This window comes from Leptonotus elevatus, chromosome 8 (genome assembly GCF_054856555.1).
Source record: "Leptonotus elevatus isolate MCC_2025b chromosome 8, RoL_Lele_1.0, whole genome shotgun sequence".
Taxonomy (NCBI): Eukaryota; Metazoa; Chordata; class Actinopteri; order Syngnathiformes; family Syngnathidae; genus Leptonotus; species Leptonotus elevatus.
The window spans coordinates 4,687,358-4,831,536 of record NC_141246.1 but is presented as its reverse complement, the minus strand read 5'-3'; the positions used below and the strand labels follow the sequence as shown (position 1 = coordinate 4,831,536).

The 144,179-nt window shown below is 39.3% G+C and overlaps 4 protein-coding genes across 6 annotated transcripts; 3 read left to right on the top strand and 1 right to left on the bottom strand.

Moving 5' to 3' along the window:
* The first annotated feature begins 54,653 nt into the window (after window positions 1–54,653).
* On the top strand, window positions 54,654–70,083 carry ednraa (endothelin receptor type Aa). Its single transcript, XM_086083430.1, has 8 exons — window positions 54,654–54,888; window positions 57,091–57,569; window positions 62,049–62,176; window positions 65,052–65,250; window positions 66,228–66,380; window positions 67,924–68,057; window positions 68,181–68,289; window positions 68,737–70,083. The coding sequence occupies exons 2-8, from the start codon at window positions 57,135–57,137 to the stop codon at window positions 68,872–68,874; spliced, it is 1,296 nt and encodes a 431-aa protein (XP_085939556.1). The 5' UTR covers window positions 54,654–54,888; window positions 57,091–57,134; the 3' UTR covers window positions 68,875–70,083.
* A 2,292-nt stretch (window positions 70,084–72,375) lies between these two features.
* On the top strand, window positions 72,376–77,699 carry tmem184c (transmembrane protein 184C). The gene is made up of 10 exons (XM_086083427.1): window positions 72,376–72,977; window positions 73,739–73,869; window positions 73,940–73,976; window positions 74,265–74,470; window positions 74,614–74,688; window positions 74,755–74,848; window positions 74,947–75,059; window positions 75,156–75,255; window positions 76,333–76,504; window positions 76,722–77,699. The coding sequence occupies exons 1-10, from the start codon at window positions 72,861–72,863 to the stop codon at window positions 77,006–77,008; spliced, it is 1,332 nt and encodes a 443-aa protein (XP_085939553.1). The 5' UTR covers window positions 72,376–72,860; the 3' UTR covers window positions 77,009–77,699.
* A 38-nt stretch (window positions 77,700–77,737) lies between these two features.
* prmt9 (protein arginine methyltransferase 9) lies at window positions 77,738–90,131 on the bottom strand. Its single transcript, XM_086083426.1, has 14 exons — window positions 89,831–90,131; window positions 88,702–88,905; window positions 88,451–88,599; window positions 87,183–87,419; window positions 86,920–87,087; window positions 86,051–86,153; window positions 85,719–85,828; window positions 85,225–85,417; window positions 83,073–83,256; window positions 80,583–80,944; window positions 79,567–79,889; window positions 79,032–79,185; window positions 78,540–78,662; window positions 77,738–78,100 (listed from the first exon to the last, which is right to left on the bottom strand). Exons 2-14 carry the CDS (start codon window positions 88,900–88,902, stop codon window positions 77,879–77,881), a joined length of 2,529 nt encoding a protein of 842 aa, XP_085939552.1. The 5' UTR covers window positions 88,903–88,905; window positions 89,831–90,131; the 3' UTR covers window positions 77,738–77,878.
* A 711-nt stretch (window positions 90,132–90,842) lies between these two features.
* arhgap10 (Rho GTPase activating protein 10) lies at window positions 90,843–137,150 on the top strand. Of its 3 annotated transcripts, XM_086082631.1 has the most exons (24): window positions 90,843–91,003; window positions 91,254–91,429; window positions 100,182–100,277; window positions 101,409–101,470; window positions 102,469–102,540; window positions 102,623–102,724; window positions 104,538–104,648; window positions 104,762–104,866; window positions 105,314–105,443; window positions 105,712–105,818; window positions 105,913–106,007; window positions 106,344–106,425; window positions 106,554–106,596; window positions 107,531–107,599; window positions 107,909–107,983; window positions 112,943–113,027; window positions 114,324–114,382; window positions 116,518–116,623; window positions 119,557–119,716; window positions 124,057–124,198; window positions 125,595–125,757; window positions 131,955–132,032; window positions 134,183–134,274; window positions 136,010–137,149. In XM_086082631.1, exons 2-24 carry the CDS (start codon window positions 91,276–91,278, stop codon window positions 136,096–136,098), a joined length of 2,277 nt encoding a protein of 758 aa, XP_085938757.1. In that variant the 5' UTR covers window positions 90,843–91,003; window positions 91,254–91,275; the 3' UTR covers window positions 136,099–137,149. The 3 variants fall into 3 exon arrangements, with proteins under 3 accessions (XP_085938757.1, XP_085938758.1, XP_085938759.1); XM_086082632.1 differs by having other exon boundaries at window positions 90,868–91,429; window positions 112,946–113,027; window positions 136,010–137,150; XM_086082633.1 differs by lacking the exon at window positions 136,010–137,149 and adding an exon at window positions 133,112–133,178 and having other exon boundaries at window positions 90,868–91,429; window positions 134,183–134,266.
* The last annotated feature ends 7,029 nt before the right edge of the window (window positions 137,151–144,179 follow it).

The window sequence follows — 144,179 nt, the reverse complement described above, 5'->3', positions numbered from 1 at the left end:
TTTCCGTCTTTGAAAAAAATGCTCAAGCTGAGCTGCTTGTAACCGGTTGCTTGGTCAAGCCATTGTGGCTTGGATCAGCCATTGTCTCCTCAACACTCTAGCTCCGCCTCACGTCTTCTACTGACGCCCACGGTGGGCGGCCCATCCAACCTTGTGCAAAGAGAGTCATCGCTGCCCTCTAGGGGCCAAAACGAGTCTTTGACTAATCATATCTGCCTGATACTTTCAGCACAGCTGCCCAAGGCTTTCCTGCACCCGTTTTTGAAAAAAAAAAAAAAAAACATAGGGGACGTCTTTTAACGTCCTCGGCGCCCTTCCCTAGGTTTATGCTAAACGTTTTATAACGTTTATGGCAGTCAAAGAGTTAAGCCAACGCAAAAGTATTTCTTTGACACCGTCTCAAGGATGAGTAATGTTTTTGTTGTTTCAGATCTGCAACGATTAATCGACTACTAATTGATCATTTTTTATAATCAATTAATCGTGTAGATCCCTTTTTCAATTAAAATTGTCCAAATGCTTGCTATGCTTGTTGGTCAAATTACATAAATGATTTATTAGCTTTGAGTCAGGGTATTAACTAATTTTCTCCCCAAAACGTATAACTACGTTCTATTTTAAATATTACCATGCTCCCAAAGACGTATTTATACGTTTTTTTAATGTTGTTTTTATATGCTAGAGCATACAGAAGGCTTTGATGCAGCCTCAGAACTGAAGAGAATGCTTGAAGCAATGGTAGTTATTACAAAAACGACTAGCAGGTGGCAACAGAGTATACGAGATCAACCAGGGCCATGTTGCAAAAAGCTCTTTCCCCTTCTGGATATTCACAGATTTGTGAATAATGGTGAAACTTAGCTATATTCTAATGCTAATTGCTGCAAAATCTTAAACAGATAGAAATATACTTTTAAGAGATTCTAATCTTGCCAGTAAAACAGCCGGGAGAGAAGGGGGTTGCTTCAGTGAAAATGGCTGGAATCCCAACTAAAATGACTATAATGTTTGCGCTATATGTCAGTAAGATCATTTCCCCCCCCCCAAAATAATTTACAGTTTAAAAAACTTTATTTGCATGCGCATGATCAATGTTGTTTATGTCGCGATGCATTCTGGCTAGTGACGTAGCATTGTCGCTCGTTTTAATAACAGAGGTCAGTCGTGGTATTTTTGTGGTTATGGCCCGGGTTCCTTTTAATGAAACCTTAATAAGAACTCTTCAAAATGGCTGACAGGGCGCTTCCCACTTGATCATAACGACATTTGCGGTGGGGGAGTTCGGAGGGAAGGGGGGGCGGGGGTGGGGGGCACTAAACCGACTAATTGAATTCATGGGCCTTTAAAAGCAACCGCTTAGCAGCCAGTGGAGCGTAATGATACGCTTTACTTAACATATGTAAACAAAGAGCATTATACGCCGTTGTGCCTGTTTAACGAAGCAGTGCGTGTTCTCATTGATGACGTTCTTTTGCCAACAACACACAAAATTAAAAGCCTCCTTTCACATTTTGTGGTGTTTTACAAAGTAAAAGCGGAAGCTTCCTGTTGCCAGCTAATTACGGCGTTTTCAACGCGCTCCATTAATTTCACCTCTGTCACATCTTTTGTGCCACTTTTAGCAGCGGGTTCAAGCGGCGCGCTAATTAGTTTGACCTTAGCCGCCGCGATTAGCACACCTCCCGCCGGCTAGCGGCGAGAACAAAAAGCGGAGAAGTCGCTGTGATGCCTTGGATTGATGCCGTCGGACGACGTATAACAGCTCGTTTGGAACACAAACTAGAGAGATGATTTTAGTACAATTAAGGCTCTAAAATTATTGAATGTTCAAAAACGGACTAATTGCTACTTTGGTCAATTTTGAGTCTGAAATAATGTCTTCAAAACTTGATATTGGAAAAAATACATATACAGTATGTTGTGAAGGAGTGTAATACAATGTAATGTTACAAAAAAGTATTAAAAATTTTTTTTTTTAAGACAATATAATTTTGTTAAATTAATTGTAACCATTTTTAATTCAAAAGGGTAAAAATTATTACGAGAGAATTATTTCAATAAAAAAATAAAACAAGAAATTATTACAATAAATTGTAATTTTAGCGGAAAAAAAAGACGTTTAAAATGTACATTTTCCTACATGGCAAAGTTGTAAAGAAAATAAGTCATAATATGAGAATAAAGTAACATTACAAGATCGAAGTAGTAATTTATGAGAGTAAAGTATATTAATATCCCTAGCAGTTGACTTTAGGGACGTAGTCAAATCAAATCAAATCAAACTTTATTTATATAGCGCTTTTCATACATCAAAATGCAAGTCAAAGTGCTGTGCAATTAGAATATCCAAAGTACAATACACTTGCGCGCACGCACACACTGAAGATTTATGGCTCAAAAGGACATGGCGAGGCACAGAGAAACCATGTGGGGAAAAACAGCCAATTTTTTTCTTTAAATTTTTAATAATCTTTTTTTTAAATAGAAATAGAAATAGTTAACATTTCTTTTTAACGTCTATAGCCGTCAATGGCAGTGAATGAGTTAATTATATATATAAAATATACTTTTATAAAAAATGTAAAATACACATTCTACAACTAATTAAAACTGAGGATAAGCGATTTGGATAATAAACAATGGATTAATTTATGAAACGAAAGTCCAAATAAAAGAAAACGAACTATGATGAAAAATTAACAATGGAAAATCTCATTGACTGCAGGATGCACTTTCCACCAATAGAGGGTGCTAACGGACAGTCAGAAGGTCGTGTCTGATTTCGATGCTGGAGAACGGAGCATTACGTGGCCTGGCAAAAATGTTGTGTCTACATATTTTTTGTGGTCAACTTTTTTTCCCAGCCATTTCGTTTTACTGTCAAAATGTGAGGAAAATGATGAACCGAGACTTTTGAATGGGTCGAAGCATCCCGACCAGTTAGCATACAGAGAAAAAAACTTTTCTGATTGGTCGAAACTGATCACGGATTCCTTCGTCTCAACATTCTGTTTTTGTTTTTCCCGCTATGAGAACACGACAGGGAAGAACAGCTTTTGTTTTGTTGCCTCTATGTTTTCACCCCCAATCTCACACACACACACACACACACACACGCACGCGCACACACGCACGCACACACTGGTTCCCTCAGTGGGGATCTGGTGTGATTATTACACTTTCAGTGGAGGATTTAACCACGGGCCAGTTGGGCCATCGCCTCAGGGAGGCCCCCCATTTTCAATGCGCGTGTGCTACTTTCTCCCCCACTTTATTGCCTCGCCTTTTATTCCGCCAGGCAGTCCCACTGACATCAGGGGGCTCTTAGAATAACTTGCCCGGGGCCATCGGATCCCCGCAAACCTTAAATCAGTCACCGCGCGCCCGCCACTACGCCTTCCACATGTGAAAATGGACACGTCCCAGTCGGCGGGGACGACCACGCTAACGAGCTTTTTTTTTCTTTTCTCTATTTTTAGCATTATTAGTGTCAAAGTATTTCTTCCAACAACAACCATTGAGAAGAAGATATTAACTGAAGCTGTGAGATGCGTTTGATCCATTGAAATGTTAGAATGGTAGGGCTGCAATGTTGTTGTATGCGGAAGAGACAAAAGTAGTAAAAGAGGAACAAATTTGTCTTTTTGTGATATCAACATTCTTCAGAAAGGGGGAAAAAAAACAATTGGTACTTTCAGGAATGTTTTTATTTTTTTTCCGAAAATTCATCATAAAATTGAAAAATGAGAACAAACCAATGATCACATTTAAAAAAAAAAAATTGGAATGTTCCAAAAAAGTCTATTTTGGAAGTTGCAATCTTACAAGACAATAATAAAACGAGCCTTTTACAAGCATAAAGTGAAGATGAAATGTGAAAAGAAAGTTGTGATTTTAAAAAGTTGTATTTTTAATGGCAACATTTTTTTAAGTGGTCATATTAAGAAAACAGGCAAAAAAAAATCAGAATTGATACGAAAAAAGTCAAAAAATTGCAATAATTAAGTTGAAATGTGGAATAAAATTATTTTATGCAAAATAATTGAAGTATGAGAAAAGTTTTGGAGTAACCAAACATACAATATTACGAGTCAAAATTTTGTGGGAATAAAGCTGACATTTAGAAAAGGGGTAAAGAAAAGAAAAGAAAAAAGAAGAAGCCTAATTTAAGAGAATGAAGATCAGAGTTTTGTGTTGATGATGTTGAACAATTTCCTTTTGCAAGAAAAATCTTATTAGTAGTTTTTTTAATATGTTTTTGTTGTTGTTGTTGTTTTACCAGAATAAAGTTGTGTCACAAATTGAAAATTTTATGTTTTACATTTTCGGAAGAAGATCGGTAATTTACGAAAAAACTGAAATTGATGTGAATAAAGTTGTAATTGAAAAAAATATTATTTATGTGTTTGTTTGTTTTTTACATATTTCTGTTGCTTGTTTGGCTTCACGGGACTTTTCCACACGAGCTTGACCTGAACTTGGCTGCTGGCCTCATTGATTGGGACGCCACAGTCCATCCGAAGGCGTGACGGCGCCGACGGCGCCACCTCCGCCCTCGCCTCGCCCCCACCCACACTATCAATACACATCCCTGTTGGGCTTGCTAATGGCTAATTAGCTGCTAATACCTGCACGGCTGTCATCAATAGAGTCTTTTCAGGTTTAGTTCTCTATCAAAGGCATGCGTTAAAGTGCCGAAAAAAAGCTCATGTTTTTTTATAAACTGCATCTTTCAGGTAGTCCCCCCCCCCCCACACAAGTAAATATTTATGCTCAAAGTATTCAAATTTGTTCTTGTAAATAGTTTTTTTCGACAAGAGCGACAAAATCTAATCAAAATTGATGATCAAAATTACGATTCACAAAAAAAATAAAAATAATCAACATTTTCACCATTACAAACAAAAACACAACAAAAAAATCCCTGTGACACGTTCAATACAGATTCACGTTGTCCCCTTCTAAAATTCTAAACTCAATTTGAATGCCAAAAAATTAACATTTTCCCCAATAAATTCCCCACCAAAAATTCCCCATTTATTCTCAATGACACATTCAACAAAACAGATTCACATCGTTCCTATCTCTTATTATTTTCAACATTCCCCCGAAAGATTCCACATCCATTCCAAATGATGCATTCGAAAAAAAACATTAAATTCACTACCATTTCAAATCATTCTGCATCTTTCAATATCATTCCACTTTTCAATATTTTTTCATCCAACATTTCATCCTTCACCTGCAATTTCTCCCCAAAATTAAAATGTCGCATTTTATCAACAAAGTTTTGATTTAATTATTTAGTCTTCAAGGCAAGTAACAGTAGTGAATGGCACCCTAGCGCCCTCTACTGGCTGGCCGCCACTCAAAACATGTTTCCCCAATAGGAAAATCTGCTGTCACAGTTTTTCAGTTGGTTTATGTGAAAGGGTCAATCGCTAACTCTATTTCTTTTTTTTTTCTTTTTCTTTTTCTTTTTTTACCCAATTGTCCAGTTCAGTGGCTCAGTGTGCGGCGTCGCCAAATGCTAACTTAAAGTTAGCTTCCCAACGAGCAGAACAATGGAGGAGAATGACTTGTGTTTTGAGTTCTTTTATTCCACTTTCTTTGTTGTTTCACCCATCCGATGAATGAGACGTGTCATGGAGTTCTTCTTCATCTTCTTCTTCTTTTTGTTATGTACTTAGATGAACTCATCAAACCTCGACTTTCATGCCCCCCCCCCCCCCCTCCCAAAAAAAGGCTCCCTCCCATCTGGCGCGAACGGACATGTGCTCCAAAAAGCAAAGTGATGCAAAAAGGTGAAATCATCTTTGGATGATTCCCGGCTTCTTCCTCACTTACTCCTCATCCTCATCCTCTTCTTCTTCTTCTTCTTCTTCTTCTCGGTTCGTCTTCGTCACTCTCCATCAGGCTCGCCTGCCAGCGTGTTTGCCTTTTCACATGTGATGTGAGCGGCGTATTCTCTTTCAGACGCTCGCTTTGTGGCGCCCCCGCTGCTGCCCGCCTGTGCTAAAATGCTATTTTACACACCACCAACCACCCCCCCCCCCCACTACCACCACCACCCTTCCAGTTCTATTAAAATTGCAGCCGGGGCCCCCTTTAAGTCGTTTTCATGCGATGTATGTTTTAGAGGGTGTGTCAATTCTTAAAGACGCCCTCGGCTTTTAAGAGCTTCCCATAAAGAAGAGCGCAGGCCCTGTTTTGCTTGCATAAAGCGCATATAACATCTAAAATTTCGCCCCTTGAACAGAGATATGATGCGATTGAAAAAGCGATGACGGCAACGACGCCCCCTACGGTCAAATATTATATTAACGCCTTCTACTCAGCATTGTTTCAACAGTTGAGTCAATGTTTGCGCAGTTGACTTTGAAGGGCTTTTCTCTTTGCGTTTCGCTCTGTGGTGAGACGTTTCTGTTGCAACTTTTGCTTCTAAATGATTGACCATTTATATGGGAAGTGGAAATTTTGATTCTGATGAACTCATTCCCTTCCAGCCATTTTCACTGAAGCAACCCGCTTCGCTCCCGGTTGTTTGACTGGATTTTGACGGAATTGTTTTGTTCTATTGCTATAAAAACATGGAACCTATTAAAAGAAAGATTAGAGTCTCTTCTTTCATCAGGAATTTTTTTTTTTTATTTGTCGCCATTTTGCAGCAATTAGCATTAGAATATAGCAAGGTTTCATCAATATTGACAAAGTTGTTGAAAACACTGTCAAAAAGAGCTTTTTGAAGCATTGGCCCTGGCTGATCTCTTATACTCTGCTGCCACCTGTTGGCCGTTTCTTGTAATAACAATCAAAACCTTCTGTATGCTTCTAGCATTAAAAAAGACAAAAACAAAAAAACTTATAAATACGTTTTTGGGATTAAAGGACAAACTATTAAAAACATCCGGGTTTGAATGAGTTAATATTGTGATTGTGAAATTAAACAGCAAAATCCTGCCATTTATACAAGGTGTGTCAAAATGAGTGCGTTCATTTTGAGTTAATTTAAAGTTGCTTTCATGCCACTCTTTTTTATTTTATTTTATTAATGACCACCCCTTGGAAAGCCTGTACTGGGGGAATTCCAGTCGTCAAAATTTAACAGTAATAAATGTAATAATAATGCATTTGTGGAGACTGGGATCAAGTTGTATTATACAATTTCACATTAAAGATTAGATAGCTCTTAATATGAAAAGAAAAATGTACTGAGCTGTCACCAATGTCTTACAAATGCAAAGATGCCATCTAGTGGCATAAAAATGACCTCAACACAAATCAATATACACTAGTTTTTCACTTTAACTAAATTTTATGATTATGGAATTACCGTATCAATGATTAAAAGATGCAGCCATATTTCTATTAGTTTAACATTTTTTCCAATTTTATGTTAAGTATGAAAACTTTTATTGTATATTTTATTGTACATTTAGAACATATATAAAATTGTGATTCATCTTGAGTTAACTATTCATGCGATTAATTACAATTAAAAAAAATAATCGCCTGACACCCCTAATTTATGTCAATCTCATGCGGGCAGCCATTTTGCTCTGTACTTGCTGTCAACTAAAAATGACATCACAGTTGCTCAGGGCTCAGTTAACAACCAATCACAGCTCATCTGTATTCTGGCTTTGGTCATGTGACGTTGGCAAGCTGAGCCATGACTGGCCCCCTTAAGGCACTGTGATGTCATTTTCAGTCGACAGCAAACGGCAAAATGGCCGCCCACCCCCCCGAGACGGCTGTACAGATTGTGTTCGACCATCGAGGTTCCACTCCGCAGGGTCAATCAAAAGTGAGCAATCGCATATTTATCGAGGCCGGAATTTTGGATGCGTGATCTCATTAGCTTGCGCAGGTATAGCTACGGTTGCAGCCAGCGCTCGTGGAAACTTAATTAGCTTCATTCATGGCTGCGGGTGCTGTCGGGGTAACGCGGCATGTCACGAACCCCCAACCAAAAACACGCTTGCATTATGACTACATACTCATTATTTTTAACTATGTCAATTCTGCCCGCGTGTTTGCAACAAGCCGGTCAACCTTTTCGTCCCTCTTTCGAATCTTCATCCGACGCGGCCCGAGGCCATTTGAAGAGGTTTTGTCTGACGAGCATCCGTCCATCGAGCCTCCGGAAGAACCTCGAACGGAAAAGTTTGCGATAAACGTATTCGAAAATCCATCTTCGAATCATACATACATAAAAGGTGCATCAGCTTAATTGTTTGAAGCTTTAACTACTACGACTAATCCCCCCCCCCCGCCCCCCCCCAAGTTCATGAGGCTGATCCGCAGAGAGGGAGGTCAAAAAGTGAAGTTGGTAATCTGACGCATGTCAGCTCATTAACGCGAATAGATTAAAGTGAAATGATTTGATTCAAATAGATTGCAGATTGAGTTTAGTATATCGCGTGGCAATGGCGAGGGAGGCAAACTATATTGGCATGAAGTTGCCTGCCCCCGTCACAAGAATACATAGATGAGGTTGTCTATGAGGTACCTTGCGGTGTGTTCAGGTGCATCGGGAAATTGTGACGGTTCAAGTAAAATTAATTTAAAAAAAATAAAAAATAAATGAAACCAACCAGAACTCTTGTTTAGGATCTAACCGATATGGATTTTTTTATTATTATAAATTTTTACTCTAATCCAGATTCCTACAGTGGGCAGCTGTTTTGTTTTCTGTCCGCATGAGTCTTAATTACAAAATTGTGCATCAGTCGTTACAGGGGACACTATTCACAAGTAGTTTTCTTTTTCTTTTCTTTTTTAGCACTGAGATTTCTCTTGAAATGTAAAGTGCATTGCAAATACAATTTATTATTATTATTATTATTATTATTGTGTATGCTTACACTCGTTTTCTTTTGCATGCATAGGTTTTGATGCGATACTGTAAAATCAGTCACTACAGTGAATATTGTCATCCTATTACCAACATCCACCGAAATAACCGACGCACAACGTTGAATTTTTTTTTTTTATAAGATTTTGAATTTCTTCCCATTGTAGTGACTGATGCAAAATTTTGACATCAACACTTGGAAAGAGGCTTTTGTTGTTGTTGTTGTTGTTGAAAGGCTGCCTATTGACTCGTGCACAACTTGGATAATGAGCCACAGGTACATAAAAGAAAACACAATTTGTGAGAAGCTGTCCTCTATAGTGACCGATGCGCCGGTTCGACGTCAAGATTCCCCAAAAGAAAACAGACTTTGAATCAATGTAAACGGTGGCATTTGATGCACACACTTTGGTATTGATTCTTATGCGTGTCATGAGGGACGCGAGTAATTAAAGGATGACGGACCCAAATGCAGGACGTGACTAGACTGGTCGCCATGAATGGACAGGAGTGACTAAACTGGTCGCAATGACTTGGCTGTGACGAAGACGACTTGGCTGTGACGAAGACGACTTGGCTGTGACGAAGACGACGTGGCTGTGACAGTACGTAGAGAAGAACACAGCTAGCGAATAGCTGACCACTAGTGACTGATGCACAAGTTCGACATCAAGACCCCCAAAATGAGCAACAGCTTTTTGACCCCAGTGTCTGACACACAACTTTTTCACACAAGTTTCAGATCTGTAGATGAAAATGACTTCCGTTTTCTGCAGCGACTGTTGTTACTATAGAGTTGAAAGGCACAAGCACCTATTTGAACTTTTTCAACAAAGTCGGCCATCTTGTCTTGTCTCTACAAGATGACAATCGGCGTAATATGCCCTACATCCATCCCATAATAGTTGCGAGTGTTTGTCTCCATTGTCTTGTCAGTCAAGCCCGAAGAACACACACTTGAGCTGTTTTTGATCACACACACACGCACGCACGCACGCACACACGCACGCACGCACGCACGCGGGGGCAAGGCTTTCCTTTTCATATTCAAATGAGAACATTAACATTAGCCATCAGGCACGGCGCGGTCCCTCTCCGTTAGCGTCTCATTTGAATATCTCATATCTCCGAGACACGACACCACTTGTGACGAGCGAGTCATCTGGGCTTTTATTTTTTGGGGTCCCCGACGTGGGGGCGACACACGCACGCACGCACGCACACACGCACGCACGCACGCACGTGCAACCTCCAGCCTCAGTTCCCTCCGTCTGGTAATTTGTCGCGGGACGAGGATGAAGGGGTAACGAGCTGTCACGGTTGTAATGGCCAGCGTAAACACGGCTAATTAATTAGCAGGCGGGTGAGGAAGGGTCAGGGGCCCCCGCGTTCCCCCCCCCCACCCCGCTCTGTGCCTCCCCTGCTGCATAATTAGCTCATATGTCACATATATAAATAAATACATCCATATATTGTATGAAGAGGGAGACCACCTGTAACAATCTCAAAGAAGGTGCGCGTTACGAATACAAAAAGGGCGAGCCATCTTGCATTAGGGATGAAGGGGAAGCGATGCACGCTGGGTGGCATTGAGACAACACAGTCGAAAGAGTCCGCATTAAAGCATTCCATCATATCTTCGTAGTCCAAAGCAGGGGTGGGCATTTGATATATATTGTTAAAGTGACAAGATGGGATATTGCAGGTGATGTTAAAAAAATTACAATTATTTAAAAAAACAAAATAAAAATGTAATTTCCCCAAAAATATTATTATTTTATCAAATATTTTGTTTTATTATCATGATTTAAAAATGTTTTTTTGGGGGGGGGGATTTTAAGAAATTCTAAATAAATAAATTAAGTGATCAAACCCCAGTAATTCTGGTATTTGTCAAAATAATTAAATGTATTTGTAATTTTATGAAATACATTTTTGCCCCAGATTTAAAATAATGGCAAAACGAACTATTCAAAGAAAAAAAAAGAAAGACTGAAATCATTGTGATTTGAAATTCGTACGTTTTATTTCTTTACATGAAAATGTATTTTAATAAATTACAAAATTTCAGGATTCAATAGCAATATACATTTCTAAAATATATATTTTTCAACTGTAATAATAAAAAAAAAACTAGGAGAAATTTGAGCTTCTTTTTATTGTTTTTTCAAATTTGCATAATTTAATTAAGTCATTAAAAAAAATTACTAAACATTTCAATCAATTTTTGAAAAATGTCGTCACTTGCCGTCGACTTAAAATGACATTGTTTAAGGGCTTGTGAACGTCACATGACCAAACCCAGAAAACAGGTGATCTGTGATTGGTCGTAACTTGGGCCCTGAGTAACTGTGATGTCATTAACAGTCAACAGCAAGTGGCAAAATGGCCGCCCCCTGAACATTTTTAACTAGACTCAGAACAGAGTGGGCTAAATGTGGCCCATGGGCCATACTTTTGCCCACCTTCGGTCTCGTAGATGTGTTAAGCACTTTACACAGTACATTCATATATGATGATTGAGCACCTATAGAGCCCACCGTGCGCTAATTACCAATGGACTCATTAACATGAGGCTGGATGAAGACATGCGGAATGCCAATTCATCTGCCTCAGGCTAAATGCTACGACTACTTTTTAGTTTTATTTTTTTATTTTTTTTAGGGAAATACTCTAGGATGGCAATGAATGTCCAAGAAAATAAGGTAGGAGATGTTTGAATTGGAGTTAATAGGCAATTATTTAGTTGCATTTATTTGCAGGGATCCATATTAGTAGACGGAAACTATGTGATTTATCCAATCAGCAAAAAGCAGCAATTAACCAGAACAAATAGATCATTAAATATAAAGAGGAACAACATATCATGATTTCAACTTTTGAATAAAACCCAGATTTTTTTCCTGTTTTTTTTTTCTGTTTTTATTTATTCAGATGGCAGATAAAAAAACATATTCCCAAAAAATGAAAAAAAAATCAATTAGATAGAAAAAATACTTACAAAACAGAAACTAAAGTTAAGTTTTAAAAAGGGCCAAGATTAAATTAATCAGAAAAACTGAAATTTTATATGTTTTTTTTTTTCAGTTGTAGGCAATACGCCGCCATCCTAATGCATTTATAATGAGCGTCAATTTTACACAGATTTTCACTATTTGTGGGTCGGGTTGGTCCCATCACCGTCGAATAGCGCGTAATATTTGTCCATTTTCCAAGAAAAATCAAAAAATCAAAAAATAATCATTTTTTCCCCCCTCAACATCATTAGTCAGCATATATTGGTCCCGCTTGGCTATATACGACTTTGGCTTCTTTCAAGAACTGCTTTCCAGTTTTGCAAGAATAAGCCGGTCTACACGCCAGTCATTCATTGTGGGAGAGGGTCTGGTTCCTCCGTGGCAGGGGGTGGGGGGGGGGGGGGGGTTAATGAGCACCCGAGCTGGCGAGGGGGCTTCTGCCACCATATGGCTGACCCAGGCCCTGCAGCATCCCCTTGGGGCGCCAATGGCGCCTGGATCAGGGAAACAAAATGATGGAGTTATGCACACTGCTCCGTTTTACTCCACCTCCACCTCACACTGTCACAATGCAGATGTGTTTTGCAGTTAATACAGAATAGTGGTTGTGAATTCAAATTTGACTGGAATGCAACAAGATGCAATTCATCCACAAATCACTTGTTTTTGAGGCGATCCTGTTCCTGTTAACTCCCTGTGAAGGGGTACTGGGTCAGCCCGAGTTGTAACACAATTATGCTCCAAGGCACAGGATTCCTGTTCCTGCTGACTGTGTCTGAGCTTGGAGACAGTCAAAGATGCATTTGACTTCCTTCTCAGTCCTTGTTCCTGCAGGACACCATGAGGGCTCTAACCCACTGCCTTTCATCTCACCTCGTGCCTCACGCTGTGGTTCAAACACTGTTCCTGCGTATTCTCTGCCCAGGGGCACATTGCCACCTGCCCCAAGTTTGTTATTCAAACAGCCATGTGGGTGTGACTGATACATGTTTGTTTTTTTTTGGTTAATTCTGCCTTGCATCAAGTGGCACAGGAGCATGAACAAGAATCTGAGTTTTGGGGCAATCACAGCTGATGTAGGGTTTTTGTAATTGAGCACTTCATGAATTCTGCCTAGCAACAAACGGCACAGGAACAGCGAAAATAATCTTCCTCCCTCTTCTTCCCTCTCAGTTTTTGTTCTTGTGACTGTGTGCCTTTCATCTCACACATGCAGTCCAAACACCAACTGAATTCCTGTTCCTGCTGAATCTCTGCCTAGGGGCATATCATTGCCTGCCTCGTTTATCATTCAAAACTGCTGCATTGTTTTTCCTTCCACCCATTAAGGCTCCACATGGTCCATGAGTTCTGAACTCTGCTTATCAACAAGTGGCGCAGGAGCAGGGACAAGAATCTGAGTTTTGCGGCAATCATAGCTGATGTAGGGTTTTTGTCATCGGACAATTCATGACTTCTGCTTAGCAACAAACGGCAAAGGAACAGCGATGAAAATCCTCCCACTTCTTCCCTCTCAGTCCTTGTTCATGTGACTGTGTGCCTTTCATCTCACAAATGCAGTCCAAACACCAACTGAATTCCTGTTCCTGCATATCATTACCTGCCTCGTTTATCATTCAAAACTGCTGCATTGTTTTTTCTTCCACCCATTAGGCTCCACATGGTCAATGAGTTATGAACTCTCCTTAGCAACAAGTGGTACAGGAGCAGGAACACATGTAAAAAAGGGATGTTCGACAAGTTTTTTCAGATTGATAGCAGTACAAAGTCACTCTTTGAGGACTCACCGATACCGAGAACTGATGAAAATGCCACTGACTCAAGGCAAAATAAACCAATAGTTGCTACCGGTCAAAACAGCCTCTTTATACCACTCAATTCCCTGTTCCTGCATCCACCCGCACAACTAGGGTGCTTGTCTTTCATCCATGCAAACACTAGGAACGTTAACGTGTCACGTGGCCGCCACAAGGCGCGCTTACGTCGACGCGGAAAGCCGTTACTTGCTGGCCGAATACGGCTCCATGGACCAGATGGCAGCGCAGGCGCAGGTACAAGGCAGGTGCTGCCCTATTAGAATCCTCTGAAGCACACCGCATCGCTATCAAAGAGCTAGTAAGGCCTTGTTGTGGGCTCGCTCATTATCTCATTTGTGTATGTTTATTTATGTGCCAGTGCTGCTCCTGGGAGGGGGGGGGGGGTGTTGGGGGAGGGGGGGTGAAGGTGTCACTTACACGCTCAAGTACACAAGAGTGTGAGCGTGTGAACAAATAGTGCTGCACTCACCTGATACAGAATACTATTAACGTTCTTGCATGACCAATGCATTAAAAAAAATTATGTTTTAAATACGCAAAATAATTACATTTTAGTTGTATGCTCAACAATGGGAAATGGGCTGATAATGATTTTAAAATAGCCTAAACTAAATAGATTTTTTTTTAAATATAAAAACTATCAAAATAAAAATGCATGAATAAATCCTGGTTGAAAAAAATAAGTAAGAAATACATTAATACCATAAAACCTCTACAGTAGCTAAAATAATAATAATAATAAATAAATAATAATATGGTTACTAACATAAAAATATATAAAGTAATACATAAAACAAAAATAATGTGTGTAGCAAATAACTACATGTATATAGTTAATTAATTCCATAAAATCCTACCAAAAAATATTCTAATTAATATTAATAATTTGGGTGCAATTCCGCTACAATGCTGCAAATGCGATATTTGTCACGGGACAAGTCAGACTTTAATCTCATTTCCAGTGTCAAATTACATTGGCTAGAATAAAGTTATTTTGAATTTCTTGCAATCCACTACACAAGCATGACTGTTTCCCCGAGCTCGCCATTTGTTTAAATAATAGAAAAAATGATGACACGCAGTTTCTTATTAAGACAAGAGTCAAAAATGTGCACCAAAAAGTTAGTATTTGATGTCATATTTGGTAATTGACTTGACATGACAACAAGCAAAAGTTGAACATAACGGATGAAAATAAAAATAAGATGCTTCTGCAGGGTTCAAGGAAAAAAAAAATGATGTAGCAATATTTTATGAGTGTACAGCAGCACCTGTTGGCCAAAACTAGTATTACAGCAACTTGTGTGAATGCTGCAGGATGGAAAATGTCCCATCGCTTTTAATACGTTCATTAACACCGGAATAACAAACATGAGACTTGTCATACATAATGGATAGCAATTAGGGTGCGAGGCGCCCTTCATCTTCTTTTTTAAGAATATAAAAATAAATAAATACAAACTCAGGGGGTGTTTTTGGACTCCAATGGAGTCTTACACACACGCACGCACGCACGCACGCACGCACGCACAGCGAGCAGTCAAGTCAGCCTGTTAGGAATAAAAACAGATCTTCCTTAGGACATACTAATGAATCATGTATTAAAGATAATCATTATTGGTTTATAAGGCGCTGCTTTTTTTTTTTTTTTTGCCTTGCGAGTCTCTGGATGTGCAACAATGGGTAATGTAAATTAAATTAAATTAAATTAAATGAGGAAACATGGCAACATGATTGGGATCATCATATATATATATATATATATATATATATATATATATATATATATATATATATATATATATATATATATATATAAATAATGCAGCAAGCGGTGTGAATCTCACCTGAATTATGTATCATTATTTGTCATTAGTTACGACGAGCATTTGATTGTTTTTAGATTTTAGTATTAACAGTGATATAACTCGTCTATTATACTTGTATGTCAAGTAACATAACAAATATACAAATATTGTTAAAATTAAGAATGACTTTTGGTGTTTTTATGTTTGAAAATTTGTTTTTGTACATTTGAATGTAAAAAAACAAACAAACGCTTGAGTGAGTTGAGTAGCTTCATTAAGATAAAAGTAGTCTCGTGACGCCACTTATGTGCAGTTATAAACCTCTTTGGGTCACTTACTTTGCAGACTTTCGCTATCTTTTTCTGGGTTCCGTCTCCATCCCACAAATATTTTGATATTTTCCTACTAGGGCCCGGCCGATTTATCGGCCGCCGATTATAATCGGCCGATGATTGCCCTTCAAACATCGGCCAAAACAACTGGCCAATTATTTTCCCCTTAACGTTATCATCGAAGAAAACAGAAGTTTCCAACGCTGTGAAAGTACCCTGAATGCACCATTTTGTTTGCGTAGCATTAGCAACTAGCAAGCGTGTAGCGTATGTTATTCTGGTTATTTTGTTGTCCCTAAGCGTCCTTTAAACTGTTTAATGACACCCCAGTTGGATTTCACTGCAAAACTAAACACACGACACTAAGAATGACATCCAATGTATATTTAAACACAAAAACATTCTTCATTTTAAAAACATTTCTCGCCTAGCGCTAATGCTAAAAGCAAAGGGAGGATCCCATTCAAATGCTAACCGGAAGTTAGCATCGACTTCTGCAGTGTTTTTTTGAATAACGAATTTTCCACACACAAATCTTGTGAGAACATGTAACCACGGGTGAGATAACACGACGCAAAGGCGCAAATTCTTCCCAATGTGTGAAAAACAAGTTATTTTAATAGAACGTTCTTCCGTACTCACTTGGAGTGTGTACACCACGGATGCATTAAATTCATTTTGATGCATTAAGTATGTATTTTTAAATAATCGGCAATCAGTATTTTCGGCATCGGCTTAAAAAATGCATATCGGTCGGGCCCTATTTATTTTTTATTTTTTCTTCTTCTCCTAATCCAAATACAGAGTATGTAGATCGAAGAGTTGTTATGTCAAAATGTTGAGTGTGCTAAATATTCCATTCCCAACTAAATTGAGTGCATAAAGTTTTTTTTTTTTTTTTTTTACAATTACGGTAAATCCAGCCAACAACACCTTATTGGCTTGATCATTTTGGAGCAAATTTTTGTGTCATGACCTAGCAAGAGAAAAGCATCCCGACGTGCCAGAAGACGAACACGAGCGAGCGCAAATCCGCTGGCGCACTGAGATGTGATTAGCCTCATTAAGGTGCTCTACAAATACATCATATGTATCCTGTAAGTGAAAACCGAGTCATTAAAGTTCAACAGGTGCGACTCGCTCGCCGCACGCGGGTCCTACCGTTCACCTTTCATCGAGCCGCCACCTTTGAGCGGGGGCGCGCGCGCGCATTTGTGTGCCATAAATGGAATAATTCATGACGCCGTCATTAAAAATAAAAACTTTCTTTTCCGCGCACTTGCGACGGCGTTTTGAAATTATACATAATGGACCGACGACGTTGTGAAGTTTCCCGAAGCTCCTCCAGCTACTACCGCGACGGCGACGACGGCGGCGGCGAATACCGCCCCCACACCTCCAGTTTCACCCGGCAGGAGAGAAAAGGGTAACGACCGGGGCTTTAATTATGTGCAGTGCTGAGGGATCATTAGCATGGATGGAGTCTCGCCAGTCAAGGCGCTATTCTACCTCTCGTGCCACTGCTCCGGCGCAGGTTAATAAGCACCTGATGTGAAGCCGCGCACGGGTGCAAGACCCGGGACTTTTGGACGCAAATAAAGGACAAGGGTTGACCTGCCCTCATGTGTTCTATGCAGCGCCACGAGTCTAAATATGGCAGTTTGGTTGATATTGCGTTAAGCAGCAAAGTCCAGCCGTTTTGATCCCTCTGAGGGGGGCGGCCATTTTGTCACTTGCTGTCGACTGAAGATGGCAGGTCTCAGGTAACAACCAATCGCAGCGCAGCTTCAGGAAACGGCCGAGCTGTGATGTCATCTTCAGTCGACAGCAAGTGGCAAAATGGCCGCCGGCTGAGATTTAGATGACTGCCGCTTAACTCGCATTCCACAAATGTAATATTAATCAGAATGTCAGGTTTAGACTAGTGAGGTCGCATATAATATATTATTGTCAAGAAATGTTGACTTCCACTTTAAGGACTTTTGTTAACTGAAAACCATTTGCAGGTCTATTTTTTTTTATACCAAACGAAACAAACAAACAAAAAACGATTTGAATTGAACAATTTCAAATCGAAATGCACATATATAGTGGGACGGACTGGTGGTGGTGGTGGTTGGACCGGCCGTTCAAAAAACTCCCCAAATTCCCGATGGCCAGTTCGCCCCTGTAATAAAACATCCAAAACAAAAAATCTTTGTTTTACTTGGGCATATAAATTTTGGCAGCCAGGCGCGGCATGACTAAAGGTCACACATTGTGAAATGCACATGAAGTCAGCCATTTTGGTTTGAAAGATGATTTTAGGTGTTTTTTTTTTCAAGGGAAACTTAAACCTCAATAGCAGTTTTTCCACACGTCACAAAAACGCTACCAAACACGTTACTCTCTTTATTGGATTTTTTTTGGCCCGTTATGGCCACCGTATTTTTCCTGAAGCTGGGTTTAATCTGTAAAGAAATAACTTAATTTTTTTGTGACTTGTGAAAGTGATTTAAATTTCGCATCTGAATGTTAAAAAATTGAAATAAATCCTCACTGATACACATTGGGGGAAATAAATATTTCTTTTTTCATCGCTTCGTTTCTGTCCCGCCACCATTACGAACAAATCCCTTGTGGGGGCTTGTAGAGCAAACTGCAAGTCTTGCTATATAATCACTATATACATTTTCTGTTGAAATGAAGCTGGATGGGTTTTTTTTTTCCTTCCCCTTCCTTTCTTTAGCTTCACAAAGCCAACCCCCCCCCCCCACCCCCCTGGCCATTATTAGACACAAACGACGACGCAATTAAGACCTCCGAGTCCAAAAACAACTGAGTATGCACAAAAAAGTGTTTTTATTTGCCTTAAATCACAAACGCATGAGTCTGCCTTTGTTTGAATTTCATTTGGCGAGCGAGGGTTAATTAATTAATTAATACAACTGGTCCTGTTCAAACTAAAAAGAAAGAAAAAAGGAATCTCAATTACAAGATAAATTGCAATAGGATTTTCGCCCTGAGCATTGAAATGGTTGAATGTTTATTTTTTATTTTTTATAGCAATTAACTCATTCCCTGCCATTGACGACTATAAACGTCAAAAATAATTTTAACTATTTCTATTAGTTTAACTTTTGTTAACAAGAGTATGAAAACCTAGACATTTTTTAAAAATAATATTTTATTTTATTTTATTTAAAAAAATAAAAGTCAGGCGATTAAATTACTAAAAATTAGGGCGTCAGGCGATTAAAATTTGTAATTGTAATTAATCGCATGATTTCAATAGTTAACTCACGATGAATCACAAATTTTATATCTGTTCTCAATCTACAATAATATTATTCTAGGTTTTCATACTCCTGTTAACAAAAGTGAAGAAAAAAAATTTAAACTAATTGAAATAGTTATACGTCTATAGCCATCAATGGCAGTGAACGAGTTAATCATCACACACAAACCTAAAAACATGCCGATTGAACTGTAAATTGTGGTTGTGCCAATGCTAAAAAAAATTCACAGCTAACTTCATAATAACTCCGACAGTCACAAATTGTTTTGCACCCACACCATAAAACAGGGCCGTGCGTGTAAACCAAATGTGTCCCTACGAAGCTAGAATACAAGAACATACATATACACTGAAAGATGAGGGTTTGCATAAAACTCGGAATAGTTTCAATATGGGGGGAACAAAAAATAATAATAATCCAGAGTAGCTTCTGCATTTCTGATTTACAGACCCCGAGCCAGGACACACAAAGATGTGAATATCAGACTACATACACACTGACAAATGGGCCTTTGCTAAAAACTTCCAAAAACCTCCTATGTTCATGATTTGAGGTACCCTGGCACCACGACGGGTCCCCATGCCGGGACTGTGTCACACACTTTGTCCCTATTAACACTGCCATAAATTCATAAATAAAAATAAAAATAATAATAATAAAAATTTGGGGTGACAGGCAATATTTTTTTTTAATTGTAACTAATTAATCACATGACTTAACTAGTTAACTAATGATTAATCAAAAATTTGATATCAGTTCTAAATGAACGCACACCCCCCCCCCCCCCACACACACACTATAGTGAAGTTGTAGGGGTGACCATGTGGGACCGTGAGAATACTCTTCCGCAGATTAGCTCCATGATTAGCATTGATTGACTTAGCAACCACATGAACAGCGTCATGTACGTATTAAATGAATGTGATGAGTCAATGAATTGTTTTTTTTCCCCAAGATCAATGTTGAATCAATTCGAAAGTAGCGTCACGTTTAAAAGTTTCATTTTAAGCTCATCCGGGAAAAAATGGCTCATTTCGTATTCATTGAACTAGTCAATATCCATATCATGATTTCATAATGCCACCGTATAGAAATATTTCCCTTCCCCCGCAACCATGAGAAAAGACAACATTTCCTCGTCGACTCGATTTTTTTACAAATTCCTTTGAGTCCGTCATACGCAATTTATTATTCATCCCGGTCTTCTGTATTACAAATGGTCTCCAGATTAGGACAATTCGGGGTTCTTCCAAACGATCAGGAGGGAGATGTTCCTTTTTATTGTTTAAAAAAAAAATAATAATAAATTCAGCTGAGAGGCGGTAGCCCCGCGGAGGGCCCCTCCGACGACGCCTGAATGTCGCGGGAGAAAAGAAAGAAAGAAAAAAAAAAAAACTATCGCTCTGTTCCACTTGAGACAAACACAATTTCATATTAATGAATAATTGAGAAAGTTTCTCAACTAGGTTGGCGTGAAGGCGCACCAGCGTCACATCTATCTGTGTCATTGCTGATTGTGTGTGTGGGGACGCGTGTGTCGTCGTGGGGGGAGTTTGTGCATCTTCATGCAAAGGTCGCGACATCAAAAGTCAGCAAATAGGATTTATTTGGTGAAGGTTTAACTTTTCGGTTTATATTCGAGATAAACGAAGAAGTTACATGCACACCAACGATTATTTTAGTAATTGATTCATCTATTGATTATTTTTCGATTCATCTTTTTTTTTTATAAGATGACATTTCAATCCCTTTTTCAAAAACAGTATATTATTGCAATGAGAGTGCAAAAACAAAAAATTATTATGATTCAGTTACGGATTTGGTCTGTATTGTGAGGAAAAAAGGCGAAAACTAAACAAAAACAAAACTACATAAAACCAGTAATTGTAGTGGATTTTGTCTGAGTTGAAAATAATCAAATATTCAGAAAATTGATGAGGTGCGAAAAATCACTTTTTTTTGCTTTTTAATTCAGAAACAAACCTAAAAAAAAGAAGACATAAAACTGGTTTTATTTACTACAAAATTAAAATATGATTTATTATTATTATTATTAATTTAATGTGACATTTATCGGAATTCATTCTCAATTTTCAATTCATTTTTGTAAAAAACTTTTTTCATTAAAAATTTTGGACAAAATACATTAAAATAACTTTTTCCGAATACATTTCACAAATTTCTACAAATTTCTCAAATTACTTTTGAATGGAATAAACCCGCTAAACTGTCGCATTCCTTTATAGATATTTTCCACAAAATCCTGCAAAATTCTTCGGTTACTCGATTGGAATTTTATACAAAATCCAGCTAATAACGTCAGATTCATTTTTGTTGTAAATTTCACACCAATTAGATTTGTCTATTTTAGCATGAAGATTTGTTAAAAAAAATAAATCATACAAAACTCCACAAAAAATGTCATTTTCACTTCACTGCACAAAATCTCTCCAAATTCGCGGAAAACTTTTTCTATGAAATTGTGCGCAAAATCCCACTAAGCGCAACGGTTACTTTTCTTATAAAATACAGAAAATCGTATTGGACGAATCACAATTTGAGTATTATACAAAGCATTCTATAATGAGGGAATATTTCCAAATCTATGTATGCTAATGCTAACCTAGCCTGGCGCTGCCCCCTTGACCACCTGTTGGGCTGTCCCGCTAAATATTTCACGGCCCCTCTTGCGTTTCCGCGCTGCTTCCTCCGCCGTGCTTTTGATGTTTTTGTTGCGCGTTCTCCACTTCTTCCTCCTCGGCGGGGATCACCACGAAATCATCCTACAGTTTCCCTTTCATGCGCGGAAAACTTTGCATTGCATTCGGACGTGGGGGCCGGAGAACGCTCTTTCCTCCCAACCCCCCCCCCCCACATACACACACCCTCCCCACGTGTACGTCTTTGATAAAAGCAACGGGGCTTTGGAGGTGCTGCTGGATGCCTTCTAAAGGTCTCTGGGAGGCTGATTAGCATCGGGGAGCCGGCGCGCGGCGGCTTCTTGCTAATGAGCAGAAATGCTGCTTGGCTGCCATTCGACGGCTCGGTCAAGACTTATTACAGCCGACGTTTTCATCGCACCGCCGCCCGTGCCAAATAACTTGAAAGCTTTGCTCTTCTGGAGCGATCTTGGCGTCGGGACGCTTTTGCTCGCTTATGGGGGGGGGGGGGGGGGGGGGGGGGGGCAGGTCACACGTGGGCTGCTGTGTGGATGGCAGCTGGCACGGGAAGGTTGGCATCTCCATGTTTACATGAAGAAAGTGGTGTGACCACTCGCTGTTGGAACTCTTCTGCACAGTTCATTTTGCAGTGTGAATTTTACTCTAAACAGAGTCCCACTTTAAACAAGAGTCAAATTTACACTTGGAAAAGTGTAAAATATTAGGAAGTTAATCTTACTCAAAGTATTTTTACTGTGCACGAGAGAATTTCATGACAAAAACCTAGTAAAAGTTTTTTCCACTCAATTTTAGGACATTTTTTAGTACATTTTACTAGTTTTTTTTTTTTAAGTTACACAAATGGTAAATAAATAAATAAATAAATAAATAAAGAATTTCTGAGTGGAAAATCTTTAACTCATTCAAGCCCAAAAAGGTAAATAAATAAACGTTATATACATATATATGGCAGCAGAGTATAAGAGATCATCCAGGGCCATGTTTTCAACAGGTTTGTGAATAATGATGACATTTGGTAATTACTTTTTTTTTCCCTGATGAAAGAAGAGACTTTCTTTTGGTCGGTTCCATGTTTTTATAGCAATAGAACAGAATATTCTGTGGACCTTGCAAAATCAGTCAAAATCCAGTAAAACAGCCAGGAGCGAAGGGGGTTGCTTCAGTGAAAATTTCTGGGGGCGAATGAGTTAATAGTTGTTGTTTTTCTTAATGTGATAGGCAAATTCTCTGGTAGATTGTAAAAATACTTTGAGTAAAATTTGAGTACATATTTTACTTTTATCCAATTGTAAATATTAATTTGTTTAGAGTGGGACCAAATCACTCTGGTTAGAGTAAAATTTATTCTACAAAATTTACTGTGTGATTCTCATTATTTTATATGTAACATTTGTACAAAATGTAAAAAAAAAAAAGACTTTAAATGGCTTTAAATTTAGCACTTAGTGATATACGATATATCAATAATGGTGTCCAATGAGGTGCTATTAATTTAGCATTGTTGGGCCTTGGTGGAGGTTCATCCTACTTTATTCATATGAATCTTTTTTGATGCAACAATGAAAAAAAAAACGGATCTGGAAGCGGCTCCATTAATGAAATTCCAAGTTTCGTGCCCCGGTGTCAGGCTCAGCTCAGCGACGGCGTACACCACTATTTTATTTTATTTTTTTTACTTTTGTGTCTTTTCCCCTGTTAGAGAAGAGAAGGGGGAAAAAAGAAAGGCGAGAAAGATCTAAAACCTTTTTTTTTTTTTTGTTTCAACTGAATTTACATCTTCCCCTCATTTCTCCCGCGTCGGAGAATTCTAATGAAGGGCAGAGTGGGATATCTACAGGGATGCGAGAGGACCTGGAGACAGGAGAGGATGCAGCCACGGATGGCGAGAAATTTCCATCAAAAGTACAATCAGGTTGGAATTTTAAAAGTGAATGTTTAAGTAGTCTATGAGATGGGCTTTGATTCGTGCTCTGATCAAACCCGAGACGTCTCATTCGGAGAATAATGATTTTCCGCCCTTAATTTTTACGCTTTTTCCGTACAGGTAGAGGAAGAGCAAAGCCCAGTGGTATTGTCCCCGCCACCCCCCCCCCCCCCCCCCCCCGAGCCACGGTACGTGAGAGCACGCCAGCCTTTCTTCTGCCACATTAGACGCGGGCAAAAAGAATGGCAAATGGAGACGTGGCATCACAAGTCAATGCAATGCAATGCAGAGCACCACATCGACAAAAAGTGAAAATAAGATGATTTTTTAAACTTTATTTTTAACTGGCTTTAGCATTTAAGAAGAGTAAAAAAAAATGTAGGTACTTTTTTTTGTTTTTTTATTTTTTTACATTTTCTTTTTAGGTTGTATTTTAGGGAATTATGACTCCAATTTGCATTGTATTTGTTTTTTTTAAATCTATTTTTTTCACGTTATTTTATAAAAGTACTTATTTTTACACATTCTTTTTAATAAACTAATTGTATAACTTGTTATATTTTTACATTTAGAAATGTTCTTAGACACAATTGTTTTATTTATATTGTTTTACTAAATTTTTTCATTTTTTATGCATTTTTTTTTGCTGCTAAAACACTTTTTATTGTTTAAATTTCATATTATTCTCATACACTGTACATTTATTCAGTGATTCCCAAAATGTGGTAAAATTAAAACTGGTTGTACATGGATGCTCTCTAATGGTATGCAATATAATCACTGAATTAGAAAGTATAAATACAATTTACAACATTTAAAACATGAAATACAATCAAACATGAGAACGAAACGTGTAGCGATGCATGCAGCCTGTTTTTTTTAACCCCTTAACGTTCCGCTAACGCTACATTTTTTCAGACTTTTCAAGCACTGTATAGTACATTCTTTAAATACTGTAAAGTTCAGTTGTATTTCACTTTTTTTGCATTAATTTTAAAGAATTGTTGGTATTAAAAGTTTGCATGAGTATATTTTTTTTAATGTAATAAGTCATTATTAAAATGCAGTGTTTTTGCGCAAGCTGTGCATGATTTTATCAAATTACTCTACATACAAAAAAAATAATAAATAATATGGATTTTATTTTTATTTTTATGAACACTTGGGACTAATAATTTACTTTATGTTGCTAACAATAAGGCCCCATTTTGCCAGACTGGGACAGCTGATGGTAAATTTTTCTGAGAATTACCCCACAAGATTCAGTGTGTACCAAGAAAGTGCGGCAAAGAGTGTATGCTATCATTAATAACCTAATTGTGGAAAAAAGTGTTTTTTACAAACATGGAATAGTTTGGGAAAGCCTAAATTAGATGCTTAGTACCTAATGATTTGTACGTCCCCAGTGAAAGTCAACACTACCTGCGCTACAACTTAGACCTGGTTTTACCTGGTCTAAAGTCTAGTGCACCAAATGATCAGGTGCGCATGTAATCAGGAATATTTTGTTGGATTTTCTTTTAAAAAATTCATACAAAAAGTTTACGCCCATTATGATTTTGTCAGGACCTGTAACTGCAACTTTATTGACCAGACGCTATACTTTCCTTCCCCCCCCCGGATTCTGGTGGGCAACGCACTGCGGGAAAGGACGCGTTAGTTTGCACAGAGCGCGGCATCTATACGTTGTCTGCTTTCAAAATGTGATCCGTCAGACACGCGCGTTTTTGGCTGCGAGCTATTACGCTTTCATGGCCTCCTTTTGTGTGTGCGTGCGCGCGCGCGTGTCGAAGGTTTCTGACCAATTATTTTCAGACAGATGCAGGGATGCAGAATGACTCGAAGCATCAGCTCTTTTTTCAACCCTCCGCCTAAGGTAAGGGGAACATGGCCGGAGGCTACGGCGGCCCCCGAGGGACACGCCGTTTTTTGTGTGTGTGTGTTTTTTTTTTTTTTTAATAAACTGCGAAACTGCCATCTCTAATCTATTACTTGTGTTAAGTAAAACTTTAAAAACATCGACGGCTCCCCTCCCCAAGCTTGGCGCCTGAGTGCATGTTTAGCATTTTATGAATTTGAAGTATTGACTTTTTACGGCAAATAATCAGCGATCCAGGGACCTAGACACGTTCTTTTGATGTATTCGGCTTGGCAAAATCAATACGGGATGGAAGCTATTTTATACTGTCAATATATACATTTCCTATGATGAAAGAACTGTTTTTTAATTTTTTTTTTTATATGACACTTTAAAAAAAAAAAAGCCTTGCGGGTTGCCTCCAGAAATGTTCCCTTGGTGATGTGGAGGCCTCGTCGCAAGGTCACGGCGTTTGGAAGCTGTCACCTCCACTTAGCGTAGCCGCTAACTAATGCACCACACACGACAGCAACATTCCCACAAGAGCAAAATAGGAAGTCAAATTAAATAGTATGTGATCCGCAAATTGGAGGATAGACGGATGACTCAAAGCTCTTCAAACTGAGATTACGCCCGACGAATGTTCCACGGCGATAACGTCAAGCGTTACGGAACAGCAAAAGTCACAATGTGGTGTGTAACTTGACTAACGTGAACCCCATATAATTTTTTTTAAATTTTTTTCAAGAACAACAAAGTTGAGGATGCGTAGTCTAATCTATTCAATGTAAAACAGATAAATACATATTTCAAGAACCAGGATGTGTTTTATCGGGATGAAAAATATTTGTAATATTAAAATATTAACTCATTCACTCCCAGCCATTTTCATTGAAGCAACCCTCTTCGCTCCGGGATGTTTTACTGGATTTTGACTGATTTTGCAAGTGCCACAGAAAATTGTGTTACCAAAAGAAAGATTAACGTCTCTTCTTTCATCATGAAAAAAACAGTATATTTGTATCTGTGTCTGATACCAGCAGTACTATCCATACATCACTTTATAATAGCATGAAATTAATTCATTCAAAAACAAAAACGTATAAATTCATTTGTTATGCTTTGTCAGTCACTTCCAAAAACATATTTCTACGTTGTTGTTTTTTTTTAACGTTTTTTTTTTTTTAAATGCAAGAACATATTGATGGCTTTGATGCAGCCTCTGAACTGAAGAGAATGTTTGAAACAATGGTTATTACAAAAACGGCCAGCAGGTGGCAGCAAAGTATAAGAGAACAGTTTTGTGAATAATGATGAAAAACTTAGCTATCTTCTAATGCTAAATGCTGCAAAACAGAAACAAATACAAATTTAAAAACTTCCTTGTGAAGTAGGTTCCATGTTTTTATAGCAATAGAACACAATTTCCTGTGGGCCTTGAAAAATCTGTCAAAATCCAATTAAAAAGCCAGGAGCGAAGGGGATTGCTTCAGCAAAAATGTCAGGGAGTGAATGAGTTAATGACACTTTCCTATTCTTCTAATTTGCAATTCTTGAATCTATTGTTTTATCGTTTCTATTCTACATATATGTTGCACTGAAAGGAGATGCATAAATCTCATTGTACATCTGTTTTTATAACGACATTAACGGCTATCTATCAACTATTTGAATTACTCTCTCATCTGATGTTTGTAATTATTTTAACAAGTGAGCAAATAAAGTATATTAGACACACGGGGGCCAAAACACCATCATTGTAATCCAGTTTTAATTCAGCAAGCGATATAATTGAATATAATTTACAGATTTAAAACGATAGATAAAATGATCAATGCTTTTAAGGTCACTTGTGTATCTAGGACTATGGTTGTCATTAGGGCGACGTGAATAATTGAACATACCCCACGGTATTTGCAGACTGACTCGAGTCCAAAGTAAGGCACAAAAACGGGACAATGCCATTTCCCGGCAGGCCTAACAAAGCCTCGGGTTCCAGTTGCCAGTTCTTCTCACTTGGACGACCATCAATCAACATTTGTCCAGTTCCAACCACTTAAAGACTTCAAATATCACAAACACACTTCAGAAATCCAAAATGACCTCAAGACTGACTCTCACGAGACCTAATCAATTCCGCTTCTCTCAATAACACCCCCCCCCCCCAAAAAAAAAACCCTGAAGGACCACTTGACATGATCATCCATGAGGATATGTGACAATATGAGCATCAATTAAAATTTTAAAAAATGTACAAAAGCAGGCTGATCTAAAAGATAAACTTCCTAACTGTGGAGTCCCTCAAGGCTTGCACTGAAGTCCACTTTTTTTCCCTTTGCCAATTCAAGGCTAAAATTGCAACAGAAAAACTGCTCCGGCATAAAAGGGACAGAGATCCTCCATTCTTGTAAGCACACAGGACAGTTTTAAAAATATATATTAATAGATACAAAATTAATACAAACTCCACAAGTGAGGGGTGCCTCAAGGCTCACACTGAAGTACCCCCCCCCTTTTTTTTTTGCCAATTAAAAGCTAAAAATTATGCAAGATGGTGAGTTATTAAAATGTTAACAATACGCCAGAAAAGTTGGCTTGGTGGAGATAAGTTTGTAGGCAGCATGTGTACGAGACACTGACAAATGTGGACAGTGAGGTTCCGTTCAGTTCAGCCAAATCAATATCCAGCTTCTCCGCCGATCCAAACAAGTCGAGTACACAAGGAGACGTCACCTCTCTCCCACCAAAGGTAATTGCTCCCGGTCTGATATCCCGGCTCGCTCGCAGGCATCGTGATTCGATTTTCACCTGACAAAATGAATAAATGATCCTCATGGAAGAATCATCTCACAGTGCAGATCCAAAATCGGATGACTACTGTTCATCAGTTTATTGCTAAACTCTAAAAAGAGAATTGTTGAACCAATTTAAGATTACAAATTGAATTGTTGCCCAATAAAAATAAAAATAAATGCTTTAATTAGTAGTAAATCCAAAGTGGCTATATTAAGTTTAATTTATTATAAATTCATTAAACGTAATATATTCACTTTGGATTAATTTAATTCAATCGTGTTACCAATTGAAGCATTTTTTTTTAAAGTTGGTCAACAATTCAATTTGTAATCTTAAATTGGTTCCACAATTCTCTTTTTAGAGTAAACCTTGTATTCAGTAAATATAGTTCTTCCAAAACCCAACTTAAAGGGATACTTGACCCCAGTGAGACATTTTTAGCAGTAAAAAGCTAGTTTTGTTTTTTTTGAATACATTGAATACCTTTTAAAAACAAATTTTTCCACTTGCTGTCAATTGAAGATGACATCACCTGTGCTGAGGAAATAGGTAATGACCAATCACGGTTCACCTGCTTTGTGGGTTTGGTCAGCAAACTGGGCCATGATTGGTCGTTACCTCCTTCCTCAGCACAGTAAAGGAATTAATTCCACATTAAAAATAATGAAGTTATCAAATTCATTCTGCACAAAATATTAACTTTTTAATGCTGCAAATGGCTCGATGAGTCAAGTAGCCCTTTACAATAATAATATATAGAGTTTGATTTTTATGCTGATTAAAACTCAAATTTTAATCAGCGCTGATTCCAAAGTTGCAGTCAATTTTTTCCCCTAGCACGTCAAGTTTCTTCCCCACAGCTCACCCTCTATCGAAAAGTTCCACTGATTAACTGTAGAAAGACTGTAGTAAGAAGAGCCGATTACGATTGGACTTCAGCTACATGGGATTAAATAGAATCATCAATTTTAAAATTAATCAATTGTGACAGCCCTCGACGGATGTGTGGATGGCATGAACTTATATATATATATATATATTTATTTATTTATTTTACACGGATCTCCAACATCACAAGCTGTCACAATACCGGTTTGTTGATGAACAAGATGAACAAGGGTTCACCGTACCGACGTTTTGGTGACCACCGACGAGGACGGATACGTGGACGGACAACCTGATCAGGCAGCGTTTTTTTTTCCCCCTCGATTTTTGGCTGCCTTGCCGTCACTCAGGTCCCTCACAAAGCCTGACGTTATTGTCTCTGTCAGCCGAGAGGCGGTGCTTTGCCGCGGCTCGCTGTCACCCCCCCTGTCAGGCCGTGACCGATAACGCTCGCGCCCGTGCCAATCTCCCTTCTTTGCCTCTGCTGGCTGTTCCTGGACTCCATTCCGCCACTAATTAGCTCTTCAGAGATTTCTCCTCATAGAGGCAGGGGGTTGGATGATGGTGGTGGTGTTGGGGGGGGGGGGGTGTTGAGAGGGTTATCGGGGGCTTGAGGCACAGTGGTGGGGTGCGGTGAGGAGAGAAGAGGAAAGAGGGGATGTATGTGGGGGAGCGAATATTATTGGATGTTGTGGCTGCCATGACAGGCCACTCAGTGATCACTGGGCTGGCAGAAAAGAGAGGTCACAAAGATGGATGGACAGAAGCACGGATTTGTGACGGATGGACGCACAATCGGACGGACGGACGGACGCATGGAGGGTGAAGGACGGGTATAGATGAGGCATACATGTGTAAAGTTATTTTCGCTCTAATACTCGCTATACTAATAATAGCAACCAGGAGACTGCATTTTCGCAGTTGAACGATTTACGAGATGACAGAAAGATCGAGTACAAGGCCGAGGAGCCTTTCCTGCTGGATGCGGAAGAAGGTCTAATCTGTCCAAAATGGTTTCTGCCCTAGTCCATGTGACAATGTGTGACCTGATGGTCTTAATTGGTTTCAACTCGATAAGTGTGCCTAGGAGTGGGCTTTAAAAAAAAAATCAAATAATTTTCGAGCCTGATATCGAAAACCATGAATTGATTATTTTAATATATCTTTGTCCCATAAATTCCCATAGAATTTTAAAGGCTGAGGGTTTTTTGTATCTTACTGTTCACATGAATTTAAAAGTACATTTATGAAAGACCCGACTTAATGCACTTTAAGACAATTCAGAATTTAACCAGTTACTGCCTCCGCAAAATTTAATTTGAAATTTAATGCTTGTAAACTTTGTCTTTGATATTTAAAAACTGTCGTTGCATAATTTATCAATAATCGGATTAAAGCGAAGTGAACCAAATTGAATCGAAAACAATTTAAATTGTATCGAACTGAACTCTTGCGAATCAAAATCGAATCGATTCAGGAAATTAGAATTGAGACCCAGCCCTAAAGTGTGCCAGAGTGCAGATAGATAGGAAGACGCCAAGCCAGGACAGGTCACAGCGACAAAATGGCCTAGCTCAAGCCAAATCATTAAGAGACACATTAATAGATACAGTAGATAAAAAAGTGAAATGTTAAGCAAATATGGTGAAGCGGCATTAAGCTGTTATGCTGCACATAAATGGAATCAGTCAGTCCCAACTTTCAAATATTTTTAAATCCAGGTTAAGATCTGATGAGGAGCTTTTTAAACTCAATTTCACTTTATCGTCTTTTAGTACATTCAGACAGCTTCTTTTTTTTTTGTCCTTCAAAGTCTTTAAAACTTTTGTTGGTAAAAGTGCTTAAATGTTGCCAATGCATGTTGTTTTAGTCATTTTAATAAGCTACTGTCTTTGCTTTGTCCTTTACATTTATTTTAACAAAGGACATTTTTTACTGTTGTTGTGGTAGTTGTAGCTTCAGTTTTCAGTTTGTTTTTTTAAAAAGCATTTTCATCGTTTTTTTCATTATTTTTCACAAACTCAAATCAACTTTGCTCTGAACTGAATCTGTTGTATGTTTTTCTTGTTTTCCAGAAATGTTAAAAAAAAAAACGATTCGGGCAATTAAGTTTGAAGGCAAACAAAATGGACGCTACATGGATGGACCGACAGACCGCCGCTTCTTGGCTCTGCCTTAAAGTGGCGTCCGGCCCTCGTGTCAAGCGCACCCCTACGAGGCTATTAACATGTGGACACGGGGGGTACTCGGCACATGAAAAAGCCGGCCCCGCTTCTTTGTCTTGCGCCGTGTAAATACCGCGCCCGCGGAATATGAAAGTACGCTACAAAAAAATAGGGAGAAAAAAAAAAAAGATCAAGAGCGGGTCTCGCATCAAGGAGGACCCCGAGGATGTCTTTGTTGTCAACTTCACAAGCGGCAGATGAGGAAACTGGCAGAAGGGGGAAAGATGCCAGAGAGGAGCTCAAAGGGATCGCGGGCGCCCGGGCGAGGTGATCGGTATTCCTCGGCAGTCTGCCTCCTGGCTCAGATCAGCGGGAGTAAGCTGGCAGCCAAGCCAGAGGGCATAACAGCACAAACACACCTTCAGCGCTACCAGTGGAGGGGCGGGAGTTGGACGGGGGTGAAAATAAACACCCGCTAATTACCTCGCCTGGTAAATAACCTGAGAGCGCTCGTCACCGCCCCCTGCGGGACCTCGGCGGCGGTCGCGGGTCGGGCAGGACGCAACTCGCTTAAAGTCTTCGGAGCCCTCGTTAGGGTCCCCCGGATTGGGTGGGCAGGACGTGCGCTAAGCGTTGTGACGGCGAGCAGATGTCCTGGTAGAGGACGGCTGCCTCCGCGGCCAATGGCCTCACACAGGCGGGTTCGAGCGGGTTCGCGCACACACCCGCGCACACACTCCGGCAACACCTGCGATGCAACTCGGCGACTGAGTGGATTGTGGGTGTTTATGTGTAAGGCTGCTCGATTATTATTATTTTGGAAATAAATGAAATCACGATTAGGACGATCATTTGTTTTTGGGTACAAAACAAGAAAATGTTTAAACCAAGGGGCGTCAAAATTAGTACGTTAATTTGGAGTTGGTTTAAAGTTCCTTTAACACCATGAATTTTTTTAACGCACGATTAATGGCCGTCCCTTACTTAGAACGCCTGTACTGGGGGATTTCCAGTCGCAATGCGGCACACGCGACCACGTCAAAATTTAGCGGTAATGAATTTAATAATAATGCATATATTTGTTGAGCCTGAGGTCAAGTTGTATTTTACAATTTTAAAAATGTGCAGAATTTCTACTTCATGTTAAAGAAAAATGCACTGAGCTGTCACCAACGTCTTACAAATGCAATTATGCCATCTAGTGGCAGAAAAATGACCTCAACACAAATCAATATCACACTTTTTTTTACAGTGCAGTTTTTTAATTTTAACTCAATTTTATGAATTATTTGGAAATTACTGTATCAATGACTAAAATATGCAGCCATATTTATTCATATCACTTTAACATTTTGTATGAAAACTCTGAAAATGTTATTATACATTTAATTGTACATTTAAAACTGTCAAACATTTTTAAATCAGATTAATCACATTTTAGAGATTTGATTAACCGCTTAAATAAAAAGTTTTTTTCAGCAAAAAAAATCAGAAAAGCGACTCGTTGAAGTATTTTTTTTTCTTTTTCTTTTTTTGCGGAGACGGAGTAAAAATCGAACATGGCTACGAGCCAAAAAGGAGACAGTAGTGAATGACATATGTCGTCGTCGTGGGAACAACTTGAAGAGTGACGTTGCTCACGAAGACAACGTCACGCAAAAAGACAAATTTCATTGTCTGTGGACTTTTTCTAGAAAGTGGGCGTGGCTTGGCGGGCTACAAAAATGTACCGATTCTTTACTTGGGTCGATTTTACCCAACTTTGAGTCAAGAAATGGGTCCTTTAGTGTAAAACTCAGAAATATTGGTCAGATCCTTTACTTGGGTCCAAACATTGGGTCATTTTGTATAAAACAACCCAAAAAGTTGGTTCAAATTGACCCATAAAGTGGATCGGTCCATTTTTGATCCATAATGAGTTACTTTTGACCCAACTGTTTTTAGAGTGTACTTTCTGTGACCATAAAGTCCGATGTCAAATTTTACACAGCAAATGAAAACGAAAAAAAAATACATCACACAACTTTAGTACAAATGAGTAATACATCGATATATAATATATTCCTATTCATATTAATCATTGCACTTTTTTGCCAATATTTGATCGGGTTTCAACAATAAGTGAATATTTTCGCCCTTAATGAAATACAATATAGAATTTCCTCTTCCAATCACAAAGACCTTGAGTTTATTCGAGGGGGGGCCAACTAATTGAAGAGATCATAATCTATTTTTCATACTCAACAAAAAAATCCATTAAGTGTTAACGATATATGATAATATTCACGGTTATTCGCCGGCGTGTAAACGGATCAATAGGATGATGAGATGAACCTTTCGCAGAGGGGCCTGCGGAGACCGGCTAACTCGCGTCAAGGCTGCGCTGAGGTCAAACACTGCGTGTCTGATACAATATGAAATTAATAAATTTCATAAACATACATAAGTCATGCCTTCATAGAGGAAATGCGTTTTTTTTCTTTTTTCGTTTTTTTTTTGAACGGTCCTAATGAGAGTTTTCCCCTCATGTCTCCTCTCCTGCTGGAGGTCAAAGCGCTCACATGATCATATGGATTGAATACATAAATGCAAAGCAGAAGAAGAAGAAAAACAATTAGCCACGCATCAATAGCGCCGATCAATAACCATGTTGGTAATTATCACTTTTGGGATCAGGGAGATGCTCTCCCCCCCTCATCCGTGAGGCCTAATTCGCAGGTATGACCCGAGGGCCGAAGGAATACATCAAAACGCATCAAGGTAAAGCTGGGGCGCACGCGCACGCACATCCTCAATTCCTTTATGGCGAGTGTGAATCGGTAAATATTATTGCAAGCAAATATTAAAACGTTGATGGCATGTGTGTGTGTGTGTGTGTGTGTGTGTGTGTGTGTGTGTGTGTGTGTGTGTGTGTGTGTGTGTGTGTGTGTGTGTGTGTGTGTGTGTGTGTGTGTGTGTGTGTGTGTGTGAGCATCATGACTCCTGCTTTCATGAGCTCAGGACGGTTATCATAGTTTGATTAAGGACTGAGAAATAATGTCAAAAAGAGAATACTTAAAATATATTCATTTAAGAAAACGTTTTTAATAGGGGTGTCCAAATTAATGCATTAATAAATTAAAAGTTCCTTTAACGGCACTAAAAAAATTTTTTACGCGCGATTAATGACCGCCCCTTACTTGTAAAACCTGTAATGGGGGAATTCCAGCCGCAACGCAGCACACACGTCCACGTCAAAATTTAGCAGCAAAAAATGTATTAATAATGCGTATATTTGTGGAGACTGGGGTCAAGATGTATTTTAAAAATTTTAAAATGTGCAGAATTTCACAAGTTATTTCATGTTAAAGATTAGATAGCTTTTAATATGAAAAGAGAAATGCACTGAGCTGTCACCAATGTCTTACAAATGCAATTATGCCATCTCGTGGCAGAAAAATTACCTCAACACAAACCAATATTACACTTTTAACTCAATTTAATGAATTATTATAAAAGTACTGTAGCAATGACTAAAAGATGCAGCCATATTTCTATTACTTTAACATTTTGTATGAAAACTTTATTTTTTATTATTATTTTTATATAAAAATGTTATTATACATTTAATTGTACATTTAAAACTTGAATTTGCGATTAATCTAGAGCTGTCAAACAGTAAAAAAATTTAATCAGATTAATCACATCTAACCGCTTAAATAAAAAGTTTTTTTCAGCAACAACAAAAAATTCCCGCCAAATTTGAAAAGCACCTGTTATGCGTTAATTCTTTCGACATTTAATATTATGAGGACGTCGTCAACATTTGCAAACGCTCATCATCCTCTTTTTCTAATCAGTTAATTACTTGCATATTTTAAAATGGGGGGGAAAAAATGACCCCGATATTTTGGCATGAACAAATATTCTGAATGTCAAACACAAACATTTATTAAATGTGGTCAAAATTAAAAGTGTGATTAGTCTGCGTTAATACATGATGAATGCAATATATTTTTTTGTGATTTATTAATCAGTTAACGCTTTAGCTTTGAAAAAACTCGATTCATCATGAGTTAACTGTTAAAATCGTGCGACTACAAACTTTCACCACTCGTTTTTAATAATGGAACGTGAACATGACGTAAATATGAATCAGGTTCTACAGCACGCTCTTATAGATGCTACCAGCGATTTTAATCGTTAAAATGTGATTTGCATCGTTACTAAAGGCTTTTACGATGACCAGAGTTTGACCCTGCAAGTCAGTCTTTTCATATACCCGTTCACCATTCAAGCCCGGGCCTCCCGTTTCCTAGTGATGCCGATTGGAGGAGACACAATTCAGTATCTCCCGACGTATCTACGCACGCACACACACATACACAGATGACTGAAGGCCCACAAAACACCATCATCATCATCATCATCATCATCATCATCCTCATGTCTGCCGGATAGCTCCATTGATTTTCGAAGGCCTCGTTCCTTCCTTTCCTCCCCTCCTGCTCTCTCCTCTCCTTTTGATGATTAATTCACAGAAGCAAAAGAGCAGTGGCCATTGCTTTGAAATCCTAACTGCTCACTCAAGAACCATCTGAGCATGAGAAGAAGAAGACGACGACTAACAGCGGGTGGGGGGGATGGGGGGGTTACGGGGGGCCGCCCAGGACGGGCCGCTTAGTAACACGCGAGTCCGTTCACTGGCGTGGCTTTGGGATGACGACAAGATATATTCTTACGGATGTATGGATACGTACGTATAAGGACTGGTCAAGTGATAAGCATCGCGTCATCGTGGAAGACAGATGAAGAGGATGATGATGATGATGATGATGATGATGATGATGATGATGATGAAATCAAAGCGAAAGTGAACGGAAAATGGATGCTGCCTGTGAGGAAACTGACCAACTGGACTCAGAGGAATTCCACTTTCTCCATTTTTTCTTTTTCTGACAAAAAAAATGAAGTAAAAGATGAGGTGGAAATGGAGGATGCACTATACACACACACACACACACACCCCCACACACACACACACACACACACACACACACACACACACACACACACACACACACACACACACACACACACACACACACACACACACACACACACACAGTCTCCATTATGTTTATTATTGCAAGCAAACAATGACGTCCAAATGTTGCCTTCATGCCTCGGATCTCATTTGATGTGTACCTAATATTGTGGCCAGTGAGTGTCACTTCCATATTTGGTCACTAGAGGGCGCAAGTACAAAAGTCAAATTACTGTAATGGACTGAGATGACCAGTTTTTTGGGGCACACGGTGGAATATTTTGGACATTTTGGAACTCGAGTAAATGATTATGTTGCATTAAACTGATTACATTTAGTAATACATTTACTAATTTTCTTAACTTAACTTAAAGTATTTAACACCAGTAGAATACAGTAATGAATAATGTTTACCCGTATGCAATGGAACAGGAAGTGAGCCAATTGGTTTTAAGCAAAATTGTTGTGTGTGTGTGTGTGGGGGGGGTTTGAATTGCATGAAAAAGCATTTCATAAAGTGAGAAAAATGAACCCCGACACCAGTGTGACCAATCACCATGAAATTTGGTGGACGGCCTGCACCGAAAAACTTCAAGCACCTTTTCCTTAAATTTGTCAGGAAGTGTCCAATTGTCCATACCAACGAGTGTAAATCTTACACTTTCCAAAGTGATAATTTTGTCTCACTTAACCAGTGTTACTCCAACACTATATCGTGTTAAAAATCGACACGAGTTAACACGGAACAGTGTTGAAAGTACTTTACACTAGTGTCAGTGTTAAAAATGTATGATAGTTAATTTCTATAGCACTTTACATGCAGAATCAGGAGCACCTGGCGGTTCAGTATCTTGCTCAAGGACACTTCAACATAGTCACACTGGGCTGGGATCGATCCAACAATCTCAGGGTCGCGAGACGACCGCTCTGCCACTGAGCCACAAGATGCACTCGAGTAAAAAAAAAAATCTGATAGATGTCGCATTTTGGGCAAAATTAATCCGAATTGAGCTGCAGTGTGAACATAACTCTCGACAGGGCGACGTCAAATTGCAAAGCCTTTTTTTCCCCCGAATGACTCCGAGGAATTGGACCGTTCATTTTTGATCCGCATACGAAAAGACGGCAAACTGTTGCCGCTCCCCTCGCAGCAAACTTTGCCGGGTAAACCAACTTCGGGCCGCCGTCCAACGCGAGCGCACGGCGGGCTGCGGGCACGCGGTTTGATCCCGCCGACTCGAGCGTGTTTGTTTGGCCCGCCGAGAGAGACGAGCGAATCATAAAAGAGTCGTCGGGAAGCTCTCGGGGTCGCTGCCCGATGCATTTTTTAACGCGCGATTAAACATATCGATGAATATTAACAATTAGCCGCCCGTCTTATTTAATCCGACGCCAGATCCAGGCGCTGTTTTTACCCGCAAGGCCCCCCCCGCCCCCTCCAGAACCTGACTTCCATCTCTTGTTTGATGCATCTCTTCCCCAACACCGCCAGCAACACATTCAAAGACGCGATACAATATACATGCTCCATCTGGTCAAACTTGGTGAACTGAAATATACCTGTCAAGTGCAACTTTAAAGGCCTAATCCACCAAGGCCTTCATTAAAAGGCAAAGCCCCACTTTTCTTTTTTTCCCCCCCGTCTAAATGAGGGGAGTTTTCGCACAGGCAGGCGAGGAGCCGGTGGGTCCTCGCAAGTGGGACCCCGGCTCGTGGCTTTCATCACTTTGCAGCGCTCCTCGGCTGTGAAGTTGCACGGAGAGGCATCTGTCTCGCTCCGAGTGGGAGCCGACGAGACGAGGAGGAGACGGGCCGGGGAGGACATCACAGCCTCCTTTTGTTCTGGCTCTTAACTCATTTATACACTCATTCCCCTGCAATTGTTTCCACTTTGACTCTTAAAAAAAAACAAAAAAAAAAAAAACAAAAAAAAAAAACTCTTTTCTTGTTTGTAATTGTCTGGGAAAGCTTGTTTTTCAACGCAGGTAGTCAAGTTGATGAGTTAAAAACAAAAAACAAGTGTGTAAATGTTTGATTGCATGCAAATAAGGAAGAATAGATGGATTCGTGTTTATCTCACATCATGAAAGCAGCAAGAGGCGGAACTGGCGTAAAACCGACGCAATCCTGACATCTAGTGTTGATTTCCTAAAATTACAGCACATATAACTAATATTCATATTGATTATATGCATAGTAAATGATTTATGTCAGCGTATACTAGTGCTATCATCAATCAATTAAAAACATTTCTATATATTTATATACTTCTATATATTGTTGTATAGTACTACTTCTTGATTTGCATTGTTTCACTCATTTGTCATTAAAAAGAATAGGTGAAAAAAATATTATTATTACAGACTCATAAACATAAAATAAATTGTGCAGCATCTTTATTTACATAAAAAAAGACCTGCAGTTAAAATATAGAAAAATTATATTGTACACATTTGACTCATTGTTTATATGTTTTATTTGCTCATCGTTAAGTCATGAATGTCAGTATTCGCTTGCACGCTAAATTTAACCAAATATGTCACATTGCAATATATATAAATCGAAATGTTATTTGTTTAATGAATGTATCAATTATTCATATTTAATATTATATCACGCTCAAAAAGGTAAACTAGTATGTAATATTTACTCTTACAATATATACTTCACAAAATTAATAATTTATTGTCACAGTACAATTCCGTTATTGAAAAAAAAAAGCATTTGTCAATATAATAATATAAGCCATTTAAGTCAGAATAAAACAATACAATATTCAACACGAATAATTGATCTTTTATTACTTTGACTAGCTCAAATATTACAGCGCTTAAGATTATCTAAAGAACTTTTAAATATTTACCTTAAAACATTTATTATACATGCATTCTTTATTAGTTACGTAAAAATCTATTTTAAAAATCTATTTTGCTGTTTGCGCTTACATCTTAAATGTAAAGATAAGTAAATCACTGAATCACTATATATATATATATATATAGGTATATATTTTCTAAAATCATACATTTGAAAATTCAATTGACTAAAGAGCATCACAGCAAACGGTCGAGCTCTCGTCCATCTTGCTCATGAATCACGCAAATCACATATTTGTGGACTATATTTGACTGCTGTCAAAACAAAACTGCACACGAGCGAGTCACAGGAAAGCATGAATTTTATTTTAAGACTTACTTCATGCATTGCGCGTTACGAAGAAATACAGAATGACTTCCTGCCACTTCAACTGTTTATTTTGTCTCCTTTTTTTTTTTTTTTGCATTGAGATATTCTAGGCGCCGAGCCAAGGCCTGGCTGAACTCTGCGAGCAGTCACAAATTTCCCACGCTCGACTTCAAGTCATATATAGCCAATAAATGTATATGCAGGACACTGAAGGCTCCCATCGTGGACCAGAGGACAAAGCGCGCGACGCACACAACGATTTAAGTTGCGCGGCGATGGACATGGTGCTAAAAATACACGTTTGTATCTTTTAATGCGGAGACAACTGGCTGAATGGCGGCGCGCGTCCGTCATGGTGTCATCACACATCATCAGCTGTTTTGTTTCCGAAGCAGAAAGCCGGAAGGTCAAAAATTGGCTAATTAGACAGACTGGAGTCCTCCAAGCGTGATTTAAAAGTCGTAATTGGCTCTTTTTTTTTTTCTTTTTTTTTTAAAGACAGCTTTCAATAGACAACAAAAAAAGAGGATTTGCAGTTTAATAGGCATGACGAGAACTATAATAAAGTTAAAAAGACACAGGAAGTCAGCCATATTGGGTAGGCACATCCTTTTTTTTTTTTTTTTTTTTTTCTCCATTCAGTGCCATCCAGGCTTTGATTTCCTCCAGACAGGACAAAACTGGACTTAAGGAGAAAGCGTCCTTTTTCCTTAGCGGGACATAGATCCAAATTTTCCCGTATTTATTTGTTCTTAAACAGGAAGAACCGAATTTTGGAAAACTCCCACAATTCTTTCTCTCCATTTTGGGGTTGCAGTTGTTGTTGTCGAGTCAAAAAGAGAAGTGCAGCCTCGTGAAGCCATTTCCTAATTAAGTGTTGCCACATGGACGAGAAAGCCTCTATTGACGCAGTCACATGTTTGCCATTATGCGCTACGGGAGCAAAAAAAAAACAGCAATTGCCATTTGGTAGGCAAGTCTATCAGGAGCAGAACCACAAAAAGAAGTCTCAAAATGCCACAACCAAAAGGACACAGGAAGTCAGCCAGTTGGTTCCGAAACGGCCATTTTAGGGCTCCGTTTTCAGGGGTCCTTCAAAAGGTGAATTTGAGTATAATGTCCATTGGCTACCAAATTTGAACCATGACAGGTGATGCAAAATTGTGAAATTGTCAATGAATTTAATTTAAAAAAAAATGAAATAGTATTAGTATACCTACCCTAAAGTATCAAAAAAATTTGATGTGTGTGTGTGAAGTTTGCTTTGTTTTCGTTCATTTTCTGGCAATCAAAAATGTGAATTATTATGGAAGAATTAAAGAATGATTTCCCACAGAAACAATAGAGACCTCGCAGCGGGCCCTAAAAGTCAATGTTTTCATTTACTTTTCTCATAATTATCAAACAATATTGGGAAGTGACCCGCATGTCAGAAATACCAGAAGGCGTCAAAAGCGCCGTGTCTACGTAACGTAAAAGTTATCTTGCCACTCCCAGTTGAAATTTGCTGACAGCGTAACAAAACTAGCATCGATGCTGCAACGTTATTAGCAGCGAATATCAGAACACAAATATCATTTGTCTGTATGGCTGTATTATACTGCCCCTGGTGGCCAAGATGAGCACACCACAAGGAGCAGCATCATGAAGTGAATTGTAGCATTAAATCGCGATACACTTTACATTCTGTTTAATTATGTTATTATTCCAGTTTTTTATAAAGTGAATATTATAGAGTGCTATGTTTTTATGTTTTCTTTTTTGGGATGGGAGGAGGGGGGGGGTGAAATTTGTGTGGTCACAGAACAATTCAAACTCAAGCCCCAACTGAAACAATTGACACATAACTGCCCCTTCTTTCTGTGGTTTAACACTCGGATGGCGGCTCAAGGGAAGCAAAAAGCCGACCGAAAATACATACACACATAAACACGGCCCGCACATACTGGGTGTGTTTTCCTAGCGTAATTAAATCATCCCATGCTCTGTTTATGGGATCTCCCCGGAGCGCCTTCGGAGGCCCCCGTACTGACATTCCCCCGCAGGTCAGCAGGGTGCATGTTTCCCTTGGACGTGCTTCGTGAGACCACTCGCTATCTATATGCAGGACAAACTCCATTTGTGGAGCACGGGGCAGTTTTTGTCCAGCTCAGACTCTTCCCAAACGCACCCCCCCCACCCCGCCCCCCAACAAGCAACATGGCTCCATGATTAGGCCTCCACGCTGGGTGGCCCCGTCGCATTTACAACGCGCCAGGGGTCATATGAGGGGTCTTTTCATGTGTGCTGCTGATGTATTATTTAAGAGAAGGGTAATGACACAGAGAGCTTTTAGATCAACACCGCACTTTTGTTTTTACAGACAGAGATGGAGAGAAACAGCTATTGCTTTTTAAATGTGGGAGAGGAAGTCGGTAAATGGGTTGAGAATTTGACCCAGTGTATGTTGGGTGAAGATTTTGACGCGACAAGGAGTAAAATCTACTTTCATAATGAGTTAAAATGACAAATTTTTACTACCAACATTTTCTAAGAAGCAGCAGAAACAGAAGCAGAAGAAGAAGATGTTTTTTTTTTTTTTTTTTTGAAAAATGACATTTATTTACCGCTCTTATTTACATTATTTTCATAACACACCGCTCGGCAAGAGCAATTAAATAAATAGATAAAAAAAAAAAAAAAATGCTTTTACATCAGAACATCACTAAAACATAACGCCTCCTCCTCCAGTCCACATCTCACAAAACCTATTCAAATCTCTTGCTCTCTTGTAAAAACTAAAATCAATAAAGAGTCTGAACTTGATCAACTTTTTGCATCGAACCCGTGGGACTTCTGCCCCATCGTCAGCTTTCCTTTTACGGGACAACCACGCACCCATCTTGGCCTGGCTCAAAACAAAGTTTAAAACCCGTTTTTTTCTCTCTTGATCTGGCCCTTGTGGTTAAAACCATGAAGATTTTGATTTTGATTTTTAAAAAAATACATTTATTTGCCGCTCTTATTTACATTATTTTCCTAACAAACAGCTCGGCAAGAGCAATTAAATAAATAGATAAAAAAATAAAAAAACTTTTACATCAAAACATCACTAAAACATAGCGCCTCCTCCTCCAGTCCACATGTCACAAAACCTATCCAAATCTCTTGCTCTCTTGTAAAAACTAAAATCAATAAAGAGTCTGGACTTGATCAACTTTTTGCATCGAACCCGTGGGATCGACTTCTGCCCCATCGTCAACTTTCCTTTTACGGGACAACCACGCACCCATCTTGGCCTGGCTCAAAACAAAGTTTAAAACCCGGCTTTTTCTCTCTTGATCTGGCCCTTGTGGTTAAAACCATGAAGAAGCAGAAGAAGAAGGAGAAGGAGGAGGAGGAGAAGAAGAAGGAGATTTACCCTTACAGGGATTTGTTTACCCCCTGAGCCATTCAGTCAACAATTTCCCCCCGCCAAAAAAATGCTACATTAAATTTCCTTCACCTTCACTACACAACACAAAACTGCATCCAAAAAGCCAACCAGTTTCAACCAGCCCAAATACACGCCCCCCCCCCCCCCCCCCCCAACCCATGTTTCCCTCCAAGAGGCATCAGGCCTTGGGGCGAGCGAGAGCGAGGTCGTCAGGCCTGCCTGCTGTAGGAGAGAGCTCTAAGAACTAATAGTGTCGCGCGACATGCAGTCGGAATTGTGCCTCATTGCTTTAGATCTTGTTACTTCAACGAGGCTCAACGGAACTGAATTATCTTCACAAGAAACGCGTAACGTGAGAAACTGACGAGGTTGCTTGGAAGCTTTGTCGGAACGCTGGAGGTCCCGTAATAAAGCGGAGAACAAGTTGATCGGTCAAGATCACGTTACAAACGTTAACATTTTCTTATAGCTGCCATTTTCATTGTCGTTCTTCTGGAGGACACGTTCACCTGCAACTATGCATGCGCGCAACATCGTGTATTGTCCCGACAAATTAAACATTACGAAAGGCAGCATTTGAATTGCCAACTCGCCAGGAAAGAGCATACGCGATTGGTGATATCGACGCAAGTATCACGGAACATGAGAGTAGCAATCTTTGGTTTGAAGGGGGCGCCCTTCATATCAGACCGACATCCGCAGATGTTCAGTAGGGTTTAGATCAGGGCACATGACCAAAGGAAAGTGTGGTAGTACACCAAAACCACCGTAATAGGTGGAACTCATTCAAACCCAAAAACATATAAATATGTTTGTTAATACTTTGCACTCCCAAGTATTTTTTTATTTTTATTTTTTATGCTAGAGCATACAGAAGGCTTTGATGCAGCTTCTGACCTGAAGAGGTCGCTTAAAGCAATGGTAGTTATTACAAAAAAAAGCGGCCAGCAGGTGGCAGCAGAGTATAAGAGATCAGCCAGGGCCATGTTGCAACAATCTCTTTTTCCCAGTGTTTTTAACAGGTTTGTGAATAATGATGAAACTTAGTTATATTCTAATATTAATTGCTGCAAAAGGGAAAAAAATAGAAATATACTTTTTTTTTTTTCTGATGAAAAAGGATGGTTTGGTAGGTTCCATGTTTTTAGAGCAATACAACACAATATTCTGTAGGCCTTGCAAAATCAGTCGGTATCCAGCAAAACAGCCGGGAGCGAAGGGGATTGCTTCAGTGAAAATGGCTGGGAGCGAATGAGTTCATATCAATTGCGACAGGTCAAAACACAGACAGGTCAAAACACCGAAACCAGTAAACGTCACAATTGAGACGGCGAGACCTCAAAGACGGGAAATTTGTCTTGGGCCAAAATGCTGCGCAATCCACAAGGAGCAGATCAGGGATATTGACACTTCATTGTTGTCTAAATCCACAATTCATAATGCCCAGGATGGGGAAACTCGCATTTTGTTGTATCCCAAACAGCCATGGGGACAGGCAAACAAACGTACTCAAGGCTCGGGCGAGAAGGCCGAGCATGCAGCCACAGAAACGGGCAAACGTGAAATGGAAGAAATGGAAGAGCTTTTGTTTACCTGCCGGTTGAGTAGAAGAAAAACAGTTTTTTACTTTCTGGACCTGGATTTTCCATCACCAGCTTTGGAGGGAATCTCCATAAAGCTCTAAAATTGCTCCAGGAGGGGTCGGAAAAGTCAACAGTTGGCAACACCCTAATTCTGCTCCCGGTTGTCATGGGAACAATAACCAGAATTGCATAAGCAGAATCACCCCTCTTTAGTGGATTTGGACCAAAAACGTTCTTTTATTTCATTCTATAAAACTATTTGTAAATTGGGGGGGGGGGGGGGGGCGCAGAATATGTCTCCTCTAGGGGAGAGGCGACAGTAAGTTGCAAAGCCGATTGCATTTTGATTGCGTTTTTCTTTTTTACCATGACACGAGCGCCTGCCTCGGTCTCCCAAGAACTCTCAGAGTAAACGAGCACAGGAAATGATGACCGTTTGGTCTGCCAGCGCTGCGACTTTTGAAATCAATTTGGCACCTCGTCCAGTTTACGTAAACAAAACTGTGCTTTTTGAGCGTCGAACGCTTTCGAACACTTTCCCTCCTCTGTGTGAACGTTCACAAGCGGCAAGCGAGGACTGAAAGACAGCGCCGTCAAAATCCACGTCGCCTGCAGTTAATGTGGCATAAACATACAATGCGCAGCGAGCAACTTCGCCGTCCGCCCTTTTTTTGGACGGGCCGTGCCCATTTCCTCAACTTTAATCATCTCACACAGGAAACGGCAGTCAAGAGAGCAGCCGACTCGCTATCGCTCTTTCCACACTATGGCCGATTCCATATCGGGCGGCAGCCAACTCTGCCAAAATGCACGCACGCACGCAGCATGAAAAGATGAATACAAAGTTGTTCTGATAATGATATGAACTTGTATTCGATATAATAATAATAATAATAATAATTGACACAGTTGTTGTATATCGCTGGCATTGGGCCAAAAACCTCATAAGTCACAATTTGCCACATTTAAAAAAAAAATCCAAAAATCCATACTTTTGGTTAGTCCACACCTGCGGGTGTCATTTGGACGAATTATTGACCAATATCAAGTGTAGAAAATGGCTTGTTCTCTTTGATGACGCAATGTTCATGACTGACTTTGATGTCATTTTCAGTCGACAGCAAGTGGCAAAATGGCCGCCCCCTGAGCTGGATTTTGCTTCATAACTCATCTTCCACAAATGTCATATTCATTCATTTGCTCCCAAGAACGTATAAATACATTTTAAATGTTTTGTGTCCCAAAGACGTTCTTATACGTTTTTTATGCTAGAGCATACAGAAGGCTTTGATGCAGCCTCTCAACTGCAAAGAACGGTTGAAAAAAAAAAGGTAGTTATTACACAAACGGCCAGCAGGTGGCAGCATAACAAAACATATCAACCAGGGCCATGTTTAAAAAAAAAAAACTAAATTACTCACAATTCTAAATAGATTTGTGAATAATGATGAAACTTACCTATATTTTAATGCTAATTGCTACAAAACGGAAACAGATAGAAATAAAATAAAAAATCCGGATGAAAGAATAGACTTTAATTTTTCTTTTGGTAGATTCCATGTTTTTATAGCAAAAATTCAGTAAAACACCCGGGAGTGAAGGGGGTGGCTTCTGTGAAAATGGCTGGGAGTGAATGAGTTTAATCAGAATGTCATGCTAGTATAGAACATATTATTGTCACAAAAAAAAAAAAAATGGAATAAAAAGTATTGTTAGTATGGACAGAGATGACCTTTTTTTTTTTTTTTTTTTTTTTTTTAAATCACTACTTTGTTATCTTTGACTTTTCGCTGTTGTCACCACTGTTGTTGACAAATTGATCACCATTTTGTGATTAAGGCTTAGACGAAAAGACGCGTCTATCATAACGGGACACCCGCCCCCAAAAAAATCTCAAAAACACGCATGCTCTTAAGCATTAGAAACGATTAAGTGGCTCCAGTTTACTAAGGGGTTCGAGTCCTATGTCGTTGCCACTAAATATTCGAACCCCCCCCCCGACCACCCTCTCCAGATGAAGTGAAGAGCGTCTTAGTGTTGCGTTTCTTCAAGCTTCCTGGATTTAATTGTCAACACAGGTGGGCCCCTTAAGTTTCCTTTGGCCCTCGGGGTGAAATACGTTTCCCATTAAGAGGGTCAAAGGTCGCTTCGGTGCTTGAGGCCAACGGATCGGAGGGTCGCTTAGCAATGCATATCCCGCCGATGGTGGCTAATCAGCGCCATTACCCATCAAAGGTTTTATATCTTTTGCTTCGAGTGCGCCGGATTTGTGTTAAGTGCTTCTGGACTGGATTCAAATTGATAACGTTTCGTTTGTTTAATCACAGAAAGCATAATTAGTCAAACTGTGAGATTGTTACTGTTGTTATCCCTGAATACACATGGAAGACATGTCAAGTTTGACAAAGTAGCTCTTTATCAGCGACTTAACCGCGACCACATGCTTTCAAGACTTGTCTCCTTTAACCTTTGACGTCTTCTTACTTACGATAAGGTCCGAGGGGCCACGTTTGCAGTGCGAGTGGATCTCTAAAAGGAGCTTCTTTTTTTTTTACGAACCAGATGAACGCTTGCGTTTGGCAATCGCAGCGGAATACAAACACAAAAGCAAGCGTGACGGTCTGACGAGACCAGGCCAGGGTGTTTGACAAGACGTCATAAACGTTTGAAGACGTTTCCCCAACTATGCTTTTAATCAGCCCGCCTTTGGACCAAACAAAAAAACGATCCGTGCGAAATTACACCAAGATGGGACTAATCGAGTCAAGATATCGGCGGGCTAACCGCACGACGTAGCAATCAAGTAATGCTTACAACAGGCAAGAAAATCTCCGCTTTTCCCTTTCCTACGACAACCACAAACCCCTCAGCGGTTCTATGGCGACCAATCAACAGACCGCCATATGTCTAAGGTCCCCATTTAAGAACCGCACCAATGGAGCAAATTTTCTCCTGATACATGTCAGAATTATGCCACTTTGGAGCAAACATATCCAAATTCTGTCACTTGTGCTGTAAATCCAAACCATAGTTTACTTTTATACGTCACTGATGTATGACATTTCTAGGTAGGACAATTTGGGGTTATAAATAACTCTGGACTTAGTTTAAGATGAAAGAGTTGTGTAGTAAAATCACAACACATATCAGCTTGATTTCTTCCATAGACATACAAAAGCGTTTTTATTCGAGTCTCTCGATTCGATTCCGATTTTTGGGCCTGCGATTCGATTCAGAATCGATTTTCGGTTGAGAACGATTTTTTATTTACAATGATTTGATTGACATTGATTTTTGCTTCAATCTATAGATGTGCAAGGAATTGTAATGATCTACTCCAGTCTGACTCGCTAATGCTAATTAGCGCGCTACTCGCGGCACTTTTATCACTCAAAAGAACGGCTCCACACTACAAAAAAACTACTTTTATTGGAATAACTTGATCGTGACTTTTTCCTTCTACTCTCTAATGTGGCTACAACTTAACAGTGTAATAGAACGCGTGGGACCACACTGCCCCTCAGTGGCCAAACCGGGTACAACATGAACAGCGCTCCAAATAAAAGGCACACACAGACAAAGGCAAGACAGTATAAAATAATTTAAATAAAATCGATTTTGGGACATTTAAAATCGATTCTGAATCGTCCTAGATGAGAATCGCGATTCTTATGAGAATCGATGTTTTGGGCACACCCTCAGTTTTTATATGCTGTCGTATGCATTTCCTCAGCCAGTATTTATAGATAACCTGATGTTAACTAAAGCTTTCCATTGTTGCGTCCTCACTCACGCGTACATTTTCGTTGTTATTCTCTCTTCAGTGGTGTCATTGACGTGTCTGCAGGCTAAACACAGACATCCTGATAGTGAGTCTTTAGCATGACTCTTACAGCTTGGACTCATTCCTGTTTATAATCTGGCTCTTGTTGGACAGACCCTTTGAAAGCGCTGATAAATCCAACTCGCTTTGCTTCCCCGCCCCCTTTGTCAGAAAGCCTGCAAATACATATTTTGACTACCTCAGACATCATTTCAACATAATGTCATGGAATAACCAGAACGAGAAGTTTTTTTCTACCGTATTTGTTATATAAAAAAAACGCGCACTGACGCCGAGGTCAAGGTCCTTACTTTGGTCGTGTCAGCTTTGGAGGAAAAAAAACAAAAACATCTGCAGACAATTTGAATGTGGTGTTTTTGTAAACACAGCTGCGGGGACCGAGTTGCCAGACTCGAGACAAGAATGAATGGTTGCTACGAGGCAAATCGGCAGGAATTGACCAAAATAAAAAGCCAAATGGGTTTTTTTCAACGGCGGGTTTCTTGCCAATTACAGACGATTCTGTCGTGGTCTTTGCTTGTAAACTTGGTCGACCATCTTGAGTGATTTCCTCCAACCTGTTCCCAAATCTCCATCAAAGCTAGCTAGTTGCTATTTTCATTGGTCCAACCCTCCTGACTGTTCCCGCACCATCGGCTCCCTGTTGATCACTTAATCCCTCCACTTATTCCTTTCCATTGGGTGTTGTTTTCCAGCTCCACTTTTAGCGTCGTCATTTCGTTTAAAGGCAGACTCATTTACGGTTGGCAGCGATGGGAAAAATACTGACATTCTCTACTTGAGTAAAAGTACAATTACTTGGGTAAAAAACAACTTTGGTAGAAGTAAAAGTACTCACTCAAATAATTACTCAAGTAAAAGTAAAAAAAAAAAAAGTACAGGCTCTGAAATGTACTTGACGAGTAGAAGTAAACAGGTGAGCCTGTTTTCTGGGTTTGGCCAGCAAAGTGAGCCATGATTGGTCGTTACCTACTTCCTCAGCACAGGTGATGTCATCTTTAGTCAACGGCAAGTGGAAAATTTTGTTTTAAAAAATACAAATTGTACATGGAAAATAATGAAGTTATCAAATATATTCTGGACAAAATGTTAACTTTTTCCTGCTGAAAATGGCTCAATGAGTCAAGTATCCCTTAAAAAAAAACTTGTTTTGAAACTGTATCGAGTAAAAAGTACAGATACTCATGTTAAAATGTAACGGATAAAGGTAAAAAGTAGTCCAAAACTAAATACATACAAAGTACGGTACAAAGTACTGAAAAAAGTATTCAAGTAGAGTAACAAAGTATTTGTACTTAGTTACTTCCCATCTCTGATTACTGTCACTTTGGCAAGTAGCCAAGATCGAGACATGTTTACTCATTCCCTCCCAGCCGTTTTCATTGAAGCAACCCCCTTCGCTCCCGGCTGTTTTACTGGATTTTGTCTCAGGGATGAAAGAACATTTACTAAGTACCTTCACTTTTCCACTCATTCACTGCCATGGATGGCTATAGCCCTATTTTTATTAGGCTGGCAGCGAATGATTTAATAAAGTAGCGATTTGACTTTAAAATAGGGCTGGGTTTAAAAAAAATAATAATCAAATTATCAATATCAAATCGATTTTCCTTTTCAAACCTGATATTGATTCATAAAACCATGAATCGATTATTTAAATATCTCTTTTTTTTCCCATAAACTCTTAAGAAAATAGAATTTTAAAGGCCATTTTTTTAATCTTACTGTTTTCTTGATAATTTACTGTTCACGTGAATTTAACAGTATTTTCTTATATTTGTGAAATACCCGACTTATTATACTTTAAGACAGTTCAGAATATTTTAAGTCAAATGTACAATTATGAAACTATAATTATGAAAATATTTTCATCTCATCCTTGGTGATGTCAATGTTGTTTAACACTTAAGTGATTATAACACGTGTAACTTTCATCAACAAACTAAATCATTTGACCAGTTACCGTCTTGGCAAAATTGACTTTGGAATTTAAAATATTTATGGAGTTTTTACCATGTCCTTGACATTTAAGAAGAATTGATGTTCCATAATTAATCGATATCGGATTGAACGGAAGAGAATCGAATCGGGGGAGGAAAAAAATCGAAATTGAATCGAACTGAACTCTTCGATAACCAGTCCTACTTTAAAATGTAGCTTTATGTTGCAAGGAGTGACATACAACCAATACTTAAGGGAATTATTTGTAAAAAAATAATATTTTTTTTTTGTCTTTTTCTGTATTTTATTTGGATCATATTAAAGGTTGATTGACATGGGAAAAAAAAAAGACTTCCACTGAGACCGAAAAAGTTTTCCAAAATTTTGCGAAAACAACACAGCCAAATTCCCCGCTAGCTGTTTTTCATCCAATATCATCATCATTGCTAGCACATCGCTTCCCAGCCTCCCAATTAAAACAGCTTGTTAATATATTGATATTTAATCCGAAGAAGTCAAACAGCGAAACCGTGCCGTAACCACGTCGAACCCCGGCGCTCTTGTGCGCTTAAACTTTTGTTTGTGCCACTCTTGTGCCCCAAATGAACGACGCCTGGCCATATATTGAAATGTCTTCCTTCTGTCACAGCCTGTCACAGTAGAATTGGCCTCAAACCTCCTTCCCTTCTGTCTTTCTCTTGCTGAAGCGCTCTCTGTTCTGTTTTTTCTTCTTCTTCTTCTTCTTCTTTCTCTCCTTTCCCCTTCTTGCAAGTGTCCCAGTTAAGAAATTGCTTACATCCTCTACAGTCTGGGGCTGGCTTGAAATTTCCCATCGGGCATGTACCGATATGCAGAGAAAGAGAAGGGAGAACACTTCGACAGATGCCATCAGAGAACAAGCGTGTGAATTACCAGGCAGCCTGCCATCTTGGAGTTCACACGGAATGGCATTAATACGCGATTAGCATCCAAACAACAACAACAACATGAAAGCTGCCGTGGCGCCGGCGTCGACGGGGGAGCAGGTAAAGGTTTCATCATTTATATATTAATGGCTTGACTAACAAAGACTCTGCCGCAAAAAGTTGAAATGTCACGGCAATCGAGGGACTTAGGAGAATTAGGAAAAAAAAAAAAAGGAGGGGGGGGGGGCGCCTTCAGCAAATCACATCCCGATGAATTAAATATTGGCCACTGTTGACCATGACTTATTAAGCAGGCATGGCGTATTCATGAGTACAATTAAAGACGACACGATCCTGTTAATTTTGAATGCCGGTAAATATTGGCATTACCCAATTAAGTCACATCGGACGACGGCAGAAGCGTCTGCAAGTGAACCGTGAATGATACGAGGTTAAGAAAAAAAAAGTGATGTAAAAAAAAAAAAGAACTCAACAATTAAGCCACAGTCGCCGATGCACTTTCAGTATTTGATTTCACGGAAATAAAATTCAAACACACAAAAACAAAATGACGAGAGTCGCAACGAAACGCTGCAGACCGCAAAATCGTCAAACCTTTGCAAAAAGCCACTACGGAATTATGAGTCAACTGCTCAGGGAGTTAATGGCAAGAGGGAAACAGTTGTTGGAATTTTGTATGCATAATTTGATGGCGCCTACTCGAGGGAAGGAGCTGGAAGAGGTGGTGACCAGGATGTGCAGGGCTCGAGAGAATTCTGCCTACCTTTGCCTTTCAAGAGTGAGTAAGAGGGAACCAATGATTTTCTTTCAGTAGCTCATATAACAAAAACAGGATTTGAACAGGGGTGTGTAGACTTTTTATAACCATTGTATGTAATTTTTTTCTGCCTTATTTTCTATGGGATATAATAAAGGCATCATACATATCCAGTTTTATGTGAATGTTTCATCTTTTCCACTGGTTTAAGTGTTTTTAAAAAGTGTTTTTTTCCGATTGCCCTCTTCCTGCTCTCAGCGCACGTCACAATAAACGGTCCATTTCCAAATCCATAATGGACCTAGAAGCACTTTTCTCCCCCCCCCCCCCCCCCGCGCTACCTTACATTAAACTGTCTTTGCCCATCATTCGGTCGGTCCGTCATGGCTGAGAGCATCATCTGTCTTGATTGTGGTTATCACTTATTTGGATGTTGTTGTTCCCCCCCCCCCCAGAGAATGGTCGCAAGTTGCAACCGTTTTTTTAAACTTTGCATTCAAGAAGCAAACGTGGGTGGATTATTTTTAGACTATCCTGAGCATGCGGTGTATGCAGACATGTGCTTAAATATACTGCAGATGGATTTGAGTCGTTTAATAGGAGGCCCATCACCATAGTCGTGACATTTCGATGCTAAATTGTATTATTTGAATGCGATGATGGACTTTTTAAAACAATTATTCACTTTGTGCCATGCAAAAGAAACAAAAACAAAAAAAACACCACACACACGCAAAGTCAAAGCAGCATGTATGTTTTCTATAAAATTTTTCAGTGTTGCATTTTTAACGAAATTGTGATTTAAATTATGTACAGTAAAATTAGTAAGGCTGTGAATTGCCTAGTACCTGGCGATTAGATTCGTATCACGATTCATAGGTCACGATTCGATTCGATACCGATTAATCCCGACACAAATCTCTAAATTGATTATTGCGATTTTTTTTAAACTCAAATTTAGAAAATACTCATCAGTAAACTTGCACATGTACACTGTAAGATTTGCATGAAAACGTATTTATTTACCTGAAAATTCAGGGCTTATAACTGAGCCACTGCATTTAACAAACAGGTTGCAGTCATGTTTGAACAGCACTGAAATCAAATATTAAGGCTTAATGTGCCATTAATATAACATTCTTCCATGCTTAATGTGTGAATCCTAACCCTAAGTAAGACGTTTTGTTGAATATTCCCATAAAAAAATCGATTCGGCCGCATATCGAATCGATTCGAGAATTGCGCGCTGTAATATCGCGATATATTGCCAAATCGATTTTTTCTAACACCCCTAAAAATTAGGTAAAAAATGATGACAATTTTGAGTAAGGTTTAGTTGGAAATTTGCCAATAAAGTAGTAGTAAACTTTTAACCTTTTACCTTTTGTATGAAACGCGCTATAAAAATCAAGTTGCTTCGCCTTGCGTTAGACAACTCTATTTCCTTTCAGTTACAGGAAAAAAACATGTAATCAGATTACAGGTACATCTATTAAAAATGGGGATTACTTCGAGAGAGAGAGAGAGAGTGAGAGTGAGAGTGAGAGAGAGAGAGAGAGAGAGAGAGAGAGAGAGAGAGAGAGAGAGAGAGAGAGAGAGAGAGAGAGAGAGAGAGAGAGAGAGAGAGAGAGAGAGAGAGAGAGAGAAAGAGAGAGCGAGAGAGAGAGAGAATGGGACAGAGCGACAGAGCAAGAGAGAGCGCGCGCACGCCCGCGCGAGTGGGACCGTTGCGACATGTCGGGGAGGTGGGAACGAACGAACTGACTGGTCGTGTCTTCCACACGCGGGTAGTTTGAAAAAGCTTCACGGAAGGGAGGAGGAAATGGCGACCGGTATTCACTGGAACTTACTCGGAGCGAAAGTTTGAGCTAAGAGTCCAGCGGCATGCTACGCGCTGTAGCTTCTTGCTAGCCAGCCCGCTAGCCTAAACTTGTGACTGGGATAAAAGTTCATTTTGCAGTTATCTATCTATCTGTCTATCTGTGAGGTGTGGGTACTTTCAGTGACAGTTCGAAAACAGCATATGGCCTTCAATCAATCAATCAATCAATCAATCAATAGCCTACATGCTTTTTAATTTTTGCAATTTGTAGGCTGCCCGGGTCCCTATCACCCGCAAATAGCAGGGGCACATTGCGTAGAATATATATTGTGGTGATATTTATTTGTATTTTGCCTTTATGAGCATCCTCAATATTGGAGTAATCCCAAAGTAATCCAGTTACATTACTTTAATATTATGGTACTTGGATTACATTACGAACTACATTTTTTTAGCAGGCAACTTGTAACTGTAACGGATTACGTTTTCAAAGCAACCCTCCCAGCCCCGTTCGTGAGGCACAAGCCTTGAGGACGAGAATCACGAAAAAAAAAAAACATAGAAAGAGTGACGAGGGCCTCGGAGATGAGTTTCAGCAGAGAGGAGTGAAGGGGAAGACCCCCACACCCCACCCACACCCCCACCCTTTTTCCCCATTTCCAAAGGGAGGCCCGGTCTGTTACCAAAGGGAGGTGGAGATTTACTATCCCACCCAGTCAAAGTGTCTCGCTGTTGCTCTGACACACACACGCGCGCACACACACGCCACAGGAAACGTGAGCCATAATGCGACGGCACCTCGGAGCAGACGGCCGCCTTTTGCTCAAACCAAGAGGGGATCCGGCTGCGGCTTTGATAGCGCGTTAATTACTCATGTGATGTGATACAGATGTCTGGGGGCTTCAGCTGAAAGTTTGCCTGACGCTTTCCGAGGGGGCCGGGGGGCCGGCAGACGATTTTATCAGAAGCGGTAGGTGGAAAAAAAAAAAAAAAAAAAAAAAACACACCAAAAAACAGCAAAAACTGTATTTATTATTGATGCGCAGATCAGTTTGCGTGCTGTCACGGGTCCCGGCGGGCACGGCGCTGATGCTAAACTGTGATGCTACTTGAAGGGCTGGCTGCTAAATCGTTCTTTGTGTACTTGGTGACAGGCGGGACTTTGAAACAGGAACGACTCGCGAAGGAGACGCGACATGATGCAAAGGGCTTGAACCATCGAGCTGACAGCTTTTGAAAACTTTACCTATTCTTTCACGTGACAAATGACAGTCTGTCGCTTCCCCGTAGACATGTTGCATTGATTTTAACGCGAAATAGAGTCATCAAGGAAAATGCCTTTTTAGTTGAAGCTTCATTGTTTGTTTTTGGACCATTGACAGTTGACAGCAAAACTAAATACAAGTTTACATTTTTTATTATTTTTTTCATGTGTTAAGGGTGGAATGAAAAAAAATTTTAATCAGAAAATCGGTTTTGATTTAATAGACGTGAGTGCATTATAAATAAATAAATGAATTGTTCTCAATATAATTTAAACACGGTCAAAAACTGATCCAAAAAGTTATAAAACAGTATAAATTTGTTAATGTTAGTGCTGATTTGTTGTTTCTTTGAATAAAAAAAAAAAAAAAAACGGAATCGGGTTTTATAAGAAGGTGAATGCACACCCATACCACTGGAGTCAAAAAATATGGAATGTTTATAAATATATATATATATATATATTATATATATAATATATATATTTATATATTTATATTAGTGGCGGGGGCAATATTTCGAGAGAAAAAAACTAAAAATGTTGCCACTTTATAAACTCGCAAATTTGCGAGAAAAATCGCATAAATTTGCCACTTTATAAAGTGGCAGATTTGCGAGAAAACCCCCCCAGAAACTTATGAGAAATACACGTAGCGTGTGCCAATACTTTTCGGTCAGGTTTTGAAATAAGAAGATAGTAATGGTTTTAACCATATCATGTGAAGCATTTTTACTTTGAAGCATTGGGTACTGCCAGCGACAAAGACGCCTCGCTTTGCGAAGGTCCACACCATGAGGTTCAAGCATTTAAGTACATTTGTTAAAATATATATTTACATGTAAATTGATTTTTCCAGAATTATTATTTACACGTTCATACATTTTGGTATTTTTTTTGGACAAGTAGCTAAATTGAAGTGTCGAATCTGCTGCTCTCCGTCATTCACTTGCATTTACCTAAAGTATGCTAGCTTCTGATTGGCTAGTGTTTAGTCAGCTGATAGGGGATCAGGAAGTGTTGTTGCTCTAGCTGCCGTGTATGACGAGTAAAGTTTAAATTAAGAATGAATCGGTCTCCATCCTGCCTTTTCATTTCATAAACAGTGTCGCATTGATTAACCACCAACGAATACTCACATTAGACTATAGCTACGCTACATTATTTCTCGCAAGTTTCTGAATTTTTTTTCTCGAAAATTTGCCACTTTATAAAGTCGCAAATTTGCCACTTTATTAAGTCGCAAATTACTAATACACCGTAGTAAAAAATACGGTAATAGCTGAACAACAATTTTTTTTAACAGGCTTCTAATTTCTAATTTGTTGTGTATGTACTATCGGATTTCTGTAGACTGATTATTTGTGTTGAATCAAAATAAAACAGACTTTTTTTTTCTTTTCTTTTTTTACATATTATGGACCAAATCAGTAACTGAATCATGATTATTTTACATCTATATACAATTTCTACACAATTAAGTGTCATGTTTTTGGATTATGGATTGTGAAATTGTAAAAATTTTGTTTTTTTCCAGAGCCATCAATTAATTGAGAGATTAATCAAATTATTAATGGCCCCTATAACACTTATACACAAGTATACCTGCAAAATGGTGGAAAAAGTATAGAACAGCTGGGGTTCATTTTTTATACCACAAAACCTTCTTTTTTTCTTCCTGTTTTTGCTCTGTTCTCACTTTTCTCCCCATCTGTCCCCTCTCAAACCTTGTTCCGTCTGACTGCATTTCCAATAAATATCCATCACATATAAAGAACCACAGAGAGATCATATCAAACTGTCCTGTAACAGACAAAAAACGTTCTGGCATTAAAAGGCATGCAGATGCACTATTCTGCTGCTTACAACAGAAAATAATAAGCTTTTTTTCTCTTTTATGTGTTGCTTTAGTGATAAACTGGGGAGTGAAATCAAAGCGCAGACAGTGTTCCATAATGGGCGACGCGGCCTTGCGTATGCTGCTGCTAATGGCCTGTATGGCGGCCAGAGGAATGTGCCAGATAAACAGCGCCGGAGCCGAGGAGGAGGACCCGGGGCCGGGATATCTCCAGCAATCATCCACCCTGCGGCCCAGCCCGGGGCCCGCGGCCCACCCGGAGGCCGCGGTTTGGGCCAACGACACGGTGGCGAGGAGACCCGTGCCGCCGCCCATGTGCTCGGTGACCACCTCCATCAACAGCTACTTCAAGTACATCAACACGCTGATCTCCGTGCTGGTGTTTGTGGTGGGCCTGGTGGGCAACGCCACCCTGCTGAGGATCATATACCAGCACAAGTGCATGAGGAACGGGCCCAACGCACTCATCGCCAGCCTGGCCCTCGGGGACCTCATATACATCGTCATCGACATTCCCATCAACGTATATAAGGTAGAGTCTGCGTCACATTCATGGTCAAAACTTGTCGGGGGTAAGGGGGGGGGGGGGGTGTTGCTTTCATGGAGGACTACAGAAACGTGAACATATTTACCATTGAGGACAATTTTTTATTTGAAAAGGTCCCTTAACGATTAATCGAACATAAAAAAAAAATTATTGATTAATTTGACGATCTATTAGTTGTTGATGAACTGATTATGATTGCAACGATAAATGTACACATTTGGTAAATTCTGAGGACCGAAGAGACTATCTCAATACGGGAAGCTGATGCATTGACAAACTTTAGGGGTAGGGATAGACAGAGCCGGCCGATTATCGGCACCGATATTCAGCAATTTGATGAATATCGACATCGACCATTTTGAAGAATCATACGGCCGATAACAGATCCATTTAACTCATTCACTCCCAGCCATTTTCACTGAAGCAACCCCCTTCGCTCCCGGCTGTTTTACTGGATTTTGACTGATTTTGCAAGGCCCACAGAATATTGCGTGGAACATGGAAACTACCAAAAGAAAGATTAGAGTCTCTTAAAAATATTTCTATCTAATTCCATTTTGCATCATTTAGCATTAGAATATAGCTAAGTTTCATCATTACTCACAAATCTGTGAATATCCAGAAGAGGAAAGAGCTTGTTTACACATGGCCCTGGTTGATCTCTTATACTCTGCTGCCACCTGCTGGCCGTTTTTGTAATAACTACTATTGCTTCAACTGTTATCTGCAGTTCAGAGGCTGCTCTAGCACAAAATAAATACGTCTTTGGGCCACTTAAAACATTTAAAATAGAACATATTTATACGTTTTTGGGCGCAAATGAGTTAAAAAAAAAAGTGTTCGGGGTGGAATCAGGGATCTAATTATTTAAATTGTCATCAATGCTTCTGACTCTGGAAACTCTCTGCACCTTCTGGCTTTCTTCAAAATTAAAACTATATAAGTAAAATTTCCCATATTTTGAAATTAAAAAAAATTGTTTTACTGTTACAAACAATAGGGAGCTATTTACTTAAGTTTTTAATTTAACTTTTGAAGACATGCTGCTGCCCCTGGAACATTCCTGAACTTTTTGTTTTGTAAAACAAATATGTCTATTGACTAAGAATTTTTTTTTTTTACAACAATATTTTATAAACCCTAAACGTTCAATAAACATAAGCTTAAAAAAATATATAATAAAAAATCAGAGATGGAGGTTGTATTTCTTACATTTTTGATAATATCTGCTCCAAATATCAGTTATCGGCATCCTTGGCTATTAATAATCGGTATCAACCCTGAAAAAAACATAAGGGTCTATCTCTACTCGTGCTGACCCCATCAAGACCGAAATTACACAACCAAGTCAATCTTGTGAGTTGCTTAAAACAGTACAAAACGGAAAAGGCCGGGGTAGGGCGCAAATAGACGGGAAAGCGCAATCAGCCGGGCCGCCGTTATCTCCTAGCCGCCCCCCCTCGTTTGGCCACATGGGTGATGAGAGGTGCTGGGATACGCTGGGCTAAAATAAACACGGGAATCAGACCTTCGGCCGCACATGCGTGTCGCCTTGAGTTGACCTGGGACATTAGTCACTATCCTTATCTGGAGGCTTTATGAAAATAGCCACTCCAGTAAGATAAATCAACTTTTTTTTTTACACACATAAACACGCAAGTTAGAAAATAACCACAAAACTAGCATTCAAAATTACCTTGACATTTATGCTAGTTTTATTAGCTCATCTATGGTGTTTTGTATTGTGTTTTTTTTTAAGTTTTTTTTTTTTAAGTCTTCACGATTTGCCAAACTGCTGCTTGTTATGAAGTTTGTTGCCACCATCTGGTGCCGATAATTAAAATAGTTGCTTGCAACCTAAGTCAAAAAATACAAATGAAAAAATCAGCTGAGTGACAAATAAAAAAAAATGTCCGGTCATTACCTCTGCATTCTCATTGTATTGCAATGTTTACAGCTGTCAAATAAGCTTCCACTTCTTAAATTAAAATGCAATGGTCAGCACAGGGTATACGCCCTTCTTAAAATAAAAATCCCGCCATTATTTTGCTCCATTGGAGTGCAGTCAGCCATTAAAACACCTTTTTTGGAAAGTAAAAACCCTACATGAAATTGCTCCCTTTTCCCCAAATAGGTAAATTATGTAATCTGGGAGAAAACATACAGCAAAAAAAAATAATTATAATTAAAACTGTATTCAAGTGTTGAGTCTTGAAAGAAACCCATTTGAACCAAATTGTTTACAGTTTCTCGATCCCTTCTATCCAGGCTCGCAGTCCTGCTATTTGGTTACAGTAACTCTAGTTTGACTGGAGTTTATATCAAGTGTAATTGCACTTTCAACCACTAGATGGTAGCAATCTGATTTAGAATGACAGTGTAAATTTAAAAAAAGAATGAAACAGGAAGTACTGTATTTCAGTACAACCTCGTTTGTGTTGAGAATGATTGAATATCATTTGCTGTGATCCTGCTTTTTACACCGACACAAAGCGACAGATATTGGTAAATTTTAGAATACACATTTTAAGACAAGATTATTGATATATGTATTTGTGAGATAAGTTTGTTATTTGGGGGGTGGGGCGGGATATGATTGTTTACTAAGAGATCGGTGCACACTACATGTATGATATTTTTGTGTTTTCCATTGCGCTTGCCCCCATTGTATTATACAAGTTAAAATGTCCTTGTGTTATTTTGGGTGTTTAAAAGGCCTCAAAAGAATCATGTGCCATAAATGCTAGACGTTCAAAACAAGTTCAGAGTATCGGACAGTATATCACTGACATATTTAAAAAGCTGTCATTGGGAATAATAAAACCAGACAAAAATCCACTCCCTTGAGAAATGCTCAAATGTTTCCAAAAAGGAACAAAAATGGCCAGCACAGAGGTCCGAGGGTTAACGCTTTCATGATGATAAACGCATAACGAAGTGTCACGGTGACTCGTTAGGGAAAGGGGAAGCGGGCAATGCTCAAACAATGACGCCGGGACCACTTTAAAGTCCTCTTCTATGTCCTCTTCCTTGGACTTGTAAGCCCAAAAATAAATCAGGCACTCGTAGAGTAAAAACAGTGACGAGAGTGCCTTTCCTCTCGCCTGTGGGAAAACTTAAACAGCTGGCGTAAACAATACAAGGATCCAGGAAGCGACATCGCGGGGCTCTTCCTCTATCTTAGCCTACCGAATGCGTCTCGGGTGCCCTTGAAGGGAAAGTGCCAAGACGACATACAGTACGCATCTCCACCGCCGCCTTCCCTCGCAAACTGCGCTGGGCTTTAAGAGCACCGTGTGATTTTTGAAGAGTAAAACAGGATGTGTTGACGATCAAATGAGACATTAAAAGTCAGCACGGTAATGCGAAAATGCATGGGGAAGCCATTTATGCTTACAGGAAGAGGAAAATAGAGGACAATGGGTAGTTTGGGATTTTCATTAGTAAAAAATGTCGCTTTGTTTGATTTTTAAGTTAATTTTGATTAGATTTTAGAGAAAGTTTTTACTATTTTTTTTAACCACTTTTTTATATTTTTTGTTTTAGAATTAGTGTTAGTTTTTTTAACGTACAGCGTTTTTTTTCCTGAAGCATTTATGTTTTTATTTTATTTCATTATTGATTTTTGTTTTTAGTTTGAGTTATTTCAACAAAATTAACCAATCACTTCCAATAGGGACGACTTTGTACACAATATTTGAAAAGAGATGCTGCATTGTTATTGGCCAGTCGTCATTTGTACTACCAGTGGTGTGGTTGGTTAATTTTGTTGACTATTTAGAAAACCCACACAAGCATGAGGAGAACATGCAAACTCCGCACACAGTCTAAAAACAGTTGGGTCAAAAATAACCCAATTATGGATCAAAAATGGGCCGAGCAACTTTATGGGTCAATTTGACCCAACTTTCTGGGTTGTTTTATACAAAATGACCCCCCTTCTTTTTTTTTAACCCAAAGTAAAAGATCTGACCAATATTTATGAGTTGTTTTACACTAAAAGACCCTTGTCTTGACTCAAAGTTGGGTCAAAGAGACCCAAATAGAGGATCGGTCCATTTTTGACCCATAGTTGGGTTATTTTTGACCCAACTGTTTTTAGAGTGCAGAAATGACATTCAAACACAGACCCTCTCAACTGCAAGGCAGACATATTGCCCACTAGCACACCGCACCTGCTGTATTTTTCACCTTTAATCTGTCCATTCAACGTCTGGCTATATAAATCAAAAAACATAATACATACTTTCCAGGTGTTACTGATGTCAAAGCTGCACTCTCATTGGCTGGTCAACATGTCTGTAATCACATGCGGTACTGGTGATTGGCTGACAGTATTGCTTTCTTCCTTTCATCTAATCCAACCCCTGTGACTGGTTAATTGATTGATTACAAGGTTTGTCTCAGAGTTTTGGGGGGATGTGTCACAAATTTCTGTGATTTTTTTTTATTTTTCTCCTGCAGCTACTGGCATCACGGTGGCCATTTTACTACAACGCCTTTGGACTGTTCCTCTGCAAGCTGGTTCCCTTCCTGCAGAAAGCCTCAGTGGGCATAACCGTCCTGAACCTGTGCGCTCTCAGCGTTGACAGGTCAGTGCTTGGACAGTTCCAAGTTGAACTCACGTGAACGCAAATAGGCTTGTAAAAATGGTAGGTTTTTGTATTTTCATGTGTAGCTCACAGATGTTATATCGTCAGCTCACAGGAAGCTAGAGAAATGACCGAGGACACTCTAAATTATAGTACATGCCAGACAAGGCCTAGCAAGTCCTGAGATGTCCTGAGATTTTTATCACTTTATTAGACACTGTCAACCTTTTTTTTTTTTGCAGAAAAAAAAAGAAGAGATAATGTGATAATTAACTAGCTAACCTTCTCCGGAATTCTCACTGGAGTTACTATTTCTACACATGGTGTCATTGGGAGAAAGAAAAATACCAACTGTGAAGGGCAACACTACTACTTTTTTTTACATTTTGAAAATATTTTATTCTTTTTAAAAACTTAAATGGGTCAGCTTGACCCACAACAGGTTACAGGATTGTGCTATTTTATAATTTTTTTGAGGTTATCACTTTATAGGAACCTTGGACTAATTGCGCATTATCACGTGGGGGATGACTTATGATTGTTTTGTTTGTTTGAAAATTCCATTACAGATTAATGGGGTTGCTATTTTTGCAACATTAAGTACATTAAATATGTATTGCGGATGTAACGTATAACGTGGAAAGCATTCTTAAGAGCGAATGCGGTGAGGTCAAGTTCCTCTCTGTCCGTGGTCGTTAATAGAAATCCCCCCCCCCCCCCCCCCGATGGAAAAAGTAATGACGGCCGAGTGCGGCAGACACAACTGGCGAGATAAGAGGCTCTCTGAGGCTCTCATTTAATGACCTTCTATTATGGGAATAAGAGATGATGCGTTTGAGAGCCTGTTTTTGCAAATGCTAGTTCGATTAAAAAAAAGATGAAGGGGGTTAGTTTAAGGTCATGGTTATTCTAAGTCCCCAGGAAATTAAAGATGGAGTCTCTAATGTATTGTGAACACACATGCTGAACTTGAGTGGATTTTTCACATATCTCTACTTGAGTATTTATTTTTCGAACAACATTTGACTTTCATTCTTTATATTTGAGAACTGATATCTGTACTTTGTGTTTATTATGTCAAACAAAGTTTGCTAAGTTCTTCAACATTTGCGGATAACTTCAACTCAAAAAAAGGATATGGAGAGAGATGGAAAGTCAAACATGGCTGAGAGAATTTGTTGGATCGATTGAGACGTTTGGGACTTGTAAGGCGTAATGGAAACCAGGGAGCATTAACGAAGGCAAAAGAGATTCTGAGAAACAAGATATTCCCCTACCACGGCCTTATTGAAGAGAATTGTTCAGTGCTGTTGGCTACAAGAATGATTTATGGTGAATATGTAGTGTGAAAAAAACACCCGCCTTCTGGACTATCTAATCAGAAAAGAACACATTCAGGTAAATGCATTTTTCAGTTGTTATCATTACCTAATTTCGCTTTTTTTTGGGGGCAGTCAGTTTGCGTTAGCATCGAGGCCCTAGCCAATGCTAGCTAGTCTTTTTTCCCCCTTCGGTGCGATTAACGAAACTGGGAAAATATTTGTAGTTTTTAGTCTTGTTTCCCACCTGTTGTGCCATGTTAACAAAATACGTACTGTATATAATTGATAGTAAAAAAAAATGTCTACGTTTGTACTTAAGAACATTTCAGACTCAGTCTGTACTTATTTTTTACTTTTACCGAAGTATGCCTAAAGGATTTGAATCAGTACGTTTACCAATCTTTTTTTATACACAAATATGTGTACTTCTTTGTTTCAATATTAGTGGATGATGGAAAAGGGACGGATTCGTTTAGCGCTTCGTAAAATATACATGCCGCCATGTTGTTGAACAGAGAGATTCAAATGCGCCATGAAAAATATATCGTTTTGTCCATGAAATCTTGATGTGTGATTTTACTAAAACATTTTCGACAAGCACTTTTCTATTAATGAAACAAACAAGCAAACAAGCCGACGGGCGGACCCCCCTTCTCCACCAAAGACGGAGGCCGGGGTCTGTTCGGCGGCGTCACGTAAATAAATATTAGATATTTTAAATAAACAATTGATCATCTCTCCACATGGATTCTTGAAAGTTTGATGGGACCATGCTGACTCGACAGTTTATGGCGCTGCTGCTTAGTGTGCTGCCGTTTAAACAGAGAGAGAGAGAGAGAGAGAGAGAGAGAGAGAGAGAGAGAGAGAGAGAGAGAGAGACAATATTTGTTAGCTATATCAAGACTACGGAGACATTGAATGACTAATAATTACCTAAATCTATAGATGGATTGATGGGTACACCTGAATATGGATATAGATGTGGATGGATCAATATGGCTTAAATATATAGATAGATAGATAGAGAGAGAGAGAGAGAGAGAGAGAGAGAGAGAGAGAGAGAGAGAGAGAGAGAGAGAGAGAGAGAGAGAGAGAGAGAGAGAGAGAAAGAGCACTGCAATGTAGCTAGCAAAACAGCTAGAGTTAGCTTTATCTATTAGCTAGCTTGATTGTTAGCATAATAGCTACCGAACGTCTATTGAAAAGTAGTGATCAGATTGCTAACTTCAAGGACAGCGTAGCAAGCACATCAACACGATAGCAAGATGGCGCCAATGCCCTGTCTAATAGGAAAGTAGTAAATTAGTGAGGCATATTTACAGTTTAAACTATTACTATAGTAGTATGCTTGGCTGTATATTTTTAGTGGGAGTGTCAACTACTACCAGTTTCTTGTCATTAGCATCAGGCCCCGTAGCAGGGGATTACTACGACAGTATTCATAAAAACTACAACCAATTTCGACTTAAATGCACAGACCATCTTCAGCGCATATTTGGACCAAGGTGTGGATCGAGAATTAAATCAGATCTCCGTTTCGTCCCGTGTGGCAGGTACAGAGCCGTCGCATCGTGGAGTCGAGTGCAGGGCGTCGGGATCCCACTCTTCACCCTCATGGAAATCCTCTCCATATGGGTCCTGTCGATGGTGCTGGCCATCCCTGAAGCTGTGGGCTTCGACATGGTCAGCTTCAACTACCGGAATGAAAGCCTGCGCACCTGCATGCTGCTACCCAAGTCGGATTTCATGGTGGTAGGTCATCATCCCACTTTTATCATTTTGACTGTGCTTCGTCTTCAAGAAATTGTGAAAGGAGTTTCGTTTTGACTAGACAAAGCATTTTAAAAGAAGATAAAAAAGCACACCTGCTTGCATATATTGACTGTTTGGATTTAGGGGGGGCGAGGGGGGGGGGGGGGGGGGTTCACAGACTCTACAAGAGCTTAGTTTTTGAGTTGTAGATTGTTGTCCCTCCTCCTCCCTCCCTCCCTCCCTCCAAAGACATCATTGATTACAGGCTGAGTACAATTACCAAGACCTGAAACCTGAAGCCACACAAACCTGAGACCACGTGCAGATATAATCCATATGCAACCTAATGGAGTAATCGCTCTCAGACAGTAGAAACAACATACCTACCGGCATCTTAGTAAAAAACATTAAGCATTAGTGGGAAGTAACAAAGTACAAAGACTTAATTACTGTACTTAAATAGAGTTCTCAGCTATATGTCCTTTAAATGTGTTCATTTGGCTGATGACTTTTTACTTTTATTCCCTACATTTAAATACAGTTCTGTGCTTTGTATTTCTTACTCTGTCAATGTAGGCTCCACACTTCTTTTTTTTTAACCTTTACAGATGATGACATGATGTAAAGAAAATATTTAAATAGAGAGAGGTAAAGTCAACCATGGGTGAGCTCTTGGGGACTAACAGAAAAAAAACAAGGACAGCAGTGACATGGTCACGGGTCACCGCACACGGCTAGCTAGCTGGTCCAAAATAAAAAGGACATTTTTGTCATGATCAATATTGATTCTGAACAACTCAAGATGATTTACATGGCAGTTTCCTGCTGTTAAATGTGGTTGTGATCAAGTCAGGTAAATCCCCATTAAAAAGGCAAAGGTACTTCTGCTTAAGTACAAAGTGGAAGTATTTTTGCCTCCTTATGAATAAATAGCTTCCCACGGGTAAGCCATGGCTAAGATGGATGTTCCTTCCTAGTTCTACAAGGATGCCAAGGACTGGTGGCTGTTCGGTTTCTACTTCTGCGTACCGCTGACCTGCACCGCCATCTTCTATACCCTGATGACCTGCGAAATGCTCAACAACAGGAACGGAAACCTGCGCATCGCTCTGAGTGAGCACCTCAAACAGGTCGGAGGGATTCATTCCAAACATCAAACATTGTTTATGCCTCCTCTTAAAAGTGTGGAAAGGGTAGAATACAGTAAAAGTTTTCTGGTGTTTCTAAACCTACCATTTGCTTTCTATGTTTTAAGGCTTTGTTCGGTCCAGTGGTTTAATTTCTTCACACAACGTAAACATTAAAAAAATAAAGAAAGAAAGAAGTCCAAGAGAAAAAAAAAATGCATCAAGGGAGAGCAAGAACGTAAACAGGAAGAAGGTTTGGTGTTACAGTGAGTACAGGGATAGCTTGAGAGATGGCTTGCGGAATAACTAGCTTGGTTATTAGCAAAATAGATAGCAAGTTACATAGCTTGGGAGATGGCTTAAAAAATAGCTAGCACGGTAGTTTGCTGTGCTGGAGGCAGGGACGGACTGATGGACAGATAGCGACACGGAGGTAGAAAGATTATCTCTAATATTGCTTGATAGAATAGGAAGAATGCTAGTAAGCATTATAGAGATAGCTAGCAGAGTAAAAAGCTCCACAGGTAGCACGAGACTTAACATGATAGTTCGATACTTCAAGAGATAGCTGTCATGACAATAAAACAGCACAATAAATAGATGGCAAGATAGATACAGTAGATACCCACTGAGGTAGCCATCTTGATAATTAGTGTGATATACGGCGGATAGATCAACAGCGAAAGATACGTTGTGAAATAGCTAGCATGACAAAACACAATAGATATAGCTACAGTACAGAGGTGGGAAATCCAGGTCCAGAAAGTAAAAACCCTGCCGCAGTTTGGCTTTAGCCCCTGATGTTAGCTAGCTTGTTAGCTCCCTAGCAGCTAAACAAGCACCAATAGAGCTAGGCAGCTAGCATCTGGGGCTAAATGCTACAGTTTGGCTTTAGCAGTGATCTGAATATATGACTGAATAGCTAACAGGCCAAGACTTTTGAAGCCGCAAGGCCGCCATATTGCTCCTCACGAGAAACCTTTCTCGGCATACGATCCTATACATTTACAGTATCAAAATTGGAGAACATTTGAGACAGTACATAGTAGAAAAAGCATGATTTCTGATGTTTTAAATGTGTGAAACATAAACAAGAGGACTTCAGACATTTTACAACTTGCCTTAAAATCGAATCTAATACTTGGGTCTAAGGAACTGAGCGATAAAAAAAGGGGGTCTTCAAAGCAGCACATACCATCCACTTTAAAAATAAAATTAAAATTGTGACCACTACATCCCCCTAACATATAGTTTATACAGTAATCTGCTTGAGAGTTGGGAGGAACAAGATGGCCGCCCTGTGACTTCAACGGCTTTTTCAACGGATTTGATTTGCCAATAAACGCAATAAAATAAAATGTTTGAAAAACAGTTTGGACGACATCTTGGGAGAATAAAACCTTGCATTATCAAAGAACCTGAATGTTTCAACGAAGAACCCTTAATGGACTGCTTGCTCGTCGTCTGTCTCTAGCACGCTTGGTATTAACAGACCTCTCTGCTCAAAAGGAAAACTTCATGCTTTTTTCCCCCCGTCTCGCTGCAGAGAAGAGAAGTGGCCAAGGCCGTCTTCTGCCTGGTCCTCATTTTCGCCCTCTGCTGGTTCCCGCTTCATCTCAGCAGGATCCTGAAGAAGATGGTTTACTACCAGAATGACGAGACGCGCTGCGAGCTGTTGAAGTGAGTCGGAGAGAACGCAATGTTCGATGGCCCTGAAGCCTTGACGTTTTTTCTTTTCTTTTTTTGCTTGGTATAAATGTGGCTGAAGCTGACATGTTTTTTTTTTTTCAACTCCATTTCCAGCTTCCTTTTAGTCATGGACTACCTAAGCATAAACCTCGCAACTATCAACTCCTGCATCAACCCCATCATCCTCTACTTTGTCAGCAAAAAGTTCAAAAATTGCTTTAAGGTAAAAGTACTCTACTTTCAATCTAAAGACATTTTGATTTAAGGTCCATCCATCACTCCAGCTCATATTTTCAAAAGGTTAACAGTTTATAAACAAATGTCCAAAATAACCTCACTTTTTGTCATTTTCAAACGGTGTAAATCTAAAGGCTTCCTAAAAGGCAAACGTAAACCATGTGTTTTGTTCATGAGGCTCAGGCTAATGAAGTTGGACACAGAGATAATGACGTTACATCTGCGACACGCACGATGATTTATGAATTCACGTTGTTTTCAAACTGCTGAGAACTGTCAAAGTGGACGGGGGGTGGGGGGGGGGGGGGGGCGATGGCTGGAGACAAAACATACCTCGAGGCAGACTTAGCCCGAGACACAAGAAAGACCTGTTTGCAAATCTGCCCTTTGCTAAAACACTCTCTCTATCCTCTCTCCACATGTTCCCAAACAGTCGTGTTTGTGTTGCTGGTGCTACTCGGACAGCCAGATGAGCAGCATCGGCGCAATGAACGGCACCAGCGTCCAGTGCAAAAGCCCCGAGCCCAACAACCTGCATACCGACCGCAGCCTGCGGAAAGACAGCGACTGAACGAACACTTGGCACTCTGACACTATTATAAACAGTTAGCTTTCCAAAATATATGCATTATTATGACACTTTTTCAAAAAATCTAAAAAAAGGGACTACTGATATCGCCTTGCATGAACCTGGCGGAGGCACCTAGGAAGAAAAAAAAAAAAAGGTTTCAAAGGAACGGACAAGTTACCTGGAGGACTTCAAGTCACGGGATGCAATTGAACTGTGAATTACCGTCACGATGCCACACAATGGAAAAAAAAAAAAGGACAACCAGCTGTCAGAGGAAATGACGGCAGACGAGCGATCGCGCCCATCCCAGGAGTCGGAAAACAGGAAAGCGTGTTAGTGACGATTAATTCTCCATCAAACACGCCCGTGGATGTACTCATTATTCATTTAGCCTCATTGTGTTATCAACTTTTGAGCTTAAAGTCACCCGGCATCTTTGAATATTTCACAAACGAATGGTCACAGAGAGTACATAGGAAAGATTTCCTCTCGAAGCAATGCGACGGTGACAGTATATTTACGATATTTGCAGTATGCTCGCGTAATCTACAAAACATGTACCTGTATGTCCACTTTTATAAAGTGCTTTACTTAGCAGCAATAGTAAATATTAATCAATGGCAAAGGCCACTGCATATTCACGGTTCAGCAAAATCGCAGATGTTGGGGAACGTACCCTTCATCTGAGAAATTCATCTAAGACCTGTTTTTATGCTCAGGCCAAAGCCATGTCTAAAGCAATTTGCAATGCAACTATGTTGAACTGAAGGGAGGAGCTTCAGTTAGTCAGGCCATAGCCTTGTCTCATACAAAAAAAATGCTTCGCTGCCATCTTGTGACACCTATAGGCAATTACAAACTTTTTTTTTATGCAGATAGACTGTCCCATGATCAAAGTTGGGAAAACTTGACGGTGTTGAGTTATTGTGTATGTCGCAATAACATCGCAAAGTACACCTGTAAAGATGATATTGTATTTTAGGTTCATCCTGAAAATTCACCAAAAAAACGAACACAAACACTTTTTTTTCGTGAGCAGTGTATATGTACTGTATTTTTGTAAGTGTGTTCCAAGAGTGACGTGTGTATCTTAAGTCGGGGTGTTTTGCAGTGTGTGTGCAGAAGGAACGTCCAAATATGTACAGATGTTGCCATTGCTAACATTGTTAGCATCACTTCTTAATCCTAATAAATCTCGGTCCAGTGCAAGTTTATTTCCCCAGCCTGTGCTAATATAGGCTCTTTAGAAGGAGTCAAATGGAGGGCTCTTGTTTCCCCATTAGGCATCTGTGAGAAAAAGACGTCTGGGAGTGATTGCGAGCACACACTGACCCGCCGTGACCGAGCGAGGCCCTAAGGCTTCCTGATCTCCGTTCGCAGAGGATGTGGGAATTTGAGACACGTAACTCGATTGTCATATGTGTTGCCAAAAACAGAATCAATGAGGAGCTTTAGATTTTGTTTTCTCAGCACCAGGTGGCAGGAATTGGTCCATTTTCAAAATGATGACAAATTTGTCATGTCACGATTATTGCAATATAATACTTTATTTTAATATTATTCGGATAAATGTTCCTTAGTATGAGAAAAAAAATTCTCGTGAAAACGGTGATAACGCTCACATACGTTTGTGAACTTAATTTTTTCGTAAAATTGTTTCTCATAAGTACAAGTTACAATTTTGTGTAAAATGATGACATTTTGGTTCATTTATGTAGTATCTATAATTTATTTTCGTAGACTATTTATAATATTTCGACTAAAACTGCTTCACTTACAAGTGCAACATTCCGTACATATGTGTTTGACTTTTATGACACCTTTTCCCACGACACTTACAAAATCTCAACTTCTTTTGCGTTGGTGCTTGTGAAAAGATCAACTACGTATAGCAGCCATATTAGGATAAATAAGTCATGTTTCGGTACTGTAGACTTAAGTAGTCTTCAAACCAAACAGGGCTGCACTTTGGCTGATACACTACAGTAAGCAGTCAGCCTCCTCCTTTGTCGTGCATTCTTATTATCAACACCATATTTCCCCAACTGTGAGGCACAATCTGCATGCATGAAAAAAAAAAGAAAAAAAATTATGGACGCCACATCCTCTAAGCTCAAACACCTTTCGGCTGTGATTAAACGCGACATATGTTTATCCACCCTAACCCTCGTGGCTTTACTCTGCCCGACCGTCCCTCGGAGGCATCCATTCGCTCATGTGACTCGTGGCAAAGATTATATCTTATTCATAAAAAGCCAAAAGGAGAAAGTCAAACATTCATGAACAATCTGTCTGGAAACAACCGGGTGGGTGGGGGGGTGGGGGTGGGGGGGGGGGGGGGGGTGGTGGGGGGGGTGCAACAGGGAAGAAAAGTTCTGCTTCTCGTGGTGACAAACATACTGCATGCAGTAAGAACCTTGAAAGTCGCACATTTTGTAATTCGATGGCATTTGTGGTGAAAAATGCAAAAATTGAGTAAAAATTTGACTTTTTGACTATAGTATATGTTTCAACCTTATTATAGGGGGAGGGTTATCAAAACCCATTTGTTTGGCATAGTACACACACAATCATACATTGTTACAACTTGATTTTTGTAAAATTAGGGCATTTTTTTCCTATAGATTACAACATATTTTACTGACGGAGAAAGGATACTATATATAGTTTCCTTTTAATGTGGAGACTCACCTCCCAGACATACGCCGTCGTCTTCCCCATGAGTTCAACGATGGTCAATAAATTCACTACAATAGCAATCAATTATTTTTCCACTTGTATAATAGTTCATGTTACAAAGCACAACGTTGATTTTGGTGGGCAGGAATTGGTGAGTCATTTTACTTTGTTACTTTTATTGAGTCATATGATTTATATTCCCTATTCTCCTTTATGGAACAACACAATGCAAACAATTTTGAAGACGGTTTAGCCAGGTATCTACATTTTGCCACCAGACTGTATTTTGACTTCTCTTAATGCTATGCCTCAACACTGCCGTGGTTTTACGTTTATTTTAGTCTTATACAATGGATGAGTCACAATATAGTAAAGTAAAGTAACAATATATTAATTGTTGCTTTAAACATCACATGGGCAATAAAAATGTTTCACAATGGACACATGATAACCCCAGAACAAATTGTTTATATTTCCACTATCACAAGTGCTTTGGATCTTTTATTATTAAGATATGATGGAGAAATATCACTGTCAAAGCATTACAAGATGATTTAATCTCCTCTTTGGAAAGCATTATTAAAAATATACGCCTAAAAGTTCAGAATAAAGCTTCTGGTTATATTTTCAATGTTATTTTCTAATGTAAACAGACAACCAATAAATCTGATCACATGCTGTACTGATTAACGATTGTTAATGAACATCGCCATCTGGTGGAAAGCGTGAATAACAATCAAACTATCCAACTCCTCCTGCGTGTACGAAACCCTCTTCGCTGATTGGCTTACGGAAACAATATCACCAATCAAATCTTATTTGTAACCGGGGCTACACCCGGAAGCAGGAAGTAGACGAGAAGGAAAGAAGTATTCTGTAAACTTTGAGGTTTACTACCAAAGAAAACAGAGTTCAGATTATTGAGATTTGTTAAAAGAGGGATCATTTGTCTTGTTATTAGAATGACGTTTCAATAAGAGAATAAGATTAAGAGACTTTCGACAGTTGTTTGAATACGGCCACGTACGTACGTTTGTTTACATGGCAAAATGATTGGCAAGCTAACACTACTAGCCTAGCCACTCGGCTAGGGGATATTAAAGTCACATGAGTTGACAATTAGCATGCCATCGGAACAATAACGGCGACGTTACTCACTTGGGGACAAGGAAGGCTTTGTTCCTGCGGTGGAAACGCGGCATCCGTTAACTTTGCGGTTCGTCCAATGTTTCGTTAGCCGCTAAAAACTTTCATAATTCGGGTTCTGAAAAAATAAAATAAAAATAGCCTGGCGTCTTCATGCCACAATGCCTTGTTCATGCGGGAATTGGAGAAGATGGATTCGGCCTCTGGTGGTCTTGTTGTATATTTTATTGCTGCTTGTGGTCCTGCCGCTATGCGTCTGGGAACTTCAGAAGTCAGAGGTGAGCGGGCTGCCATTACCTGAGCGCGCTGCATTATGGGGAAGGCTAAGGTTAATAATACTAAGAATAATTTTAAATTGAAGAAACTTTCGTCAGCTATGTCATTTTATGTCAACGATTTAAAAAAAAGTTGTGATTATCATTTAACATTATCATGCTTTTATCATGTTTGTGCGTGTTTTAAAAAGGCTTTAAACAAAACTTGGCGCACCAGCCGCCATATTGGTAAGGTATCCGGCAAAACCATTGGAGAAGTGCCATTTAGTTCATACAAACGTATTTCATTGAATTTTTATTTGAAAAAGATATTGTAATATGTTACTTGTCCTGATTGTTTTGAATATTATTATTAAATATATTTTTTAAATGTTTTTGGTGTTTTAAATGGGTTTAAACACATCCAAAGATTGTCAAACTGCCATATTGGTACAGTTTGGGCAAAAGCAAAACCACTGCATGAAAAAGGGCATTTTTATCCTTAAACGTTTATTTTCATTTTTTGTCTTCACTTTTTATCATTCGTTACTTGGCTTAATATTATTATTATTACTATTATTATTATTGATGAACGTCTAATTTTTTCCTTAACTTTTTTTGTACCAATACCAGATATTGGGCCTTATTTTTTTAGGTAGCAGGTATTTATTTACAAACCTTGGTTCTGTGGTTTTAACAGCAATATTGTCCCCAACAGCAACATGACAACCACTTATTTATTTTGTTGTTGTTGTTTTAATTTATCATTATTATTCTCACGGTAGGTTGGCACTCATAACAAGGCATGGTTCATAGCCGGGATTTTTGTCTTCATGACCATCCCCATATCGTTATGGGGCATCCTGCAGCATCTGGTTCACTACACTCAGCCAGAGCTTCAGAAACCTATCATCAGGTAAAGCAGCATTTGAATGTTGTCATAGAAAATGACATTTTAAAAATGTGTTTTCCTGTTTTCTTTCTAGAATATTGTGGATGGTGCCAATCTACAGCTTGGATAGTGTGAGTATTTTTATTTTTTTAATATTGGCATCGTGAAACCTACCACTTCCTTCATGACAGTATAAGTGCAGTATATGAAGTAGTTAAAACATTTTAATGTTATAGAACAGTCAAATTTAACTTAAATGAGGAGGCATGTGACGTTACTCAAGTATACAATGATATTGACCACGAATATAGTGTAAAATACTAAAACATAACACAGAGCACATGAACTTTTGTCCCGGTTGGTAGCTAGCGGCTAGCTTATGATGTGAACTTGCAAGTTTTTTTTCCTCAATATTTCAGTGGATTGCCCTAAAATATCCCCACATCGCCATATACGTGGACACGTGCCGGGAGTGCTACGAGGCTTATGTGATCTACAACTTCATGACCTTCCTGCTTAACTACCTGGAGAACCAGTACCCCAGCTTGGTCATGATGCTTGAGGTCCAGGAGCAGCAGAAGCACCTCCCGCCCCTGTGCTGCTGCCCACCTTGGCCAATGGGAGAGTGAGTTTACTTCGTATGTTACTGCTCCAAAATTGCCAGATCACTCTGTGTAACATGAATATAAAAATCACTATGATAATAAATTGTCATCGTAGCCGGTATTTTTATTTTATTGAGTGACATATGTTTCCTTTCCTACAAAGGGTTTTGCTATTAAGGTGCAAGCTGGGAGTGTTGCAGTACACGGTGGTTCGACCTGTCACAACGGTTATCGCTCTGTAAGTCACACGTCATTCAGCTTTGAATATATTATTTGTTTTGACGTTTGGTTTTCGTCTTGGTAGCATCTGTCAACTATGCAAAGTGTACGACGAAGGCAACTTCAGCTCCACCAATGCCTGGACCTACCTGGTTATTGTCAACAACATGTCACAGCTGGTACTTTTAACTCTCCATTTGTATTATATCATATAATACATATACATGTATCATATGTCATGTCGTTTGTATGTAATGTTATTCTTGTGTCCGTCCAGTTTGCCATGTACTGCCTGGTGCTGTTCTACAGGGCCCTGCGAGAGGAGCTGAGTCCCATCAAGCCGGTGGGCAAGTTCCTGTGTGTCAAAATGGTGGTGTTCGTGTCATTTTGGTAAACATTGTCAAATTCTTTTTCAACATTACATCATTTCGGGGAGTTGTCGCAATGGTCTATATATATATATATTTTTTTAAATATATTTTTCAGGCAAGCTGTGCTCATCGCCTTGCTGGTGAAGGTGGGCATCATCTCTGAGAAACGTACGTGGGACTGGCAAAGCGTGGAGGCCGTAGCCACCGGACTACAGGTGAACAAATCAAGTGCACACGTTCATTAGTTTTATATGTTAGCCACTTTGTGCCTTTTTATATCTTAGCTTGTTCATTGTGCTTGTTGGTTTGTCAGCTTAATAATCAGTTCACGTGTTAAATTTTTGTGAACACGATTTATTTTTGTTGGTTGTAGTTAGCAATGTGTACTTTAGTTAACCTGATTATTTGTCAGTTAGCTTGTTTATTGCTGTAGTTAAGTCAACTTGATTGTTGGGGGAAAAAATTGTCGTCGTTGTGAGCCAATTAGCTAATTTGAAAGTTAGCAATTCAGCTAGCTTGTTCGCTATTGTTGAAAGTCAACTCGAGCATTAGTTATTCATTTGGTGGTTGTAGTTAGTCACCTTGATAGTTATTTCTTCACTTGTTGGTTGTGGTTAATTAGCTTGTTTAGTTGACTGTTGTAGTTAACTAGGCAGTTGGACAGTCAGTTGGCCTGTTTACTGTTGTCATTAGTTAATAACTAATATAAATCACAAGTTGAAAGTTAATTCGATTGTTTGTTTGCAATGCATGCTGGTTAACTTAATAGCTTGTTTAATGTCATTAATTAGTCACATACGTTTCGTTAAAAATAAACGAATGGGGGGTAAATGAACACATCTTTTGAATGGTTATTTTTAATGAACTGGTTCTAAAGATTTAGTTCACAAGAATTGTCATGCGCATCACTAGGTTTCACTATTCAGCTAGCTTGTTCGCTGTTGACATTAGTCAGTCAACCTGGTCGTTAGTTATTCAGTTAGGTTGTAGTTAGTTAACTTGATTGTAAGCTATTTGGTTTGCTTGTTTGTTGTTGTTAGCTTATCCATTGTTATTAGTTGGTTAAATTAAATTATAGTTATTCAGCTAACATGTTTATCGCTGTAGTTAGCTGGTTCACTGTTTAGTTAATTTCTTAGTAGGTTATAGTTGACTTAGTGTTTGTTGTCTTTTTTTTTTTTTTTGTTCAATCTGACCATTAGTTATTGAGTTAGCTTGTTCGCTGTTGACTTGTTATTCAATGGCCAAACGTTCAAACGGTTTGTCTCTCTCTGGCTCGCTGGCCGACTCAGGACTTTGTGATCTGCGTGGAGATGTTCCTGGCGGCCATAGCTCATCACGTGAGCTTCACGTACAAGCCTTACATCCAGGAGGCCGAGGAGGGCTCCTGCTTTGACTCCTTCATGGCCATGTGGGACGTCTCCGACGTCAGGGCCGACATCTCGGAACAAGTCCGCAACGTCGGTCAGTGACAATTCAATTCTGTTATTACTTTGAGATCTGCGTACTGGGAGTGGAACCTTGGAGCAACACAATTGGAATAAGTGGAATTTTAAAATACACTATATAGGAATATACATAATTCATCAGAAAAATATCTATTAGTTGTACCCCAAATAACATAGATATGTCGGAAAACTCTTTTTTTATTCATGACATTTTTTTTTGTCTTACTTGACAGGCCGAACAGTGATGGGTCACGCCCGAAAGCCGTATTCCGGCGAGGCGCAGAACTCCGGCGAGCGCTCCGGCCTCCTCTCATCGTCAGCTTCCCAGGACGCCATCGCCGAGGTGGCATCCGATCCGCCGTCGCCCGGGGGGCGTTACCAGGGCATGGGAAGGACACCCCACTCTCTGTCAGCCCCCGCCGACCTCAGCCAAAAACAGGAAGTCAAAAGTGACACAAGCGAGGACGACGATGACGGAGCCAAAGAGCCGACGCAGGCGGATCTGATCGACATCACATAGTCGCATAATCGCTAATAAATGGGCAGGTCCCAATGACTTCATTTTGACTTTGGCAAACAAATCAATAACATGACAGCTGCAAGAATGTCCAGTGAGGGAATGACACTTCATTTTATGTTGGTTCACACAACTGACTCACAACTCTAATTAATAAGACTTTAAAGTCACATTTTAAAGCTGTAGCCTTAGCCATTTAGCCTCATTTGTTACTTATTTGCAGGGATACGCACATTTCTGGTGTCAAATTACAAACTGAGTGTTATGCGTGTCATGTACTGAGGAGTATTTTAGGGCCACACTGAAAAGACACGCTAATTATACCACAAGAATGAAGGCAGAATGTTATGAGAAGAAAGTTTTATTATGACCAAAAAATAATGTTGTTTTTTTCTTCCCCAAGTATAAAAGTTGTTTTTTTTAAGAAAAAGCTGTACAATGTTTAGAAAGAAGAAGAAAAGAAGCATATTTGTCCCCCCACTAAGTTTATTAAAAAATAAAATTCTTGAAAAAATGTGGAAAATAGAAGTGCAGTACTTTTATTTGACAAAAATACTTATTTTGTTCTCATTACGATTATGACTGTTGAGAAAAAAAATACATACTGGTGTGTATAATTTATTTCTTTTCAGTGTGGGCCTTCATTCTAATGCCTTCCACAGCTTTATTTTTTCCAATAAAATCAATTATAAAACAACAAATGGTGGTTTGTTTTGAATAAAAGACAGTTCATGCTTTCCTATTTGTATTTATTACTAAAAATTAAATTTTTTTGCTGCTAATGTTAGACACGTGACATTAAAAGACCAATGGCGCCATTTAAAATCATTCATGCTACCAGTTGACGATGATCCAGCCCACGTTGTTGCAACATCACTCGTCTCTTCGCACATCTATGGAGATGCTGCTGTTGCGGAATTTGACGACGAGCCGGACCTGCTCTCCTGCCGCCACCTCCAGGGGGCGTTGCAGGACCACGGCGGCCTGCTTCCAGTGAGAGTTCGGGGCCAGCGTGCTGACGCAAATGTCCTCGTCCAGGTGGATGTCGTACCAGAAGGGGACTGCCGTGATTCTGCCCGAAGTCGTCGTCCGGATCTAGGCAGAGCGGTCGTATTGATAACTTTGTAGGTTAGTATTATGTATCACACTATTGCTAATTATATTCTGATAGATTTCTACTTTTTCCTGTGCACATTCTTCTTACTTGATATGTGCCATTATAGATTAAACTTTTGTAACTAAAAGGTTTTTGATTTAGTTCTTTCGTGACTGGGCTTCTGTTTTCTTACTCAACTGTTTTGCGGTGGGGCTAATTTTATTTTTGTAGATTTCTACTACCTCTTTTTTTAAAATTCCCATTGAATGATACTTTAACGTCTTGCACTAGCTAATAATTAGCGAGCAGGCTGAGAACTTTTAATTTAATTTAATTTTTTTCTAAACTGAAGTAGAAAATGTTCTTGTTAGATTTTCTCGTGCTGTTGCTAATTTTAGTTTTTGGTTATTTTCTACTTTTTTTCTTTCGTTAACCCACCTGCACCTCCCTGTCGTCATAATTAGCATTAGCGTCCATGAGGTTCAGAACGAAGAGTTCAGCTGGTTCACTAAGGTGTCGACAAGCCAATGTGGAGAAATCCAGGAATACGTGGACCGGAACCTGAAACACAAAGCACCATTGATTGATTGATTGATTGATTGATTGATTGATTGACTGATGGGGTTGTACAGAATTGTATGCACGGAATGCATTAGTTGCGGCAACTACAGTCACTTTAAATAAGGTGTGTAAAATAGTTTTTCCTGGTTCGGTAGTACCATGATTTGCCCAGCAGGGGTCGAATAGCTAAATACATCTTTAAAAAATAAATCAGTTGCTGTACATTGGCAGACAGGATGCATACTTTAAATTTAGAATTTAAAATGTATTTATTTTGCTCAGTCACAGAGAGCCACAGCACATGGATGGAAGGGCCACATGCAGCTCTGGAGGTGTTGTCTTCAGAACCCCCGTTTTATGGCTACTTACGGTGAACTGGTTGATGAACGGCGCTATGTTGAAGTCCAGTGTAGGCTCGCGGCCCTGGACGGCGCTCTCCAGCAGCAGCGTGTCCGACTCCACCAGCACGCCGAAAACCACCATTTTGTGCGGGAAGACGCGACCGCCATACTCCAGCAGGCATCTTAGGAAATAAATCATTTGGGAATGTTCCGGGAGGTTGTAAAATGTGGAAATTCAACAAAAAATTTGCCTGAAATGATTCTTTAGTGGTGAAGAAAAATATTTAAACTATGCATGATGTTACAGTGGCTTAAACTTTTTTTTTCATAAAGTACAGTACATTGTGAAGTACAATTCAATTGTATTTAAGCACAATTGCATTTCTAAGCCAAAGCCAACTTTATTGTCAATTTCTTCTTACATTAGTGCTGGAAATACAAAGTAATCAAAATGTCCTTTTTTGGGGTTTATTTTTGCTGTTCAGAATAACTATGAATTTGAATGGACCATTTTCTCATTAACCCCCCCCAAAAAATAGAAAATGTAAACAAGCTTTGCCCACCTGGCCAGAGACGCCTTCTCCATCAGCTTCTGCCTGACGAGTCCGCACGTCTCCACGCAGTCCAGGAGGATGGCGCTCCACAATTTCTCCCGCGAGGGCCTCTGCAGCGGCCCCTGCTCATCCTCGCCGTGGTTGAGCCAGAACTCCAAGCTCCCCTCCAGAACGCCGTTGGCGCGCGCCAGGCGTTCCAGCACTTCCTGTTGCTTTCTCTTCTCTACTGAGCTGTAAGCCTTCACCCCGCCCTGGCTGGCGGCGATGAGGGAGAGCAGGGAGAAACCCTCCGACACGTCCAGAATGTACAGAGGGTCCGCGGCGCAGGGTTCCTAAACATTTTAAATGACAAACGTTTTGCTAAGAAATTCAATGGTAGGGAAAAAAATTATAATTTGTGACATTTTAGTTGACAGAATAGTACAGTTCTATTTATCTATTTAACTTTTAAGTACACTTAAACTTAATATGAAAAGAAAAATGACAAATTACAAATGCAATCATGCCATCTAGTGGCAGAGAAGTGACCTCAATGCAAATCAATATCACACGTGGTATTTATTCATTTTAACTCAATTTTATGAATTATTATGAAATTACCGTATCAATGACTAAAAGATGCGACCATATTTATATTAGTTTATTTTTTTTTCCACTTTTATGTTAAAGAGTATGACAACTTTTTATATTTTATTATACATTTAGAACAGATATAAAATTTGAAATTAATCGTGAGTTAACTATTGAAGCCATGCGATTAACTCTTTCCATACATAAGACGTATCAATACGTCATAAGCGGTTTAATCTTTCTTTTGGTAGGTTCCATGTTTATATAGCAATAGAACACAATATTCTGTAAGCCTTGCAAGATCAGTCAAAATCCAGTAAAACGGCTGGTATTGAAGGGGTTGCTCCAATAAAAATGGCTAGGATTAAATGAGTTAATTACGATTAAAAAATTGTAATCGCCTGAAACCCGTAATTATTATTCAACCTAGAAATCCATCACAACAAATTTCATACTTTCCCAACTTGCATAGGAACATCGGGGTCCTCCATGCTCTGGGATTGGGCCTTCAACCGGCTGATGAGTTTGGACAAGGCGCCGGCAAAACTGCGATGGTAGTCGCAATTGTTCAAGAGCGCCATTTCTGAGCACTCCAGCATGCAGACGTCGTGTTGTTGGCGCGTTTGGAGCGACGCCAGGGCACTGCACAGCTCCGCTTCCGCGTTGGGGACGAGGCCGTCGGAGTCGTGAGGGTCCGGAGTCGTGCCCAAGTGGATCTCCTGACCGCTTCGTAACACGGCCACGCTGCACAGCCGCAGGTAGGCGTCCCGGCAGGACACTTCCACAATCAGCTCGTCGCCGCCTTGTAAGAGGAAACCTAATGGAAAAAAACCAACACATTCAATTGTTGGCTCGCAAAAATTTGACCAAATTTGAAAACATTAGAAATAAGTACTGCAGATCATTTTGTTGTCTTTAATGTTCTATGAATATTAAAACTAGGGGTGTCAAAATGAGTGTGTTAATTTTGAGTTAATTTCAAGTTCCTTTAATTAAGGCCACTAATTTTTTAACGTGCGATTAATGACCGCCACTTATTTGGAAAGCCTGTACTGGGGGAATTCCAGTCGCAATGCAGCACACACGTTCACGTCAAAATTTAGCAGTCATAAATGTAATAATAATGCATATATTTGTGGAGACTGGAGTTAAGTTGTATTTCACAATTTCATAGTTCTTAATATAAAAAAAAAATGCAGAGCTGTCACCGTCTTAGAAATGCAATTATGCCATCTAGTGGCAAAAAAATGACCTCAACACAATCAATATTACACTTGTTTTTTACAGTACAGACATCTTTTTAATTTTAACTAACCTTTATGATTTATTATGAAATTACTGTATCAATGACTAAAAGATGCAACCATATTTCTATTTAACTCTTTTTTCCCACTTTTATGTTAACAAGCGTATGAAAGCTACGAAAAATATTTTATTGTACATTTAGCAACAGATATCAAATTTGCCATTAATCGTGAGTTAAATATTGAAGTCATGCGATTAATTACGATTAAAATTTTTATCGCCTGACACCCCTAATTAGAACTAAGATTCAATTACTGCATTTTTCATTATTATAGAGTATACAGTAACATTGCTGTTATATCGACTATCATCAAGTAAACAATATATTATTAATATTATAACTAAAGTGTCAATAAGTAACAAAAAAAAGAGGACATAAAATGGAGCAAATGTATGATAAAAAGTACAACTAACAAAACACATTTTGTCTTTTTTAGCTATCAAGTTGACTGAGGCAAGGTGATGATAGAATTGTAAATGAAATGGAATCGGAGATCAGGACAAGTGGGAACGGAAGGAGAGCAATGAGATTCAAAGGGACAGGGGGCGGGGTAGGGTGTGGTGGGGGATTCCTTGAGGAATAACATCTGTTCCCGTCTTCATGTCAAGACGAGAGCGATATTCATATTTCATGATCGCTAAAGAGTGTCACAGACGATCACGGCGCACAAATAACAGCGAACGGAAAGAAGCGGATGGAGTTGATGGACGCGGATGTCGACGGATTCCCGTGACAATCGCGACAGTCAAGTCAGCCGCCGTCTGGCGGATGATGAGCCGAGCGTCTGACTCTATTAGCGTCATGACCACACTTTGTTCTATGCGAGGAAACGGCGCTCTCTTCTGATTGCACGTGGAAATGCTTCATGAAGAGATTCATGTCCTTTATTTACAAATTAAGTTTTAGTCTGCCATGATTAGTAATAATACTTACTAGGGGTGTGCTCAAAAAATTGATTCTCTTAAGAATAGCATTGAGTATGATTCTGAATCCATTTGTAAGCATCTTTGTGCAGTTTGTCATTTTTTTACCCGCGACTGCCACCTCTGGCCCAAAGCGTAACTGCAGCATCTGTGTTGGGCTCGTTCATGGTGCGTGTGCGAGTACGTGCACGATCTTAAAGCGACAGCCACAGTTGACAAACGAAGACATGACTTTAAATGAGGTAAGAAAAATTCTGACCCCCCCATCCCCAAAGAAAGTGTGGAGTGTGAGGGTCCACACACTCTACTATAAAGGGAAGAAAACGTTTTGTATGACAAGCCCTTCTTTTGAGCGATGAAAGGGCCGCGAGTAGCGCGCTAATTAGCATTAGCGAGTCAGACTAGAGTAGAAGCAGAAATTGTCAATCAAATCATTTTTGAATCAAAAAAATTTCTGAATTGAAAATCGGTTCTTAATCGAATCGCAGACCCAGAAATCGGAATCGAATCGTGAGACAGTCAAAGATTCCCACCCCTAATACTTTCTGTTTGATCAATTAGCATCCTGGTTGCTGGAAAGATTCCCATGCAATGCCAAGATACCCTTGAGCAAGGCACCAAACCCCCAACTGGCGTGAGACACCAGTTCCTGCCCCTTTGAGCTCTTCCCTTACTGAAAGGTGGCTGGTACAACAATGAATAAATTCCTGTTTTACCCTTGCTGGTGTGCTCGGGGTAGATGGCTTGCTCCCAGCAGGTGTCCTCGTGGGGACCCGTCGACAAGCTGCTCTCTTCGTCCAGGTGCAGCTGGAACCACACGGCCAGGGCGTCCAGCTCGCCTTCCCGCAGCACCGGTAAGCGCACCCGCTGCACCGGCCTGGAGCTCAGACCCTCCAGCTCCTGTGAAGGACATACAATATTCTTCATTTTGACTGGAATTTAGGGATGGAAAAGTCCTACAGGCATGACAGACAAAAAACAAGTATAGATCACATTAGGTGAATGAATATTGTAGGCTGAAACTCAAATTATTTGAATAATTGCTTTGAAAAAGTGAATTTGAATTAACAAAATTGAATTTGAATCATTGCATTGAAAACCTGAATCTGAATCGTACAATTAGAATTTGAATGTATTGCCGGGAGTTTGGAACTGAAGTCCGAAAAAAAGAATTTAAAATTATATTTCAGTTTTTCTGAAACTGTATTTGATCCTCACTGAAAATTCATCCATCCATCCATTATTTGAACCGCTTTTAATTCAGTACATTTTCCTATTCAGTGTTCCAAATTCAGTTCTTCTTAATGAATGTCAAGACTCTCAACCTCACTGGTCATGATAATCCATAAAGGTTGAATCCTCTTATTGACATTGTTGTGTTTTTACTTGTTTTCTGAAACCGTTCAAAAAATATATGGGTGTAACAATAAATCAATAAAATAAAGGTTTAATCATCCTTAAGAGTTGGTCTCAGAACAATTATAAACATGAACCAAAAATGAAGTAAAAGTCCACAGCCAGGAGGTGTTCACGGAGCAATACTGTTACCTAGTGTCAATTTAGAGGTACTGGTGGAATTATAAATCATTGGTATATTAAATAAATTTATAATACCACCTGCTTGGTAAAATGTGATATGAAATCTAACTTAATTCAACATATTGCTTAAATTGTAAGTTAGGTCTGACTAGTTTTCCAAACTAAAGTTTTATTGTCTTAAAAAACAAAAAACGTCATCACTATTATTTATTCCTTCTAATTTCCCTATCAAACAAGTTTTGTGCGTGGCGGTGATGAATAAATTAGGTTAGCTTGTCTGCAGTCCAATTGCCCAACGACACAGCGTCTGTGCTTGTCTGCTTGCATGATAAACTCGTTAATAATAAAGTCTGGTAGGAGACAATGAACGAGGCAATCCCTGCAGGCCGCTGATGATGCAAAATGTTTTGGTTCCAGGAGACCAATGAGAGTGAATTCATTATGTGTTTGATTATTAAGCGGTGCAGTTATTACTGTCGATCCCCGGCTCAGGGAGACAAAAGAACACGCAGGGACTTATTAACTCATTCATTGCCATTGACGGCTATAGACGTCAAAAATTTATTTGAACTATTTCTATTAGTTTCACATTTTTTTCCACTTTTGTTAACAAGAGTATGAAAACCTAGAAAAAAATTATTGTACATTTAGAACAGATATAAAATGCGATTAGTCATCAGTTAACTATTGAAGTAATGCGATTAATTACAATTAAAAAATGTAATCGTCTGACGCCTCTAATTTTTTCATAATATTTTCTTTTTGTTTAATTACTTAATTATTTAAACTCAAGATTAATCACAAATTTTATATCTGTTCTAAATGTACAATAAAAATGTTTCTAGGTCTAAAGCCGTCAATGGCAGCGAATGAGTTAAACACTGTCACATGTAAAGCCAGTGAGTGAATTTAGACACAACAAGATGGTGGCAAATGACTTTTTTCTGTTTAACAAAGTTATAGTCTGATTATATCAAGTTTCTCCCCTTCATTTCAACATGGGTGCAAATGATGGGTTTCCCTGAAAAATAGGTAAAATGTTACTATAAATATCCCCTGTTGAGTTTGTTAAGGTTTTATAATGGCAAATATATGGACCACTGGAACATTTTATAATTATTTTAATCTTTCAAAATTAATGTGATTTTTGTTTTTAATTGGTAGTAAAGAAAAAGTTGCAATTTCTCCCCTTTGTAAGAATCCTTAGCCATCACAAAAATTACGGTATGATCTATTTAAAACTACAGACAAGACATTCCACACACACAAATAACAAAGTGTGCTTCCTTGGGCTGATCATAAAAAAAAAGTATAAAAAGCTCAGCTCACCTGCACGTTGTTAAAGTCGATGCAGAGCACGGTGAGCGGCTCGGTGAGGGCCGTGTAGCCTCCGGGCAGCCTGCTGAGCCTCTCGGTGGTGTACGGTTCCATGGAGTCGTCCGGCTCGGTGCTGCAGCTCACTGGACTGCGCAGCTGCTCGGCCGCCGCCAAGGACAGGCCGCCCACCTCGGACACGCAAAGCCTGAACACAAAAAACACACACAGCATTCACCGCTTGTTGGTGGCCATTTTTTTCCATGTACAGTCTTTAATTTTAAAGATATAAAGTCAGCAGTCTTCTACTTCTTAAAATCCGAATTGTGTCATTCAACATTTGCTTTATTAGAGTGCCGTAAGCTAGTGACTCTCAAAGTGTGGTAGGAGGCTCCCTCTAGTGGTGCAAAAAAATAATAATTGTGCTGAAGCATGGCTCATTTGTATTTAACTTGGGAGTTTTTTCGTAATCAATAAGCATTTTCCCCCAAATCAGGTGGTTTATTCACTTATTATGCCGACGGATCTCCAGGCACTCCACAGCCATGGCGAACACGGTGGCTCTGGCGGGGATGACCCTCCCGGTCGCAGAAGGGTCCCTGGATGCAGCCTCCTTACTCTGTATGAAAAAAACAATACAACTGGCTATGATACATGCAGTATTGCAACATGGCAGATCACTATTTGACTCAAAACAGAGATGTTCTTCAGTACTATATATATACTTAAAAAAAAAAAGTCCTGCTTTTTACTTGATTCATTTTGTTGTGCTAGTGAAAACTATGGCAGCCATTACCGCCGCCTATACTAGACTCCTGCCATGACAGCTTTTGTTCATTACCTGTGGAGGGAGTAGCAGGTGGTGCCAGGCGTGGATGAGGCTCTCGATGATGCCTTCTCCAAACAAGCCAGCGTCTACCGTCTCCGTCACCACCAGCGACACCCTGGAAGATCAACAGATAAAATGGAGCGCGGCCAGTAAGGGTGTGAATTGCTTATTACCTGCCGATTTGATCCGTATCACGATTCATAGGTCATGATTCGATAAGAATCTACACGTTTATTGCGATTTAATTAAAAAAAAAAATTGGGGGAAAATACTAATCATTAAACTCGTACATGTACACTGTAAGATTTGTATGAAAATGTATTTATTTATCTAAAACTTCAGGCGTATAACTGTGAGACACTGTATTTAACAAACAGTCTGTTGCAATCTGTTTCATGTTTGAACAGCATTTAACATTCTTCCATGCTCAACGTGTGAACCCAACCCTAAGTAAGACGTTTTGTTAAATATTTCCATTAAAAAAAAAAAAACTTAAAACATTGATTCTACATATCGAATCGATTCGAGAATTGTGAACTGTAAATCGCGATATATTGTCGAATCTATCTATCGAGCTAGCTAGAGATAGATAGCTTGCTCGCTAGCTAGCTAGATAGCTAGATAGCTTGCTAGCTAGCTAGATAGAGATAGATAGATAGATAGATAGATAGATAGATAGATAGATAGATAGATAGATAGATAGATAGATAGATAGATAGATAGATAGATAGATAGATAGATAGATAGATAGCTTGTTAGGTAGCTAGATAGATAGATTGCTAGATATATAGCTAGATATATAGCTAGATAGCTAGCTAGCTAGCTAGATAGATAGATAGATACAATACTTTGTCATTCTTGCGTAAGAACCCTGCATGCACCTGTGCGGGATGTCCTTTGGCACTTCCATTTCCAGAGACTTCTTGTGGAGGATCTTGATGCCTCCACCCATCCCGTTAGCCGCCACCACCTCGCAGGCCAGCTCGTACATGGTCTTGGAAAGCTCGCAGGCGTACACCTCACCGGCCCCCGCCTTCTTAGCGCACATGCTGACAATGGAGAGAATTGTCCGAAATGACCTTAACAATAAGGCAAGATGACATCACATCCAATCACAAAACATACACTAGCGTCCGTATCTCACCCAAGGATCCCAGTGCCAGTACCTATGTCCAGTACGGTGGTGCAACCGCCGCGCACCGCCTTCTGGATGGCCTGCTGGTACTTGCGGTTGCGCCCGTGGTCGTTGAGCATGAGGAAGTGCCAGCGTTCCACCAGCCAGTTGGCCACACGGTAGAAGTTTTCCCTGGCTTCCGGGAAGTCTGGCTTCAGCTTTAGGGCTTTGAAGAAATGACCTGCCGCTTCATCTCGGAAGCCCATTCTGAGTTGTCCCCAAAAAAAAAAAAAAGATTTAAAAAGTAATATTTCACATCATAATGTGGTTAATATTATAACATTATATTTAAAATGGTTTATTTCACACAAAAAAAAAGTATTTACAAAAAAACAAACAATCAATCATTTGTTTAATGAGCTAAACATTTTTTAAATGCATGCACGTCTTGTCTTACCATGACGACTCGGGGAAGAAGTACACATTGCATCCACATTAGGTCAGTAACAACACGAGTTGAATTTTCATTGGCAGCACTTCTTCACCAAGCTGCCTAATTGCATGTTTGTTATTGTGCAGAGAGATATTAAAAATATTAAAAAAATAATAATTTTCTGTCTCCATGGGTTCGTGCTCAAATACCCGTTGTTCATTAGAGTTTTAACTAAAATAAAAGATTTTTAATACTAATTTTGAGTTGTTTAAATGTATATATTTTCACATGTTTGATTTTAGAATGACATATTAAATGCATCTTGTTTGGTCCAAAAGGAACTTGCATTAATTATAGTGTTTCAAGGAAGAGTATTTGTCTTAATATTTTTTTTACGTTTAAACATTTTCTTGTTTTGTACCAAAAAACAAATGATTGTCCTAATCGTGATTTCAATTATCAAATTAATCGTGAATTAATATTTTCTTCATAATTGAGCAGCCCAAGTTTTAACGCTGACAAATAGATTTCTTAGCCCACCAATGGAGATTTACATTGTTTGTTAGCAATAAGCAAAGTAAAGCTGTTTTAAATACACAATGTGTAAATCTATTCACTGCCATCATACTGGGTGCATATCTAACTTTTTTTTGCTCGCAAGAAAAAAAACGGTTGTATTTCTGGGCATCACTATACTGTATTTAGGAAAAAAAAGACCGCAATTTTCATGAACAGTCATCATACGTAAGATCACATCATGCAAGATTTCAGTCAATTCTGTATTTTTCTCGTACAGCAGTTATTTATTTAATTTGTGCATGCCGATTAAGAGTGTTTAAACTGTACATTAAGAAGGAGAGAATACCTGAAGAGGTGCTCGCCCATGCTGTTCAGAATGACCTCATCTGCAGGGAAGAGCTCCAGTGCTTGTTCGTAACAGCCAAACAGCTCCTGAATGCGGCCCGCCGAGTCCAGCTCCTCGGCCCATTTAAAGAGTGTAAAGCGGAATGACTCCTACAAGAAAAAGAAAGAGAAAAAATTATGTAATCATCGTGTCAGTATCGGCATCAAGGTACTTTATGCAGGTTTTGACTTTTTAAGATGAGTGCTGCTCACCTTGGCAAAATCCTTGAACTCGGGCGCCAGATTGAGGACCAGGAGGTAGTGCACAAATGCAGGTCCATAGTCTTGTCTGAAGAGGCACTGCTGGGCGCTTTCAAGGGAGCTGGAGACCAGTTCGTTCCTGGCTGGATCCTCTCGGGGCCGCCTGCGGGTTCTCCTGCCACTGTGCTTTGGCCTCGCGCTAGCATTAGGCATCCCCTGTAAACATGTTGAAATTGTACAAAATCGATTGATCCTCATTAACGTTGAGAAGGAACTGAATAGTTACCAGTCAATAGCAGGGCACATTTAGACAAGCTTTCATGATCACAAATTTGGACAATTTGCAGATTATTCAATCAACCTAACATGCATGCTTTTGCAACGTATGTGTCAGAAAACACATAGGAGCCCGAGTCGGGGATTGGAACGCGGAACCTCTTCGTTCACTGAGAGGCAGATGTCCACTATTGCACCATGCTGCCCATTTTGACATTATTATATCATCTAAAAACTGTATTCCAAGAAAATGAGGACTCTTTTTCAATGTTGCCGATTTATTCTGGTGATATTTTGTTGTTAATCTCATTCAACTCTGATTAGCTCACTGTAAAACTAAGACCCTTTTTCTACACTTTGTAATGTTTCTTTATTTTTGCTATTTTGCTAATACAGTACTAGAATATCAAAATATTACAAATGGATTTTTCTTGTAATAATGACGTTATACTTGTAATTTACAGCATGCTTTAACCGAATGCTAAAGACACACATTTTTCTTTTAATATTATGACAATGTAATCATATCTTACTATTAACCTTATAAAATTACTTTTTTATATATTTATATTTTTGTTATATTATCATTTTCTTTAATCTTGCATAATTCCAATTTTATCTCATATTTTTTTCTTTATAATATTTATAATCAAATCAATGTATGCGTTAGTATCTTTTTATGTGTGTGCAAAAGGGTTGTCACTCTAAGGACACATTTTGCCATTTACTGATATACTGTAAAATTGGGACACTGCATATAGCAAGTTATGTGTTGATGAAATACAACAAATGAGCTGAATTATGCGTCATGGACATTTATTACATCAAAAATGCAACTCACCATGCGTCATTATTGTTGACTTACCGTGAGCGAGTTTAGAACACAGAAAGATGAGATACTTGTCGTTTCATAAAAAGTAAACAATACAAACGACGTTGGTGACGTTTCAGACACGCATTACGTCAAAATATGTCTTTAATGGTAAGCCTCCGTAATGTTCTTCCTCTCCAGGGAGGCATCTCGCAGTCGGCTCAAAAAGGCAGAAAGAAATCACCACTACGTAAGGTTGTCCACAAATTCAAATACATGCGTTGTAAAACCGGAGCTAATAGCATTATTTAGCTAGTCAGGTCCTTCCGGCAAATCAGCTCGGGTGTTAAACACATAGGCAAACATAGTTCTGCCTCAATTTGTACAGTAATTTCCCACGGTTAAAAAAAAGTCAAAACGTATTTTGTATGTTTAAGAAAAAAATACTCAATTGGAGTTCATTAAGCCCTTAAACACTTTTAGGAAATCAAGACAATTGTTCCCTTGTCCAGAAATTGAAAATGTATGTCAGCTAGTGGTAAATATTGTACGGGTAACCTCATTCGACCCAAATTGTACGATTTAATCTAGTAAATGACAAGGATTTTTCTTTTTTTTAAATAATAGTTTCGACGGTTTTAAATAGGCCAAAATGATAACGACAGAGCCAAATAAAGGAGTTTGATATAGTATACTTACTGTACTAATGATAATGATACATCTAAAGAATTATTGTTTGAAATTATAAAATCAAACAAAACTCTGCAACATTTGACATTGTTTAAATAAATAAAATAAAAAATCGGGGGTTATGGACAGGGCCGATTTGGATGTCCCAAAGGTCTTCGACCAAATCAAAAGTTAATTCCCCCTTGAGTCTATCACGAAGTCGCATTAGCAAATTCATGAGAAATTAGTCAATTTGAACCAATCAGAACCTTGGACATATATAATACTTTTTTTTAGCATTTTTTTTCTATTATTATTCGTGTGATCTCATAATGTTTAAATATTTTGACTGATAATGTAAGTCGTTGAATCGTCGTGCAAAGGCGGAAGTGGTAACGTAGAACTTTCTCAACGTCGCTGAACACTCTTTGGCAGAAGTTTCCACCTACACGCACGCAGATGTCAGCAGAGTTTCTCAATCTGTCACTTTGCTAGGTGGGGTGCGTTTGTTGAGGGAAAAGAAAACATGTACGCGGCAACTTTCTGACAACCGCCCTGGTGTGTGGACCTTCTTCTACTGATTCACCTCGTTTCTTAACAACACCGCGCCTTGCTTTTGCTCGCTCCTCTCTGCCCTTAAAATTTGACAACTGAAGAGCAACACTCGCGCGCGCGTGTCATAGATGTGAACCATGCTAACCTACGTTAGCCTCTCCCAAGCTAACTAGCAATGCTGCCAGTTGTGGATTTGACCGAAAAAGCGTAGGCTTGACCTCGGATTTGACTTTTTTCCCCCTCCTTCCTAAAGAAGTCGAGAAGCATACGGAGACATGGGACTGCACCCCCTGGAATTCAGCGAATGCTATCTGGACAGCCCCTGCTTTAGGGAGAAGATTAAGGCTCACGAGGCAGAGCTGGACAAAACCAACAGGTTCATTAAGGAGCTGTACAAAGATGGCAAGAACCTCATCAACGCCACCAAACGTGAGTCGACTCCTATGTGGGTCAGCAACACTCTTTGCTGGGTAGTTTTTTTAGGATCTGTTAGGGGCTCAAGATGATCGTGTTGATTGGTTGTATTGTGCAAAGGTGGACATTTATTGTGCAAAGGTGGACAAGGCTTCCAGAACATTCTCACCTGTACAGTATGTTTGGCTGCTGCAAAATGTCATGTAGCATTTTAGATTGCACGAAGAAATTGCGTCATGACTGGATAACCACCAGTTACTTCATCAATCATAGGTAATATGATAAGACAAAATGACTTTCTGTGGTTGTATTATTGCATTTTTTTTGTGTGTATTCTACAATGAAAGGTTATAGAGAGACAAAGTCGACCTGGCAATTTTGTGCCTACATAGGTAGTTTTGTTTGTAGCCGTAACAGAGGTGAGATGGTACCGGTGTGTCAACAAAAAAAAAGTATCCCCTGAGGGAGCACACACGCATTGAGTGGAAGCTGAAGATTTTCAGTTTTAAAAACAATGTTTTGTAACAAAAAAAAAGAAGTTTGATGCGAAGAAGCAGAAGAAAAAGGAAGCACTCACTTGCGTCCTGCAGTGGACTCGAGGTGCAAATCCTCACAGGACACTAATTGGGGCGCCTGTGAGAATATGAACCACACCCCCATAACTTTTTTGGGCAAAGGGGCATTACCTCAAATTTGCTGCTTTCTGAAAACGACCCCAAGAATGAACAGAAAAAGTCACGTGATGGCTTGGGTTCACCTTTTTTAAAATGCAAGGTATCCGCATATTTGCACCCACCCCAAAGCTTTTTTTTTGGTTAAAGGGGAACAACGTCAAATTTGCTACACATGAATTTTTGTAACATCTTATGGTGGGATGCTGTGTCATAATTTCATCTCTGGAAATTTTCCAGAGGCTGATCATGCAGATTTTTTTTACTTGGCTTTCATTAGATTAGTGCTGGAGTACAGACTGGATGTGCAAACCTTTGAGACAACATAAGATGTATTATTTTGCATTCATTTGACGAAAGGTAAAAAAAACAAAAAAAAAACAAGTCTTGTTTGTAGACTAGATCCAAGTAATAATGACAGCAGACCGGTATTTCAGATCACTCACACTATGTAGACCACATTAGATATCTGTCATATCAAGTACTTGGAACTGGTCTTGAGATTCTTCTCTCAACTTTTACCCAAGATGAAACTAATTTAACAAAGTCATAAAACAAAGATCCAACTTAAGAAAAAAAGACCATAGTGTTCTAGAATGTGCTGGATCTGGAGATTCTTCTCTTATCCAGTCAAACTGAAGCCGATCCGATACACTAATAAAACAATAATCCAACTTTTAAGGAAGATTAAAATGCCACTGCCAGAAGCCCAGAATGTCCTGGAATGTCCATATAAAGGCAAATCAGGACCAACAACTTTTATAAACCAATAAAAAAAAAAGAAGCTGACAATGTTTCTTTTGATAGCGTTGATTACACAATCTTGGTAGGAATTAAAATAGTCACCTGCATGTTTGCCTTTTTTGTATGCCATTTATTTAGCCATCACTATTTGGATATGGTTGTATGTGACCTCACTTTGACCTCTGTTGTCTGATACGCCAGGGACTCACCAGGAATTCCGTCTTCTCTCCAGTTAGTCTTCATGGTTACTGGTACTTTACATTTCAGGCCATGGAAAAGGTACACAAACGTATTTGAATTCAGTACCGTAATTACCGTACCGTTTGACACTGTGAATAACAACGTACATTTAACAACATTTCTTTTATGGACTATGCAAAAAAAAAAGATCAGTTATTCGTGTTTTTTTAAGCAATGAGGGAATCGCTCTATACATTTTCTCAAATCTGAGTAGATTAGCCCAAGATTAACTTCACATAGCTGACTTTATGTTGTTCCATAGACCACAAACTAGTTGAGTGGTTCAAGATGATTAACAGTCAAATCTACTTAAACAATTCATAAAACATTCCTATTCTTACTTTGTGTTATACCATATAAGTGACAATTATTTGTTGATCCATCAACAGACATTTTGCAACTATGAAATTTGTTCAACTCCACCCAACACAATATATGCGTGCTTTTTCATATGCTTGTTGGCAACTTGGCTAAAACCTTTTTATCGTTTGGACGTCCTTTCTTCCCAAATGCTTGTGTGCAGTTCGGGAAAAAAAAAGAAGACAAAAAACAGCTCACGTTTTGACCTCGGTACGATCCGTTGTTGCAATCGTGTGACGTCTCTCTCTCTGCAACTCCCTTCCACTCCCACAGCTGGGAGGAAGTCCCGTTACGGAAAGTCCTTGGGCTCGCAGAGGAAATTTGAAGCGGAGATGCCGGGGGCCAACAGAGCGGTGACATGGAAGTGTCCACTAGAGGAGCAACAAGCAGATGGGCTTCTGTTTCTCGGGCTTTCCTCCTCAGGAACCATGTCCTGTCTGTACCCACCCCCGCCCCCCCCCGCCACTTCGGAAACATAGGTTTCCGACCCGTGTATCTAACTGACGACCTTATTCGCGTTTGACCTCTTCGTTCCACTGTTGGAATTACCTGGTAGTTAAAAATCTGAGCGTCATTTCCACAGCCGGACTTCCTTTGCGCCAATTGCCTTTCTACTTAGAAAAGAGCTTTGCAAGCGTCTCGGACGGTTTTTAAGAGTAGCCGGCCTCCGTGTGCTTTGGCCCAGTCCACTGCTCACTATAATCACATTACGACTTCTGCCAAGGAGCCACATCACAGCCTTTCATTAAACTTGCATTAGTTCCATGTTAGAGGTTTTCATTCCATACTGGAGAAACAACAAGACTACAGAAAAGCACTTTTGGGCATCATAAAGGAATCCAACCACGGTTGGCGTTAGCGTGATCGCTCGTGCCATTAAAAAAAAAAAAAAAAAAAAAAAAAAGAGATGCACATTTGCGACCGGCCACATGGCCAGCATGACCTCACTCTCCAGACTTGTTTTGAGAGTCAGGAAACGTCAGATGAAGTAATGAGCCCTCGGTGGCCAAGGGACGACAGCAGGGTTATGATCTCTGATGTGGTAAGGGCAAAAGTTGGAGTGGGTCTGTGTTTTGGACTGGAAAAGATAGGAAAGTGAAACAGGAAGTGTCTGTGGAAAAGCCAAGCGTGGTGCCGCTTTTTAAAACGTCCGGGGGAAGGTTGAGTGTGACCGACGGGAGTGTAGCAGGCAAAACAAAGGGGGCCACATCGGGCGGATGCACAGAGGACATCTTCAGTGCTTAAACTTTGACATAGAAGTTCCCTTTCTGCTTTGTTTTGGGGGAAACATTTGAATGCTCTCTTCTCCCGCAGGAAACATTTTTCCAAGCTATTGGCTAACATTGCTGAAACAAGGCAACAAAAACAGCTTTGTCCTAACGCTAACTGAAGATGGATGAAATCAACTACAGTTGATGCAGTACCTAATGTTTTTCATTTGGAGTCTTTTATATTTATGACCAAGTGGCGAGAGTTGGTCTACATTGCCCCGAAAATAACCTCCCTTACCTCTAACCTAACGAAGACTTCGATTTTTAACGTGATATGCATGTTGGTATTCTCCTTAAAATGCACCACAATTGTTTTGTTTGTGGCCGTGCACTCCACACCTCTTTCTCCGAGTAAGGGCACACGTGTTTACTTGACGCAACCGGGCCTGTGTGTTTCCACGCTTTTCAGCCTGGTCTCGGAAAAGAAAAGCTCGCCTGTAACATCAGATGGATGCAAGGTGGAGTCAACTCATGACTCATCGCCTTGAGCCGGCGTAGTGGGGGTCTCTGGCTTTCTGCAGAGAAACCGGCCAAGTTTGACAGTTCCCAGGTTTGCTCCAAAACACAAAAAAAAAGAAAAAGAAAAAAGGGCTTTGGACTCCAGTGTGTCCGGGTATGTTATGTGTGCAAAGGCAAACTTGACATTTTGGTTTGGCTTTTATTTCTTTACTCAGGGACACAAAATTACTTTTGCTTCTCCCAATGCCGCCTGTTGTTGATTACTGCCGGCGTCTCATGCGATCATTCCTTGTGTTTTATGTAATGAAGTCCGCACAGCTTGTCCTCATAATGGCCTGCGCGAACCGTCCGCCCTTCGCGTTGCTAGACACGCGCAAGGCTTGCATCATCGAACTCTGGCCCGGTGTGATCCGGTCCATCGCACTAAAGATGCCGTCAGTCTTCTGTCGATCTCGAGTATTAGACTCTTAGTCTTTAATTAAATGTTTTTTTTGCCTGTCTAAAATTAATGAAATAATATATGGATTTGCTGTCGAGTCTGCTAACTAGCATGGCTAACACAATTTCTTTTTTTTTTACGCTTTGACGATAGTTCACAAAGTGACGAGCAGCAGAGAAGTGCGTTTACCTTTACTAATGTACCTCTAGAATGTGTTCAGTGGGAAAAAGTTATTTACCAAAATGTTTCAAAATAATTTATTTTTCAGTTGTAATTTCAATACTGTGTTACCGTGAATTAGCGTCTAACGTAACGACATGCCATGACAAGCATTGCATAATTCGTAGATAGTCGGTGATTTTGCCACTTGATGTGAATGAATCAAACTGGTTCAACGAAAAAATGCTTTGTCAAATTTTTTTTAGCTGGATGTGTTGAAAGTAATCGATTCATCGACAACTAATCGATTATGAAATTAATCTGCAACTATTTTAATAATGGAGTAATTGTTTAGAGCCATTGTTTAACTTTGTCCAAATCTCTGATTTCAGCCTCTCAACAGTAATTATTCTCCGATTGCTATAGTCCTTCATGAATGCAGACATCTTCCGATTCCTACCTCGTGTCATATCTTGTAGGAAGTAGTGTGTCTGCTTTATTAAGGTGTGTCAGGGTTCCTTGTAATGTTGTGACAACATGTTTGTGCCATCAGTGGGAGCTGATGAAGTTTCCACTCTTGGTCTGTCAGAGTAAGGCCTTCCTTATTTCCAAAGAGAGACAAGAGACAAAATCGAGATGGACCATAAAAACATGAACAAGTTGTGTCGCCCCCCCCCCCCCCCCCCCGTGAGACAGATGATGTGTTTAGCATGTTATCTTTTTGTATTCACCAAAAGGTCTTCTCTTAGGGGCTCCGCCTTGTCGTATGTAATGTTTGACAAGGTGGTAATAAAAACACTGGCAGTTGTGCAACGGTTTGCTAGAGTAGTTATGTCAGGCGGAGGTAGAGGGGTAAAAAAAAAAAGAAAAGAAAAAAAGTTAAAAACCAGATGGAGGTGCAAGGTGGCAGATTCACTGACGGTTACCATTAGCAACCAGACTGCAGTCATGCCACGTGCTGCAAAATAAGAGCTATTCGTGCAGTGAGCGCCTTGACGGGAGTCACCTTTTATGGACTTGCACGCCCTGCTCGGGATTCCAGCACGACTTTGTGGTTAAGATTTGTTCTAGATTAACAATCGGTTCAAAGTCAATCGTAGTGCTCCGTATACTACAGTATATTATGCTGCCAAAACAGTTTGCTGACTCCATTGTCGATGTTACGCTGGGATGATAGCTGGTTCCAATCACTTCCTTTGAACAATTCACTTGAATTTTTATTTTATTTTTTTAGAATTGATTATTCCATCAATGATTAAATAATTGCATTTTTTTAAAATTCTGCAATAAAGTATTAAAACCATTTTTCTGAGATTACTATTTATTAATTAATTACTATTTATTAACCAACTATTGTTGTTTATTTGGTATTGTTTAGTAATAAAAATAAAACAACTTAACAATTCATACAAGAGGGGTTGATGTATTTGCAAACCAATTATTGTTTTTCAAAGTAAAAGTGGATTTTTGCAAATGTATTATTTTGATTAAACAAAAGACAATTTAGACCATTTTAATTTGAAGAATGGCTCCAAATGTTTATTTGATTGGTCAAATAATTGTTGAGGAATTTGATCATCAATTAGCTATTGATTAATCAATTAATTTTCAAACCTCTATTTGAATATTTATACAATATATATTCCTCAACATTATGATAGCTTTTCATATCTCCAGCAAATGTCAAAAGTGTTCACTTGTAGTTTGTTGTTTAGTATATTTGTTTGTTGTTTGGTAAATTGGTTGAGCAATTAGTTAATTAGTTTGTTACTTATTTCATTGACTGTGTGGCTTGCAACCAGTTCAAGGTGTACCCTGCCTACTACCCAATGACAGCTGGGATAGGCTCCTGCACTGCCCGCGACCCTTGTGAGGAATAAGCGGTTACGAAGATGGATGTATTGGTTGGTTTGTTAAATGGTTTGCTTATTCGGTGAATTTAATGCTTAGCAAGTCAAACTGTTTAGGTTGTTAGTTAAAATGTTGCGTGATTGGTTGATTTTGCAGGTAGGAATTTTGTTGTGCTCATTTATTCGTCATTTTATTGGATGGTTGGTTTGATAAAATAACTTTCCAGTTTGTCGGTTGTTTAATTACTAATTTATTGTTGTTCGGTTAGGGAGCTAAGCTACCGGTAGGTAGACATTTTCCGTACCGCTAATCCTCGTTTGGATCGAGGGTGCGCTCCAACCTGCCACAGTTGACTTGGGGCGAGAGGCAGGGTGCACCCTGAACTTGTTGCCAGCCCATTACAGGGCACGTACATTATAGATATTGACATTTTTGCCAATATGCTGCTGGATCGGGCCACATGAGCCACAATTCACATCATTCTAAGAACTACCACTGTTTCAAAGCTACATTCCGGAAACCTTTCTCAAAGGCTTTTTAGCCGCACATTTTCTTGTATGTCTCACGCCGTTTCCTCTGGCTCGCAGTTTAGCCATTTATGTCAACCACATGCGTTATCTTCTGCTTGGTGCTGAAGAGGAACCCAACATTTGTGCATTGGTGTTGCCCCCCCCCCCCCCCCCCCCTTTGTGCTCACCTTGGCCAGAGTGGCCGACCTGGCTCACATGTTAATCTACAGCATGTGTTTGCAAATTAGTTAAGAGAACCTTGAGGCTAAAAGGTGACTGCAACGTTTTGCTTGATACAGACCGTGTCTATGTTGCCAGTAGATTGTTTCCCAAGGAGCCCCAGCCCTTTCGCCAAGGCCAGAAGCACGCCAACGCTTCCTTACGCTGCGCAACTCCAGTCTTAAAATACCCTCTCCGCATTCTGAAATGCACCCCAAGGGGGGGGGACGCCACTGCCGTCGAATACATGCCAAGTCAGGGGAATCTCTGGAAATAGTTTTGGTTTGCCCTGTGTGTGAATGCTATTTTGCAGAGTCATTTTCTTTTACTCGTTGCCATAGATGCGTGTGGATCGTTAGCCCACCACTTCACACAAGTTTTGACTTGCTGCAGGAGGCCCAAGCCTGTACGACAAACAGGATGTTTGCAAAGGGGTTAACCACAATGCATATGAGGGTGATTTATGGTGAGTAACTTGAGCGAAACGACATGGCTGAAAGGCTGAGTGAGTCGATCATTCACATTGCGTTTTTTCTGCTAAACATACCCAAGGCGAATGCGGATACAAGAAAAAGCAATGATGTCATCAGAACCGTAAGGAGAGTCCAGTCAGATTGCGCTGATGTCATGCGATACAGATGAATGATGTCATTGCAATGCTGGCCGTTCATAAGATTACTAGTTTGGTTTTACAAAAAAAAAACAAAAAAAACTCTGGGGCACACAAGTAAAGTCTAGATTGTTTGATTACTGCAAGCATTCTGAGCTGTACTTGCACATTTTTTCAGATGGACAATTTGCCCAGCAATAATTGTATCACTGACGTTTACTACTATTTGGCAAAGCATGCTAATCATAATTAAAGTTATAGTACCAATGATTGTCACGCCCATATAAGTGGGGTGAAATTTGTTCACTGAAGGAGCGGTGAGCAGCAGCAAGGGCTTGCGCTCAGGGATTATTTGGTGCTCTAACCCCCCCAATTCCAACCCGTAATGCTCTGAGCAGAGATGGGAAGTCATAAAGTACAAATACTTCATTACTTTACTTGAGTATTTATTTTCAGTACTTTGTACTTTCTGGAGTGTTTATTTTTTAAACTACTTTTTACTTTTATTTTGTATCTGTACTTTTTAATTTGATACATTTTCAAAACAAGGTCTTTACTTTAGTTTTTTAAATGTATAAAAACTATTAAAATACCTGATCTGGAAGAAAAAGCAGCCATCAATGTGTGAAGCGTTTCACATGGTCCCCTATATCCCAGCTTGTGATTGGCTCTATGACACGTGATCACGTGACGTGCAATTGGCTAGGTTAGAACAACCTGTAAAAATGAGGGCAATGCGCGCTGCCACAACAGAGAATAATTTGAAGTTGATGGCAAGTCAGAGTCAACTGGCTGCTGTATACGCATTTTTGCTCCATTAGGTAATATTTTTCAAATTGACGTAGGAGGAAACATCCGATAAAAATACTTTTTACTTCGACTAGTCAAGCACATTTCAGAGCTTGTTCTGTTTTACTTTTACTTGAGTAATAATTTGAGTGAGTACTTTTACTTTTACCAAAGTTGTTTTTTACACAAGTAATTGTACTTTTACTCAAGTAGAGAATGTCGGTAATTTTTTCATCTCTGGCTCTGAGTGTCACGCAGGGAGGCAAATGATGTGATGTCATCTATGTAACCTTTAATAATGTGTCCGAAAGGAAAAAATGAAAAAAAAAAAATGGGTCCCATTTTTTTTAGTCATTGGTATGATTGAAGCCATAACCTCCCAATCTCAGGGCAGACACTCTACCACTAGTCCACTGAGCTAATAGTCTTTATGTACTTTCTTTCAGAGTTGGGGTTGGCGCAGAGAAAGTTCGCCCAGTGCCTGGGAGAATTTCAGTTTGAGTACGTCGGCGACGCCAAAACGGATGATGAGCGGTGCATTGGTAAGTCTACACCGCCGAACCGCTGCCTGTGTCGCCACCAAATGAAAATGTTTGTCTTCTTTGGTTCTTCTCTGGCTATACTCATTTCTTGTCAAATTTAAATATAATTGCTCTTGTGTGTCTTGACAGTAATGTACAGTGATTTAATGCCGGACCAAATGTTTGGAATGCCTCTACAGTGAATCCCCACTATACAGTATTGCTGTTAATCTTTTGCGCTCCTGCTTCATTGCACGTTTTTAAGCAGCTGTTTAAAAAATATATATATTTTGCAGTGTACACACAGGCCAGTTATTCATACATACAAAAAATTCTTCCCCCACCAAAAAAAACCACTGAATTGGACATTCAAAACATGTTTTCCATGAAACACGGTGGGAACATTAGGAAATCCCCAAAACCTCCTCTAAAAACTCCAAAATATTAAAAAATAATTGGAAAAAAATCCCCAAATATACAAATCAATGGGTTTTGAATCAGTGACTCAATAAAATGCAATATTATTAGTCACCTGTGTACAGATTACTAGATTAAGGATGTAACGATAACGGCAATATTATCGCGATAGTAAAATTGTCACAATATCGTCGTCATGTTACGATAATTAATAGCAGCAGCGTGATAATATGGTATCTTATTGTGATGTGATGGATATTGTTACATCCCTACAGAAGATATAGAATATATGCCTGTGTTAGTATTGTCTGTCTACATTTACATCTACACAGTTTGTGATCAAATATCCGTTGCTTCAAGTGTTATACCAATGTGGCTATTCTTGCTAATTGTTAGCACGTTGTTAGCATGAAGCATGTTAGCATGGACATTCTTAAGGCCCAATTATTTGGTTGGTCTTTGGTTTGACTGTAAATTTTAACTGAAGGTGGCATTAAACAGGTTAATCCTCTTATTTTTTTGTTATTGTTGTCTTTTTTTTTTTTTAATTGTTGACTATTTGCCAAACTGCTGCTTATTTTGAAATGAGTTGAGGGAGTTCACTTCAAGTCAAAACAAACAAAAAAATTCTCTCATATCTTGAAAAACTCGGGTCACTTCTATCTGCTTTTATGGACTTTTTTTCCCTTTCTTTTTTGCAACCTTATCAGAGACCATTAAACTCGTGTTTTCCAGATGAGTCACTGCAAGAGTTCTCCTCATTCCTCAAAAACCTGGAAGACCAAAGAGAGCTGATGGTGAGCGCGACCAGTCAGAGCCTGCTTGAAAAAGTCTGGGAAATACCTGCATGTGTGTTGCAGTGTGTGTAGTTCCAACCAGCCAGCATGTATTAATGTCCATATTTGGTACTCGTATCTATTAACGTCCTGCTCCGTCATCCAGCAAGAGGTCCCGGGAGGCAAATTTCATTTTCTCCAGGAGTAGCAGCAGGGGTAAAAATGAGGGGAAAAACAGCCTGCTTCGTTGGGTACATGAATGCTGATAGTGTTGCGAGTTCTGCCTGTCTAAGGGTCACTGCCGCTGCACCTTCATGGGAGTGGCTGTTTCGCACTTTTAAATACAAATCCTGCTGGCTACAAGGTCATCATTGTTATGTCATTAGGAGACTCACAAACTCATGACTTGGAGCTGACAACTTTTAAGGCCCTGCGCTCAAGACGGTAGTGTGGTTAAAAAGTGTGGGATGACATCACAGTGCACTGAGGAACGGACTGCAGGCACAGACACGTCTCCGCGGCCACCATTGCAGGAGAACCCCCGCGGGAAACGGGGAAAACATGTTGCCTTTATTGTTGGGACCAACACAAGTCGAACGCGGTCCATTCCGTCATGATGGGTCATTTCCAAGTTGTAATTATTTTTTTTCCCCCATAATAGCGCAATTCATAAAAGCCTTTATTTAGTAAAGAGTTTAATGCTACACTAAAAAGAAAAAAAACCCTATGAGATTACAGTTGTAATTTTAAGTTGAATTTCAAATTAAAAGTAATGTTTCTGTAATGACGTCGAAATGTTATGACTTTTTCTCTTAATGTTATGACAAATCTTATAATTAGGCAGTGTTCCTGCGCTATTTGCAGGGGATGGAAAAACATTTGGTTATGTTTAGCTATAGTATTGAATAATATATAATAGCCAAATATATACAGTATAAAAAAAAAAACAGGTTTCCTAGAAGGGGTCATTTAAATGTTGAAAGTGTTAATGACGTTTTGTCATATTGGCCCCTATCTAGATGAGAAACATCACAGAAACCCTCATGAAACCTCTGGAGAAGTTCAGGAAAGAGCACCTTGGTACAGTAAGGGTACTGTATCCCGGTTAATTGCCCCTCCCTCGCTAAAACAGTTTGGTTTGCTTTGATTCTCCCTTCGCTCTTCTTGGTCCAGGCGGAGAGGAAAAAGTATGAGAAAGAGACAGAGAAATACTACAGCTCGCTGGAGAAGCTTCTCAACATGTCTGCCAAGAAGAAAGAGCCCCAGCTACAAGAGGTATTTGGAGGCACACTCGTGGAAAAGCACATTAACTGTGAAGGATGTTCCCAATATATTTTGAGCGACAATTAGTGATATAAGATTAATAAAATAAAGAGGAAAGAAATAACTCGGAAATCCATTAAGTAGGACCAAATATAGTGAATTGAAGGTGTGATTTTAAAATGTTGTTGCTTGTTATAAATCACACAAACTGAAAACTAAATAAAAAGTACCATTTATTTATCTAGCAAAATTGCAACACAAAATTCCAATAATTCCTATAATCCGAACTGCCCACAGTCCTGTGAAAAAACATAAATGTAGATTAAAAAGTAAACCAAAAAAAAAACGCATAGAATTGCGCGAGCCTAACTGAATTGTAAAACCTTATTTTAGTCCTGCTTTTTTAATTGAACATCTTTTGTAAGTAACAAATCTCAAAGCCTTGTCATATCTCTTTAGCCTCCGAACGCTCATGTTTAGTTAGTCATTGTTTGGGTTTTGGTGTTCCGCCGCAAAGCCCTGTCGGACCACGTGAGGCTCCCAGTGACGCAGCTTCTAAGTGACAATTTTCCTGGCGCCCACGCAGAGGAAGCGTGCACTCTCTTTGACCGTACCACCGAGGTCAACTGTGACCGCCGCAGTGTGCGCCACAATCCATACTGCCATCTGAATGGAGACCCCTGGCCACCTCTTGCTTGCTTGTCCATGTGTCCATGTAAGGTGATAAGAGAGGACACTTGAAACTGTTGACATTGTGACTGTTTAAAACTTTGTAGCGCAGGGTACACGTCTACACAGTGGCAATAATGAGTAGGACACCTACCACTTAAAGTTGGATATTTTAAACAGTAATGAACTGAACCAGAAAAAAAAAAAAAAAACGTTTGTGTGACTCATAAAGCTTTGCAACAATTTTCTCAGTCTGCTGCAGTACTGGAACAATGACTTTTACTGCAATTTTTTGGGGGGGCAGAATTTAAAATGCTCAATCGCAACGTGCTCAATCCAGCTTTTAAAAAAATATATTATTATTTTTTACCTTTGCGTACTCTCTGCGGCGTTATGTAAATTCTCCCTATGTTGTGTCAGAGTGGGGCAAAATTCAGGCCTAATTGCTTATAGACACATTTTGGCAAACAAAAGATTCCCTCGGTTGTTTGATTTCAAACTTGATAGTGTGGAGACACTATTTGTATATAAGAAATGAAAACGTAAATTTTCCATAAAATGTCCCATTTTTCTTCCTTTTGAAGCAAAGCCCAAATACTGAGTAAATCCTGCTGAAAGCTCTTTATTATTGTTCATCCATTGATGTGTAAACAGCGTTTTACAGCTGATGATAGCCTACTGCTGTTACGATCATAATATAGACATAATTATGGTGATTATCTCGTCGGGATTTCCTCCAGTTGCAGGAACATATACTGAACAGTATTTGCGCAGCAAGGCCAGTACACTCTGGTCCTTGCTGGTCTTAGGTTTTTCTTTTTTGTCCTTGAATTCTGCTTGTATTTTTGCCCACAAATGACTCTCAAGTCATCGCTGGTTGAATTTATTGTCCTGGAGGTAGAACGAATGATTCAGACTCTCCTCGGAGAATCATTCATTCCCCTCAAGCATTCCCCTTCAGCTTCTTCCAGCTTGGTCATTTAAGCCCCACTCTCCCATTTTTTTTTTTTTGGATCGAGCGACGACGAGAGAGGACCCGCTAAGTCTTTGCGCCCACCGCAACATATCCCACCGGATTCCAGACTTGCATCTGTGCACGATTAGAATGATCTTCGCCGTGTGTGTGTGTGTGTGTGTGTGTGTGTGTTCTCTACAGGCAGACGTCCAGGTGGAAACCATGAAGCAGCACTTCCAGGAGGAGTCGCTGGACTACGTGTGCAAGTTGCAGGAAATCCAGGAGAGGAAGAAATTTGAGTGTGTGGAGCCGGTGAGTGACACGCCCCCCCCAGCTCGATGTACTGTATGTACTAAGTGTGTATACACTAGTGTACACGGTGACACGGGATGGTGTCCTCAATTTGCCGTCATCCTCTTTTGCAGATGCTGGCCTTCTTTCAGACAGTCTTCACTTTTTATCACCAGGGTTTCGAGCTTGCCAAAGACTTTGACCATTATAAACGCGCACTACAGATCAATATTCAGAATGTAAGTACTGTAATACCATTTCAGACTTCTTGTTTCTGGTTTTTCCCATGCTAAACCTATAAAGTGCGTGCTGTGGGTCCTAAATATTGCAGCTCTGATTCTGTTCTGTGTAACTTCAATTTGTAATCGCTCTGTAGTTTGTCACTAGCCGATGCATCAATGCCACTCAATACTGATAATGTACTCTAAGTTAAAAAAAATGCCCCAATTCTACACACCAATACTGCAAATTTTGCTTCGCAAAGTGGATGATGAACAGATTTGAACTCCTCTAGGGCTCCCGAGTTTACATGTCACATGGATTGACATCTCTAAATTTCCCTGAGGTGTGCGAGTGTGAATGCATGTACTCGACATTTAAAATTGCGGCCAAATGTGTACTCTGTTAGAACGCCCCCACCTGTCTTTTTCTCTTAATTATTGCAAATGTCGCGTCTCCTCCCGCAGACGAGGAGTCGATTTGAGGGCACGCGTTCAGAGGTCAACGAGCTCATGAAAAGGATTCGAGAGGCGCCTCAGGATTACAGACAGACGAGCTCTATCAGTTGCGAGGGATACCTTTACGTCCAGGAAAAACGTAAAGATTGCTGTTCAATTTCAATGTCAGATGTTTTCGTCAGCTTTCTTTTACCCTCAAACCCTTTGTTTGTCGTTTTCTGTGATTTGCTCACTGTAAATATTGCACTCTGCAAAGGGCCTTCTTGGACTTGTAGTATCAGGCTCAAGAGTGCTATTTATTTATTTGTTGCCAGTGCTTGGATGTTGGTAATGGTACATATGCCATATAGTGGACATGCTTATGCTAACAATAATTTAAATATTTTCTCACCCTTTTGGATTTTCAGGACCACCTCCTTTCGGTTCAAGTTGGGTAAAACGCTACTGCACGTTTGTCAAAGAGCAGAAGATCCTGCATATGGTGACTTTTGACCACAGATCTGGCGGAAGGAGTGTGAGTGTGCATTTCTGTATTGGACATTCAAACTTACAGACCTGTTGGGAGTAGTTTTCTCACCTTGAGTTTTGTTTTTCTTTTTCCTCTTTAGGGTGAGACGGAGTCAGTCACGCTCAGGTCCTGCGTCCGCAAAACGACAGACATGTTGGACAGGCGGTTCTGCCTGGAGCTCGACATTACAGATCGGTATGGTTTGATTTGTTTGTTTTTAAAATGGAAGTTGATACCCTATTTACAGAAAATAGTAGCCATTATATTTTGAGGGAAGTGTCTGTGATCCACATGACGAAAAATCAGAGAATGAGAAACTTTCATCTATTTATTTTATTGATTTATTTTTGGACCCCAAAAAATCATTTAAAAAAAACATTCAATATACATTTTTGGTATTTGGGGAAATCCCTGAAAAAACTGCAGGAATTCAAAATTGGCGCACTTCACTGTCACTGTCTTTTAGCGGGATGGCCACTATTTGATGAAATACGATGTTTGCCATGGCCTTCATTTTCTGGTGTCTCTCAGGCCAGGCACAGCTCTCACAGTGCAGGCCCTGTCAGAGGGTGACCACAAATTCTGGATGCTGGCCATGGGTGGGAAGGAACCTGTGAGTCAAACAACTTTGTACTATGTCATCATCCGCAACTCTCTATGCTATTAAACTGCCACTGTTGCGCTGACCCGTGGCTGCGCTTTATGTCACTTTGCCACAATAACAAATATGTGTCATTACAGGTCGGGCGATATCTTGGGAGGACCTATTCTAAAGAAAGAGGAAGTAAGTGTCAGGATGATTATCAAATGTATCGAATATTCGAGTGACAGAATGGTGATAATAAAGTCAAATAATTATGAGAATAAGGTTGAAATGTGTTGCATCTTTAAATCATTTTAGGACAATATAGTCGTCATTGTTATGAGAATTAAGTTGCTATAGTGACATAAATATGATTTCCCAAGAATTGTGTCAGAATATTAAAAACGGAAACATTACGACTGAAGTTTCAGTATTACAAGGAAAAAGTCCTAAATAAATATGATTTCCCAAGAATTGTGTCAGAATATTAAAAACGGAAACATTGCGACTGAAGTTTCAGTATTACAAGGAAAAAGTCCTAATTTCATGAGAATTAAGTCTATAAATTATGAGAATAAAGCAAATGTCACATGAATGAAGTTGATACCAGAGAAAACAAAACGTCATACGTTTGGGATCAAGTGTATGAACAAGAATTATTTTACTAACTTAAAAGAATAAGTAATACATTTGTGAGAATGAAATCGTTAAAGGAATAAGTCATGTTTTTTATGAGATGGAAGTTGATATAGTGCAAGCTTAAAACTGAAACTTTGCAAGTATAAGGTCATAATTTTCTGAGAGTAAGATTGCAATATAACAAGAAAACATATTTTACAAGATTTAAGTCAAAATTTTAGAAGAATAAGTTCATGTGAAGTCAGAAATGTTTGAAAATAAGGTCGTAAAGAAATTTAGAAAACAGATGAAATTTCGTAATTAATCCTTACAAGAATAGCAATGTAATGTTAGAACAAAAATCATTATCATATGAATATGATAGTATAATGTGTAAAAAGCTATTATTTTAGATGCTTTAAGTGGAACATTTTTTGAAAAAAAGTTGAAATTTGAGCAAAAAGTCATATTAGTTTTGCAGTTGTTTTAAAATATATATATATATATTCTCTTGCAGTTGACGCTCAGCTAGATGACGTAGGTCTGACTTTTGTGAAGAACTCCATCAGCGCCATAGAGTCACGAGGTAAGCATAATTATACAGCAAATTTCACATCCTCATATTCATTTACCAGGAGAGATCGTGCTTTTTAAAAATGCAGACAGCAAACCCATTAAGGAGGACTTTGTTGCAGTGTTTCTCTGTGTACACCAGGGGTCAGGCATGCACCAGTTTTGAAAATGGCTTCCCGCTGATAGTCCCAGTTTCTCTTGATGTATTTACATGTAAATTACTACTTGTCCCACAGTTAATTTACTTGATGTTTCTGCTTGTTCCCATGCCACCGAAATCGTTGCAATGCCACTCAAGCAACATTTTATGATCATTGCACAGGTATAAACGACCAAGGCTTGTACAGAGTCGTGGGAGTCAGCTCCAAGGTTCAAAAGCTCCTCTCGTTAATGATTGGTGAGTTTTTTTCATTATTTTTTATGGATAAGGTATTTTTTGTACAATTGAAAGCAGTTCCATAGTGTCTTAAAACGTGTGTTACATGCTTTTTTCTAAATAGGCCAAGGTTAGAGTTAGGGTTAGCATTTCATTCAGCTAGGCCAATGGGGTAGATGCCACGGACTTCCGGGTTTCACACATCAGCGCCGGTTCCGGCCACTGCTGGCCGCGTTCCAACACTCGCACCCCCACCCCTGCACCCCCCCATCCGCGTCTCAGCTCTCTGAAATGCTTCGGACAACTGAGACAGACACACTACACACTCGCGCCCGTCGACCGGAACGCTTAAAGGCGGAAGTGCAAGTACTGAGACGCAGCCCACACGTCGCAAACCGGAACCGGAAACAAAGCTGATGTGAGTAAGTCGGAAGTTCCGCCTCCTCCGTGGCATATACCCCATAGCGAGTACGACTTTCATACAATGAACATGATGACTGAGCATGTACTTTCACAGTTGAAACCAAGAAAGAATTTTCACTTGTTTTGACAGTACTTCATCATGCAATTGTCAGCGTGTAGAGCTGAGGTGTGATACAAGTTCTGAGAATATATTTGAGGTATTCAAAGGACAATTATTAATTTTGTGACTATAAAGCTTGTCATATTAGAAAATAAATAAAAAATGTTGTGAGAATGCTCTAGAATAAAGTAGTATTAATATATGGGTTGCAGACTTGCAGTAAGCAGTACTACGAGAATGAATTACAAATAATACAAGAAAAAAGTTGTACTAATAAGAGAAAATTGGGGGGGGAAAGTTTTAAGATTGCATGAATTAATTATTCAATTATAAGAATAAAATTGTGGAAAAAGTTGCAGTTTAATGAGAATAAATTAGTCATATTAAAACAAAGTCATGCTTTGGTAAGAAAAGCATCATTTAATGAGAATCAAGTCTGTAAATATGAGAATAATATTGAAAAATTACACAGAAATGCTAAAATTATAGAAGAATGTTTTTATATAACAAGAAAACATTTATATTACAGCAAGAAAATAGGTAAATAGCACATACATAAATAAACTGTACAATTAAATATTACAAGTAAGATTTAATATTTTGCGAACTTTTATCTTTTTTTAGCTGAATAGTTAGAAAAAAGTAATTTAGCAACGTTTATGTCATACTATTATTATTATTATTATTATTATTATATAAAATTCTATTTGTACAAGAAAGTCATACTTATGAGAATTAGAGTAAAATACTAGACAAAAAACATCCCAAAAAGTAATAACATTTTTAGCTTCAATAATATTTGTGAAACAATGAGAAAGCAAATTGCATTGTATCGAGAATTAAAAAAAATATATAGTGGTATTACAATAAAATTGTACTTTAATTTAATGAGAATCAAATAACACTAAGCACGCACACACCCACACACACCCAGAGGCATCTTTTACACTCGATATCCTTCCTCGGCCCTTCATTTGCCTATTCCAACTTTCTCCTCCGCGCGTCCTTCCCCGCCTGCTTGCAAGTTTGCCGCCTCCTCACACAGGCGCGGGGCTCACTTTTCCAGCGCTGTGTTCAGAATGACAACAAACCCAGGCAGCAGGAGCAGCCAGGCCTGTCTCGTCTTCCACAAAGCTGCACACTCATGCTATACACAGTCCCATTAGCTGACACTCTAGCCCATAGTAAAGCAATGAGATTCAATACAAGCGCTGTATCAAGAAATGTGCCGTTAAAAAGATGATGAAGCCTCCTTGTCAAGTTAATATTGCGTAACACTGTTTATTATCGTGGGTGATCAAATTTTTTGTTGTCCTTATTTACCTTCAAGCAAGTGGTCATAATGTAGTTTCAGTCAAGTGGTTGCTCTTAAAGTTTGTTTTAATTAGGGGTAAAGTTTACAGAACGTTTTCTTTTGCTAGCTTTGCTGCTTTGTTGTGTAAGTATATTATAAGATAGTGGGGGTGATTAATTGATTGCTTGAATGAACTCTAAAGTAAACGCAACTTTTATTGTAGCTCGTCAAACAGCTCACATGGTGGCGCATACACGATGCACATTGACATCCACAGTGCTGTGTGGGTGAATCACACACTTTAAACCCTGAGAACCCTCCTCCTCCTCCTCTTCCTCCTCCTCCTCTTCATCGTCTCGAATCCGTGGCCGGCATCCAATCGCAGTGTGTGTTACAGTACAAACTCAAGAGAGTGTTGTGTGTCAGACAAGACTGGCTCCGCTGTACGGCATAACAAACGAAGGTGTCTGCTGTACAGTTATGTAGCACAACTCTATGACATTTTATACTATACCGTAAACATTAACGGATCAAGTGAGACGTCCATCTTTTTGGATCTTGAAAGAAAATGCAATACATATTAAAGAAACACAAAATAACATTTGCAATAATTCAAATGTTAACAAGTTACAACTCAAACTAACAAAACAAGTTCAACTCGGACCTGGTTGATCAATTGGATATTAGCATAAATACGATATTAGCATAAATACAGTTTTGTTTTTTTGTTTTGTTTTACACATTAACACATTAAAACAAAATGACATTGAGATGACAACGAATCCACCCATAAAGACAGTCAAAGCATTAATTGCATTTTCACTGGTGGAGGTGACACTTCATCGCTAAACCGCCGAAGAACACTAGATAGTGTAAAAGATCCGGTGGCACATGCAGCTGACACATCGGCAAACACAAACAACCCCCGCACTCCATCTTCAGCTTTGACAACTTTTGACCATGTGCCACCTGTCAGATGCTCTGCTGTTAACTGTAGCTAAAGTAAATCTGTGCAACAAAAAATAATGCAGCTATGCTTACCTTTTGGCTTTGACATGATAGTGTTCCAGAAAAGCTGCCCCGTCATTTGAAAGTAGCTCTGGCTCTTCCCCCAGCATAGCTTCCCAAGTATTAATAATAATACTTAATTAACTTAATTAAAGATAATTATTTATTTGCCTATACTGTAAATATCACAAAATACTAATTTTATGGTATAGGTGACAGTAATTACTACTTTCCTATTATCTTTGGGTTCCAATTTGTGGCATATTAGGAAATTACCACCAAAAAAAGCCCCATAAAAATATGCCTCTCGGTGAGAATAAAAACAGAAATGTGTGGTTTGTGGCAAGCAAACAGCAAATAGGCAATGGTTTATTATATTGTAAGTCCCCCCCCAAAGTTTATTTCTATTACAAACATTTGTCAAAAATAATCTAATCCGTATAGAAAGGTGTCTGGGTTTGGAGTCTGCCCACTGTGGACCTGCACCACCGACTGTGAGACAAAGAAATTAGTGGAATAAAGTATCCTGGAAAAAATAGATGAGTAACGTTCCCGTGTCTGACGTATGACGCAGCACGCTTCTGCAAGTTCAATTCCCAGCCCGACATCTCTCCAGAGTCCCCGCAGAGCCTCTGAAGTAGTGAGGGATTAATTAATCTTGTAATTAGCGTAGAACCACTAACTTCCTTTCACGTCCACCGGGATCGAAAGCCCTCCCAGCTGTAGCGCTTTTATCGCCTCGTACGTCTCGTTACAACTTTTACTGTATATATTTATTCTCGCCTCGCTAAGAAAAAGTCCCAATTTGCTATTAGATTGCGAGGGTGTATTCCCAGAAGTGGCAAGTACATATATTAGTGTAAAAAAAAATGACGCTGGTTCAACTCCTTTACTTAAAAGGAAACAGAACACAAAATGTCCTTAGCAAGAGTGTTCTGTTTGCGACCCCACTAGTCTCAACACAATAACCATCCATCTCACGAGGCCGCCATTTTGGAAATACCGCCCTTCAATTGTGGTCTGAAATTAACTCATTCACTACCATTGATGACTGTAAAGGTAAAAAATTAATTTGGACTATTTCTATTAGTTTAAAATGTTTTCCCACTTTTGTTAACAAGAGTATGAAAACTTAGAATTTTTTTTTTATTGTACATTTAGAACAGATATAAAATTTGTGATTAATCAAGAGTTATCTAGTGAAGTCATGCGATTAATTACAATTAAAAAATTGTAATCGTAATTAATCGCATGACTTCAACAGTTAACTCACGATTAATCACACATTTTATATCTGTTCTAAATGTACAATAAAAAAATCTAGGTTTTTATACTTTCCATAACGAAAGTAGAAAAAAAAATGTTAAACTAATATAAATAGTTCAAATGATTTTTTTGACGTTTATAACCGTCAATGGCAGTGAAGGAGTTAATGTCACACATGCCCTCGGGCTCGCATTGCAAACATAATATGAGCAAACTGAGTGAACATTTGGGCTGTGACAGCTGGGAGAGTTTGACGTCATCTTCAATCGACAGCAGAGGGAGATGTTGGCCAAAATGGCAGCCCACAGAGATAGATGATAATGGATGGATTAATTTGTATACCGTATTTAGTTAGTGGAGACTGTTATAGCTGAAGATGAATTTTTTAGCGTTCTGGTTAAAATGGGCCATATCTGAATTAGCTTTTCCTGTTTGTTGATTTTTGTCTATTGAACGTTAATACTTTTAATTCACTCTATTGCTATAAAAACATGGAACCTACCAAAAGAAAGATAAAAGTCTCTTCTTTCATCATGAAAAAACAGTATATTGGTATCTGTTTCTGTTTTGCAGCAATTAGCATATAGCTAAGTTACATCATTATTCACATTCCTGTTGAAAACACTAGCAAAAAGAGCTTTTTGCAACATGGCCCTGGCCGATCTCTTATACTCTGCTGCCAGCTGCTGGCCGTTTTTTGTAATAACTACCATTACTTTAAGTCACCTCTTCATGTTAGAAGCTGCATTAAAGCCTTCTGTTTGCTCTTGCATAAAAAAAAAACATAGAAATGAAAAATCTATTTTAGTAAAAAAGCATTTGTACTTTATTTTCCCCCACAACTGCATATCCCTAAATTTGCAAGAATATCTTTTTCTGATTGTTTTAGAAGAGAAGAGCAACGAAGTGGACTTGTCCACCAGTGAGGACTGGGATGTAAAAACCATAACCAGTGCACTGAAGCTGTACCTCAGGTAAGCTTCTGTCCAAAACGGTGACCATGTGGGAGCCCAACTGTTGAATGCAACTGCAACAACAACAAAAGCCTGATTATGCGTTTATAAAACTGCCACAGAGTTAATCATGCAAGGTCGCTCGTTTATTCCGCGCTCACCGACCAGGTTGACTGCGTGTGGGTGAAGCATGGATATTAAAATGCACTTTGGCTTCAGCAAACCGAGGCGGTTTAAATGTATGTAAATGTAGGCTGTTTCTGCTTTAGGTTGACTCGTTTGGAAATCAAGTTTGTCTCTTTGAAATTGCCCTTTGAATTCATCAGTCTGTTCTAATACTTTACTTTTTATTTTTTATGAGCATAAGGCGAAAGCTCCCAAGGTCCAACACAGTTGTTTATGTTCAATTTGCATGCCATTTTCCCTATTGGAAATTGAAATAATCTGTTCAGCGAACAGCAACATATTTATGGTCCAAAACTTGCAAATTCTTGCAGTTTATTGTTTTTTTTTCCTGGAACCTATCTTCGCGTTACTCGCTGAAAATCCTCAGCTGTTTGCTCTTTTTGTACTCCGGCCAAAGCAATACAATTATTACTTTGGAATCTTGATGTTATGTTTAATCGATTGATAGTGTTTTTTCATCTACGTTTCAGATGCCCTGTTTTGTTAGTGGCCCTTGAATGCACCTCGTGCACAGTCAAAAGTGAAAGTATGTTTCTGCTTCTCTCCCAAATGCAGCTACTATTAATAGCTTAACGTTGCTGTTAAATGTTCCCTAACATTTATTTTTGTGTGTACATGCAAAAACTCAAAACTCAAATAGCTATTGAACTTAAATCCCACACGCATAATGATTTGAACCGCGACGTGTATTGTAATATTTGGTACTTTTTCTTGAACTCTCCAGTTCATTCATTTGCTAAAGTCGATTACTTGGAAGTAATGCGCTCGACTTGTCTACTCTCTGTCTGGCCTGCTGGGATAAGACCAATGTCCTCAGTTTCCTCCGAGACTCAAAGTGCCCCTGGACAGCGTCCAGCTCCGCAGTGAAAGTACCTTCAGATGAACTTGGTTATCTTAACACGTGCGCCATCTAATTCCATCCCCCCTCCCGGCCCGGGCCACATTAATCATGACTGTGCACACACCCCATAAAACAGTTAGGGCTGCTATTTCGGTACACCCCCCCCCCCCCCCCAACACACACACATACACACACACTCACTCTCTCTCTCTCTCTCTCTCTCTCTCGCTCTCTCGCTCTCTCTCTCTCTCACTCTCTGACTTATTTTGACTCTCCTTCTACCCTTGCAGGAGCCTTCCCGAGCCACTGATGACCTACGGACTTTACAAAGACTTCATCAGCCCGGCGAGTAAGTCCCACCAACACTACCGCTTTGTCAGAGTGCAAAAACACGCACAAATAGTATTTAGTAGCAAAATGGTGGGTATTAAAATGGAAGTAGATGTTTATAAGAAGGTTTGTAATTATCATGACATCTATGCTAATTTGTTAGCCCATCTATAGTGTTTTGAATTATATGTTAGCATTATGTGAGGAAAACGCTCATTAGATGAAAAGATACGGTTTGTTTAAAAATGTTGCACTTCATTTCAACTGGGTGTGACATACAGCTTGAAGCAAGCACACCTTGCCTCTTATGTGGAAAACTCTGCTAGCGAGAGTGAGAACAGACACTTGAAATACAGTTACTTTGAAAAGTGTGCTTAAATAAGGAGAAGTCTATCATAAATAATAACAAATCAATAATGAATAAGGGGAAGTCAATCCCACCAAAAAAATCCCTGAAAATAATATATGTGACCTCACTAGTCTAAACAAGACGTTCTGATTAAATTTGTGTAATATGAGTTAAGCAGCAAAATCCAGTCGTTTTTGTCCATCTCAGGGGGCGGCCATTTTGTCACTTGCTGTCAACTGAAGATGACATCAATGTTGTTCAGGTCTCAGGTAACAACCTAACAACCAAACAACCAATCACAGCTCAGCTTCAGGAAACAGGTGAGCTGTGATTGGTCGTTGTCAGTCGACATCGCATATTACAAAAAACGGCCAGCAGGTGGCAGCAAAGTATAAGAGATCAACCACGGCCTTTTTGCGAAAAAGCTCTTTTACCTAGTGTTTTAAACAGATTTGAAAATAATGATGATACTTAGCTATATTCTAATGCTAATTGCTGCAAAACGGAAACAGATATATAGACATATACTTTTTTCCTGATGAAACAAGAGACTCTAATCTTTTGGTAGGTTCCATGTTTTTATAGCAATAAAACGCAATATTCTGTGGGCCTTGCAAAATCAGTCTAAATCCAGTAAAATGGCTAATAAGTTTATAGTTATGTTAAGTTAATAAGTTTAAATGTGTTTAAAGCATGCAGAAAAGGTAAAACTAACAAAACATATGCTCTCGAATTGTGGATTTATTTATTTTTAATCTAATTCAGGTGGATGTGGAATGTGTCTCTCGCGATTAACGAGGATTCACTGCGTAAAATGGCCGTCATTACCCATCCATAAATTCCATGTATTTGTGAAAGCGCTTCATCTGAAAGTCTACATTTCAATTACACCTCGATTGGTTTATTTCAAGTCCTTTGCAGTGCTCGTTTCGAGTGCCTCCAGACTGACTGGCTGAGCTTTTCTTAACTTGTCTCGCACTTGCTTTCTCTTCAGTGTTTGTTCTTGACACTTCTGAGAGTTCATCGTCAAAGTAAAGTGACATTCATGAGCCACTCAACTCGGGAACACTTATGGCAGCGTGTGTGTGGCCTTACATTTAATCTCTACATTTTTTTCCTTCAAACCAATTTAGTATAATATGCAGTTTCATTTATCTACCGATGTTCTCCCTGACCTTGAACGAACGGCAACCATTTTATTTCAACTATGATTTTGTTTTTAATTAAATCATATTCAAAACAAGTGCTATAATTGGATGAGGTTTGACATTTTTATCAGGCACTCGCAATGAGAGGGAGGTTGAAAAGTGGATTAGCGGTGGTTTTTATTTATTTGTTTGACAGATGACGCCATCCTTTTTTTTTCTTTTTCTTTTTCCCACGTCGTCGTTCCCATAGTAATGATATCCGGCGTGGGCGCTCAGATGCCCATGTGTGAGGAGATATTTAAGCCATTCTTTTTTTCTTTTTTTTTAAATGTAAATCTGTCTCCTCTGCCAGCCCGTTAGCTCCCCCCTCCATCCTCTTCTCCGCTGCCAAATTCTACCAGGCTTCACGCCATATATTACCATTACGCCTCTTAAACGGAAATGCATCATCCCCTTGCCCTTAACCCCCTGTCCTGGAGCTTTATTGCCCCCCAGTTGATTGCGTCCTTAAAGATCTGCTAACTTTTTATTTTTCAGAAGGTGTCCTATTAGGCGCTTCAGGCCTATAAGTGGAATTGATAGGATGATTACAATCTCCGCTCTTGGCTTCCTGCCACTTGCTTACTCGATTTTTTTTTTCTAATTTCTTTTAAACAGAGGGCGGCAGTCCAGAGTCTCGCATCCAGGCCGTCCACTGCCTGGTCCACAAGCTACCAGAGAAGAATCGACAAGTCCTCGGGCTGTTTATGAAGCATCTGGCCAAGTGAGTGAACGTCGTCCCTGTAGTGGTCATAGTTCATGCAATCTGCACCCTCCCGAGCTCGGAACTCGCTTCGTCCTGCCTGCCTGTCTGTCTCCTCGTTCTCACTCCACATGCTTCTTCTTCTCCTCCTTCTCCCTCACTCCCACTCTTCAGTCTTCACTCCCCCTTCCCTGCTGTCACTCCATCTCTTTCTTCGCCGCTGATGCCGCCAGCAGCCTCGCGTGTTAGTTGTTTCTTTCGCCTTTTCGTGTATTTGAACAAATAACAGCCAGAGGGTTGTAGATTTGCTCAACTGCAGATGGGGGGAGGCATCTGTTAAATGAGCTGACGATTATGGAAGTTAATACAAGTTATAAGACGAATTTTTGGATCCTGGAGGATTTTTCTAATACTAGATGGTCATATTTTTCACAAGTTTAGAACAGTTCCCATGTGTCTTGATGACATGTCAGTAACATGCACCCCCCCCCCCCCCAACACCAAGTACTTCCAGAATAAAGTATTATAGTACTTTTAGGCTTAACTCATTCACTCCCAGCCATTTTCACTAAAACAATCCCCTTCACTCCCGGCTGTTTTACTGGATTTGGACTGATTTTGCAAAGCCCACAGAATATTCTGTTTTATTGCTATAAAAACTTGGACAAAAGAAAAGAAAAGAAAAAAAGGATTAAAGTCTCTTTTTTTCATCAGGAAAAAAAAAAATTCTGTTTACGTTTTGCAGCAATTAGCATTAGAATATAGCTAAGTTTCATCATTATTCAGAATTCTGCGTAATTGAGGGTTTTTTCTTATTCTTATTTTTCCTGATTCATTTCTTATGCTCTGCTGCCCCCTGCTGGCCGTTTGTGTAATAACTACCATTTCTTCAACCGTTCTTTGCAGTTGAGAGGCTGCATCAAAGCCTTATGTATGCTCTAGCATTAAAAAAAAAAACGTATAAATATGTATTTGGGAGCAAATTAGTTAATAAGGAATTGAACCCCATTATTTCACCTCCCAGAAGAACTTAGCCTGTTTGGAGTGGACGGTGCCACCTCATGAAGAAGCACAACTGAAGTGCAGAATGACATCTGCATACAGCTTTGTTGTTGTTGTTGTTGTTTTAACCATGACGATGAGCCAGGCTGTTAAACGAGGCAAGCAAATAGACATTTGCCAATGTGTAAAAAAGGCCAGTGTCTTTAAAGAGAAAATCATTTTCACTCATGCATACACTACGATAATCTGTTTGTTGAGCAAAACTCCATGCAGCTCTGCTTACCCCTTGACCTAATAGTGTCTCCGACGGCTTAGTCCAGGCATGGCTTGAAAATGGTGGATCCTTGCCCATTCTAGCAGCTAAAGTGCGGAAACAGTTATTATGCAAATTATCTTAACTATGACATCACAATCCAGCCAAATTTAAAGCTACTGAACGTAGAATATTCAATTTTACTACCACATGCTGACGAAAAATGAAACTGCACATACCCTTCTTCACATACACACCGCACACATGACGTCACATCTGCAGACCGGGCACGGGAAAATCAAACCCGAATCCAGTCTGAAAACTATTGGCCAGAGGCTTGCAGGAGTACCCATTGTGAACAGCTAAGGTGTTAATCTACTAATTAGAAGACATTTCATTTATAAATGGTCAAACAAAAAGGCTACTGTAAAGATATTTATGGGAAAAAAGTTCCATATTGCAGCTTTAAAGCTGCAATATGGAAATGCTCACTTAGCAACACCATCCATTAATTTATCCATTGATCCGTTCTATACGAGCAATTAAAATGTCACTTTTCCATGCCCACTTTAAGTCAATTACCAAGCTTTTGCTAAAGTTACACATATTTGGACGGCAAACTGCAACAATATCTGTACTGTAGCAATAAAACTAATGATAGACGGCAATATTTTCACCCCTACTGCTTACTGCACAACACAATTGCGCATCACTCTTTATCAGCGAGATTAGATCAGCAAGAAATAACGTTAGCTAACATTACAAGGTTTTACCTCTGCAAGCTTTTTATAAACTTAATATGAGCAAATTGAGGATAAGTAAATAATCCCACTCCTCCCTGCGGCGGTGAAAGTCTGCTGGATCTTATTTCATAGAATCCCACTGCGGGATCGGGCTCTTGTTGGAGGAAAAAAAATAAAAAAGGGAGCACTATTGAAATTGAATTTGGATTATCCGGCGTGAAATTCTGCAGACTGGAGAGACTCTGAATATTTTTTTTTTCCTTTCCTGAAGTTGGCGTGTGTGCATGTCCTGCAGGGGAAAGGAAGCAAAGCCAGAATTTCACACTCCTATCTCAAATGGTTTCAGAGATGTTATAAATGCGAGTTGTCACCGGCGTTTTTGTCTTCAAAGGAATCATCGGGAGCTATTTAAGAAGCAGTTTCCCCTGCAGATGCGCCGCACTGCCGCGGAATTTGACTGTGAAATCCCTTCACCTGTCTTTTAAAAAAGTGTCTTCAAAATGCAGCTTTCCCTTTTAGTTTTTCCACCTCCCAACACTAACTAAAATGTTCCTATTCAATATAAAACTATTTCACGTCTTTTTTTTATTATATGCTTTATAAAAGCAATATTATGGGTAAAACTTAATGGATTTGTTATAGCCGTGCGGTGATTAACTAATTTATTAGACCGCCTCTTGGGCAATCTACAAAATAATGATCACATCAAACTTTCATGCCATTCACGCTCAAATAAGACGGTGTAGGTATTAAAAAAAAGCTTCCTGTTCAATTTCATGCATGGTTCCTATTGAGACTTTTTTGTGCATCGTGTTCTTGATAGACACCCCCCCAATTTCTCTCACGAATCCCCTACTTTCCCAACCCCTAAAATATTTTTTTCACCAGGATGCAAACAATGCCAAAATGTTTTTTTCATTTCCTCTAACTGCGGCATTTCTACATCCTTCCTATAGTGTGGCTGCCCACAGCAAGCAGAATCTGATGACGGTGGCCAATCTGGGCGTGGTGTTTGGCCCAACACTGATGAGGCCGCAAGAGGACACGGTGGCCGCCATCATGGACCTCAAGTTCCAAAATATCGTGGTGGAGATCCTCATCGAGCACCAAGAGAAGGTAACAACTCTCAAGGGAAGGGCGGGTATCTTGAATGAATGTAGACGACAGCTATATGACAACTTCATAATCACAGAACTTTCTATTTTTTTTCTTTTTAACAAGCTTTCTTTCGCATAAAAGTGCACAAACTGTACTCTCACCATCCATTTTTTTTTTAGCAGCCTACAGTGAAGCCCCATTTATCGCATTTGACACGTTTCAGAACATTATTTTATAGTTATATCACTCCCTCACTCTCACTCACTAACACACATTTGATCCTAGTATAACATACTTAAGAAAATACATTACAATACTGATAAACTAGCCCGTGTATACATTTGAGTATTCGCCATTACGTCTTGGAATTGTGATGAAAGTGTTATTTTAATCAAATATTGTTCAAGAGCACAAAGCTTTCTTGTACATGGCATAGGCTTCACTCAAATATAACACTTACAGTAATAACTTCTTCCCCCCCCCCCCGATAACTGCATGTATTTCCTAACAGTCTTGTCACACATTCCACTTGAGCATTTTTATTTAATTTTTTTTAGTCACCATACAAGTACAGACTGTATCTGTGCATCCCTACTTAAAACAAAACTAAAAGTGTTCTTTCCGGGAATGTGTGATGTCACCAAAACAATCCACAATATATTAGGTTGGTGAACTACATGGGGGTTCTCTTAGAATACTTATAAAAAGACAAATAAATATTCCAGAGTACATTTGACCAATGTGTTCTCCTGATTTGCACTTTCTAACTTGTTGATGACTTTTTCCATGCGTGGAGAGCCTCTTGCCCGTGGTTAGAAACCCTGCCAGTCTCGTCACCTACGTGCCAGCTAGCAAGCTAGCTAGCTCAGCCCTTAATTAAGAAGAAATGAAACGCAAGCATCCAAACCCTCGCTCTAGGGTGTTCCGCCCCCCCCCCCCCCCCAACAACTCTTGGCGGCTGCAAACGTCAATCTGAATCCCAAATATTGAGCACTTATTTAAACATGTAATATAGTTACGTGTTCATTTGATCACTTAATCTCACGGAGCATTGTTACTCGGTGTGGAACCTCAAAGGAGGGAAGAGGAAAGGTTTGAGATTAGTTTTTTAATCTGTTTGGAGCCGCGCTTAGATCTGACGATATGCCAACTAAGAGCTTTTAGTGTTGTGTGTGTGTGTGTGTGTGTGTGTGTGTGTGTCTTCTTTTTCTTCTTTCCCCCGGCCTCATTAAATGAAAGATGTAAGGAGAAATCAGCCTACTTGCAAACCTACAGTAAAGTAATGGTAAATTCAGCTGCTGTTAAAAAGATAAACAGAGTAACGTTTGCTGTCCATAGTGTGAGGGAATGTATGTGAAAAGTTAAGGTGATAGCAAAATTGCATTTTTTTTGTTTAAGCATAATATTTTTTCATTTCAGGTTTATGAAATGTTAATGCAATTTTTTTATAAATATTTTTCTTTATTTCACACTAATATTTATTCCAAGAGCATATTACAATAGTCCCTTTCATAGATATGCCTAATCCTCTACCTACAGAAATTCGCAGTTCACTTTTCAAATTCAAATATTCATGTTTTGTTTTTTCTGTTGAACCTATTTCCAGAAAATCACCTATTCCCAGTTTTTGTGCTCTAACTAAAAAGCTAAAAAAATGAAATGTCTAAATAAGAAAATAGGTTTGTACTCTATGTCAAGAAATTAGTGTATGATAAAGTGATACATCCCAACCGACAGACAACTTTAGCCTTTGTAGTTACTGGAAGATTTAAAAAAAACGCATGTGTGTATGTATGTACATGCACACTTTCAGTGCATTTTTTCAAAGTCCAAGTTTCTCTAGGCCATTTATTTTTAAGGGCAATATTGTAAGGTGAGTTTGAAATTATAATTTATTTATTTTGTGGTTTAAATTGTTAATAAAGGCAATTATCGATATCTGGCAGGTCAATTGCTTTTGTTAGAATTTTAAAATAAAGATATCTATTGGCTAAGTTAAAACAAACAAACAAGCAAAACGTCCACATTTTGCATATCTGAAATGTCATTCAATAAACATTAAACAAACACTTTAAGACATTTCAACAAATTTAGTCAGAATTTGGATTTTTTTTTTAATTGATGGCAATACCCCCCCCCCCCCTTTTCACTGAAAATAAAAATCGTATTGAGCCTGAAAAAAAACACATCACAAATTCTCTAATAAAACCCCCAGATATTATTTGCTAAAATACAGTAATCTTGTTGATTCGGCAGTGATTGACAAAACTCCTAATGATCCACAATAAATAACACTGTCGTGCCCACTCTGATTAGAATGCGGCGAGGGCCTTTTGGAAGCTGGAGTGTGGAGGTTTGGACCAACCGACCGACTGACAGACAGAAACGTTCCACACACAGCCAGAGTCCAACTACAGACTGTCAATACCCTCCGATAGCAGAGCAGCCGCATTTTACATTCACCTCCATCTGCCTAGAGAAAGGCAGCCCAAAGTCTCAGCCATATCAGATTTCTCACTTTTCTCTCTCTCTCTCTCTCGCTCTCTCTCTCTTCCTGCCTGCCTTGCTCCAACAAACTTTCTCTCTCATGCCATCCCCCCGTGCGTCTGCCTCGCCTGTTCACACTCACGTTTTCTCTGCCACTTTCTCTCGCTGCAACCACCCTTCCCCCCCCCTCCTCTCCTCATATTCCTCGCACCGCCATCCTCCTCATCTCTGTGATCCTCTCACAAGCTCTGTTGCTGAGGCTTCCACTCTCCTCGGCACACCTATTCCCTTTAAACTCCACTTCTGAAGTCTGTATGTAAACACTGCTAGGGACTCGCCCTCCTTGAGTCCGGAACCTGTTTGTTTGATTTTTATCACAGACCAGGGCCAGTTTCCCTAAAGAGGATACTTACTTTAGTTACATTTGGTGGGGAACTTTATTTTTCAACTAGGATGGCTCCAAGGATCCTCATCAGATTGTGCAACACTATAGATATGCACCTCCTGCATGTGCCTGGAGATTCATGCATTATTCAAAACCGAATGCTTAAGCAATGTTAGCAAAAGTCTGAAAAAAAATCCTGACTTCCCATCAGGTGCTGCGTTCGAGCCTCTTGGAAATTGGATGTAGCTCAGCTTTGGATCCGTCTGACCACATCCTCCTCACGGGCACATTTAGGGTGGTGCCCTCTTGAGCAGTGTGCTGCCAGCTGTTGTCTTGGTTACTGAGCTCCCAATTGCCTTTTAGATCATTATTGAGGTCATTCCGTATACTTTGAGACCGCTCCCTTACCTTTCGCATGGCCATCCTCACTCGCTAAGGTAAAATCTAGCATGGAGCGCCAGGCAGAGGGAAATTGATGGTCATTTTGGGATTTCTTCCATTTTGGAATAATAGTGACAATAGCTAAGTCTTTTGCTGATACTTTTGCAAGTCATTCCAGCGTTGTCCAGGCCCACAGTCTTTTGAGAGTTCTTTAGTCTTGCCCAAGGGGAAATTGAGCAACGGTTCTCAAATGTTTTAGTGTCCAGGGACTCCTTACAGGGAATAATTATTTCCAAGAACCCCCCTCGTAATCCTAACACCACTTAATTGAAAATAGCATTTGTACAGTGTATCCCTAAATGCCATGGAAAAAGGGGTTATAACAATTTTCTTTTTTTTATTTTAAAAACAAAGTTGTAACCTTTGAGATTAAAAAGTCTTATTTTTCCATACAAAGTTGCAATATGATATTAAAGTCACATTTTACGAGGGAAAGAAGTCAGATTTTAGAGTCATGTCCTGGAAAAGACGCCTTTATTCTCTTAAAAAAGGATAAGGACTATATTCTTCTAGCTTCTCTCTCTTTTTTTAATTGAGGTTTTAATCCCGTAGTATTATGCATTTTTGCACTTAAAAAAAACAACTGTATTCATGCAGGGATATCAGATTTCTGTGTTAATACGTCAAAATCACATCATAGCCTTTTATTGGCCCAAAGCTGAGGTAGGGAGGAATAAATGTTTTTTTTTAATGGCATACTAGTCCTCTTTTTAACAATGATGCATTCCATCTATTGTGAATAATGCGTATCTGATAGCTTACATTGTGACTGAATTATGGAGGGTTAAATACTTCTTTCACACTATAAAATGTGCAACTTTTTAATAACTTCTAAATTGTGCATTTTGCTACACATTGTGATTGACATTCACACTGTCGCCATAATCAGCAAACTGGAAAGAGTGAGCAAAGTTTCAGTTTTATTTTTGTTTTAAAATTCAGCAGAGGTTAAAAAAAAAAAACTTTTAACACATGCATGCATGCTTACAATTGCTGATACAATGATGCGACTTGTTTTCAACTCATCTTTACATTGTGTATTCAGATCTTTACAAAAGTTCCCGAATCGTGGCCTCTTTCACCCGCCGCCTCGGTCTTCTCCGCACCCGCAAGGCAGTCCAAGAAGCTGAATCGACAGAGCCGTCCGCTGGCTGTCTACAACCCACAAGTTATGGACATTCAGAGCGGTAGGAGATGCCACCCGTCGTATCGTCTTCATCTACTGTATGTCCGTGCGCACAAGATTTTTGAACAGTCGCAGATGGTCGAGCAAAACCAATCACAGCAGTTGATTTTGATTCGTGTTGAGGATCACCGCGTTTGACATTTGGTAGTCTGTATGACACCGCATTGATTTGTAGCATCATGCCGGAGGCATCTTAATCCTGTCTGGATGTAGTCATTTCTGGTTGAGGGCGAACTTATTTATTTTAATTCAAATAAAACAAAAAAGGAAAATTGGTTAGATTATATTTATCGGCTTATGTCATGAGACATGATAGGAAGGCATAACGGCTCTAGAAAAATAGACAAAAACATATTTAGACATCATGTCAAAGGTAAGATTGATCAATTTTTAGTTACTGCAGTGAGAAAGGAAACAGAGTCTGGGGATATTTGAATTAATTTTGAGGACATCGGGAGACTTAAATTTTCCTGGTTCTAAAATGGCAGATTGCTTAAATATTTTCTAACCCAAGATCAAAACAATGAAATGTATATTCCTGCTCAGTGAAATAACTGTGGTTGAGATTTGGTGCAGTATGGACACACTGACTTGATCCCATTCATTATTGACGCCACCACCTTTGGAATTCTGTGGGAATGTACGCCGAGTTTTGCTGACCGGTTTAAAACTGCATTAATGACCAAATTGCAGACTCTCTCGTCTCTAGTTAATTAAAACATTTTTATGTATGATACATTATACCTCCTCATCTCTTTTTTGTGTTAATAGTTTTTGTGCAACTATTAAAGTGGACTGGACCAGTTTAAATCTTCACATAGGCAAATTTTAATATCTGGGCTGGCCGTTGTAATCCCTTTTTAAGCTTTTTAAGCGGCCCCTGATAATGGATTTAGACTACGTTGTCTCATCCGTTGGCTGGTTTAAGGAAATTTAAGGCGGATAAAACCAGAGTCTGAGTCCGTGTGAGTGTGATGCTACATGTGTCCGATATCCCTGATTTCATTCACACAGTTTTTGGCTTGCTTTAGATCATGTTTATGTCACAAACGGGAACAGTTTGCCGAGGTCAATCCGAGTTTGTCGTCGGGCCATGACGCAGCTTTTGCCAGCACTTAAATTGAATCCCACTCTCAGACACAGGTCATCAAAAAAAAAAAAATATATATATCCTTGACTGTAATGTACAATTGTGGTGTCATAGTTAATTCGGTTATACATTGAACATTGACTTTTGGTTTAAAGGGGTCATTTAATGGAAAATTGACTTGTCTGCTGCTTTGTTTTTATGTGTACCAATATTTTGATGTTTTTCTGAATATTTTTTTTCCTGTAAAAAATAACATATTAGTTAATTGAGAAAAACACATTTTTTAAGGGTTATTATTTTTTTCCAGCCTGCGACAGCTCCAACCTCGCCACGGACGAGATGTCGATGGGCAGCAACGAGTCGGTGTCGTCGCAGTCCTCGACAGCCTCGGCCTCAGAGACGCCGCCGACGGAGAGGAGCGAGAGCGTGCCTCACAGCGTCAGCCTCTGCTCGGGCAGCAGCAACTCCAGGTGAGTCAGTCCCACTAACCGGCACGCCACGCCTCCCCCACCCCCGCCCACGCCACGGGTCCGTGAATGTCATCCTGAATGTCGACACGGCAGATGAATTGTGGGTTCACGCTTCACATCCTTCTTCTTCTGCTGTGTCATGTCTATGAATTCACCTTGAAATCTTTTTCTCGCTCGCCCTTCGCCGACTCCCATCAGTGCCTGACAGAGGGGGAGATTATGCGCTTCCTCTTTCATTCTGACCCCTCTCTGCTTTCGTGTCTGCCTTGCAAGATATGCAGGAGTCCTTCCACAACTTCTTATTATATTATTCTAATGCGATACATGTCCCCTCGTTTATGCATAGTAGACACTAGGTTTGTAACGGTATGCCAAAAATCACAGTTGGTATGGGGTAAATGGCAAACAAAAGTGTAGCTACAGATTTAATGACATTTAATTTTTTAAAAGAGGTCGATCGGGAGGGATGGGGCTCTGATGACAACACATCATAGGATAACAGGATAAGCTTTTAGAGACATCCAACAATCCGGAAAATGTTTATATTTTTGGGATAGACCAATTATCGGCAGGGCCAATTATCAGTGCCTTTATCGGCATCTACCTTTTTTTTACCAATCTGAAGGCTGATAAAGCTAGCATGTACTGTAGCTCACTGAGCGGCGAATGCTTGCGAACGTAGCAAATGTAGGGTTTTCATCAGGGTTTGTAAGATATAGACAAATTTTCACCGTCTGTGAAAACCTTTTACGAACCCTGACCAAAACCCCAAATTAGCTACATTTGCAATCATTTGTCGCTCAATGAGATACGGGGAACTTTTCATTTATGGGTTTATTTAAATTTCCACTTTATAAAAAATGACGCCAATAGTGGGAACTCCCTACACTTTTTATGAAAATAAAAAAAATCTATATATAAAAGTAAGAAATTAAGTTGAAAGTTTGGAAAACTTTATTTACAGTAGAAACTATTTACGTACTTGCTTAGTTTTTAATTTATCTTAACACATGCTAATGACCCTGCAAGCTCCCTACAATTGTAACAATTTTTTAAACAAAGCTGCCATGTCTTTAAATGCTTAACATTAAAAGAAAAAGTAAATTTTTTGACTCTAATATTTGGTCTTTTACTGTAAATGAATATCGACTTGAAATATCGGTTATTGATCTCCTTGACTACTAATTACTTAACCCTATAAAGCTTGAACCAAGATCTATATGAGAACATTCGGATTCTTTGTAAATAGAGTATTTATTGGTTCTTTTGACACAATTTTTTAGGGGGGGTCAATTTCCACATTATGAATTTTGATTTGTGTCCTATTTGATACATCCGGTCACAATGCTTTAAAGTCGTACATCTATAATTTCAAAAATGTAATAAAAAACAGACATATGAAATATAGTATTTCCAAAAATCAGAAAGAACATTTCCTTTCTCAATTGGGACGATCTTCCAAGGTCGCTGGAAAAGCTATCAGCTGGTTGATCTAATGGACTATACGTGCAATACATGTGTCAGTTCATATACGTCCAAAAAATATATATACTCATGCAATAGAGGGATCATAATGTCTTGTATTTTTTTTACCTGTATTTATTCATTTAAATTTTTCCTGGTTACATCCATCACATCATTTGCACATCCAAAAAAAGGGCTGACGGGTAGAAGCCATGGCTTATTAGTAACCAAGTTTAACCAGGTTTGTCCCGTTGAGATTAAATACCTCAAATATGATCCATATGGCTTTATAGGGTTAAAAGTCGTCAAAGCATTTGACCAAAGTTTGGCCGTCTGTGCCCGTTTTGTTTCTTGGCCCCGTGGTCTCCAACATACGTGATGTGGTGTTGGAAGGACGGAAGGCAAGCAAGCCGGGAGGAGATCATAAATCTTCTCTCTTATTTGCTCGGCGGACAGGTGGCCGCGCGTTGGCCGTGTAAATCGTATTGACATTGGCCAGATATTCATCTTGCTTACCCCCTCATAGCCACAGCCCCTGTCCCTTTATGAAGACTTCCGCCATATGTCACCGGGTGTCACCCCGGTTTTGTTCGCTCATAAATTGAAGCACGGGCAAGATGGCGAGGATCTTTTAGTGTGGTGCACCGCCCGAGGTGCTGGAACCTGGAGCTTCAGCTTTAGCCTGATCCAAAAAAAGAGCTGGAATCTGTTCCTTTGCCCTCATGAATATCTTATCTACTTGAAGGTGACTATGGAAAGAGAGATAATTTTCTGCTGCAGTAGAATCTGCATGGTTGTGTACAGGTGCGGCCTGATTCACGACCATGTATTGACTTATTTATTTTTTAGACACCATTGTCTCCTTGATTATTCACCCTCAACTGTCATCCGAGTCGGGGGGGAAAAAAACAATCAGATCTTGTGAATTTTCCCACTATGGGACTGATTAAAGATGTTTTAGTTTTTTTTCTTATATTGGCTTGCCCGCTGCATCCATTGAGGTTCATTGTCAGCACGCCCCCATTTTTTTTTCCAATTGGAAGGGATTAGTTTCCTTGGCAAGATCACAATGAAACCGCTTAGCCGTTTCGCTACCAGTATTTTTCAGTAGCAGTATTAGTCTTATTCTTCCTCCTCTTCTACTTTAACACCAGTCGTCCATTGACATACCAGTGGCGGGCAGACTGGTGCGAATCATAATACGGTGGCTCGCAACTCATATTCCCTGCCCACCCAAACGCATCACGCTCGGCACGATGAGCTCAGCTTCTCGATTTTAGCCCCCTTTCTGCTAGAAATCCAATCGCTAGCTTTTTTTTCCTTTCTTTTTTTCCTTGCTGTTAGCGGAATGACACTTGATCACCCTCCTCATCCTGTTACTTGGAGCTCCGTGCCGGGATGAAAAAGCCGCGGCTGCTGCGGGGCAGGTTTCCTTTCTACTTAACGAGAAGCAGCAGTCTACGTCTGCTGATGAATTTCTCGGCCACTGTTAATCTGGCAATTGCGGGACTGTACCATGACCCATAAGATCTTAAAAATAAATAAAAAATAAATGCACTGGCCATAAAGACCTACCGCAGACATTGGAGCAGTAGGGCTGTAACAGTTTGTCCAAATCAACAAAACTTTTGGCACATCTAGATTGCGAAACTAGCATCTTAATATATTGGGAAGGATCTCATTTTAGCCTCGGCATATAACACTATATACTAATTTCAAACTAAATAACATTTTCACCCTCCTGTTAGGTTGTGGATTGGTCGATACAATTGTTGTTTTTCCCCCAGCCCTAGTTTAAACTCACTGCTAACCCACTAAATATGACGTCCATAGCCGTCAATGGCAGTGAATGAGTTAATATAGAAAGTTGCAAACATTTTTGGAAGGGGCATCAATGACGCACATTTTTCTGCGATTCACGACTGAGCTCTGTCCATATCCTCCTCGGATAGTGGATGAATGTGCATATTTAATATTGTATCATGTGATCCTTACCATCGACCAAGTGTTACCTGTATATATTTGAAAATATTTCCCACATCGCCCATGTCACAAAGTCCCCATTTACTGCCTTTAATCATACTTACTGAAGAAGCTTAGCTCGCTCGCTGATGGAGGAAAACAACAGATGAGCCACTGAAAAAGCTGGTTTCTATTTTTTGCCACCAGAGCAGAGGCAATGAGCGATTTCCCTCGCTTTGGCTTAGCCATAATTGTGACAGCAATTTTTTTCCTGATGAATCCGGTTTACCTCCGCCGCATTTAACGCCCGTTTCTAGGGCAGCTACGTGTCCGCTAGCTGTTAGCGTAAAACGTCCATTTATTTCACCGGTTTTAATCGTCCCACATCGCGTAGATGAATGTTGGTGACTCCCCCCCCCCCCCCCCTCACCTCACCTTCTCGGCTGTGGCCCTGGCAAACAGCGGTTGCGCCAGAGTCCGGGTTAATGAGTGGATTTGCTGCACGACGGCACTCCGTCCCCCCACCCCGTGGCGTTGTGGTGCAGCTGAGCCCCGCAGTGGGCCAGTGCCGCTGCAGAGCTATAAATCACCCTCAAGCGGGGTCCCAACAGAGCGGCCACCGCTGGGTATGAACAGCTTGGGGAAACCGAAACGAGAAAGCCTTGCAGAATATCCCAACACCTTAGGGCCATGTCTCTCCTCCAACCGCCTACAAGGTAACCTCGTATCCTCTCGACCTCCAGCCATTCCCTCTAATTTCCTTGATTAGCGTCTCTATGGGAGCGGCAGCTAGGCAGCAATTTGCCCATTATGTGATGTATTAGCACTGGCCCTGGGGCAGGCATGGAACGCAGAGGGACGCCTGGCTTCTACCACCGCTCTCCTTGCCTCCACCTCGGCATTTACCTGGACCCCCCGCCGGGTCCTGTGCGTTTACGCCCAAGGAATCGGCAGTTCTGACAGCGGGTGATGTAAAGCACAGCTGCAGGCGCTGATGCTCTGGATTAGGGATGAAGCGGTTTACCGATAAACCGTGATATGATTTCGGACGGTTAGTATTAGCGTTTCTAATTGTAACCAAGGGTTACTAACGGATTTAGCATCTCGAAAAGTAGTAGTTGGCTTTTTGTGAATGAGACGCAAAGCATAGAAGAAGACAAAGTGACTCTTGACAAGGAGTGATAACATTACATCAGACACATTAAGGATTTTGTGTTGAGTCACATAGTAAAAGATTTTTCAGTTGACGGCTATATTGTTTCACATGCCAAGAGGGATAGCACAGATCATTGAATAATTGTACTTATTGTAAAAATAAATGTGTAAATAAAGCAGATTGATATCGCAGTCTTTGTCTTGGGCTGTTTACATTTGATTGGTTTGGAAATTTGGCCTTCATTTGGAAAAATTACACATTTGTTGTTGTAAAATTCAATTGTTTTCCTCATAATTTGTAGTTGTTTTTTTTAATGTGCATAAATAAAGAATGCCACTTGGCCTCCCTCGTTCTTTAAACACAGGTTTATGTTAAAACTGATTTAGAATATGTATACATTATTGTTGTCTAAACATTTTTAACAGGAATTATTTTTGAATAAATTAAACCTTTAAATAAACATTTGTTGGGTTTATTGGATTATAATCGTAATCGTCCTTAATGACCAGGAAAAAAAATAGTTTTTTAATTTTTGGGCCATATTGCCCAGCCCTACTTACCAGTGAAAATGTAAAACTGGAATAAAGAGTTAGATTGATGAACCAGTTGTGCAGTATGATGGCAATAGTTGGGTTTCCATCCGACCATTTTTATTTAAATTTTCAAGAAATGCGAAAATAAAACTGAATGGAAACACTAGAAATAAAAAATAATTAAAAATTCGCAGACACTTTTTTCTTCCCCCACTTTTGTTCTTAAAGCGTTCCCAATGCCATAAACCTAAGGCTGATGTAAGACTTGAGTACAGCACCACATGCCAACATGTGGTCATTGATTCCAAGGAAGTGGTTGGAGTCGAATCGATGGAGTCCAAGTCGTCCGGTTGTCAGGCTGTCCGTTGTCAGCCTACATGCTGTTTGAACCTACAACACGCTTGCACATAGGCACTGTGAAAGGTTCATGCTCGTTGCCATAACAACGGGTCATACGCCATTCTTTGCAATTGCTACCGATGCCTAACTCATTCACTCCCAGCCATTTTTACTGAAGCAACCCCCCTTTGCTCCCAGCTGTTTTACTGGATTTTAACTGATTTTGCAAGGCCCACAGAATATTGTGTTATTTTGCTATAAAAACATGGAACCTAACAAAAGAAAGATTAGAGTATCTTCTTTAATTAGGAATAAAGGTATTTCTGTTTCCGTATTGCAGCAATTAGCATTAGAATATAGCTACATTTCATCAATATTCACAAATCTGTTTAAAGCAGTGGGGAAAGGAGCTTTTTGCAACATGGCCCTGGTTGATCGCTTATACTCTGCTGCCACCTGCTGGCCGTTTTTGTAACAATTACCATTGCTTCAAGCATTATCTTCAGTTCAGAGGCTGCATCAAAGCCTTTTGTATGCTCTAGCCTCTAGCATTTAAAAAAAACGTATAAATATGTCTTTGGGAGCATGGTAATATTTAAAATAGAACTTTTGGGGAGCAAATTAGTTAATGATTTAACCAGTTAGTGGTGGCTCTTATGTCTTTTTATATATATATATATAAGAATGGGTTTTCCGTTTGATATAATACTTATATTTTGGTGATGTCATATTTCGTTCTGCAGAGCGACCACGGCAGCAGCCTCGTGGTTGGGAGAAGGCCAGGATGTATGCACAGCTGACAAAGAAAAGCCACTTGAGAGGTAAAAAAAAGAAAGAAAAAGCTTGGAAAATACCCGTCTCTCCTTCCGTGCTAACTCATTAATCTGATCCTTAAGTTTACCACTATTTGCATGCAAGATGAATGCAGACAAGCATCAACCTGACTCAATCCCTTTTTCGTCAAATGCGACGCACCTGAAAACTGGTTCGTCATTGTGAGTTCACTGCGTTGAAATTGGGAGCTCATTTGACTGCTTTTAGATGCGACGCAGGAAATTGGAAACCGCTCAGGCCCCTTTTCTCTGGCCAGTCCATTAATGTTATGTACACAAATGTAGAAATGTTTATCGAAAATGTTAACCTGCAAACTCTCTGACCGCGAGCCTGTTGCTTTCCAGTTTTTTTTTCTTATCCCCCTTCATTGCGCGTTGTTGTTGCGGCTCTGCAAGAAAAGAATATGAAATATTTATCGACTGTGCCGTGTGTTGGAAGCGCGCAGCATCTACCTGGCAATGCTGCTGGCTTGGAGATAACACTTTGCGATGGCAGGCAAAACAGCCCATTTTTTATTTTTTTTGAAATCTTTCCCAAGAAAGAAAAGCTTTCCTCTATCTCTGCCAAATTCAGAATTCTCGGCTCCTTTTTTTTAATTATTTCGACTCAAGGGGTTTGATAGGAATGCGTTTCAGGATTGAAATGATGCAGTTACAATCGTTTTCGGAAACCACGTCAACAGCATCTTAAAGAGTAAAAAAAAAAAGCATCATGGGGAAACCTAAATCCTCGGATATACAAAACTAAGCCTGGACCACATGTGGATTCAAATCAGATATAGCCAAGATGTAATAGTGAAAAAAATTGGTAAATTGCGGCCCCTCTAAAATGTTTATAATTGCCTATATTTATCGTGCACACTACAAATGTACCACTGACTGCGATTGCTGAACACTTAAATATGTCAAACTCATCTCACATCATTAGCCTTAAAAATATGATAGATGGAGAGAGAGAATGAGGGAGAGAGAGAGAGAGACAGATTTAACATTCAAAGCTTATCTGTCAGTCATTGAGATGTATTTCAGCCTACTTTTTTGACACCAATGTACTACTTTCCTACTAGACAAGGCTTTGGCGGCATCTTGTGGCATCTTAGAGCCTTTCAGAAGGAGCACAAAAAACAAGAATAGGTGAGTTTTTCAGCAAGGATAGGTGAGATAGGTTCCTCAGGACAAAATGCGGATCATTTCAAATGTATCATACAAATACAGCAAAACTAGGTTTGGGCATTACATTGAAAAAAATATCGATATTGTGATATTGGCCCATGCAATATGCATATTGCAAAGACATGCAATAATTTTCGCATGGAATTTTTTGCTTTTACCTGAATTTTATCAGTTGGGCACAAACTTAAATGTGCATCACCATCCAGTATTTGGATATCATCTAGGTAATTAATTACAATTAATTAACTAAGAACACATTGAGCTTGCTTATTTTGCCTCTTGACATTTTTTTTATTCTTTCATTTAATAATAAAAATTGTATTTCTTTAGGTTCATGTTAAATATTGCAATAATATCGATATTGCGATATTCAACAACTATATCGCATATTTTCGATATGGCATGTTTTTCCAGTATCGTGCAGCCCTACAGCAAACTATGGATAATGCACTTTCCTAAAAAGGGAATGCAGTTAATGAAACTGTTATGCAATTCAGATTAGGGCTGCAACTATCGATTATTTTTTTATAATCGATTAATCTGTCAATTATTTTGTCGATTAGTCAATGACTACCATGAAAGGAACATTTAAATTCACATCCTTTTAATAATCATCGCATCTGTAATTCAAATTTCATTATTTACATTTGTTTATGTGTACAAATAATTGTGTACAAACCTTTTTGATGTACATGACAATTTGCCAACATGTCTAACCACTTCAGCGGCAAGCCCAGATTTTACACTTTGTGACAAGATCTTTTATTTTGATGTGTGTTGTTGTTTTTGCCGTACAGTTATGACACTCTTATTCGGTCAACAATCAAGGAAATGTAACCAAATGCTCATCCCTTCGTTCTCTTGCGCAGGCAAGATCACGTATTAGGTCTCAGGTCTAGATCGAACCTCTCGGTAATCCCCCACCAAAAATACCAGCCCGCTCACTGATTGCCTCCATTTTTCAGTGTCGTGGGCAGGAAAGCCAAGGCGGTGTACCCGTGCGAGGCCGAGCACGACTCGGAGCTCTCCTTCCAGGTCGGCGCAATTTTCAACGCCGGTAAGTGTTATCGCGCAGTAGCGGCGCACCCGGGCCGGCATATTGGATTGGGAGGAAAAACGAACTCCCAATCTGATCTTCCATCGAACAGAGAGATAAAACGGAGGAGGGGAGGGAGGGAAGGGAAGGGAAGGGAAGGGTTGTGGTGGATGGGAGACTCCGATTTCCTCCTCAGAGGACCAACAGAGCCTTAATCACTCACACAGGAAATGAGTAGTCGTAGTCCTGCTAAAGTCATAATAGTGACTTTCCGATCACTATGATAGCTTTATATATATATATATATATATATATATATATAAAAAGCATAACATTTAGTCCATAATGCCCACTCTTAATGGTCGTTTTTATTGGATGCAATGTCTTAAAATTAATTTATTGGCTTTACAATAACTAAAATGTGTCTTTATTAAACCTATAAATAACCTTTCATAGTTTAGAAAAAGTCTGAATATGTTGAACCCATATTGCTCTCGCCATGTAGAGATACAAAAAAAATAATAAAACATAGATGCACGCTGGATAGTGGATTCCTAGTAATCATATTTAGTAAATGTGAGGTCTTACATTTTATTAAAGTGGCCTTAAAAAGAAATTGACTTCCTTAAGCCTGCAGATATTTCAAAGTTAAAGCATTAACTAATTAATCACAAAAAGTTATTGCATTAATTTTGTATTATGAATTTTGACCTCAGATTATCCTTTAGTTTGACAGTGGATGGTTATGTTAAAGGTAGTGCAGGTTGTGTTTGAGCAATAAGCATAACGACGTGCATTCAAGTTAAAATGTTAATAAATGTTTGCGTATGATATTTAGAATATTTGTTCATGTCAAACTATTGTGTGGTTTTTTTCATTTTTAAATATGCAAGTAATTAACCGATTAGAAAAAGAGCAGGATGAGAAATGTGGCAGACGACTTCATAACATTAAATGTCGAAATAATTAACATAACAGGTGCGCTTTAAATTTGTCTGGCAATTTTTTTTTTATAGAAAAGCCTTTTTAATTAAGTGATTAATCGTGATTAATCGTAATTTTAAAATGTGATTAATCTGATTAAAAAAAATTAATCGTTTGACAGCTCTAGTTATAACAGTTCCTAAAATAATGATCTACATCCCCGACTTCTAATGGTGATATTTATTGGAAGCGAGGTCTTATAACTTTTAATAGTGTACTTTAAAATTTTAATTTAGTTTCCTTACCCCTGCAGATACCCTCTTTTGATTCAACAATAATACAGCCAACAAAATGTTTTAACAATGCGGAGCCCAAATGACCTACTCCTGTTGTACATATTTATTGGACGCCAGGTCTTAAATCGATGAGCCTTTAAATGTCCTCCTTAAACCTTCATCCATCAAAATTATCGCAAAATGCCTTAAAATAACGATCATGCTCGTATTTAGTAGACCATATAAGGCCTCCTTTTTTTTTCAATATGCAAAGTTTCTTAAAATATTGGTTGTAAGTGGTCATATTTATTGGAGGTGAGGCCTTTAAATAAGTGTCCTTAAATAGATCAGTTACATGTGAAATTCTTGGTGAGATCCAAAAAATGAATCATAGCTTTACTGTGCAGTTAATAATAATAATAATAATAATGCATTATATTTAGAGGTGCCTTTCTTGACACCGTACACTCACTCGATTCCTTGTGCTCTCTTCTTATCTTGCCCCTGACTCCGGAACACCTTACCCACCACATCCACCATGTCCCCTCCTCCTGCAGTGACCCAGTCCAGAGAGCCGGGCTGGCTGGAGGGGGAACTGGAGGGCAAGCGGGGCCTCATCCCTGAGAACTATGTGGAGATGCAGTAGCCTCCAAAACGGGACACAATGATGGAATTATTATTATTATTATTATTATTCGCCTTATTCGCACCTGTTGTGTTCTCTCAAGCCATGGACCGTTTTTGCTCTTCCGCCCACTTATACATGGTATCCATGAGATCCCCCCCCTCCCCCTCTCACACAGAAGCGTTTTGGTCCGCCGACGTGCCTTGTCGAGCCCTGAATGTAAACGGGTATGTATGTATGGCCATAAATCAACAGCTTGCATATTCCTCACCTTCCAAATGAGGCGCACATGGATTTTTGGGCTTCCAAAAACTACTTTTATACAATCGGTGCACTTGTTGGCTTTCCTTTCAGAAGACACCCAAACATCACACCCCTCTCCGAATAGTGCCTTTTTTTTTTTTTTTTGCCGGACGAGACTGTCAGCATGAGGTGGTAACTTTCTGAGATTATTATTTTTATTGGAACCAAGTGTTTTATTATTATTATTATTTTTATTGATTTTTATTTTATTTTTTGGGGTTGTTGGTTTTTAGCATTTTTTTTTTTTTTAAGCTCGGGTTGCCTATTCCAGGCAGAGACACTCCAGGAAAACATTGTCTTGATTTAATGATTTTAATTCAACACCCAAAAGCATGATTTTATGATAAATAAGCTCATAAAGTGCAGTATTTTAATTCGATTTTTGTGCGTATGGTATCTTGATAATGAATGTTGGGGTTGTGTCACAAGTTTTAAAGGTTTAAGGAAGCACGTCACTTCGGTTTATGTCACCGGCGGTTGCAATAATTTCAAATGTTGATTTGTGGTGGTGGTGTTGTTGTTTGTAAAGGGGCTTGGATTCTTTTTTTATACACCTTTGGGGACATCCTCCCAACCAATGTTCAATAAAACATGTATTCTTGCAGTGAAATAAATGCTCAAATTGATAACTTTTAAAAGGAATTGTACTAAAATGCTTGTTTCCAGGTCAATTTTGCTATTACGTTCTTCAAGAAATGCAGCTCCTAAAACTCTGTCATTAAATATTCTATTTTTTATTGTATTTTTTACTTAGCAAAGCAGTAGTGACAGGATACAAGTGACCCAACTTAAAAAAAATTCAGGAGCTATCGTTGAACTTTTTATTTTATTTTATTTTTTACTTTGCCTTGAGATCGTAACTCAAACCGACCCACTTCACATTAAGTAGATGTTTGGCCTTCATTGAAAAACGCTGTTGTATTCCACTCTCCATATACTCTTTATCCTCCGCGTAGAACGACTGATATTAGTGCCGTACTGATGATATCAGAGATAAGTTGGGACATTTCCCAATGCAATATGATTGAAGGCTGGCACACCAGGAGTATCATTTAATTGATGCAGTGCGACATAACCTGTTACAATCTATTTAATTATGTCATTATTTTGTTTTTATAAAATAGGATATCTATTATGATGATTAAGGGTGACGAACACCGCAGAATTTTATATTTTGTAATAAAATAAGATAAGCCATTAATTTATTCACTCCCAGCCATTTTTAATGAAGCAACCCCCTTCGCTCTGGATTTTGACTGATTTTCAAGGCCCACAGAATATTGTGTTCTATTGCTATAAAAACATGGAAACTACTAAAATAAATATTAGAGTCTCTTCTTTGACCATAAAAACGTTTATTTCTATCTCAACGATTTGCAACAATTAGCTTTAGAATATAGCAGGGGTTAAAATTCTCAGTATTGGGGACGGATTTCCGTCATTTTGAAAATGAGACAAGGGTGCACCCCATAAACAAGTTCCCATGGGGACTGCACGTTTGTTGTTTGTGATCCCGTCACTAAACTGACATTGCTTTCACGCATTGAATTGATTTATTTGGAAATACCACCTTGAGAAAGTATTGCATTTTAATATCTGGGTGACGTCTTAAATGTCATGATGTGTGTACCTCCGTGGAGAAGCAGCAAGCCATATTAGGAGAAGTTGGCGGAACTGTCTGGCCCGAGAGTGCAGCGTGGCATTGCGGAAGTGACATGTCGAGCGTCGAGTCCTCCACACATTACGCGGCCAATTTGAATGTCGGAGGGGAAAGAGGACTTTAATAGGATTTAATCGCTATTCACTGTTTGGAATTTACTCACTGAAGAAAAGGCAAAAGTTTGAACTGTCGGCGTGCTGCGACGTCCTGCAACGGAGGAGCTAGTTGCTAACCCGCTACATGCTAACGTGAGTCAGAGTTCCATCTTCCTTACATGTCACGCACCGATGTACTATTTAAACACCATATTAAAAATAAAAATGTAAAAACTAGCGACTGGGATAAAAGTTCGTTTCGCGGTTGATACGCAACTTCATCATCGTCTTAGCATAATTAGGTCATAATTACGGCGCGCGTGCGTGAATTTGTGGGAGTGTGTGTGTGCGCGCGCGCTTGTGTCTTTGTGAAAGATGAAGGCAAGGTTATTTCACACGTTATGATGACAACAACTGTTATGGAGAAAGTAAATCGACTTCCCCTAATGAAGTGACCATAACAGTAATTTTAAATATGAAACGTTTTCAATATTTCCGACAAAAAAAAATCGTGCGTGAGGAAAGCCAAATATTCCCAAATCACGGCTCCGTGAATTGTGACCAAATGAATGTAGCCAATCAAAAAGCGACCTGACTGAAGAACAAGGAAGCGGGTGTAAATAAAAACAAACACGTCGTTAAGATTCTGAGCACACCACATTTGATGTACGATCAAAACTAATCAGTGGCTATTTTTTTAATTTTGTGTAGTAAAATTAAAAAATATATATTAATGTCTTCCCTTGCGTGTAGCAGGCCTAAGCTGTGTTTTGGCACTGGAACAATTTTATCCACTCGAGTGTGTTTACACTGTATGTACTGTAGCTGTTCGCGCACACACAATGATTACATAACAAAGCAAGCTTGCACTAATGAGATGGGTGACATTTTTTCCCCTCCATCACTGCCACCATCCACCCTCAGGGCCCTTCATCCTTTCCCCTCTTCCACCCCCCCCCCCCCCCCTGGAAATAGTACTGAATCATAGCAGCGACACCAGCCAGACTGTCAAGTCTGCGCCTCCGCCTCTTCCTCCACCTTCTCCGTCCTCTCCAACACTATCTGAATCATCTACTTGAGTCTCGTCATAGATTTTTGCGCTGGCTAGGTGACAACATTATTTCATCCTTGTGATGGTTATATCTTATAAACCACACACCGTTATTTTTGGTTTTCGTGAACCAACTGCCAACAACCTTGGATGATGGTTGCTACGTTTTTAGTTGTTAATCTACAATTTAAGTGGAAAGTGTATCGTAGCGAGTGGGGAAAGTAAACACCAGTTAGACAGAAGTGCATCGCCGTTACTTTGCTTAAATAAAGCACATACTAAATGACTAATGATTATGAATGAGCTCATTTCAGCTGTTAATTTATAACACCATGACAAATGCAAGTTGAAATTTGAAAATTTAACACCGTAAAGTTACTCTTTCAAATAAACTAGCAAAAATTTAATAACAAGGGATTTTCAGCTACAATAAACAAGTAAACAAATTTGTTCAATGTTAAGTGTAAAAACTAATTTGCAGATAAAAACTAACATTCTACGTTACTTTGTATCTAACAATATTGGATAAGTGATGTAATGTATTCTTTGATAATTTTTTATAGTGTTAAAAACATCTGTATCTAAAATAGGAAAAAGCAACAAAAATAAACTTAAAAGCCACTCGCCACTACTTTGCTTAATTTAACCATGTACAAGTGATCTTGATCTGGAAAAATGAGCATTAGAATTGAAATAGCTGAGCTGCAACAAGTATTCAAGCTAAAATTTGAATACAAGACAACATGAAGACAAAAGCCACTTGACATTACTTTGTTTAATTTAACCAAATTCAAATCCAACAATTTTAGATAACTGATTTTTTTTTCTGTTTGAGCTAATCATTTACAAAACAAATAGTAAATGGATGTACACGTCGTTACTTTGTTTGACCAAACCAAATGCCAAGTTCTTTCTTGTATAATGTGGAACAGTATTGAAAATCTGCAAGACGTGTGATCGATCAGACTTTGCTTGCAAAAATGGGACAATGCAACAAAGTGATGGTAAAAGCCACTCGCCATTACTGTTATGTAAAATTACCAGCAATACGCTTTTTTTTTTAATGGACATAATGTTTTCAGATGAGAAACTTAACAAGACGGGCAAAATCCTCTTGCTGTTACTTTGTGTAAATAAATCAAGTACTAATCTTAATCTTGGCAAATGACTAATATATGCTGATGATCTATGATAGACAAATAAGATAAAGTGCAAAAACACAACAGTGAAAAAAGCCGATCGCAGTTATCTTATTTGAATAAACGACATCCCAACATTCTTTACTGTTGGATGTTTTCATTTGATGATCTTTAAGTGAAACAGAAAATAGTTTGCAAGCAAAATTTGAAAACATTACACCATGAAGAGAAAAGCCACTCGATGTTACTTTGTTTAAATTAACCATCAATCTTGGATTATGACTGTTATAACTGATGATTTACAATTGACAAATAAACAAGCTGAAGTTAAAAAAATACAATCTACGAAGCGCACCAAAATGTTGACACAACCGTGTCTTGTTCGGAGTATCGTTTTTATTTGCGTTGTTATCGGTAACGCGGACATGCGCGTCGATGGAGAGCAGACATCAGCTCGGACAGTTAAAACCGGATATGTTCGTTTCTCCTTCCTCAACGCTTCCTGGCGGTGTTCCAGCCACGCTCTGATGCAGTGTCCTTCATCCTTCACCACCACCTCATCCTCCCCGCCTTTTTCCCATTCATTTTCCCCACTCCATGACTCAGCTCGGCTCGGCACCACGGTTTACCGCAACGTGCCCGATTCAGGTTTACAAATTTAATATTTTAAGAAATGACAAAAGTGGACACACTGATTGTAAGTTTGCTTTAATTATTATTCATTCTGGTGTTTACAATAACGTTAAGTCATTTACGTAAATTCATGTTTGTATTTGATATTAACTTATTTACTGCCATTGACGGCTATAGATGTCAAAAATTAATTTAAACTATTTCTATTAGTTTAACTTTTTTTTTCACTATGAGTATGAAAACCTAGAAAAACATTTTATTGTAAATTTAGAACAGATATAAAATCTGTGATTAATTGTTAGTTAACTAGTGAAGTCATGTGATTAATTACAATTTAAAAAAATTATCGCCTGACGGGCCTAATTTTTTAAAAATATTAAAAAAATAATGGGTGTTAAGACATAATTAATCGCATGATAATTTTATATCTGTTATAAATGTACAATAAAAAAATTCTTGGTTTTCATAGAAAATGAAATTAAATGGAAAAAAATGTTTAACTAATACATGAATTTTTGACGTCTATAGTCGTCAATGGCAGTGAATGAGTTAATAATTGAAGATGTAATTTTTGTTTTAACTTTTGCATGCATACAAGGGCTCGCGTTATTTCAGAGCGCACACTTTCATTTCCGGGTTTGTACTTCCGATTCACTTAAGAAGAAAAAGAACGATGTAGCTGGCTTGACCTCGCGGTCAATTCAATCTATTTATGTTAGTTATTTTATCAAGGACACAAAAGGACTTCCAAGAACTCAAGACGCTTTCATTCCTTTTTTTGTGGCAGCAGCAAACGAGGTATTTTTATAAAAATTTTGTCACTGTGAATTTATTAGCTATTGTGTAGCCATGTGTTTTTGTTCTTCATAATTATTTATGTAAATTGTCTTATTTTTGTACAGTTTTCACGGTCCGATGGAGAATTTGAAGCCTTAATTAAACCAGTCAAAGAAAGCTACTTGAGTTGGTCTTGCCTGAAAGGGAGGTGCACTGTTTGAACTGGAAGTTGAAGTAAAAGATTTATGTTGGTTAATTACTTTAACGTCAACACACCAGTGTACACTCAGGTTCTATAAATAGATCATTCTTCAAATGAGTGCATGAATGAGGCTTTGTAAAATGCCTTAGGCAGCGCGTTTTGACCAAATAAATGGTGTTTTTCATTTGTTGGACTATGAAACATTTTTCAGAAAAAGTACAAATATCCGGTTCAGTTTCATTCGTTACTCGCAAACACGAATAGTGAACACAGATTTTGGCTGCGAGTCTGAGTTCTATTTAAAGTATTTGTACTTCCCACCACTGCAAACTAACTAGCCCACAAACGTCCAAATGCAAATGAGTGTTTTATTGGGAAGACTGGAGAAAAAGAAGGGAGGTGGAGGAGGGGCTGGGAAAATGGGCCAAAGACGCTGCCGCCATGTGCGCGGGCGCAGCCGGGAAATCGGCCTGATCCAATAGATTCTGTTTATCTGGCAACACTACAAGTGAAAGCGATTGAAAATCTGGGGGAGATTTGGAAGAGGGCTTGCGGATTTGAATGGGGGAGGAGGGTGGGAAAATAGAAAAATAAAGCAGTACAGTCTGGCAAAGAGATGCGTTTGCAGATTGTGAGGTGAACTGATTCTCCGTTCTACCTTTTGTTTTGTTGGCTTCCTGAGTTGTCCAGCGTGGCGCCAATGCAGCTGTTTTAAATTCAGCCACAGCTGAATTGAGTTCAATTTGGCCTAGCAATACATGTCACATGACCCCCACCCAAAAAAAATAATTAAATGCAATAAAAAAAAAAACATTGTGAGGACATCAAATTTAAAAAAGTATTTATCTTCTGCATTTTTTTAAAGCCTTTTTGAACAGCTGACCTTTATTCAGGGCTAATTAGTCACTTTAAATGTTGGCAGGTGTGTGCTGATTCCCATTTAGTACGAGATTGAATGTGACCACGAACAAGGGGTGTGCATACTTATGCAATCGCATGGCCATAGTTGTTGAGCACAAGAAAAATTTGATGTACCAGATTTTTGTTGGACAGTGACGAAAGCTCTATATTACTTTTAAGTAAATACAAAATTCAACCAGCATTTTGTGTGTGTTTTTTTTAATAGCCTCGAAAGCAAATGTTTCATTTTGAAACGCACACAAAAAATGTGTTGTGATTTTAAAAAGTATATATATTTGCCACTATTAATGCACTAATAAAAAAAAAAACCCATACATTCCTGAAAAAAAATGGGACGCTCCAGAGATAATAGAGGGCTTGCAAATGGGGTAACTTTTTAAAAATCCATGGTGTCCTGGAGGTCTTTGGGCATCCGTATCCCCCGAACTCCATGTCTCACCAGGGACATACGGGCATCCCCGGATAGGTCTCGTCGATACCTGACCAACGGTGTACGGCCCGTCGCTCCACAACCTACGGCTCCAGAGATAGAAGGCCGCAAAATGTCAAATTGTTACCCGCCATACGAACCATCGATCTAGGGTAGATTTGGGGGATTTCCGCTCCCTGTATCTCCAGAACCTTAAGTCCTACCGGGGAAAATAAACACATCCCCGGACTCAGCCCAACGAGCCCTAACGGGTTCATGGAGGTGCAAACGAGGAATGGTTACCCCAAAAATAAAAATAATTAAAAACAACAAATTATAAAAAAATTTAAAAAAAGCAGCAAATAGGTGAATCAACGGGCGCATAACCATGAGTATGAGAGGGTCCAGTGTGTAAACATGTGTAGTTAAAAAAATAAATGGCCAAGCACAAGGTGTAGTGACTTGATTGATTTTTATTGTGGTGCTGGTCAACAATAGCGCCTTGGATTAGGAAATCATCTCGACAGCAACAACTCAAAAAAAACAAAAATATCTTTTACTTGACACATTTTGTTACAAAATAAGAAATACTTCTTTTTTTAATCGCATGAACAATGATGAAAGAAAAAAAAGTAACAAAAAAAAAAAAGAAGGTTCTAGATGTCTTCTGTCTCACATTCAGGTAGTAAGTCTGTCGCAATGTATATCGTACATTCATGTCTCCTTCCAACACAGAAAAGAACACAAGTGGGGGTAAACATGTCATTCCGTAGAAATGTTTTACACGCAACAGAACAAGGATTTTTTTTGTAGTATGTACAATAGTGTTAAACTGTAAATCGGGTGCGATTAAAAAAAGGCACAAGTTTCCCTTTTTTCATTCTTTCCTTTGTCTCTTAAATACAATGTAAA

Coding starts and splice junctions, on each gene's coding strand:
- ednraa (XM_086083430.1), top strand. CDS start 57,135: ATGGGCGACGCGGCCTTGCGTATGCTGCTGCTAATGGCCTGTATGGCG. Junction 68,058..68,180: donor ACGCGCTGCGAGCTGTTGAA/GTGAGTCGGAGA, acceptor CTCCATTTCCAG/CTTCCTTTTAGTCATGGACT. Junction 68,290..68,736: donor AGTTCAAAAATTGCTTTAAG/GTAAAAGTACTC, acceptor GTTCCCAAACAG/TCGTGTTTGTGTTGCTGGTG.
- arhgap10 (XM_086082631.1), top strand. CDS start 91,276: ATGGGACTGCACCCCCTGGAATTCAGCGAATGCTATCTGGACAGCCCC. Junction 102,725..104,537: donor AAGAGCCCCAGCTACAAGAG/GTATTTGGAGGC, acceptor TGTTCTCTACAG/GCAGACGTCCAGGTGGAAAC. Junction 104,867..105,313: donor TACAGATCAATATTCAGAAT/GTAAGTACTGTA, acceptor CTCCTCCCGCAG/ACGAGGAGTCGATTTGAGGG.
- tmem184c (XM_086083427.1), top strand. CDS start 72,861: ATGCCTTGTTCATGCGGGAATTGGAGAAGATGGATTCGGCCTCTGGTG. Junction 74,689..74,754: donor GTCACAACGGTTATCGCTCT/GTAAGTCACACG, acceptor TCGTCTTGGTAG/CATCTGTCAACTATGCAAAG. Junction 75,060..75,155: donor GTGGTGTTCGTGTCATTTTG/GTAAACATTGTC, acceptor TATATTTTTCAG/GCAAGCTGTGCTCATCGCCT.
- prmt9 (XM_086083426.1), bottom strand. CDS start 88,902: ATGCCTAATGCTAGCGCGAGGCCAAAGCACAGTGGCAGGAGAACCCGC. Junction 88,600..88,701: donor AGTTCAAGGATTTTGCCAAG/GTGAGCAGCACT, acceptor TTTTTCTTGTAG/GAGTCATTCCGCTTTACACT. Junction 85,418..85,718: donor GAGATCCGTCGGCATAATAA/GTGAATAAACCA, acceptor TTTTGTGTTCAG/GCTTTGCGTGTCCGAGGTGG.